Here is a 114,276-nt window from a genome sequence, read left to right on the forward strand (position 1 = left end):
TGCCCCTCCCCTACCCCCTCCCCCCCCCCCAGATACCCATCCCATACAACGCATAACATAACCGTCAACCACATCTGCCTGCTCAGCCCCATAACCGTCAACCACACCTGCCTGCCCAGCCCCCCTCTTCAGATCAAGAAGGGCCCGGAAAGGAAAGAAATCATTAAAGAATTGGCAGACCCCACATACAGTGGGTATCGGTGACATGCGAAGTACGAATCAGAAAGGTTGATATGTCATTTTAAAATCAGCACAGCATTACGAGGTGGAGGTAAATGATGCCGTGTACGATTTCCGGGTCATGATCATCATGCGTGGATGTGTCGTTTACCTCCGTCATCTATTCACGTCCCGTGATACCAAATTTCATATATGTGGAGCTAGCGAAACGACCGCAAACAATCTATGAGCGTGGTACGTTGTCAAGTTCTTGCATGACACCCGTGTCAGGATTATCATGTTTGCACCAGTCATATACTTTATTCATTCATTGACGTCACGTAAGACCAAATTTGGTATATGTGGAGCTAGCTAAATGGCCGTGAGTGCTTCATGAATGGCCGAATATACTCCGTTGTAGCGTTGACGAGCGCGCACGCTGGGCACAGCGACGCAACGTTAGCTAAACGCGAGCGCTCTATATAGTCTGACGCGCCAGGCGCGACCAGCGTCCGTCGGCGCAGCTCGACGGCAACCGGCGTGAAATGCGACATGCTGCATTTCGCGCCTATGAGTTACCCAGACAACACTGCGTCTCCCTCTTTTTGTGACAAAGGGACGCCGGACGTGCTCAAAGGTGGTGGTGATAACATATTTATTTAATTATTTACATGAAATTTTCTGCGGAGAAGCTCCGAGTAGTCGGACATGCTTGGCTTGCGGTGGGGGGGCCCTTAGTCCAGGGCTCCGCTTGCAGCAGCCGCTCTGCGGGCCCGGTTGATCAGACTCAACTGATCTTCCAGGTTCTCGCTGGCCAGCAGCTCCTCCCATCGCTCCGCTGTTGGATTTTGTACTGGTTGTAAGGCTGTAATGGCCTGACACTCCCACGTGACGTGGTACAGAGTGGCTTTAGCTGAACACCGTGGGCAGAGAGGAGAGTATGCCGAGGGGTGCATTTTACTCAGGATGTGCAAATTTGGAAACGTGCCGGTTTGAATTTGCCTCCAGCTGACCGATTCCTCTTTATTTAGTGTTCGGTGTGGTAGCGAATAAGCTTTCCTAAGTCCTCTGTAATGGTTTAGGATGGCCGAATAGTCGCAAGGGACCGGAACGAGTTCCTCAGGGGCGGAGTTGGAAGGTGCTCGGCTCGCATACCCTCGAGCTACCCTATCCGCTGCCTGATTCCCCTCCAGTCCCATGTGGCCCGGAGTCCATATAATCCGATGCCAAATTCTGAGTGGATGTGTAATGGAATGCTCGCCAGTTTCTGTAACGCTCATGATGACGCTGAGAGCGGGTTGGCTGATGCGCCCCTGTAGGTAGTTGCGGCAAGCTGCTTGAGAGTCCGTGAGAACTGTCAGCGACCTTCGTTGTCTGTAGCCGAGGGCGAGCGCGAGCGCGATGGCAGTTTCTTCAGCATCGGTGATGTTGCGGCATCGCACGGAAGCGCTGGTACGTTCTGTGAGTGTGTGGTCCACGACTATGGCTACAGCCTTATTGTTTGCATGGTCGTAGTTGGCGGCGTCAACATAGTACGTAGTGTTTTTGTGTGCATAAGTTCGCTCGAGGGCTTCCACTCTGGCTTCCCTCCGGCCCTGATGTAGTCGGGGATCCATATTGCGGGGGATGGGAGCGACTTTATAAGTGGCACGAAGTTGGTCCGGAATGGGCTTGCGACGAGCTGCGTCGTGAAACTGGCTGATGTAGCCGAGGCGTAGGAGCAGGTCACGGCCTGTAGGTGTTTGCTTGAGCCGTTGCAGTTATGTGGCGAGTTGCGCTTCACAAAGTTCTTCAAAGGTGTTGTGTAGGCCCAATGCGAGGAGCTTGCTAGGAGTACCCGGTGGTAGCTTGAGTGCCGCTTTGTAGGCCTTGCGGAGCATTGCGTCTACTTGGCCCTGTTTGCTCTTGGTGAGGCGTTGGTAGGGCAAACTGTATGTCATCTTACTGACCACGAGGCTACGTATGAGTTTCAGGGTGTCCTCCTCGCGCATGCCATGGCGACGAGGGGCTACCCGAGATATCATTCGGGCCAATTGCAGTGTATTGGTGCGGAGAAGGGAAAGTGTGTGATTCACATGGCGGTTCAACTGTACCCACATGCCTAATATTCGAATGGTGGATTTCTCTGGGATTTGTTTGCCAGCAAGGACAACCTGGAGGCGGGAGCCTTGGTTGTTCTGCGTCGATGGTGGGAGCTTGCGTCGATAAATTCGTAGAAGCTCAGATTTTTCTGTTGCACAGGCCAGGCCTCGTGCCTGCGCGTATTGTTCGACGCATGTGGCTGCCTGCTGCAGGTTATATTCTTTTTCTCCAAGGGACCCCCGCGTGGCCCAGACGGTGATATCGGTCGCATACATTGCGTGATGGATGCCATCGATGCGGTGGAGTTCATGTGCCAGGCCAACCATAGCTACATTAAAGAGTAGCGGGGAAATCACTGAGCCTTGCGGGGTGCCCTTGTTCGGAACCTTGATAACATCTGATCGGATGGAGCCGAGACCGACTGTGGCAGTGCGGTCCGACAAGAAAGCGTGAACATAACTGTAGACGCGCTGCCCACAGTGAAGGGCCTCGAGGCCCTCAAGTATGGCCTGGTGGCTAACGTTATCAAATGCGCCCTTAATGTCTAAAGTCAAGATAATGTTTTCTCCTTGCTGGGGGGCGTTATCAACGACTTCTTTTAATTGTAGCAGTACATCTTGCGTTGAAAGATGTGCCCGGAACCCGTACATTGAGTGCGGGAAAAGGTCATTGTCTTCGAGGTAATCTTGCACGCGATTAGTGATGACGCGCTCGAAGAGTTTACCAAGGCAGGAAGTGAGAGATATTGGTCGGAGGTTTTCGATCTGAAGTTTTTTGCCCGGCTTCGGTATCATTATGACCTCCGCGTGCTTCCATTCAGGAGGAAGCGTGCCACGTTGCCAATGATCATTGAAAAACGCCGTGATTTCTTGTACGGCGCTGTCGTTGAGGTTCCTGATAAGGGAGTACGTGATTCCGTCTGCCCCAGCAGCTGTGTTGCGATTGCTGCTGCGAATGGCTGCGTAAACTTCGTCCACCGTTATTGGTCGGTCGAGAGTGTCATTGGCACGTCCACGATACGCAGCTTGAGAAGCGGGTGGGTAGAAATCGCCAAAGCATTTTCGCCGGACTTGATCCAGCAGCTCATCGTCAGTACCCTCAAAGGCGTGTATGAGGCGCATGACTGACTTATTCGTCTCATTTTTTGTGCGAGTGGGGTCCATCAAAGCGCGCAAAATGTGCCACGTGCGGGCCGGGCCCAATGAGCCTCGAAGAGAGTCGCTAAACTGGGCCCAATTGAGTCGCGCCAGTTCTGTTGCGTACTGCTCTGTCTGAGTGGTGAGTGTGGCGATCCTTAGCTTGAGGCGTCGGTTATGTTTTTGCGTCCTCCATCTGCGAATGAGGCTCCTTCGGGCTTCCCACAGATGTAGCAGATGGCCGTCCACTTCCGGCAGTGCAGGTGTTCTGTTAATGGTGGTGGTCCAACGCTCTCGAATTTCTTTAAGTTGGGTGCACCAGTCGGTGAGGCTTGTGAGGCTGTCGAGTGAATATTCGCTCTCACGACGAAAGGCGTGCCAGTTCGTGATGCGTGCTTCTCCAATAGACCGACGCGCTGCGCTCTCTGTAACTTTTGTGCGGAGAATGAAGTGGTCGCTGCCCAAGGATTCCTGCAGGTTGTCCCAGTTATAGTTTGCACTGCCACGGGCGAAGGTGAGATCGGGGCAAGTGTCCCTGCACACACTGTTGCCGATCCGGGTAGGGAACGCGGGATCCGTAAGCAGTTCAAGCTGAAATTTTTCAGTGGCAGCCGCAAGCTGTTTGCCTTTGACATCCGAATGGTTGTAACCCCAGCGTTCGTCGAGAGCGTTGAAGTCGCCGAGCAGTAAGAGTTCTTTTCCCTGGGCCAATCGGCAGGCACCTTGGACGAGGGCATGGAAATCAGTGGTTTTTTGCTTTGGGGCGCTATATACGTTGACAATGATGATATTTCGCTTTTCTCTTTTCTTTTTTTTTTGCCTGAGAACTAGCTCCACAATCACATGTTCTATGTTGGTGTCTGGGATATTGTCTAAGGCAACTGCGGTTAGCGCTTTGTCAATCAGGATGGCCGCTTTGCCCTTTGTTTGACTATTATAAGACTCATAACCTGAAAATATGGGTGGCGGTCCGGGCTCCTGAAGCGCTATGACATCTGGCCGAGCAAGGTGTGTGTTAATGTACTGTTGGAGGAGGCTCCGCTTTCTGCGGAAGCCGCGGCAGTTCCAATGCCAGACTTCTAAATGTTCGCCAATGAGTGGGGCTGTGCTGCCCATGGTTAATTCGTTGAGTGGAAAGGCGTGGGTATCGGAATCTCGGCTTGCGACGCCGATGTAGGAGTGAGGGTGAGGGCGCTGGGTGTCAGTGTGGGGGTAGCGAGGATTTCGGATGCATGTGATTCCAATCCTAGTCTATGGTAACTTTGATCTCTCGTGGCGTGCGAGCGACGAGTGGCCCGCTTCCTGCGTATGTTTTCGCCTGTTTCAGCAATTTGCGCCTCGAAGCGTGTCTCGAGAGAGTCGAGGCGTTCTCCGAACTGCGTGAATACGGCACTGAATTGTTGCGATAGCTGCTGCGCGAGCGTTGAGAACATTTCGCGTAACTCTTCGCGTGTGACTGTGGTGCCCGACGCAGCAGGAATTGGTAGCGCCGTTTTAGGGGTGTTCTGTCTCTTGGGGGAGATTGGGGGTTTTTTTCGGGGGAGTCGGGTGGCGATCCAAGACGCGCCATTAGGGCATGAAGTTGAGAACTGTCCTTTGCTTGACGTGCCTTGACGGCCGCCAGCTCCTATTTGAGTTTTATGTTTTCCGCGAGAAGGTGTTCGTATGCGGTGGACAGGGTATTGAGTGGAGCGATGGGAGAATCTACATTTGCTGACCAGCTCACCTTATTGTCGGCACCGGCTGATGGAGTGGGATTGGGCTTCTCATTATGCTTGCTGGAGGCGTGCTGGGACTGTTGACAGGTGGGTTGCTGCTGCTGCTGCTGCCCCTTGGTCATCTGGTTCTTCGGATGCTGTCGCTGCTGTGGCTGCTGCTGTTGGTCAGGTTCCACAGAAGGGAGGGGCGGGAAGGACTGTGACCTCGAGCGTGAGCGGGAGTGGCTGCATGAGGTCTCGTTTTCCTTGCTGAACCACCTACGTTTGGGAGTGGGTGGGTTACGATGGGGGTTGCGGCCCCTGGCTGGTGCTGCCGGTTGAGGAGGTGGCCGTGGGCGCGGGGCCTTCAGTCTCTGAGTGCACTCTTTCGCGCCCGTTAAGTGGGCATCTCCACACAAGTGACATTTGGGAGCACAGGGGTGACCGTCAACGGGGTTGAGGATACCACACTGCCGACACACGGGAGTGTTTGGCGTGGGGCATACGTCTGAGCGGTGCTCCGGTTGTAAGCAGACTTGGCAGGCTTGTCGCGTCGTCTTGTACGGATGGCAGGCCACCTCCCCACCGTAATACAGTATATATCGGGGCAGAAGGGGGCCTTCAAAAGTGATCACGGCAGATTTGGTAGCACCAAGCATTCGTGCACTGTGCACTGTCACTCCCTGAGTGCGCACGCGAAGGTTGGCGGTGAGTTCTTCCGGAGTTGTGCCAGGGTCTATCCCATGAATAACTCCCCGCAAGGTGCCCTCAGGGGCCGCCACATAGGTATTGAATTCGTAGGTCTTCCTCTCAAGCGTGAGGGTGGTGATCCGACGAAGAATTTCGGCCATCTCAACATGTGGCGTGCTGGCAATGATGATGTTCGACCCGGGGCGAGTACGTATTGTAACGCACTCTTCAATAAACTCTTTTAATACGCTAACGTACGCTGGGCGAACTTGTGCCCGAGAATAATAGCACAGCTAGATTGTCTCGAGGATTCCCTTCTGCCTCTTCTACGTTCGTCTTTTTCCCCAACACGGTTCGCGCGCAGCTGGGTCCCACAGGCTTGTGCGTGGCAAATCATCTAGAAGGCACAAGTATTTGCTAGCGTGCGTAATTTAAAGTCACCTTGTGTCATTGCCCCCCTTTTCAGAGTGCATCGTCCCGATGCTTGTGTCAAACTGGTCGCATGGCAGTCATTCACAAACCCTAGTTGGGGATGTCGTTAACGTCAAAGAACGTTGTATCTTCAGCGTTTCATTGCCTGTCGTGATATGGTTTCATCCTGACGACATGCACAGTTTCCGTGCGATGCCGCCGTCGGGATTGAATATCCTGTCTATCTGGCATAACTTCGTAGTTGAGCGAGCCGACGCGACGGAGCACTCTGTACGGACCGAAATAGCGGCGAAGCAGCTTTTCTGACAGGCCACGTACTCGTACAGGAATCCACACCCATACTCTGTCTCCTGGTGCGTACTGGACGTCTCTTCTTCGCAGATTGTATCGATGCGTGTCGGTTTTCTGCTGTTGGAGAATGCGATATCATGCCAGCTGTCTGGCTTCTTCTGCTCTTTGTATGTAGTCGTGAACGTCATAGTAATTCTCGGGCGTCTCGTCAATAGGTAACATTGCATCTAAAGGTGTCGTTACCGTCCGGCCAAAAACAAGTTGGAATGGCGTCATCCGTGTTGTCTCTTGCATCGCAGTGTTATAGGCGAATGTTGCATAGGGTAATATTTTATCCCAAGTACGGTGTTCTATATCAACGTACATTGACAACATATCAGCCAGCGTTCTGTTCAGTTGTTCCGTAAGACCATTTGCTTGAGGATGATATGCCGTCGTTTTTCTATGACTGGTGTGCGTCAATTTCATGATACATTTCATCAGGTCGGCCGTAAATGCAGTCCCTCGGTCCGTGATCAACGCTTTTGGAGCTCCGTGCCGCAGTACTACGTTGGAGACGAAGAATTCGGCTACTTCAACGGCTGATCCTTTAACAAGAGTAGCTGTCTCGGCATATCTGGGTAAATAGTCGGTGGCAACTATTATCCACCGTTTTCCCGATGACGACGTAGGAAATGGGCCCAGTAAGTCCATTCCCACTTGTGTGAATGGGGCTTCTGGTGGTTCTATCGGTTGAAGGAGACCTGCTGGTTTTAGCGGTGGCGTCTTACGTCTTTGGCAGTCCCGGCAGGTTCTGACATAGTGTCGTACAGAGCTAAGCAACTTCGGCCAGTAGTATTTAGTGCGGATGCGTGCTAACGTTCTGCTTACTCCTAAGTGTCCAGCTGATGAATCGTCGTGGCAAGCCTCCAAAATCTCTGGTCGCAGAGGTGAAGGGACGACAAGCAGGAATGTCGCTGTATTGTTGTCAAAGTTCCTTTTATACAGGATGTTGTTTCGTAGGACAAACGCTGACAAGCCGCGGACAAAAGGTCGTGGAACATCGACAGACTGTCCTTGTAGGTACTTGATCAAGAGGAGTATCTCAGGGTCGGATCGCTGCTGAAGTGCCATCTCTGATGGTGTCACAGCTCCCAAGAAAATAAAATCTTCACCATCCTCGGTGGAAGCAGAAGCAGCAGGTTTAATCGGAGCACGTGACAAGCAGTCCGCATCACTGTGCTTGCGACCGGACTTGTACACAAGCGTCATATCATACTCCTGTAATCGCAAGCTCCATCGTGCAAGCCGTCCACATGGGTCCTTGAGATTAGCCAGCCAGCATAGCGAATGATGGTCGCTTATAGCCCGAAAAGGCCTGCCATATAAATATGGTCGAAACTTGCTGATAGCCCATACCACGGCAAGGCATTCTTTCTCGGTCGCTGAGTAGTTCATCTCAGCTTTCGAAAGAGTGCGACTGGCATACGCAATGACTCGTTCTTGTCCGTTTTGCCATTGGATGAGCACGGCCCCAAGACCTAAATTGCTTGCATCTGTGTGGATATCCGTTTCCGCTTCCTCGTCAAAATGCGCCAGAACAGGATGGCTTTGAAGGCACTTTCGTAGTTCATTGAAGGCATCCTCTTGTTCGGCAAGCCATACGAAAGGCATTTCCTCTTTTGTCAGCCGTGTCAGTGGTTCAGCAATTCGTGAAAAATTTTTAACGAACCGTCGATAATAGGCGCAGAGACCTAAAAATCGCCTAACAGCCTTTTTGTCTGTTGGCTTCGGAAATCTTGCTACGGCCTCAGTTTTCGCAGGGTCTGGGCGGACGCCTTCTGCACTGATGACGTGGCCGAGAAAAAGGAGCTCACGGAAGCCGAAATGACATTTCTGCGGTTTTATCGTCAAGTCCGCTGATTTGATCGCAGTGAGCACGGCCTGGAGCCTTTCCAAATGTTGCTCAAAGGTAGCAGAGAAAACTACAACATCGTCGAGATACACCAGACATGACTGCCATTTAAGACCACAGAGCACTGAGTCCATCATCCGTTGGAATGTGGCGGGTGCTGAACAAAGGCCAAAAGGGAGTACCTTGAACTCGTATAAACCGTCAGGTGTCACAAACGCTGTCTTTTCGCGATCTCTTTCGTTAACTTCTATCTGCCAATACCCACTTTTAAGATCCAATGAGGAAAAATACCTGGCATTTCGCAGCCTATCCAGAGTGTCATCAATTCTTGGCAGAGGATAAACATCCCGTTTGGTGACGGCATTCAGCTTCCGATAATCAACACAGAAACGTAAGGTTTGGTCTTTTTTCTTCACAAGAACAACAGGTGACGCCCATGGACTTGATGAAGGCTGGACTACATCGTTTTTGAGCATTTCTTTAACCTGATTACCAATAGCTTCTCTTTCTCTTGGTGACACTGGGTAGGGATGCTGGTGTATTGGCCTCACTGACTCGTCGACAATGATGCGATGTTTGGCGACAGGAGTGCGTCGAACCTTAGATGACAACGAGAAACATTCGGCGAATTCCCTTAAAAGACCCTCTATTTGCTCTTTTTCGCTCGGTAGTAGGCCTGGCTCGATGGCGATGGCTGCAAGGACAGACTCCACGTCTTCGAAATCAGAATCATTGGTTTCAAAAGTTCGCAGCTCCGTAACCTGGACGAAATCATTCAGACTGGCGATGACGGTTCCTTTTGCAACATGCTGCACCTCATTTCCAAAGTTTGTGAGTAGAACGTTTGCACATCCGTCACGTAACTTAATAAGGCCTCGTGCCATGCAGATCCCTTTTTGGAGTAGTAAAGCAGTGTTGTTGTCAGCAAATCCTTCGAATTCACTGAATGCTTTGTTGTTTACTGCGACAGATATGCTCGATCTTGGCGGCACCATGACGCCATCATCTGCAATACAAAGGTCATATACGTTTTCTTCCGTTTCAAAGGTAGCAATCGCGTGCCTAGTCGAGAGTGAGACGGAAGATTCTCGCAAGTTAATTACAGCGCCATTAGCTCGTAATAAATCCATGCCGATAATCAAGTCTCTTGAGCATTCCGGTAGCACAATAAAACTGGCAACGTACGTGAAACCCCGTATTCCGATTCTTGCTGTGCATATTCCAGTAGGGTCGATGAGGTGCCCTCCTGCTGTGCGAACTTGTGGTCCCTTCCAAGGAGTCAGCACTTTCTTTAGTATTTTAGAAAGTCCGCTACTCATCACTGAATAATCTGCGCTGGTATCTACCAGTCCGATGACTTCATAGCCGTCAACGAACACACGTAAATCGGAAGCAACGTCACTATCGAAGCACCGGTTTCTGAATCGGTCGTCGTTGATAGTCAGCACTGGAGGTTTTTCTGCATTAGCGTCGACAGCGGCCTTGCCTCCACAGGTCGCTGACTCTAGTTTTCCCGACGTGGGCTTGGGGAACGAGACCTTGGGGAGCTTGCTGAAGGTCGGGGGCTAGGCGATCTATACCTCCCCGTTGTCGTTGCCCGAGGTCGGTGTCGTTGGAAGCCACTTGAGGTTTGACGAGCTGACAGGTATTCTTCAATTTCGAAGGGACGTTCACCATTTCGTGGTCGAGGTGCATTAACAGGAAAACCACGTAGTCCTGCCTGGCGGTAGTGGCACGTTCGGTAGAGATGACCAGGCTCCCCACAGTGGTAACACAGCGGTATCCTGTCGGGGGTGCGCCAGACATCGCTCTTTCTTAGTCTCCTCTCTGGCATTGGCTGCAGGGTGCTCGGCGGCATCGGGTACTGCATAGGTGTAGCCGCCGCGACGTCCGCACGTCCTGGAGGTCCTCGTTGTAGGACATCAGCATACGTCATTCTCGTCTGCTGTTGTAGTGGCGGCCCTGGCTGTGCGTTGCTCGAAGGTTCGCGTACCACCTGCCTGACCTCCTCACGGATCACATCGGCCAGAGACGAAATCATTGGAGTGTTCTGGTCAAGACGCTGCCTCTGCAGCTCTTCTCGCACAACAGACCGCACCAGCTCGCGTAGTGCTTCCATGCCGTTACCGAAGGCTGGTGGCAACATGTCCAAGGAAGTGACGATCGCATCCCGGTTGTATAACCTTGCTCGCTGTTGTAGCGTCCTTTCCATTGTAGTAGCCTCGGAACGAAACTCAGCGACGGTGCGCGGCGGGCTTCGAATTAGTCCGGCAAAGAGTTCTTGCTTCACGCCTCGCATCAGATGGCGCAGCTTCCTGTCTTCGCTCATATTTGAATCCGCTCGGTGGAATAAGCGAGACATGTCTTCCACATACATGGCGACAGTTTCGTTATTGCGCTGATTTCTTGTCTGGAGCGCAGCTTCAGCTCTCTCTTTGCGGTCTGTGTTCGGGAAAGCAGCGAGCAGCTCCCGTCGAAAATCATTCCATGTCCGGAAGGTGGCTTCGTGGTTTTCATACCACGTTCGTGCGCTATCTTCCAGTGCGAAGTAGACACTTCCAAGTTTGCGCTCTTCCCCATATCCGTTAGCCTTTGCGACACGTTCAAAGTGCTCAAGCCAGTCCTCTGCGTCCTCGTAGCTTTCGCCGTGGAAAGGCTTTGGTAGCATTGGCTGGTTTACTACAATGTTGGCTGGAGTGACCTGAGCTGTCATGTCAGTTGCGTACCCGTTCACAGCCGTTGATGTTCCAAGCGAAGTCGATAAAGGTGAAAATTCAGGACCCTCACCACGTAGGCGTCGACTGCAGCGCTGATGAACAGGCGTCAGCTCGTTGGGTCGAAATCGCTGTGGTTCTGGACTGTCACTCGAGAGGGGCTTGGCATCACACCCAGCACTTACACCAGATTTGTAACGCACTCTTCAATAAACTCTTTTAATACGCTAACGTACGCTGGGCGAACTTGTGCCCGAGAATAATAGCACAGCTAGATTGTCTCGAGGATTCCCTTCTGCCTCTTCTTCTACGTTCGTCTTTTTCCCCAACACGGTTCGCGCGCAGCTGGGTCCCACAGGCTTGTGAGTCGCAAATCATCTAGAAGGCACAAGTATTTGCTAGCGTGCGTAATTTAAAGTCACCTTGTGTCAGTATAATGAAATGATCACGAGTACAATGTTGTCGTGAATTGCCCGCCAGTGCTACGGCTCAGGAGATTTGATGCGTAGTGAAGTTCCGAATGGCCAGGCCCTTTTTCGGGCGCATGATGATCTTTATGTCCGTGCGTGGAAGCGGCGGCAGCTTCCGTCGTAGCTGGCGCGGCTTCGTTACGGGTGGTGGTGTTCGCGCCGGCGCGACGCCGGCCGCGTCTGCCTGCGCAGCAGGAGCGCTCGCACCCGCAGCTGCCCCGGCGTTGACGTGGCTGGGCGGAGTGCTTGCAGGACCGGCCGGCTGCATCAATTCCGCTCGAGCTTTGTCGAATTTTTTCTGGCGTTGACGGTGGTGGTGGTGGTAAAAAACATTTATTTCAGAAAAAGTTTACTAGAGAGTGCCGACGTGGCCCATCGGCGTGCTAGAGTGGCAAGACCCTATTCCGGGACGCCAGTGGAGCTGGAAGCTGCCCGTGCGCGCTCCACCAAGGAGCGTTGTGCAGCCAAGGTAGAGCAGCCGAGCAGGTGCTCCTCCCAAGCCTTTCTAGTTGGGATAGGAAAAGGGGATGCGAAAGGGACGGGATTAACTGGGCACGATGCTACGACGTGATATGTGTCGGCGAGCACATGACAGGTCGAGCAGGTGCCATTGATTCCGGCAAAAAGTGCCTGGCGACCGCCGGACTGATAAAGGTGTTCGTCTGCGGGCGGCGTAGCAGTCATTCGTCCGCTTTCTCCAAACCGCGTGCGGGGTCCGGGTAGAGGCGGCGCGAAGCCCGGTAATAAGCCAAAATTTCGCGAAAGCGCGTCTGGTTGGTATTGCCAGATTCCGTCTCGGGACATGGAGGGGCAACGGCCCGGACAGGAGAAGCGCGGGCAGCGGCATTTGCCGCCTCGTTGCCGGGCAGGCCCGAGTGGCCTGGGGTCCACACTATACGAATGGGATGAGGGTTAAAGCGCCAAGAGGCTGCCTGTAGTAGGCTAGCCGCCAGCGGAGCAATGGAACCCTGAAGGTACTGAGAACAGGCCGAGCGCGAGTCCGTCAGGATGGTGCGTGAGGTAGGGTGAGAGGCGGCCAAAGCTATGGCAACCTCTTCAGCGTGCGTTACTGTGTCTGCTCGAAAGGAGAGGCCATCTACGTGTTTGCCCTCTGTAATCACGGCAGCCGTGAAGTGACCCGAGGGGGAGGGACCCGAGACGTCCACGTAGAAAACACCAGGACGATCGGAGTGTCGCGTATGAAGGGCCGCGGCGCGTGCTAGTCTACGGCCAGGATGGAGGTCAGGGTTCATATTACGGGGTAAAGGTTCCACCCATAGCTTTTGACGCCAGAGCTCTGGTACCGGCTGCAGAGGGTCTTGGTCAGATATCGGGTTAAGGCCAAGTCTGTGTAGAAGACGGCGCCCTGAAGGCGTCTGTGACAGTCGATTGATTTGGTTAACGCGATGAGCTTCGCGCATCTCTGCAAAGGTGTTGTGTACCCCCAGAGCCGTGAATCGGCTGTTGGAAGTTGCAATAGGTAGGTCCAGAGCGCGTTTGTATACTGAACGAAGAAGGACGTCCAGCTGGTGCTCGTGTCGACGACGCAGGCGAAGGTAAGGCAAGGCGTAGAGGACGCGACTGGTCACAAACGCGTGGGCCAATCGGAGGGACTGAGACCCGCGGAGGCCGCCGCGCTTGGTAGAAACTCGCCGTATCATGCGGCTCACCTGTTCGCTGGTGCGTCTGAGGCCTGCTATTGTGTCCTTTGGATCCAAGGACGATGTGAGGTGAAGGCGAAGAACCCGAATATTTTGCACTGACGGGACGGGCCCGGACGGAAGAAAAATTTGAGGCGGCGGTAGCGGAGAGACTGAAAGAAGAGCCGATTTAGCTGGAGAGCACTCCAGGCCGCATGAACCTGCGTAGGTGTCCACCAGAAGGGCAGCCTTTTGCAGGCGTTCCTCGATTTGCGCTAAGGAGCCGGTGTTGGTCCAGATTGTGATATCGTCCGCATATAGTGCGTGTTGTATTCCCTCGACCTCGCTTAGAAGAGAGGGGAGGTTCATCATCGCCAGGTTAAAAAGCAGAGGAGACAGGACTGCCCCTTGAGGTGTACCCGCGTGCCTAATAAAAACGGGCCATGTTCGGTAGAATTAAGGCGAATGAAGGCGGTGCGATGTGATAGAAAGGCGCGAATGTAGTTGAAAGTCTTCTGCCAGCAGTTTGTGGTAGACAGGTTAGTGAGTATAGTGCTGTGTTTGACGTTGTCGAACGCCCCGCGGAGATCGAGAGCGAGCACGGCTTTATCGTTATGGCGCATAGTAGTCGGCTCTATGATATCGTGTTGAAGCTGGAGCAGGACGTCCTGCGCCGACAGATGCGGGCGAAAGCCAAACATCGTGTCGGCAAAGGTGCTCCTGGCCTCCAAGTAGGCGGAAAGGCGTTCGCGAACCATGGTTTCCATGAGTTTTCCTGCGCAAGACGTAAGTGAGATAGGTCTCAGTGCCTCAATACTAACGGACTTTGCCGATTTGGGAATGAATGTCACGACCAATGTGGTCCATTCCGTTGGAAGCGGAGAACCGTCCCATATCGAATTTATAAGCTGGAGTAGCGAGAGGTGTGCTTGGTCGGGAAGATTTGCCAGGAGCGATACTGTGATTCCGTCGCGTCCAGGGGCCGTGCCCCGTCGCATTTTCGTGAGTGCAAATCGTAAATCAGAAAGCGTGTATGGGGCGTCGAGGTCGGTGTTAGGGGCGCCGGAATACGTATATGCTGGGCCTGCGGGATCAATTGTGCGGCAGATGTAGCGGTCACAAAGTTCTCGCGCGAGTTCATCCGTAGTGCCCTGAAATGCATGCAGAACACGGTGGAGCTGGCGTTGCGTTTCTCCCCTGGTGGTGGAGGGATCGAGAAGGCTTCTAAAGAGTCGCCGCGCACTCTTAGAGCTCATCTGGTTTGCAGCCTTCGAACAGGTGTCTGCCCAGTTAGCATCGGAAAGTTGTGCGGAGTATGCGGCCGCCTCTGCAGTGAGCGCCTCAATGCGAGCGCGAAGTTTCCGATTAAGTTTGTTGCGTTTCCAGCGCCTTATGAGCCCGCGGCGAGCGTGCCAAAGATGTAGGAGGTGTGGATCGATTGCAGGAGTCAAATTAGAGGTTGCAAGGGTGCGAGTGTTCGCTTGTTTCATATGAAGAGCGTATGATGCCCACGCTGCATATTCGGTCGAGGAGAGGCCGGCGGGGAATGGTTGCATTCTGAACTGAGTCCAATCGGTGAGACGGGCTTGGCCCCAGTGTTGGCGCATTTTCTGCCGCGGTGTGAACGAAATGCGGAGTAAAAAGTGATCGCTGCCTAGGTTCTCGCCTAAATTTTCCCATGTAGCATCACGGATGTGACGGGTGAGGGAGAGGTCGGGGCATGTGTCTCGCGTGACCGAGTTGCCGGAACGTGTGGGTTGTGCCGGATCGGTAAGAAGCGTCAGGCTCAGCGAGGAAATGAGCTCCTTGAGCTCTCTGCCCCGGGCCTTCTCGTAGTGGTAACCCCAGTGAGGGCTGGGGGCATTAAAGTCCCCGACAATCACCAGTGGTTGTCGGGCCGCTATACGCAGTGCCCGATAGAAGAGATGCGCGAACGAAGCCCTCGAAAGGCGAGGGGGACAGTACACGTTTAAGATATGTATTGATGGTTGGCCCCTCCACTGAGACAGCACTGATATCATGCAGTAGTCGTAAGGAAGATCCAGATCGAGGTCGATCTGTATCGCCGTGTAAGCTTTATGCACGAGGAGGCATGTGGTGGTGCCGCCTACATAGGAGCAGTATCCAGAAAGGGATGGAGCAGGGCCAGATTCTTGGAGCGCCAAGACGGCCGGCTGAGAGCCAAGTGAGTTGAGGAAAAGGGAAAGATGTGAACGCTTTCGCCTGTTCCCGAAGCCTCCAGGGTTCCACTGTATGATCTCGAATTTAGACGCAATGTTTGAACGGGACGTACGATTGGTAGCCATCGTGACTGTCCTAGGTTTTATATTTGGTCCTCCATGTCCCGCTCGGAATCCTCAGAGGCAGGGAGGGGCACGGAGGCCGGATCGTCCGACGGCGGGGTGGTGGTAGCCACCTTACGACGACGCCGTGGAGCTGTACCTTCACTGCTCACCGAGCAGGAGCGGGAATGCTTGAGAGTCGGCGTGGAGTGGTGGAGCCGAATGATGCAGGTTTGTGCTGCTGTCTGGCTGTGACGAACATGAGGTGGTCCCTCGAGGAGATGTTGAGGGCTGCTTGCGTTTCCGATATTTTCGGTATTTTGCCGTGCAGCCACTGGTCCCAGTCTCATGGGCGCCGTGGCAGAGGAGGCACTTGGGGTGGCAGTCGTGGGCATTGAGACCTGCAGGTGCGGGGGTTCCACATTTGGCACACTGGGTTGGAGCGGCGTGAGGGCACTGAGGTGGTCGATGACCGATAGTACCGCACTTGGTGCATACAGGGACCGTTTTCTTGTAGGCGCGGATATACGTCGCCACGCAGTGGTAGAAGAGGAAGCGGGGTAACTTCGTGCCCTCGAAAGTCACCACCGCCGCCGCGGAATCTCCGAGTTTGCGGACCGCAAGGATAGTACCTTGAGGCCAATACAGTTCAGACTTTATCTTTTCGGGGCTTTCAGCAGGGTTTACATTGATGACGCCCTTGCATGTATCCCCTGGTGCCTTGGCGTGGCCTCGAACGGGCAGCTGCTGATCCCCCACTTGCAGCTGGAAGTCCCCGAGGAGTCGCTGTGCCATAGGCAAAATGGTGGTGTTACAGACCAAGATGTTCTGTTCCCAGATTGGCCACACTTGAATTTGCGTGGTAGTCCGGTCGCCGAGGTAGCTGCGGATGGCGTCGCCCGCGCGATCGGCCGGGACAAATGTGCGTAGCTCGCAGGGAACGCGAGGTTTCAGTACTACGATGTAGTCGTCGCGAGAGAGGCGAGGAGTTTGACGCGGACGCCACTTGCGTTGCTTCGCTGGCTGCGAGGACGGAGCAGAGGTAGGCACACCGCCGGATGGATGGCGCGCCGGCGTTCCTTGCAAGGCTGGGGAATGGTGGCCCGCCGTGGCGTCTCGTTGTTGTTGAGACGCAGACTTCGATTTCGCTTGCTTGCGTTGCCACAGTTTCACCATGTCGTCGAGGTATTCATCTTCTGATGGCATAGTGTTTTCGGAGGATGAAATCTCCATGGACAGCATTTGGCTTGAGGTAGGATCATAGCCCGTAACCACGTTAGCGGCCGCCATCGCCGGGCTGAGAGCCCTTAGCGAGGCGGCGTTGTAGCCGGGAGTGAAGGACGTCCCTCAAGTTGTCAAAACTGGACCCACCTGGACGAAGGTGTTGTCTAGGCGAAGCGGAGAACTTGGCGGTGACGATAAATCCAAGTTTCAGGGGTACCAAGGTAGATGTCCGCAGAAATAGCAGAAAATCTACGGAGGCGATGTGGAGTGCGTCCGTCACCATCGAGCGCTCGCAGCGCCCCCCCGGGCGTTGACGCTGGCGACGGGAAATCGCCAGTTTCCAGTTGGCGTCGGGGTCGCTCGCCGGTCCCAGCGATGCAGACGATGTAGGATGGTGCACGGCAACTTCACCTTCGCTTGCCGAGGTGAGCTCGTCGAGGTCGAGAGATTCCATGTTAACATGGGTGTCGTTGGGGCTGAATGCAGGTTGAACGCATCCGGTAGTAGTCACGTCAGCAGTTGGCGTAGTGCTAGCGTCCATATTGTTGTGAAAGGGGTCCCGCCGTTAGGCCTAGTCACCCGTACTCGCACAGGCGAGCTGGGTCGACGCTTAGGCCCAGCGGCCCAGCGCTCACATGGGTTCTTCTGAAGGTGATAGAGAAAAATGGAGGTGCTCTACAGCCTCGGGAAGGGTGTGCGGTTCCCCGGACAGTTAAAACTTGATGATCCGACACAGTGCCGGCGACGATATCGAAGTAATCCGGTCAACGAGAGCACACGTTCGGCGGAGCACATGCGACGCGCGTCCGCTCGCTCCGGCGTCCAAGCGCGTCTCCGGACGTGCTGAAACGCGCATGCATCAAAGCATCGCAGCACGGCGCGCACCTGCAAGTATATAGCAGGACCGGTGCCTGGCGTCACAACGCCGGCGTGATGCGTCGAAATGAACGCCGGTGACCACGCGCACCGCGTCACATCAACATTTATTGGCGCCTTTACTGTAGCAAGTAGTCATGTTCTCACATGAAACACATCTTATGATTATTATGCTTGCACCAGTCACATACCTTTGTCATACATCAACCGCGCGTAATGCCAAATTTGGCACGTGGGAAGCTAGTGAAACGGCCGCGAGCGCATCATGAGTGTGGCATGCAGTCATGTTGTTACATGACACGAATGTGGTGATTATCATGTTTGTATCATGTACTTATGTCGTTAGTTCGCGTTGCGTAATACCGAGTTTGGTACATGTAAAGCTACCGAAATGGCCGCGAGCGCATCATGAGCGTAGCATGTATTCATGCTGTTACATGACAAGCATCTCATGTTTATCATGCTTGCACCAGTATCATACCTTCATCATCCATTCACGTTCCGTAATACCAAATTTAGTATAAGCGAAGCTAGCGAAACGGCCGCCAGTACATCATTAGCGTGGCATGTAGCAATGTTGTTACATGACACGCATTTCATGATTATCATGTTTGTACCAGTCACATACCTTCGTCATCCATTCACGTCAAGTAATACCAAATTTCGTATATGTGACGCAAGCGAAACAGCCCGAGTGCATCATGAACTTGGCATGTAGTCATGTTTTTACACGACACGCATGTCACGATTTTCATGTTAGGGTCGGTCGCTTGTGTTCGCCATGCAATCATGCCATACCATGCCAGTTTAGCAACATGCCATGTGAACGAAACCACCACAAGAGCTGCAGGACGATGAAATGTATATCGTGACATTATTGATATCCATGTCATGATTTTCATGTTGCGACTAGTCAAATATGTTCATCATAAAGTCATGTAATGCCATACCAAGTTTGGTATCGATACCATTATCGAAACGACCAGGAGAGCTAAAAGTCGTAGGTGGCTAGATAGATAGATACGCTCAAAGTCCCCGAAGTTCGCTAAGAAATGCTTGACATTTAAAAAAGAAATAAAGAAAAGGCGCCGGTTGCCTCACAATTTGATAGTAGCGCATAGCTTCATTAGAAGGAAGCGCTCACAGCGGAGCGTTAGGGAGCCTACATGACCACTTTTGCTCATGAAGGCTCACTATGGTGCGCTGGCTATTTACGCCATCTATCGACGAGCGAACAGAATGACGACTTTGTAATAATCGTGGCCAGGATTTTACGTCCCGAATTGACAATATTATTATAACGGACACCGTAGTGGAGGCCACCGGAATATTCTACCATCCGTCGTTCTTTAACGTGCATCTAAATCCAAATACATCAACCTCTAGCATTTCTCCCACGTTGAAATTCGCCGGCGCGGCCGGGATTTGCTCCCACGACCCCCTTAATAAAATTCAATCTCCGCAATCCCTACATCAACATGGTGGGTAAAGCTGCAATCGCAGCCTCTGTACCACCGGGATGACCAATTTCATCAGATGACAGCATCGAACATCATGCGATTGATTGTTCGTAATTTTTCTTATAATGACGCGTTCCGAAATGGGAACGTCTGCGATTACGACAGACCGTAAGCTGAAATGAAACAGACACAAACCTGAGGTCCGTCGTTGTCGCTCTCCTGAGCACTGGGTTTCCCTGCAGGAGAAAGTAACAGACCGTGCCTGCGTTCTCTTAGGTCATGAGCTCGGTATAGCTCAAGGATGCACCCGCCATTGCTTGCCCTCTTTTTCGGTTGGTGGCTTTGTCTGGCAGGACTAGTATTGCGAATTTTAGAATCGTTGCATCAATGCCGTGCGTCGCAGTGACACTCGAGAACTAAGCGGAAGGCGTATAGATTTCAATAGGACCAAGATAGGTGAAATTGCTCAAAGATTAAAAGCGTTGAGTTCATTCCGGCACGCAGCCGTTGCTGAGTAGTTTTACCTTCCGTCAGCCCTCTCCCGTAACTTGATAATGTCCCGCAGTACTGCTGGTTTTGAGTGACCTGAGCCACGCACGCGTAGTAGACCTTCCGGTTAGAAAAAAATATCTCCCAAGTTTCTGCAGCAAAAGCTCTTTCATTGAAATTCTAAAGACGAAAGTTGGTCAAATTAAGCAGAGTTCGAGTAAGCGGGCAGGCGATTTCGTAAATCAGTTTCATGGAGCTCTATAACAGGGAACAGGGTGGTTGATCAACCAGTGATTCGCCAATAAACAAGCACCGATTCGCATTCATACAAGCAGTGCGTCATAATGGCGGCATGCATGAGACTATTCATGCTCAGAAATACCTTTACTTACATGGCTGAATTAACGCAATCAAAGTATAAAGTAATGAGTAATTTGCATTTCCTTGCGTTTCTTCTGTCGCGACTTCATTAGTATTGTTTGTGCCCAAAAACCCCCGCACACTGTCCGAACACTCACCTATTGGGAAATGGAAATGCCGCAATGCCGTCGTTTTGCATCCGCAGTAAGTTGGCTTTGGTTTGGTTTTGCGGCAAATTGTGAAAACTGTGAGCTGACCCCTGCGAAAAGCTACAAAAACCACGGGCCTCCAGTTCGAGTTAACCACAGTGGATACTGACGTGTTCAAATGATCTAATCTTTTCCTTCATAAAAATACACGAGGATGTGCAGTAATTAGGATCACTTCGAATTAACTGCGAGTTGAATGTTACCACGTTCGAACGAACGTGTTTTACTGCAGATGTTTGCGTACAAGACAACCGCTGGAATCATTAAACTGGGCCACCCAAGGACAAAACGGCATATCTTGAAAGCTCATTCAGCCTTGGTGTAGCGTATAACATACGTGAGCTGGGAAGTGTACGGAGCGGGGTTGTTACTGCACGGAAGCGTCAGCACGAGGAACAAGTCACCGTGTCTTGTTTGCCTTGCCCACGGTGTCAGGACACTTCTTCTAGAACCGTGGCCGAGTGGCCTGGCAGGCAAGCGACCGACACCTACCAGAACGTTTCCCAGAGCTTGGTGCTATACCAATACATGCGTCATGCTCCGATAAAACAACGTGAAGTAAAAGTGCACAAACTGGCATCGCACTTTCCATTTCATTTCGCTCTAGCCTGCTACTCTACACAGGGGATAAGGGAAAGGGGAAGGAAAGAGGGATGAGGGGTGATGATGGGGGTGATGGTGGGGTCCCAAAACCACCATATGATTATGAGAGACGCCGTAGTGGAGGGCTCAGGAAATTTCGACCACTGGGGTTCTTTAATGTGCACCCAAATCTGAGCACACGGGCCTATAACATTTCCGCCTCCATCGGAAATGCAGCCGCCGCAGCCGAAATTTGATCCCGCGACCTGCGGGTCAGCAGCCGAGTACTTTAGCCACTAGACCACCTTGGCGGGGCACTCTTGCGTAATTTAACAATGAGAACTGTTGGTGTTTAACGTCCCTGAACCACGATATGATTAAGGGGAAAGTGGAGGGCCGAGAAAATTTCGACCACCTGGGATTGTTTAACGGGCACCTGAATGTAAGCACACGGGCTTCGAGCATTTTCACCTCCACCGAAAATGCGGCCGCGGCCGAGATTCAATCCCGCGACCTTCGGGTCAGCAATCGAACACTGTAACCACTAGACCACCGCGGCTGGTGTCTTGCGTAAGGGATATTTCCGAATATAAACCACGATATTCTGATATTCTCACCGCTGTGCTATCCGATCCTGTTCGTTTGTTCACCAGCAGACATCGTGGGCTTGAACGCCGCGGCCGTCAATGTGACAATAAAACGCCGAGTCACCTGTCATGGGAATACCTCTTTCAGGAGCCGCCATTGCCAGTAGTCGGTGCACGTGTGGTCGTACAAGTTGAGATCAAACAAAAACAACAAACCACTGCCACAGCTTCACTTGACAGTGGGCTTTAAATGATCTGCCAGAGTTCGTAGCGTAGATGAAACGAGAATGAAAAAAAGGAAGTACGGTTGCAGTGGTATTGTTGACTTCACTTGCTTTCCTGCGAACTATGTTATAGGGAAATATATATTCGAGACCGTAAGCTAATTCAGTGTATCCGATAGCAAGTAGTAACAGCAGCTAAAAAAATGTGCTTTAACAAATCAGCAGTGCCTCGCACGAAAAACCTAGATACCAAAATGCACTATTTAGAGCATCCCACCCAAATGAGCTAACCTTAACCGCGTCCATCTGGCGTTTCAGTCTAAACTGGAATATGGATATGAACAGGAATATGAGATGGTCTATGACAATGAGGTATATGAGACATGACAAAATCTGAAACATTGTAAGCCCCGATTTAACGTTGCAATCATGAAACTTTTAACGTTGCAATCATGAAAAAAGTGCGATAGTGAATTGTCTTGCAGTATTTCTTGATTTATTGCTGAAGTGCAGGCTAATCATACGTTAATTTATTTCAGATGATGTCACTGCAGCTCCAACGTTTACGATTTCGTTATAATCAGAGGAAGTTTCACTGAATTAAATTTTTCCTACCACAGTTCGTATTTAGTTCACTATGAGCAATAATTGGTTACACAACTGTTCGTTACAGAAAAATTTGGATGTAGTTCCTATTACGAATACCAAAGCTGATTGAAAAATGTTCCCGTTCTGTATAGAGTCGAGGACGAGGCACACTTACCTTTTATGCCACGGAAAATAAATAATGAAAATATTGCTGTGAAAAATATTGACTAACAAAACGCTCACTTTCTCATTTCTCAATTACGTAGACACTTTACGCTGTACCACAAAAGAAAAGTGATAGCGTGGAAATTGACGCGAGCTGTAGATTGTGCAAGTGAACACAAACACAAGGCATGGTATAGGCAAACTTTACTATCACATAGAAATACAATATATGAGGCGCATGGGGTTTGTACTAAGCACTCATGTCGTGTGCCGCTGCCTTAGTAGTTGTAAGCAGCTTTACCGTAAGACTGTAACGAAGTAGAATGTTCGGCGTTTATACCACCGCTGGGTATGTTAAATGTGGTCCAACTATAATTTCACGCTTGATGCAGTAAGTACTGCGGGGAGAAAATCTTCAAACAGGAAAACAAGAAACAAGAAAGAGGCTAACTTTGAAGTGGGTTTACTCTCGAAAAGGCCCAAAGTTTTTATACGTTTGTAGCCCAAGAACAAGATGCACTCCTTTCTTAAAAATTCGAGATCACCCGCTAAACCTAAAACGTCTTATGGTATAGCGAAAATATGAAAAAAAGGGGGTTCCGCTTAGAGAACAAAAAAAAAACGAATTACATTCGTACGTAGTACGAACGCTCTTTGATGTGTAATGAGCAATGCTTAAATGAATCATGAAACTTCTGAAAAACACAGATGGATCAATAAACTCTCACAAGTCTCCCGCGACGCTACAAGTTGTGTGTATTTGCTTGAATGAACGGAAATATGACCCATTGTATTTAGCCCCGCGTTAAAACGTGCGAGAATTCACGCATCGGGCGTGCTGTAGACTCAAGGAACTGTTGCTGCGAGAGTGTTTACTTGGTTCAAATAAAAACACACCAAACAACACTTCCGATGAATGCATGGAGGTCCAGGTGGAGCACGTGTCAAGTCAAAAGATAAATAAACAGAGAAACGATGAGTTCGCTTCATATGCAGAACAATCGGGGGATATTTTTGTGAACCCTTTCTCAGTTTGGCCTTCAGTAGAGCGCGGGCAGGTGATGAGAACGAGAGAAACGGATGCGCCAGCGCTCTGATGTTATCTCGAGTCCTTAAATCGTATCTGTACACGTGACTCGACCATAAAAAGAAACCTGACAGCGGCCGAATTGCGTAATGTGTTTTTTTTTTTGGAACGATGCCAATACGTAACTGACCAATAGGCCACTAAGGTAAACGCCTTTGAGGCACCTAATTAGTTGAATATTGTCGCCATGCCCTTATTAATTTTGAAACTTTTTTTCATTTGTAGCTGACACACCGACACTATCTAAAATATTGAGCATGTGTTAGCTGTACATACAATGAGTGCCTCATTAAACAGAATATATATATATATATATATATATATATATATATATATATATATATATATATATATATATATATATATATATATATTCAGGAATTTTGTTGGAAGGCTCGGCAGCGGCCAAATATAATACTCGATATTCTATAAAACGCAGTTTTAACTGCAGTTGAAAGTATCTTTTATAAAAGAATAGCGAGTGTTATATTTTCACGAAGTATAGTCAATGAGAACTGATAGTGCCCCACGTTGTTGTCGCAGTATTTTTTTTGTTTATGCGGCACTGTCATAAGGGTTTGCACAATAACACGTTTACGTACGTACGATGTAAGTGTGGAAGTAAGCGCATTTCTAATCGTCTTCGAGCTCCTACTCAAAATATTGTTGTTACTGTTTTTCAAAACAATAACGCTAAGTGAGGGCTCCCAGTTTTCGTGCTCTTCTTGTATCCAACCCGGTAGGAAGTGGCATCTGTAGGGTATTAGCAGAAATAGGCAGCATTAACAATATGGGGGGGGGGGGGGGTTGCGCCTCCAAACCACGATGAGAATATCAGGGATAAGTAGTGGAAGACTCCTGTAATTTTGACCATCTGGTGTTCATTAACGTGCAATAACATCGCACAGTTCACAGGCCTCTATCATAGCGCCTTCATCGAAATAAAAAAAATAGGTGACATTAATTTCTTGACACCATAGACAGCGATTCAAAACGCGGGTGCTTATCGAGCACAATCTGGGAACAAATAAACTACGGCAAGGAAACCATTCGCACTCATTCGAATCTGTACAAGATGTTCAAGATTGTCAACCGAGAATCTTGCGCTTGTATTTCAAGGCAAGAGTCCCGCTAAGAGTGAATGGTGGCACTGTACGTCTGCGATATCAAAAATGAGCTCGGCCGCACAACACGTGTAAAAACAGCGTGACTCACACTGTGATTACTGTTAGGAGACCACTATCGCACGACCATGCGTTCCACGGAGATCGCAACTATTTCGTGTAAAGATGACCAAAACGCACAGCTTCTGGACAGTCAGCACGCAGAAGCACATTTCGTCTGTTGAAAGTCACTTTCCACCTTATTCTCCGCGTTCGCCGCACTTCACAGACACACGGGCGATCGAATATTCTTCAACCGTCCTCGTGACAGCTAGCAGTTGCCTTGAACTCGTTCGGTACAGCACACAGTAAACTGAGCACACTCCTGCATTTTCCGAGGTACCATTCGACGACCGGAGGACTGCTCACGTGGACGCACTCGCAAAGTTTCTTTTACGTTTGAACCACGGTCTTTGCAGCTTTTGTAGAGGAGTGGGAAGGAGTCCGGAAAAGCCTAGTAAACACTCGCTATCAGTCAGTTCTACAACCTTCCCATATCCTTAGTGTTCGTGCTTATCAGTTCGTGTCCAGGCAGCTTTGAAAGAAGGTGCCCCGTGGTGTAGACTAGCGGTGCACAGCTGTACGTGGCTGGTCGGACAACTTGGCGCACTATATAAATCATTATTACAGTTTGCCGATGGCACTCGCAGTCGGCTTCCTTTCATGGCGCGTCGAACGGAACGACCTGCGAAGAAAATAAAAGCAGTGATGTAATACGCACAGGCGCCTGCGAATGTAACAAAAAGTTGTTATTAAGGCGTGAGACGAACGAGTGCACTTTTTTTTATGTTAACGATATTACTACTCATCTTACTAAAAAAATTACTGAAAAAACTGAATAGAACTGTTGGCTTTTGTCACAAAAACTAAGGAAAATGAAGAAATGACTTCTTGACGCTTTGAAAAAGTGTAAGACTGTTCAATTTAACAATAATGTTTGAAAAAAGATGTCTTATAGATGGTATACACATCCTCATTCCAGCTCGTCGCCCCCCCCCCCCTTTTTGTTTTCACGTCCCAATCTTATGTCTTTATAAAACGCATGTATTTATCCGCATATCAGCTACTGCATAACTACATGGGGCAGTAATTAAAATAGTCACCTTGCACCGCTACAGACTGCTGAGAACAAAGCGGTCAGCGTAGTAACAATTAACTAACGTTATAGCGATTCCAAACAACTATTCCATGCCTCAAATGTACTTGCAGTGTACAATACAGTTAAATACAGTCTATAGCCATCTGGTTTTTCAAGCATATCAATAATAGATGTGTTATTTCCATCCCCACATTTTATTTACCTCTATACTACAACAACGCTAGATTTGCTACAAACAATAAACTCATCTTGTCGGAAATATGAACGAACTATGGTGAAAACCACTCGTTTTAGCGCCTTTTACGCATGAAACTTACTGCCATCACTTTTAAAATGAATGACTCCAAGACCATTAGTCAAAGAAATAAAATTTTTTTATCAATCACTACAAGTCGACTTAAAAACGTTCCTTTACACAGGCGTTAAATTGTACTTCTGCATTTTTGATATATCGTGCCAAATAGTTAATTTCTCTATCTTTAATTTATCTCATGTTTTCTTGATTTTCAAATTATGTTTTAGAAATGTACATGATTTCTGATCTTACCGTGTGTATTCTGATGATTCTTCCTTTTAACGGATGCTACAAGTTCAATTTTTTTTTCATTGTTACCATCTACAAGAGGTCCCAATTCAGTTTCCGACTGCGGGACCTCCTCTGGTATACTGAGATGCAATAACTTGTTTTAAGGCAAATAATACGGTTTTAGATTGTGATTCAACGTACTTGTTTCTACGATGCATTCAAATTTTCCGAGCTATCAACGCAAGAAGTAGCAAAAAATTACGTAAGGGCCATTGGCGGTTTTTGCAGATTATAGCAGAACGGCGCAAACTACGGGCAAGGGAAACGTACGAGACAGAACAAAGTTATTCTGCGGCGTTGTGCCCCTTGTGTTTCGCACCCTTCCATAGTTTGTGCTCTTCTACCAGAAATACCAATGATAAGTCCAGCCTGATTTGACACGGCTGACAAGTTTGCGTATAGCGGAGTGCCTGGTTGGCATCATGAATTTGGAAAGAATGCAAATCACAACGGAGCGTGCAGATTTTAGGAAAGATAAATTGTTGTCAAAGAAAGAAAAAATAAGATAGACACTACCAGCGAGTGGTCCACTTGTAATACATGGACGCACTACGTTTTCGAATTATCTGATCATACGGCCTAGCTGTCAGTTGTTATTTTCGTTCGGAAGTCGTATTTAGAGTATGTTGTTCGATTACTAAACTATGGACAAAAAAATAAGGCAAGCACTGGCGAAATACCGTAGATAAATCTTGCTCTTGCCGGCAGCCCCTGGCGAAGATACGTCACAACAGTTGAATAGCATGCGATGCATGCGCGCACAAAAGAACAGGAAAAAAAAAGAAGGAAAAAAAATGAAGACCACGTACGCTATCACGCAGAGTTTTAGAGACCAGTGACAAGTTGACTACGCGCTGCACCTACGGAACTTCGCCATTCCGGAACTTTGCTATGGATTTCCCCCTCGCCACAGTTCGCACGAATTCTGCGGAGGATACACATAAACACACACACAAAAATCGCACGACCGATGCATGAACGAATCGTGTGAGGTACGGAATCAGTAAAAAAAATTAAATACTTTCGACAAAAATACCATGCCAGTAGATGGCGCGCACGCCCGGACTAATGGATGAAGGCGCCTAGCACGCCGCTAATCGGTGATATACGGAACTAGGGTGGAGAGAGAAAACACCAAGGGGAAATGTAACAAAAACAATCGGTGCGGAAGAGATTATATCTATAGAATCGGCTATGCTCGGGCCACGGGAGGTCGTCTTGGTTAGGCGTTGCACTGTGTGAAGCGCAGTGGCGGTTCCGGTTCGGCTGGTACTGACTTGATGAAACACGACGTTTTATTGAGTTTATCGAGGTACTAGACGGCTCTTGAAAACCTTTTGGCGGCGTTCAGACGTGGTTAGCAGAGATTACGAGCTGAAAAAACTTAAGAAGCGAGAGATCCGATCAATGCTACATTTTGCTCCGTACTTATCTGTCTCGTTAGGAATGCGGTACGGTTAACTGGACGCTCATTATTTTCTCGTTGGGAGATTTTGACTCTCAGCCACCTCCCTCATTACGCACCGACTTATCTGCGTATAAAAACATATCTACCCTTCTTAACACTGAAGTATACTCGTTGTAAAACTCGACCATCAGCTGCGCTGCAGGCCATGTGAGATCCATGCTGATCGCTTTCTACAATGCTAGAGCTTTGGCACCGTTTTTGATGGCACGATGAATGCTCTTATGCGCGTGCGTGCGCGTCAGTTGTTTTCCTTCTCATTCTGTTTCTCTTTCTTCTTTTTATGCCCACTTCCGTCGAGGCTAGCGCAGCGGAGGTCACCTATTATTGCATGAGCGCGACAAATGGCATTTTGTGCTCCAACTGGTCAACTACAATGTAACTTAATTCTGGTGTCGAAGCCTGAAGCAGATACCACGAAGTGTCCTATTATATACTCTAAGCGTATTGCTCATTCATTCATTCATTCATTCATTCATTCATTCATTCATTCATTCATTCATTCATTCATTCATTCATTCATTCAAACATACATGCAAATTCGCGCATGCTCACATAGATACACGCGCATGCATATGAAGATGTTTTTACCTTAAACAGGCGACGAATTTTCTGGGGATGACTGGGACACCACGATGTAGCCTTGCTTACTCTGCAAGAAAAAAGAAAGAAATGAAATACAAATCAAGATTAGAGCGATTGTAGTATATAAGTTGGAAGCGAGTCACCTCTCTCTAAAGCGTAAGCTAGAAAAAAAAGATCGACAGATCCCACGTACCTGGAAATCCACGTTATGCGAAACATGCGGAAGAAAGGTGACCATGGTGCATTTTTCTATTGAGCGACACGTCATGAAATGAGGCTAAATATATGTGCAAATGTTGCACGCACAGACATATGTCGAAGAGTTGCAGATGTTTAAACCAGTTGTTTGCAATTGTGCAACGATGCCAACTGCAACATGCGTATTAGCAACACTAGAAGCTCATATGAAGCACTAGAAGCTCAACATGCGTATTAGCAACACTAGAAGCTCAACACTAGATGCTCGCGAAGATGCTTGCCCTGGACATTGCTACATAAATAAACTTCAGCGCATGGAAACTAACCACATCTGACGTTAACCCGACATGATGGCTGTATAAATTGGTATATATGTAATGTCTATAAAATTGGGTAGGCAGCACTGAAACCACTATTAACGTTTGACAAAGATTAGCGTGAAAAGTAGTTCCAAGACATGGCGTAGCTCTGTCGTAAAATGCTTCATTGGCACCCAGAATGCTTGGGTTCGATTCCAGCTGGGACTCGTCGGGTCGACGCTGCCGACCTCGGGTGTTTCTTAACATTCGCACATTAAAATTGCCCATGTGTGTTCTCGTCGTTTCTGAGCAGATACCTAGTGTCAATCACCTGTAGTACATGCCCGCATAACAGCGGCACATATCCCGCCCGTGGGTATGTGCCATTGTCTGGCGGGAAGTGTTTGATGACGTACGCGACAGGATTGTGACATTATTCACGTCTTAAAACAAGCGCGTCGTATCCATCAAAACATCTTACCCTCTCATGCCAATTTTGGTTCACGTCAAATAAATGGGGTGACCACGAGAGCACCCAAACGTAAGGGGATAGATAGATAGATAGATAGATAGATAGATAGATAGATAGATAGATAGATAGATAGATAGATAGATAGATAGATAGATAGATAGATAGATAGATAGATAGATAGATAGATAGATAGATACGCTCAAAGTGCTGAAGTTCGCGAAGAAATGCTTCGCATTAAAAAAAATTGCCTGCTGGAAACGATGACATGAACGATAACATCCACGTTAAAGAACCCCAGGTGGTCGAAGTTTCCGGAGCCCTCCACTACGGCGTCTCTCAAAACCATATGGTGGGTTTTGGACGTTAAACCCCACATATGAATCAACGATAACATCAGGAATTCCTATCTTGCTGTTGCAGATTGTCGGGTGTTTCTTTGCCATTCCAATTCTGTAACGTGAAATTATCTCAGGTGCTGGAGAACTGAACATTCTCACAACTTGGACATCTGGCCTTTGTTGTTTTTTGTGCGTGTGTGTGTGCGCGCGATCTCACCGTAACACGGGCTCGCACTTAACGACCTCGCGTTCCCCATCCTACATGTGTATACGCACGTACGCGGCAAGATGACTGGAGGCCATGCAGGTGCCATTCGAAACGCACAAAAACCAGTCGGCAGGAAGCAAGAGTTTTCAATAACAAAAGCACCGCGTGTCCGAGTGGTCGCCGTGTAATGTTTCATTTGCACGCTGGCCCGATCCAAGGACAAGACCCCGAGGGCGACCAACTTCAATACGAAACTCGCATTCATGCCGAGCGACCGCGTCAACACAAAAAGGCTTATCCGCTGCTTGACCTTTTCGCTGCATGCTTAGTCTCTGGCTGAACGATTAGCTTCAGTCCACGATCACGTAATCCGTCAAAAGAACGTGCACTGGAAGGCGAACGAGGTTACACGCGCGACCTAACCTAGATTGTGCCGGGGGCAGACTACGGAGTTTGAGGCGTTGAATGACCAATCACCCGGCTGTGATTAAAAGAAATTTGACGTACAGGTAATTGGAGATTAAATGCCTCGCCAAGGCTGCTCCACGCAGCCTGTTCTTCTACGATAAGCGATCGATCGGCACTCACTTATGCACTTGATTGGGCGTGGCGCGAGGTGAACAGTTACTCAGAAGAGAGAACGAATACTACGGAACAGCATGGTGAGAAAGAAAAGGAAAGCAAGTTTAGGTGGTCACGCTAATTGAAAAAAAAAATGGTGAGTGCTTGAGGTGTGTGAAATGCCGAAGCACATTTCGCAGCTGGAGTCGAAAAAAATAATAATAAGCGAGTCTTGACCAGAAAGGCGGCTGGGAGCACGCGTCCGTCGTTTAAGCTGCGCGACAGAAGGCGGTCACTCAAGGCCGCAGGTGTTTGCAAGCCACATCCTTGAAACTTGTAAGGAGTTCTTCTCTGTATTTATTACTCGTATCTATCTATCTGCTTGCAACAACCCACCAAACGGCCGCGTTGTCTGTACAGCAACATTCTGAGATTTTCAGCTGGAACAGACTATGTTCTGTTGAGTTTAGATCTTCGGCAACGGTCGTAGATGCGTACAACTGCCGTTCACTTATTAAATGCGAAGTATTTTTAGCGAACTTCGGCGACTTTGAGCGTATCTATCTATCTATCTATCTATCTATCTATCTATCTATCTATCTATCTATCTATCTATCTATCTATCTATCTATCTATCTATCTATCTATCTATCTATCTATCTATCTATCTATCTATCTATCTATCTATCTATCTATCTATCTATCTATCTATCTATCTATCTATCTATCTGTCTATCTATCTATCTATCCGCTTACGTTTGGGTGCTCTCGTGGTCACCCCCTTTACTTGGCGTGAACCAAAATGAGCATGCGACGTTAAGACTGTTTGACGAATATGACGCGCTTGTCAAGACATGAATAACGTCACAATCCCGTCACGTACGTCGTCAAACTCTTCCCGCCCAACGGCGGCACATACCCACGGGCGGGTATGTGTCGCTGGAATGCGGGTTTGTGCTACAGGTGATTGACACTTAGTATCTACCGAGGAACGACGAAAACACACATGGGCAATTTTAACGCGCGAGCGTCAAGAAATACCCGACATCGGTAGCGTCGACCCGACAAATGCAAAGAATAAATGTCAGGGTCCTAGCTGGAATCGAACCCAAGCGTTCTGCGTCTCAATAAAGCATTTTATCACAGAGCTACGCCAGGTCTCGAAACTGGTTTTCAAATAGACGTTAATCTTTGTCAAACATCATTAGTGGTTGAAGTGCGGCTTAGCCAATGTTGTAAACATTACATATTTACTCTTTTGATAGAGCCGTCACGTCGGATTAACGAGAATTGTGGTTAGTTGCCATGCGCTGAAGTTTATTTATATGTAGCAGTGTCCAAAGCCAATATCCTCGCGAGCATCAGCGCTTCATATCAGCTTCTGGTGTTGCTAACACGCATGTTTCAGTCGGAATCGTTGCACAAGTGCAAACAACTAGTTATATCAACATCTGCAAATCTTTACCATATGCCCGTGCGTGCAATATTTGTACATATATTTAGCAAAATTTCATGGCATGTCGCTCAATAAAGAAATCGCAACACGGTCACCTTCCCTCCGCATGCATGGTCACCTTCCCTCCCTTCCCAGGTACGTGGAATCTGCTGAAATTTTTATTCTTTGCCGGGGTGCCATACGGGTCTTTTTTATCGCCTTTCTTGAGGATCGCCTTCCCACCATGCACATTCGTTGGTTGACTGCGTCGCTGCAACATCCCACGCACGATATGGGAAGCGAGGTCGAGGCGCTATTCAGGCGGATCTCGCCGCGGGCGACGCGCCAACGGCAAGATGAGCGCGACCGGCATGCGCGCCTGCGTGACAATTCGCGTACGGAACACGAGAGCACGCTTCACAGGCGGCGGCGACGTCCTCACAGTGGGATCTTCGCGGACGTGAAAGGCATGCTCACGCGGTGCTTCTGCAACGGGCCTCGATGCTGTGATGACTCGCTGGTAGTGCGAGGAGTGATGGAGAATGTGCACTAGAGCTCGTTCCCCAGCAGCGCTGCCTTGCGAATTCACTGACCATGGAGCTTTTAAAGGTGGCCTCGACTCTGCAGGGTTTGATAATACACTCAAGGGTACTCCCAGGACACGCAACGAAATCGCAATACAATATTGCACGAGTAGAAGACCATTTCCTCCTTCACACGTCAAACTTAACAGGACACAAGCAGTAACACTTGGACACCTCGTGATGACGCCACCACAAGCACGTTCATATTGCTCACCTCTACAATACAAGAAATGGCGTAGGATTAAAGACACGAACGCTGTCTATTAGACATTCAAGGTACAAGACTGAACATTAGAATGCTTGGTCTGGGAGCGTGGGTTGCTTATTCCTAGCATTAGTGAAAGGTTATCAAGCATGATCAAGTCGCAACACCACAACCAGCAATTCCTAGCTGCCCGGCACTCCCGCATTGGGGCCACGAGGCTTGACCACCCGGTTCTAACATGGGAGTAGTTAGGCGGACTCTCCGGTCCTGTACAGGGCTGGAGATAATGTTTGTTTCCTTTTCCTCTTTTTCAGGTGCTCCTGAGATCTGTCTTTTTAATCTTCACAATAGTTGTACATGGTGTATATAGGAAATCAAAGCTCAAGCTTTCAAAGCGATGATAACACTGCACCTGGTCCTGGCGGTGAGCCGCCGAAAACTTGAAGAGAGACGCAGGAGAGGTCGCAGGTGAGTCGGTGTGTTTCGCCGAAACGGGAGCGCTTGCAAACGCGCGCAACGCGTTCTGCAGCCGCTGCGGGGAACTAACGTGCCGTGCCGTCAGCTTCTCGCGCTAAAAGGAGACGCTCGCTGTGCGAAGTTGCCTTTCCGTGATGGAAGAAGCGTTCCCACGGGAGCGTTGGCTAGGTCCGAAGTATTGTTGTGTTTAGGGCTGCCCCAACAATGTAGACAACACCAATGGACGCTCTCCAGGTGTAAAGCTGTATCAGTTTCTCAGCAAGTCACAGCGGGAGAACATGGCCGCGTTCGTGAAAGATAGAGCAAGCGTGACACGACAGCCGAAAAAGCACTTCAACTTGACTCGCTATGGTTTAACTTCAGCTTGCTGCTTCGCGGCGATGTCAGCGGGTTATGCACCATGCACGGCACGGAGGACATGACTCTAAATCTTCTCGAAAATTTGAATCCCATGACCGTTTACATTAGTTTTCATTTATTTTTAGCACGCCGCAAACGTTTGCACATGACAGTACACAGCTACTACTGCTAGATACCACATCAAAACAACAATTTTATTGTTTCTATTAACGTCAGCCCAGCACATCGATAGAGTACGCGGCATCATTTCAGTAGAATGAGACTTATCTCGAGGCATACGTCGTACACGGTATTATCACGGAGGACCTGAGAAATGCATTTCGCAGTGACTCGGGTGTCCTCGTCTTCTGTCGTCTAGCTGCTCCACATGAGAAACTTGGCTAACGAACTTTACTCCTTTTCTTATATTCGCTTCTCGGAAGTGCGTGTCTAGCTCAGAGATCTTTATGAAGCCGCACTGCAGGTGGTACATTGTGAGGTGACTCAAACACAGCGCACGCTCTCTGCGCGTAAGCAAGTGACCGTACATTGGAAGGAAGGAAAAACGCGCGATATACATCCCCGATTTCTACTTTTCTACCAAAGATTGCACTGGCTTTCCCGAGTTTCAACGCCACCATGTGTTGTTTTGGCTTCCTATCATCAGCGTGGTAGAAACGCCAGGACTGCGCGTAAGGCGCAGCGCAGTCACAGCGAAAGCTAGAAGAGCGTCCTTTCAGAGCCTTTTCTCAACACTCATTGGGTAACTACTGCAAGCACACTTGCTTGATACCCACTACGACATTAACATTAAAAATTTTTTTGGTAGTAGGTCGGCATTCGCTATGCTATCTTTCGTCATTCTTCTGAGAAGTGTGGTATCCGCTAAACACTTGCAAGGAATTATGTGCCAATTGTTCATGCAGTGGCTGACGACGATGAGGAATTATGCCTGAAGTGGATATGCGCCACAGTTCATAGGTGAGCAAGCTTTTATAATGGGTTGGAGCATTGGACGACCCAGTTGTTACGCTATTCGCATCGTGCGAATACTGTTTTTTGCTGTTTTAAAACGCTTTATAAGTCGTATTAACACGATTGCTTTCCCGACATCAAGCCTGCATAAGGCGAGTTTGTCACCAAGTCCCAAGCACCGGCGTTGCTGAGTGGTAGAACATTGGGCTGACATTCAGCGCACCTTGGTTCGAGTGCACTGTTTCATTGCACTAGGTTTTTTTTTTCCTAATTTGATGAGATGTGGTTACGGACACCGGTGGTAGCGGCGGCGGCAAACAACTACGGGCGCGTGACCCGAGTTGTGATCTCATAAAAGCTTTTGCTGTAAAACAGCCTTAAAACATTGTCAAGTAGTGGTCCTTTATCATAATTCATCGGGTGAGATCCTTACAGATGCCTCACCAATCGTTAAAACTGGCCGTGTTTGTTGGCGTACTACGGCATCGGTGTCAAGACAAGCGATGAAAAAAAATTGCCTTGTGATGACGCCACCATGTGACACCATGATAACTTCATGCAACACCAAAATGTTTTGACATCGTTTAGTAAAAGATAGTTCGATCACGGCGGCAATGCAAAACCAGGCGACTATAAGGGAAAGTTTTAGGAGGGCTTCGGGGGTGGATAAAAACGAGTGTGAAGAAAAGGGGGACAGTGGCTTTCCTCTCCGGGTGGTCTTCGGCCGATAATTAAAAGACCAAGTGATTTCTCATGCCTCAGCAAGTACAACTGAGCTCCTGCACGAATACCTCCCAAGAATAAGCCTAATATTATTACAATGCTGAGTATCCGGCTAATGTTTCGGTATAATTCAATTAGAGTAACGAGCGCAATAAGGGTTGATGTAAATCGCAATGACTCAGTGGTTACGCAGTTCTGTTGTGCTAAGTCCCACGTATACTATAGTTTCGGTTCTCAGTTTTGACAAGTACACTTCTTTAAAGGCGAAATATTGCAAAATTCAGATATAGGTATACATATACGAAAAAAAGAAAAAAAGGACAAAGACAGCCCACAAACGTATAAAAAAATGTGTAGCCTTGATTCCACCACGGTATCCTTCATAAACTACACCGCGTTGCCGAATATCGGTCAAGTTCAAGCGTTAATTACAAAAACCATAGAAAAGGCGTTTTCTTTTTATTATTTGTGTCTATTATCCAGCCATTCATTGCACGCTGGACGGGGTAGTTGAGGTAACTGGGTAAGTTCCACTACAAATACGCGCCACTCTTCTTAATAACAGTTTCCACACGTAATACATATAATCGCTACCTGCGCTTTCATAATAGTATATAATTTTACACTGCTAATCGCATTAGCTCCATCAATAATCTCCAGAGGATCAACAGGCCACCAAGTGTCATTTGAAACGTAATGACGATAATTAAATAAGTATTCAACCTTTCCTAGTGACGATGGGTTCTTTTGTTCTCTCGTGAACACGAGCTGAGGGGCTGGTAGCACTCTATTGCTCGGCTAGTCATCACAGTTCAACTTGTTTATCACGCTGTCTTTCGACTGAAGGAGTGCCTCCCCGACGTAGGTGTTCTTACGTTAATTTGTGTACGGTCATCAGTGAGAAACATCTGCAGCGTCTTTCGCAACTCATTGCGGGCTGCTACCCAAACAGTATACCTCGACCTTGGTGACAGCCTTTGGCACCGCTCCACATATCAGTGCACGTGTTTCAAGCGACAAACGTCTCGAAGCATTTATGCAATTAAAAAAAAAAACATACGTCATGAGATTTTAGGAGAGCTCGCAGCTGGATTTTTTATATCAGTAGTATCGTCACTTTTTTTTTCGTTTTCCTTACTATTACGTTCTTGGAAAATCAATGAAACGCTGCATTTCATCTCGTAAGCAGGTGCTTCAAAAAGGTGCTATGGAGAGGATGTACTGGAGATTGTGATTGGTTATTTTTCTCATCCGTATGCCACTCAGTCTCACCATTTGTCCTAGCGCACGGGTGTAGCTGATTTTCCGTACAAGTCACATGGATAATCTCGCGTTGGACTAATAAACGTGTTTTCATATATTGTATATACAGCGATGCTGGTAAATATATCGGTCAATTAAAAGCTGATTTCCCGCAGCTTTATTAAGACCTGGCCAGTCTTTCAGCAGCAGTTACATAATGGTTTGTTTTTATTTCGTAGCTCGCACTACAGGCATGGTACACAAATATGAGGTTCACGTATTTTAGCAAACACAAATGCACGCATGAAACACCAAGCTGACCTTACTTGTAAGCGTGGCTTTACTGAGGAGCACTTACTGAAGCACCGTAAAGTACTCTACCTGAGCACTACACAGAAGCGCACAAAAACTGACCACGTGCGAAGCTGCGCCAGGCACGTGGGCCTCGGCAGTACTACACAGACAGGTGGTAGCTTCGCGTCACTCACAATCACATGGCGGTTTTGGGACGTTAAGCCGCGCATATCAATCAACAGGTGGTAGCTTTGTCACTGATATAGTTACACATCTGAAACTAAGCGATCCGAAGACCTTCCCTGATCCTCGGCAGACGCGGCGTCGACAGATACCAGCGGCCATTTGTCTCCGAGGTAACGACGGCCGTCGCGAGCTCTTCACCTGGCGGCACCTGGCCGGGGTTTCATTCGAGGGCGGACACGATGCGTTCACGTCGATGCCTCTCGACGCAGAGGTCGCTAGGCCCCGGAGGCGAACGGAAGTAAACGTTGCGCCCCGTGGGGAAGTGCAGCGTCCTCTCCGGGGCACACGCGCCGGTGATGGTTTTCCGCCAGGAAGGACGCAATTAGCCACTTCCGGTGCCGTGCTCGCGCACGCGCCCGCCCGTGCTTCTCGTGCTCCGCGACACAGGTGAAGTTCTGGGCCTGCCTTTTTTTTATTTTTGAAAACGATCTATACGAGACGTGTCCGTTAAATTTCAAGCGCAGCGTCTGGCAGACGTTCACAAAGCTGTCACGCGTATATCCTATACTGATGGCTACAAGCATTGAAAGATACAGGAAAATGAAGCGTCCATTGCCGCGGTATGAAAAAAGGTCGTACAACCGAGCGTTGCTGCTTCCTATTGCCGGATATATCTTCATATAATATATCTGTGGCATTTTCTACTCAAAGGTGGATGCGCTCAAGTCATGTAAGCACCAATGGGCGTCTATTTCAGACATATGCCATGGGGCGGAGTTTCAGTGTCATCGCCTTTGAAAAACATTGTGTAGTTTATGGAGCGGCCTGGGTTATTTTTTTATGCATGCGTCAAACGGGCCCTTCTGAACGGCCGTCGAGTCGATGGCCGTTGAAATGCCGCCGCATCATCGACTCGATAAAGTTGTCGACCTGCTACACGTACGCTACATGGCAGTTTTCAACGGCCGTTGCAGCACCACACAAAAATTGTGTAGTGCTGCAAATTTTTACTTTTGTCAATGCTATTGCGATTGAAATAATATAAACACACTCTAAAGCAGACACGCCAGTGTTGTTTTTGTAGGAGGAGCAATTTAATAAATTGTCTATATGTAATTATGAATGCCTGTTTTGTTTTTAAGTTGGTGGGCCGCGAAGCTGTGGTCGCGTTGTAACTGCTTGTCAACTTTGGTACGTTCGTTCTGTCTCCGCTACCGTCACTGAATAGTCGTCGAAGCTCCAACGAAAGTGTAGGATGCTCGCTTGTTTCGATAGACTATTGACTCAATCACCTTCGAGATCACTAACGTGGCAGCTTGTGCTTGACAGTTGAGTCAATAGACCATCGGTTAAATGTCCTTTCAAACACCCGTGTCACAGGGGTTAGCAGTGGAGGCAATCGGCTTCCGAGCTTCGGTCATCTTGGCGTGGCCGATGCGGACTTCTCAATTTGTATCCGGCTATAGCAGCAGTGAAGACGGTGTTTATATGATCGCGTGTAGTTACTATCCCAAATAGACAAATCAATCACCCTTTATCGCTGCGGCTAGATTCAGTAAAAAGCCATAGATAGAATATGCTTGCGTATGGCAGAAGTATTCACATGTTCCAGGTGAGAACAGCCTAATGAACAGGGCGAAGAAACAGTGGGGCATTAATACAGTCTTTTTAAAGAAAGAAGCACTGAAACGCACACTTATCGTGAAACAACCCATTGTGATGCACTATACAAGTTGATTGATTGATTGAATGAATGATTGATTGATTGATTGGTTGATATGTGGTGTATATCGTCCCAAAACCACCATATCATTATGAGAGACGCCGTATAGTGGAGGGCTCCGGAAATTTCGACCACTTGGGGTTCTTTAACGTGCGCGCAAATCTGAGCACACGGTCCTACAGCATTGTCGCCTCCATCGCAAATGCAGCCGTCGCAGCCAGGATTCGATCCCGCGACTTGGGGGTCAGCAGCCGAGTACCTTAGCCACCGGACCACCACGGTGGGGCCGCTATACGCGTGGCACCACAACATCTTCACCATCGTGAAAAGGCACTATACGTAAGACAGCTGTTACACAAAACACGACCATCTGCACCCGTGGGTTATGAACGGGCGTATACGTGACCAAAACGCGGTCATCTCAAAAATTGTTAATTGCTCGTCTCTGGAAGCACGCTGCGGAATCCCGTAACTGCATGGCCAGCCTTGCGATTCAATGCACGCAACTTCCTTCGTGCGCTTTATATAAGGGGGGCAAACTCGGGCAAGCCGGTGGCTAATTAAACAACGCGCGACGTAAGGGCAATTTCGAGCGCGCGTGCGCGCCGGCTGCTGCAGCCCTACTCGAGTGAATGAAACGAATCTTGAATGCCCCGGAACGCCCGGCTGAATCTGGCGCGCGACGCCACGCTTTTCTGGGCAAAGGTTAGAGGTCCCGCCAAGAGACAGTTCGTTGTCTTCTTTTCCGCCCGGAGAGCAGTAGGTGTCGAGTGAACGAAGTCTTCCGTTGAGCCCGAACACTACGGCATACAGCGACCCGCTTTTGTTCCCGCGTCACAATGGGAGGAGAAGGCCAAGAGGAGCCCTTCTATTCAGTCATGTGTTAGAAAGTGTGGACGTTGGCAAAGACGTGAGCCATGCCTCTTGTCTAGCTGCCACTCATTCTTCGGGTGTTGCCTATACTGAATGGTTCCTTTAATTTGTACTATGTTTTGCCCAGCTTAACCCCGTTGTAAGGCTCCAGTGCTGATTCATGTGATCGCGGTGCCGGCTTCGCTACGGGGCGTGCACTCCTCGACACCTTCCTTTGTTTTGAGCAGTGAAAGTTCACTGGGCAGGTCAGAACAAAAGAGGCTCGCGCTTTGCCACACTCCGTGGCCCCGAAGACAAAGCCGCACTTCCGTTCCTAGCAGCTTTCGTGGCCCGATAGACTCACCCGCTTCTGTCCGCTTCGAGACGTTCTTTACGTCTTTTACTAAGGCGAAAGTCTCTCGGAAGCCAAGAGTCGTAAAGTGCATTCACATGGGCACCGGCTTATTAGATCTACAAGGTTAACTTTAGGCATGACCCTAGCAGTCTAAGGATTTCTCAACGGCTGCTTATCTATGTTGACCTTGAAATGCGAGCAACATAAAAATAAATGTGACATGACGATCAGGTCTCAGACACCTATTTTGCAGGGTTTTTGCAATAATGAAGCCCCGGGAACCACAACTCTAACATTAAAAATTAAAAAAACGCTTTTTTTCCACGTTTATATAAGCCTGAGAACAAGGGCAGGTTGTTATAAAAAGGACGTAGTGGCTTCCTTTTGAATTTTGCATCTACTGAGAGGGTGGTTTTCTTTCGGTCTCGAGTTGGCGGCGACACACTGTGGTGAAATGTTGCCTCCATAATGTCTTAAACTATCTTACCAATACCAATGCTAATTTCTTTAACCGTGCATAAAATAAAGCGCTGGTGGTCACGAAAACTGCACTCGATGCAGGAAAGCGGCAAACTGTCATTAGAGCAACACGTGACTTGAGAAACGAGGCACAGCTTACTGACAAGAGACTCATTGCGCTGCAATCGAACTACCATTGTGTATAGGACCTTTCCTTTTCCGTTCCACGTCGCACGGTACTTGTCCAGGGAACTCGTCTCGTGGGCCATTCCCATACGACCAACGTCCACTTACGTCGAAATTGGCCCCCTCAGCGTTCGACTTCCGTTCGCAAAACGTCTGCGTGTGACGACGCGGGCGTTCCTTATTCATAAATCACGCTTTCGCGGCCCAAGTGTGTTGAGTACTACCCAACCAGCTTTCTCATCGCCTCCCTTGTTGTACTTACACCGCCTTGCACAGGACGTAGTCATTATGCCTCAATGCAAGTTCTACCCTAAGCTTATTATAGGAACATTCAGTGACAAAGCAGTCTTTGCCCTTTCCTCTCTGTATGAAAGCTAAAGTGGCGCATATGCTACGAGCAGTGGAGTGTCCCCACAGTGGCAAACATGTACGCGACAGTGAGACAGCTCTCGCAAACGATGCGAGATTATCATGCATCCTAATAGGAAACGACTTCGACGGCACTACGGGCGGACGCTGCCTCGAATTCGCACAGGCGCCGGGCGAGCATTCTTGAGGCTCTACGTATACAGCCAAGCTTCATTAGGCAAACGCTTGCCTCAGGCTATTGGTCCAAGAATCGGCTTCATACGCTGCCTGGGTCGAACACTTGTTATCCGTGCCGTCATACGGACAGGGCAGTTAGGGAGCGCATTGTTTCTTTGGACGTATGCACAATAGGTTTTGGCGTCGCGCCCTCCCGAGCGTTTCATGAGCTGCGGTCTGTTTTCCCATGCCGACCATTCATCACGTGCCGTCCTCCAATATGCATATAACCAGTGCGGCGGGAACTCAGACGGGGCCCGTAACCCGCCAGGGACAAGAAAGATGAACACATTGAACGAGCGTCCTGGTAGAGGTGGTTTTGGAATTACGTGCACGCCGCAGAAGCAGAGAATAAGCCGCGAAATGTGTATGGCTAATTAAACGCCACTGTTAAAATAGATTTTGTTTCACACGGCCAAATGTCATACATGTGAAGTGCACTGATAGAAAAGACTGGGGGTTATGAATTAGGCTCAATAGCTGATCGCGAGATCAGATCAAGGCCGGAATGAATGACAGAGCTAAACGCAGACACTGACTATGACAACTCATCTCTGTTGAAAATGCTAACGAATGGCACAAGAGTTGTCTTTGAAACTGTCAGTCGAACAAAGCTCTACGGATGGAAACCAACATCGAATTCGGAACCATTCTAAACGATGGTTCCAAATTCTGATGTACCTCGATCAGGAATCTTAAACACGCGGCTTTTCCGCTGCAGATCCGGCCTCCAAATGAATGTCATCGTGCTATATATGTATTGTTATTTGCTTCATAAGCATGTTTACGAGCTACACAGACGTGACTGCGGGGTCTCAAGGATTTTCTTTTTTTTTCTTCCTGAGGCACTCATTGAGGTATAACCATGCACTAAAAGATAACTGTGGAGTGAAAACTCTGCTCCAGAATTGGTTTTCATTTTTCACTCAATCTCGAGATTAGTATTCCTATCTTTCTCAATACCTGACATCATATCCTCTTCAGATATACCAATATATAAGATACCTGAAACGGCTCGTTTCAAAGGCCTTGGGTGCAGTGCCAACGTTAGCTGCAGTTTCCTTGAACTCCTCCCCATGCCTGCTCCTTCCACCGCTGGAATCTGTCTGGCTGTCACGTCTCTTGCGGGAAACTAAATTAACGCGGACCGCTAGCCGAGGTGATTGAGACCCTTTACAGATTTCAAAAAATAAAGATACTCGTGGTAATTCGTCTCGCCATTTGCTACAGTACCTTTTCAACTAGGCTTATTTATTTTCCTCCAGTACAGATAGCATCGTTGCTACATCTTTTCGAGTCGACCACGGGTGACGCGAGCACTGGCCTTAAGCTAAGTACGTGACAGTGGAAGGAAACCGGCGGTGCGTGACGCAGGAGCGATGCTCCGTAAGCTCGACCCGGCGTTGACCCAGAGAGGAGGAGGACTCGCTGTGTACAGGCCGACTGGGTGTTCGTTGACCGGCCGGTCTCGAAGAATATCCCTCGATGGCTGGAGGGCGCCTTTTATCTGTGCTCCCATCTGTTTGCTTCGCAGAATGCACCGCCGTGCGAGATCGAAGTTCGTTCGGAGACGACCGTGTGACGTGCCTTGTCGGAAGCGCAAGCCCGAGCACAGGAGGCCGCGTGTTTCACACGCCCGATCGTTCTGTACCGCGGCTGTTACGATCAGCCTGTCAGTGTGGTGGCCGGCTGCCGCTCGATTTTGCAACGAGAGGGGTTGTTCGGGGCTGTGTAACGTTGGTCGGCCTTCTCCGACGTAAATCGCCGAGATCCACAGCGCGAGGGACAGTATTGGTGTGCCATACCCACTGAGACCCTACAAGGTCTTCAAGTTCGTATACATAAAGTAAAATATCTGAATGCCCTTCGGGCAGTTTTTTTTTTAACTGTGCTTGATACGAGATACCAGGATGCAAGAATACAAGGCGGCGTTCGTTCTGTGTCCTTTTGTACTGCTGCCTTCGTCTTTAGCGTAACTGAAATTTTCAAAATGTCTTACCGAGTAGCCCCCCCCCCCCCCCCTCTAACATACTGTTCACAAGAAAGCTTGCCGCTTCATTCTAAGCCCTAACTTTCCCCATATATTTTCCGGTCAACAGTATCTTCTCCGTTAGAAAAAAAAACATGAATTGTAATTAATAGCTAATATAATCGGTATGCATGACTCGCAAATGCTGTCATGTCGAGTAGAGAACGCCACAGCATACGCTAATGAAGCTTGTATTCATGCGTACGTTTTGCTGAATTGAAACCAATAAACGAATAAAAAAACGAAGAAAGAGTTATAGAAGCATGAAGGAACAGAAGTGCTATACGGTATGCCTGATAATTTTCTCTGTCATTCTTCCTGCCTTTCTTTTTCTTTTTTTTTTGCACCTCCTTATTGTCTGCGTTTCTCTTCATCTATATCTGTCACTCTGACAATTTTTTCTATCTGTTCACTATTTCTGTTTTTCTTTATTTTTTTTTAAATTTTCTTTCGCCCTTTCGCTTCAACTCTCATTCCCTTGTTATACATCTTTCTCACTCTTTTTTTTCTTTTCTTTTTGTGTCGTGATCCCTGATTTTTCACTCTTTTTTGTTTGTTTCCAGAACAAGAGCCTCTTATGTGATCATTTGGACTTTTAACGCCATTTAATGGACCTTTACTCTAACACAGAAATAGAAGGTGCCGACGTTGACATCCTGTCTTAATCTAAGATGCCACCATACGCGGGGGCATGCTCATACATGGATGAATACAGCGTCTCGCGCTCTCCACAACCAATTTTTTCCTTTTTTTTTTGTCGTGAAGGTGCACGGTTTTACGCCAACTAGCGCTTATGTGCACAGAACTGTCAAAACAACGTTGCTGCTTGGGCGCATCACAGTGACGCATCAGGGCACACCCTTTTTCTTCGAGCGACCGTGAAAACAGGGATAATCCATTAGCTCAAAATAAATGGTGAACGTCTTGGGGCACTACACAAAACTATCGAACTGCTGTGTGTGTGTATAGAAAAAAATGTTTGAGGATTTAAATTGATTGATTGGTATGTGGAGATTAACGTCCCACACCCACTATATGATTATGAGAGACGCCGTAGTGGTGGGCTACGGAACTATCGATGACCTGGGGTTCTTTAACGTGCACCAGAATTTGAGAACACTGGACGATTTACAATGCGGTATACCCTTCTATGAAAGAGCAATCAGTAGTTCCAGAAGAAGTCGTTCAGAAAAAGTGGTTAGCAAATGAGAACTTGGTACTCTACTATAGAAAATCATTAAGCCGTCCCGTGGGCCTCATACGAGGCGTGTGTTTAAGAAAATGATTAAGGATTTAGAGAACTTGGTACTCTACTATGGGAGAGCTGAAAGCTGTCCCGTAGCTCAATATGCCGTAGAATAAATCCTCTTGATGGTTGCTGTCAATAAACGACTACGCAAGTTGAAGTCGCTTGTCATTGCATGAAACCCTCCACTTGTCAAAAGGTTCGTAACAAAATTGCACATTCGTTTAGTTAAAGAATTTTGATTAACTTGCATATGAACCTTCGCACATCTACTCCATCGCATGTAACACATGTCCTATATTGGTAATCATTACGAGTAAGCAGCTATAAGAAAAGACATAAAGAATTCGCAGATCCCACGTACAGTGGCAATCATTGATATGCAAAGCATGAATGAGAAATGTTGATATGTCACCTTAAATCAAGCAGAACGTTACCAGGTGGAGGTAAATGATGCCGTACTTGACTTCCGTGTCAAGATTATCGTGCTTGGATGTGTCTACTTTCGTCATCTATTCAAGCCACGTCATACCAAATTTAGTATATATGTAGCTAGCGAAACGGGTGCAGCATACTGTGAGCACGGTATGTTGTCATGTTCTTACATGACACGCGTGTAATTTTTGCACCACATATGTTTAGTCTTCCATTGACGTCACGTAAGACCAAATTTGGTATATGTGGAGCTGGAAAAACCGCCACGAGCGCTTCATGAAAGGCCCAATATACTTCAATGTAGCGATAACGCGCGCGCACGTTGGGCACAGCGACGCTACGCTAGCAAAACGCGAGCACTCTATAGTCAGACGCAGGCGCGAGCAGCATCCATCGGCGCGACCTGACGGCAACCGGCGCGAAATGTGGCATGCTGCATTTCGCGCCGATGCGTTACCCAGACAACACTGCGTCTCCCTCTTGTCGTGACGGAGGAACGCCGGACGCACTGAAACGCGCATGCGTCAAAACAATGCAGCGTTGCGCGCGCCTACGAGTATATGGAAGGATCGGCGCCTGGCGTGGCAACGCCGGCGTGACGTGGCGAAATGAACACCGAGAGCACGCGCACCGCGTCATGTCCAAACGTATTGGCGCCTTGACTGTGGCATGTAGTCATGTTATCACATGACACGCATCTCATGAATATTACGTTTCCACCAGTCACATACCTTCGTCATCCAGTGGCGTTACGTAATACCAAATTTGGCATAAATGAAGCTAGCGGAACGGATGCAAGCGCATCACGAGTGCGGCATGTAGTCATGATGTGTTATGACATGCATGTCGTGATTATTATGTTTGGATGTGTAATATGGCTACCTCGTCCTTTCGCCTCACATAATACCAAATTTGATGTAAGTGAAGCTAGCAAAACGGCTGCCAGTGCATCATGAGAATGGCAAGTAGTCATGTTTTTACATGACAGCAATCACATGATTATCATGTTTGCACCAGTGACATAGCTGCGTGATCCGTTCACGTACCATAATACCAAATTTGGTATACGTGACGCTAGCGAAACTGCCGCGAGCGCATCATGAGTGTGGCATGTAGTCATGTTGTTACATGACACGCATATCATGATTTTCAAGTTAGGGTCTGTCACTTTTGTTCGCCATGCAATCATGTCATACCATACTAGTTTTGCAACATGCCATATGAACGAAACCGCCGCAAGAACTCCAGGACCATGAAATGTAAATCATGAAATTCATGACATACCTGTCATGATTTTCATGTTATGAGTAGACATATGTTCATCACACAGTCATGTTACGCCATACCAAGTTTGGTATCGATATCATTATCGAAACGGCCAGGAGAGCTAAATGTCGTAGGCGGCTAGATAGATAGATAGATAGATAGATAGATAGATAGATAGATAGATAGATAGATAGATAGATAGATAGATAGATAGATAGATAGATAGATAGATAGATAGATAGATAGATAGATAGATAGATACGCTCAATGTCGCTGAAGTTCGCTAAGAAATGCTTCGCAATATAAATGTCACCCGCATCTTCCCACAGAGAGAACTCGAGTGAATGCGTCCCAGAGCACAAGCAATGCACTTTGAAGGAAGCAACATTGATATCGCGGTAGGGTGTTTGTAGTTCGGGTAGTTCTTGGATCTCACCCTTCGGGGAGGGGGTGAATCCGACGATGTCCCGTTGGTCCTCCACCTGCTGAGCACCACAGAGAAGAGGAGCCCGGCCAACACGCAAATGGACACCACGGCCGTGACAACGGTGGCGCCACTGTCTCCTCCTCCCGTTACTCCGCCCTGGTGGTGGCCGTGCTTGGAGGCGTGCGACTTGGAGTGCACTCCATGGAGTCGCACTTGCTGCTCCAGAGACATTGGACGATCCTCTGCAAGCATCAAGCACCACAGTAGAATTTAATGAGACGAAGTCACTGAATTTTACAGATAGTTGCAATATTCTATTTCAATGAAGTATCAAAGAGAAAAGTGGTGAATGTGCGCTAGTGCGCAGACAGAAGTATAGAATCAAATAGAATCAAATGCAACTTGCGTAATCCTGCATCTAAGAAGTATGAAAGAAGGAAAACAAGAGATAGAGGAGAGAGAGGGATAAAACCATTGTTAAAAAAAAGAGTTTGGGGGCCAAAGCATGACCACGCTACATTGTCGGCGTCCCTAGTCCGGGACACCGCATGACGAGGCCCTGACTGGCGCCCGTCTCACCAGAGTCCGTTGAGACTCCAACGAGAAGCCGTAGAAGAGGGCAGTCTCCCATGCCTCTCGGGAAGGAATAGAAGAAGGGGGCAGGTGGAGATTTTTCGCGCATGCCCACACTAAGTGGAAAATGTCACAGGTCTCTCCACAGTGTGGGCACCGCCCATCCGCGTTAGGGTCGAAGTGTTTGATAATTACAGGACAGAGTATAGTAGCTGTTTGCAGGTGCCAAAGCCCGCTCACCTGCTTTACTCAACCCCTTTGCAGGAGCCGGAAAAAGGCAGTGAGTGTCGCGTTAATAGGAAATAATTTCTCTGAACCGCAGCAGCGGCGTGTTGACCTTCGAGTCATAAGAGCTGGGGTGAGAAGCCCGGTGGGTAAGCGCCCGGGTGGCCGCATCAGCGGCCTCGTTACTTCGTACACCCTGATGGCCAGGAGCCCAAATTATGTTTTTCGAGGGTGGATCAGCAACAGCCCGTTTTAGAATATGGCCCTAAAGGGGATATCTCCACTGTTAGGTAGGGCGCGCACGCTTTCTTCGTATCCGTTATGATAGGATCCGTTGTTAGTGGATAAACTGGTGGTGCCACTGTGCACGGATATACACGTTGGCGTTTTCTAAAAATAAAAATAGTTGAAGTTAGGGCACTGTGTTGTCCTCTCTCTGATGCCCCCGTCTCTTAGCGCTCAATATGCCGTTAGGCTGCGGTTACCAACACGCCCAAAAATGGTAATGACAACCGTTATTATTGTCTTCGAACTGCTATTCGTGGCAGCAAGCGCTATGGCTACTTCCTGAGCCCGCTCTGAATTTCGTGCTCTGAAGGAGAGCCTGTTGAAGTGCATTCCCTGGTGAACTACGGCGGCCGTGTAAAATCCCCTGAGCGTCGGCCCTGCTATGTCTACGTAGTATACACCAGGTCGGGAACCGTGTTGTATTTCAAGCGTCCTAGCCTGCGTTTGTCGCCTGCTTTTATGCGTGTGCGTGCCCATGTTAGTGAGGAGCGGAGAGACCCAGGGCATTAGGCGCCGAAGTTCTGAAATATGCTCCGCTTCCTCTGAAGTGCAAGTGTGTTGAATGTGTAAGTGATTCAGCCGGCGGCGCCCGGGGGGCGTCTGCATAAGCCGTGTACAGTGATTTATGAGGTGCGTCTGCCGCAACTATAGGTAGGAGTAGAGCACACCCCACGCCCCGAGTTTTGTGTTGCAGGCGGCCACCGGGAGACCCAGAGCTCTTCTTGTAGCCTTGCGCAGAATGGCGTCCAATCTTTTGTGTTCTTGCTTGTTAGTGCGAAGGTATGGTACGGATTAGAGGATCCGGCTTGTCATGAAGGCATGGACCAGCCGAAGCACGCCCTACCTCGCAGAACGCCCCGTTTGTTGGTAACATGGCACGGATGTTAACAGGTCCAGAATAACCGTTACGCCGCCCTACACTGAGGGTAGGGATGCGGGAATTCGAAAGTTAGAAGAGTGGGGCACGTGAAAGACAGAGAAGCATAATATAGACAACTTCACAGTCCAACATTTTTCACCAGTATATAGCATCACTATGAGTCAGCCCCTTGTGCAAGCCTGTTGTTCTTTCAATAAATAAATGAATAAATAAATAAATAAATAAATAAACAAATAAATAAATAAATAAAACCTTTATTTGTCATTGATAAATATGAGGGTAACGGGGGAAAAAGCCGCTATCCTGCGGCTGGACAAAGCTTCTCAGCCCACAACAAAATGAAGCAACTGAATGCGCAATAACACAAGAACTGAATGTGCTCGAAATAAAACATTTCATTTGAATGCATGCTGATAGGAAGAGGTAAATATAGCAAATAGTAGGGAAAACATGGTACAATCTGAGCTATTTACGCTACTACGTGTGATAATACGCATTTATGCGACTAATAGAAAGAAAGACGTCGTAATACAAAGTGATGCTACGCATACAAAAGAAGTTGATCAAATGCCTACAAAATAAGTGCAAGGGCAACAAATAGGTCACGTAAGATAACATCAAAACTTAGCATAATTAAGCGTAAACAATATGAACATGGGGTTCATTTGATTGAAACCTAAACAGAAATCACTTATCAAAGCAGTGACAAAATTTTCCTTAGTATTAGAGGTATTATAGCCTCTGTTATTATTTAACCTAAAGTAATAAGTGCTCAGCACTTTATGTGAGAAAGTTACATTTACATCGCACTGCACGAAAATTCATAGTACAAAAAAAATATTTGAAAAGATAATGAGCAAGCCAACTGCACACTTTGAGAAAAAAAAAGAAAAACGCCATTCGCGAACCGATAAGGCATACGTAGCATTTGGTGACTGATGAACCCGGCTAGATGTTAGTGAGAAAAAGTCTGATCTTTCCCAAATAACAGCAACCGAACAATACTGGGTGAAGCCATCTCAGCGGCTATGCCATGCTTACCATATGCGTTTAATAAGAGTGCAGCTATGGTTGCAACGATAGCGACTGAGTGCCATGGTTTGTGCAGCCTGATGGTTATATCCAGGAATCATTCTCTTCATTCTCGAGATCTCTTCAGAAAGACATTCGAGCAAAGCTGCTAGCGACTACAATCGGTGGTCAAGGGGCACAGCGAGGGCAGTCGCATAAGAGGTGTGGCAAAGTTTCGTCGATACCTCAATAGTCACAGAGAATACTGCCAGGAGGCCCCGCTACAAGATTGTCTTTGTTATTACCTGTTCTGATAATTAGAATTATTGTGCTGAAGGGCACAATCGCGTTACCTTTGGAATGCAGTAGGGACTGATGCGGTATCGACTCAAACACAATGACTCTGCACGTGGATTCGTTCCATGTTCGGCCACAGCTGTAGCACGTCAGGTCCGACCAACCACCCAAATCAGCGAGGGAAGGACGTGAGGGAATGTTGAGGTTAAAGGCTTGAATGAGGGATGCCTTCGAAGCATTTCTTCATCGCTTATTGAATTCAAAAGCCGAAGAACCCTTGCGCTTTAAGTTCAGCGTGATCGCTCCCACAGCGCGCCTTTCGGAGCCAGACAATTAAAGCTCTCACGCTACCCAGCGGGGCCCCATGAGCACGCCTGCTCATCGTTCCCACACTCTGTCAACCAGCTGAAAAGATCGTCATGCCAGATCTTGAAAGGTGGAGCTTTGGAAGTCAAAAGGGGCTCGGCATAAACCACAGAGTAAGCAGAACCTTATTCCCATAGCAATACAAAATACTGCCCGGTTAGGCTAGGGCCTCTGCCCGAACGTTAAAATGCATCTTCCACTTAGCGTCGTCGTGACCAGATATCTTTGCAAGGACGGAGAGTGGAGGTGGGGTTCACTTAAGTGCCTACTATCTAATAATCTATATCGTAATTAAATCAGCAGCTGCCCCTCATCTTCCGCTCAGCCATCCCCATCGTTTCCTTTCCCCTCTTCGTTAGCTTCTTTTTTTTTCATTTCCATTTTGTTTCGTCAAAGCGTCGATGTTCCAAAGAGTTGCGAATGTCTCTCCTATCCAAGACGTGTCAAGCCAAACATGAGGTTGGTGGATGATCTGAGAAGGATCCCACGTTGGTTCCCACGCGCATAACGAACGCTTCAAACTCGGAGCGATCTCTGGGCGAGATAACAGACCCGACGGCGGGGGCCGCGGTGAACGAGATGAGGTTTCGAAATCGGGAGGTGGACGACGTGACTCGCTCGCAATTGCCATTCTCCTCCGTACGGATGTAGTAAACGAAGCAGCAACATCCAATTCGAGATCAGCGGACACTAATCATTAGCGCCCTTATTGCGCATTCATTGGCAGTTAACAACGGACACGCGCAAACACGCGATAATTCATGGGGGGGGGGGGGGATCTGAGGCAAGATAATGCTGGGATAGAGGAAGCGCAAGCAAATGCGGGCTTAAGAAGCGAAAGAAGTGATGAAAAGAAAGAAAAAGGGAAGTAGACCCAGCATGAGACTCGTAGATGGTCACGCGAACCGCGCATGCAGCAGCTGGCTTTGCATCAACGCCACGTGCTCCTAGCGGGCGCCAGGTTGGAAGTATAGATACACACGCGGAGTAGATAGGGCTGAGCGGTTGCCACGCGTGTACAGGGACAACCTGGAAATGGTGTGGGAGTGTTTGCTGTCTAGAAAGAGTGAGAGAGACGGAGAGAAAGAAAGCGATGTTCACATTGCGCAGGCACGGCATCGTGGAGCTTCGAGATCTGCATACTGCGAAAACATCTGCCCTCTTTTTTTTTTCTTTAGTGTTATCTCAACGGCTGCGATGCGCAGATGCTACTGGTTCCCTGAAGAAGGTTTCGAAAACTGTAAAACGAAAACTTGAGGCAGCGTGTTTGGAAGCTGCCAAATTTGGGGTAGTAGTAAACATTTTATTCTGAAATGCACTAGAGAGTTCCCGTGCACCTCGGTGGCAGTCCCTAGTCCGGGACGCCATAACCGAATTTGGGGCACGTTATATCAATTAGGTTTGATGGGTGTGACAAGACTGTCGTCGTATGTTCTCCATGCGTAAAGCGGTTGGCTGGGCTAGGTGAAACACAGGAGATTTATTTCTTTTCCAGCACATTCCAGAAAAAAAAATAAACGTGTGACGACAGGAAGTAAAAAAAAAACAGGAACACCACAGGTCTTGAAATGCAGAGTTGAAGAAAACACGCGTTCTTTTGTTCTTTTACCTTCCCGCGTTTGTGCATTTGTTCATTTTCCGCGTATGCATGAGAAGTGCATCAACTCTCCGGTGTTTGACTGAAATGATGGCCACAACGTATCTATGTATACGAAATGCATAAATTTCATTTATTTGTATTTACTCATATATCATAGACGCCCTTCCGGACATTTCATAAAGATGAGAACGGGGTCACTTACGAATGCACAGTGGGTGTTGCAGTGTATATAGAGTGCAAGAAACATGTCTAACACATTAAAACAATATGCTAAGTATGTCAACGTTCTAGGCTCTCACCAGCTACGCTCTGTAATCAGGTGACATTGACTGAGAAAATTTAGTTTCCATTGAATATGAACTTTCTAGCTAGCTACCGTGTTCCATTGCATGCTAGAAGCACTGGGCTGTCTTGGCAAGTGTTGATGAAATGACGGCCGACTGAAGGCTAGTCTTCGCTATAGGCCGTTAGAACAACAATGCTTTTTGCATTGTCAGTTCGGTGACTGAGTTGCCCAACAAATTTTTGTGAGATCGCAACAACGTTCATACAATTGCTGACCGAGTAAAGGACAAGGGAAAGGCATGGCAAGACCACGCGCACGTGAGTACCTGCATCTGTTTGTGTATGTGTGGATGTAGAAAAAAATGGGGGGGGGGGATGAGGTGCCGCGGGTGTGTGCTGACGGCCGTACTATGTTACAAGGTGCGCAATAGCTGAAGGACGTGAGTTCGTGAGCACAGCGATCTGCATACAGCAGGAACATCTGCCCCGCACTGCCATGGTCAGATCTTTCTTCCGCAGAAAACCGGAGCAGATGCTGCCATCTTCGGGCAAGGGTGTTTGAAGGCGCCGGCGACGTAAACAAGTTTAACGCTTTCCGTAGGAAGCCGCGGCCTTCGGAAGGCCCGGTGTTCGCGGTTACACTGGACTTTCTGCGCGAACGCCCCAAGAATACGGCTGAGCCGAGGCCATTAGGCGCTAAGCACCTCACTCCAGTTTCAGCTGCGTGGCCGTAGCACGTGGCGTTCGTAGGAACCGCGTCAAGTTGACACCAGAGACGGCAGTACCGAAGCAACGAGGAAAATGACAAAGCGCAAAAGTGACATGGACGAGGATATCCCCAACGATAAAACCAATACGAAAAAAATATTTTTTCTAGCGTAAGCCAGCCTCTGCAACACAAGGTAATGAATACCAAAATGAATTATCAAATTGATTACGCAGCTAGGTATGTCAGTAACCTCGACATTTCCTAGAAGAGAGGACACCAGTCAGCTTCACACGTGACAGCAGTTTATTTCGTATAATCCGATAATGAATATGAGTAAGACTCCATCACGTGTGTGCTATGGTTTAACTTCTTTTAACTCAATGATTCTTATAGTTCTTGAGTACGAGCTTCGACAGTTCACTTACTAGCTTTTTCATTACTTTAGATTATTGTGACCTCTTGAAGTCTATGACAGAACTATGCGATGTCAAACTGCATTTCTCCAATTTTGATGTCAGTACTAAAGCGCAGCTCATCTGCTTTGCCAAGAGAGTGTTCTCGAGAGCTTTCTCACTCTTTCCGATCGATATGCCTCGAGCTCCTCGAAAATTTATTAGGAAAGGCATTAGGAAATACATGAAGCAGGTTATGCTCAAGAACTTTCAGAGCTGTAATTGCACTGCTTTCCGGCGGCTATGCAGTTTATTGCGCAAGGACTTCTTTTCAGCCTTTCGTGCACGTTAAGCACGATGTGCGCGCGCATTGGGTGTTCGAGATCACAAGACCGCTACCAGTGATCACTGGTTAGCTCCTCCGGGTACTTGGTGTATGCCTCTATGCGTTAGTCGCATTTTACTTGCAAGGGCTCTGCCACTAGGATTGTCTTGCGCTTATGGCACCCGACTGCTGACCCGGAGGTCGTAGTATGCGGTTTGCGGCGGCTTCATTTCCAAGGGCGCGAAACGGCTATAGAGCAGGGCCGTGGGCGTAGATTTGGGTGCACGTTAAAAAAACACACCAGTTGGTCGAAGTCTCCAAAGTTTTCCACTACGCGGGGCCTCACAGTAATATCGTGGGTTAGGGACATCAATCCGCAACAATTATCATAATTCCTTGTATCCACTATTCGTGCGCTTGCTTTGCTCAAGAACCTAATGCAGAGGCACGCTTCATGTCGCGCGTTCATATATTCGACGTTTCCAAAAATATGTCTCAAAGTAGAGCGACCAAACCATTGAAAGGCGTGCTTTTCCAATGTCCGAATTACGGAGGCGACGTTCTAGTCCAAGTGCTCGCCCGTGATCATATCTCTGACACCATATGTCTACATATAGCACTGTATTCTTTACGCTTGTTTGGCCAGCCACAACAAGCGTTCGGTGACCTTTGTCCTCCATTTGGAAACGCCATCTGCGTCCGGCGCTCTTGCTGGTGGTATATGAAGTGCATGGTACACTCGCAGCTGACCCGGAGTGGGAGCATGCGATAAGAGCGTCGACCAAACTCCAGAGGAATTTCGAGGGCCGCTCGCTGTCAAGGCCCGGTCGTCAAGCGTGCGATTCCATTCAGCTTTGAGCGAGCACGAAGGGAGAGGCAAGAAAGAGCATTCTAGGATGTACCCCAGAAGGAAAATTCCAGCGCTGTAATCAGGAACACTTTCGTTGTTGAAGAGATTTTTCACGTTGCGTCAACTACCTTCAACGATCGCACGTCAACTAAGAGAACCGGCTAACAGCTGCTCTTACGAAAATCTCAAGTGAAAGAACATTGAATGCACGTCGACATAGGCATCCATCCGCACATGGAGGGGGGGGGCAGAGTAGACCGCCGATAACTATAATCACCTAATAGGGGAGTGCAAAATCAGCCTTCTACATGGGAATAATCAGGAGGGAGGCGCTGCGACTCGACATGGGTGGGGGGGGGGACGCAGAGCCAGCCTTATACATGGCGAAAATAGGGAGGAGGGGTCACTGCAACGAACCTCCGTCTTCCCATTCTCCTCCCCATGACGGGGAACTCTGCAAAGGCCCATGCTCCTGAATTCAGATTCATAGTTTCTTCCCTGAGTTACTGTAACACGTTGTTAAAGAAAGCAAAAAAGTCCGGAGGATAATAGAAATGATTTGCAGTGGTTTGAGAAAAGACACAGGTGCAAGAGCTACAATAGCGGAAAATGAGCTGGCTTAGTCTGTTTTTCCCGCTGTATTTTTGGGAGCGCGCTGCCATGAACTTCGACGTGCACTTGCCGACATTGTCCCCTTAACGAACTGTCATTCGTCCTTCTCGATAATGGGAACACGATTATGTCACACTACTTCCAAGTGCAACGTAGGGAAACGTACACACGATAACTGTGGCGTAGGATCCCTGCTACTATATTCGTAATAAAACGCTACCTTTCATCTCATGAGCTAATCTCTCGCGAAGGGGCGAGAACGTTCATTATACAAACTTCCCATAAGCGTACGCGAAGAAATATGCATTGCTGAATTCCCGGTTATGAAGTGTTAGGGCAAATTACGCCTAATGTATGCGTCGTCACCATGTACAGCACAAGGTTGCGTAACAGAGGCCAGCGTGCAGGCTTGCAGACCTTTGCAGTTCTTCAACAATGTAACACTTTACCTGAAATGCAAAAAAGAAACGGCAGCGTATGGGACCACTGCATATTTTTACACATCTCCAGACGTGTGTCAAGGCCCTTTAAGCGTGATAAAAATGCCTCAGACCGAAGTCACTGCCTTTTACACACAATAATGCATATCAATGGGCCCGTGACATTCCTTAACCGAGATAGGAAAACTCCAAATCATACAGACGAGTACTTCAAGGTGTGATGCCAAGGAATGCGGTGACAAAAGAAAGGAACCGGAAGACTAAATGTGCTCTAATTAGTGAACTGACATTAGTTATGGAACATTTCGCTAACATCGTAAAAAAAAGAAAAATAGCAAATGACTACGGAGACAATCGCGATGTCATCTGTAGCAATATGTGATCTAACAGAATCACGCACTTAATGCTCATGAAGGAATCTAGTGCAGGAAATTTACGACGCTTGAACGTATGAGAACTCCAACTATGCTGTGTAGTCGTTCTCGATTCACCTGCTGTGGTTCTTGGCACTTGGTACATGGTACCTATTGTTTAATCTGCGCAGTCAATTAGCCAACCTCGGGTAATCTTACAATGACTCTATTTCATTTTGTTTTGGTCATGGTAGAGGCTCAGTTTATGCAGCGCAGGAAGCGACATCGTTACTACATCACTGAATTACATCACTCGGTAAAGCAGCAGATAAACTTAATGGCAGCAGGTGGAGTGGTCAGTCCTGGTTTATTGCTTTTGGCCTGCTACTACTCTACGCTGGGAAAGATGAAGGGCACCAAGCGAATGCAATCTATAGTAAAATCACTCTCACTGAATACAGCTTCATCATTCACGAACCAATAAGGATTACGCTAAGGCAAACATGATGCAACAAGGTCGATAAACAGTGACATATAGCCAGCCCACTGCCTGACAAAAGTGCGACGGAACTTTTCGGAACAGGCCCTCGTTTTTTCCACTACACTTATCGCGCAGCTACGAAGACGTGGAGGTATTTTCTGCGTCGCTATAGTTGTCTCGCGATAAGTATGGCGGCGACTATATGTTTCAGTAGTATCGCTTCACTGGGTCGCATCGACCAGAGAAGCAATCCTGCAGGAACCAAGACGCGGCGCGTATGCAAAATCAGTCCGATCCGCGTGCAGACCAGATAGAGTGGAAACCGGCTAAGCCGGGCCGCCGGCTCGACGACCGCAGGGGGGGGGGGGGGGGGGGAGGGACGATCGCAATATTTCGAGTCGTGGCGTGCGCAAGGTAAACAGAGCGAGCTGCTGCAGCGCGAGCGGTGGCCGCCTCCGCTATCATCGGTGCCCTTTTGGGGTCAGCCCGCCACGTCTGTAGTGAACCGGCAAGCCAAGGTACTCGAGACTGCAGATGCCGTCCGGCTGGCCGCCCTGCCTCATCGCTCCTCGTCGAAGAGGAGAAGGGCACTCCGAGAGGGAGAGAGAGAAAGCTCAAAACGATAAAGCATTTCCGGAGCTGGACTCGCCGCCAAACTGAGAAGGCAGAGAAGAGGGGGAGGTGGGCGAATGTCGATGCTCACGCAATGCCCCCAACTCCTCGACAGCTGTCCGTCGTGTGTGTAATGGCCGTGAAAATCCACGCAATCGTGAACCTTCGAGTCAGCGTAGCCGTCGCAACGCATTTTAACTATGTGTCGTGTAGCGTTGCAGCTGCTGTCGCCACTGTATACATGCTACCATCTTTGGATCGACTAAGCCGTCATTGGGAAACCGCGACTGGGGAGGCACCCCGAGGTCATCCAGGTCCTTGGAGGTTTATTGATTCCGCGGCGAGACGACGACGTAAACGACAGTTCAGGGCGTGTACGAGCGACCTTCCAGTAGTATACGCGGACTTCTGGTGTCCGCGCGCACGCGCTGCACGTCAACGACGGGCGAAACTTGGTCGTCGTTGCGCAAGGACGTGAGAGTTGCGAAGACAGCGGTGGCTGGAACATCTGGTAGACGGGATGTAAACTGCTAATATCGCAACCGCAAAACACGAGTCCGACCTTCCTGCGAGGAAGCCACGCTGTCAGGAACGGCGACGCTTGCGCAAACGGCAGTTACATGAAGTGACTACTCAACGGTTTCTAAATGCCTGCAATCAGTAGCTGGGTTTTAATTGCAGGAGAGACAAATCGCGCGAGAGGAAGCTGAACAGAGTATATGATATTAAGTCAACGCAAAGGGCGGTCTCGAATCGGAGATGGAGCTATAAACAAGCGGGAAACAGGTTAACAACAAAATGCAGATAGATTTCGTCACAAGTGTCAGAACTTCGAAAATACATGTGGAGAAGGTTACAAGTAAACTGTACGCAGAACAGTCAATCCTTCAGTTGCTCATTAGGAATAGGCAATTGGTATAAAAATTGAGTATGAACAACGAAACAACCATAAAGAGCAACAAATAGAAAACACTGTTAATGAAGAATTGTGAAATATTTATTTACAAAAACATACTAGAGTAGAAAATGAACGTTTTACACTAGACTGGTGCCATTGAGACAGGAAGTTAAGATCAATTGGCCTGCTAAGGTAGCCTGTGCATGTGAGGGAATACGATCAAGCTAAAATTCTCATCAGCTTGTTGTGGACATTCCGTTGCCAAATATGTTATCACTAGAATTTGGAAGACCGTAACAATGTCTAAGCTGCACGAGGCAAGGTGTCATTGATAAACTCAGGAATTCGGCCAAACAGAATTTGCGAACAGTTTTTTTTTTAGTGATCAAACAAAGCAACTGACAGAGAAATCAGACATGTAGGTTACATGTAGTCTATTGATGTGGAAATAATAATGCCCATATTAACCCAAAGCTCTTACGCTATTATTTGCTAAAGTAAATCTTATGATATGATGATCCTGGACTAAATAGTGCCAAAATCTGCCAGTCAATGACAGAGAGCACTTAAAAACGAAAATCAATGTGAGTGAAGCCTCAAAAATATACACGCCGAAAACATACCGGCCACGATGATATCATAATCTCAACTTAACTTAACGCAAGCGAGAGAAATTCGCGACAGCCATAAACTGACAAATTATAGGTTACGTCGCGTGCCTTGTGCTGGTGCCTTATGCTTCCAGTTGTTCTTAAAAGACAATTGCAATCCTTGATAAATCATTACCTCAATCAGTCACTGCACGCAAGTAGTGTCTCCAAGGAGTACACATAGTAAAAGCCTGACGGTGTAAGAGCGACAACGTGCTCGTTACAGGCACACTTGGCCACCGGGCCGTTTGTTTTGCTCTGCCTTTCGGCGACGAGGGAAACCAGCGGGCCCGATTTCTCGGTACGGTACGCCGAGGACACCTGCTCTTCGGCAGAGCTCCATATTAGGAGGCGTCGCGAAAGCGCGTCCGCCGTTCGCACCCGCCTACTTATCACCGCAGCTGCTTCGATCCGGCTGCTGCTACTGATGCACGTTGTCCGCGCTTACCGCCATGTACGGCTGCACAAACAACTCTTTACGAGGGAACGGGACCGTCCGGGCACACTTTACGGGAACCGACCGACACCGCCGAGAACCAGCTATAGCGTTACACTCCTGCTTCAGTCGTAAAAACTGAGAGTATGCAAACGAGGGCGCTGCCAGTAACGCACGCTTGCGTCTTCAGAGGCCCTGTTTGCATTTTACTTTAGCACGACCGCCTCGCTACGACGTGAAATAAACAGACAGCGCTTACGCCGCGTTATTGCAGCGAGCGACATCACGCCAACGCTGCACGCGTAGGAGGTCGCAAAGATAAAAGTACAAGCATGTACATATATCCCCCCTTGAGGTACTTGAAAGGCGTAAACGCACACAATTGCGACGCTGCTTGTCTGCACGACTGAGAAGAAGGTACGCAAGTGTGTTGCACAATCGCCCCAAGAAGGCACTCCGATTACGCGTTTTGCGAAACGACGCCTACGGTCTCGGGACGACACGAATAAAAAAAAGAAGGCGTTCATAAATGTAAAGCAGTCACGTTGCGTTCCTTTCGAGGTGCCATGTTCGGTGCACATCTCGAACTGCACACCTGGGTACTGCCGGTGCAGATGGCTTAAACGTGTACGCCAGAACCGGAGATTACGAGTGCGATAAATATGTGTAATTCGAGATAACATCAGCGCCTATTCATCTGCTCTGTTGCTTCTCTGTATTAATCTCGCTACAATAAAGGTATAATGCAAGATTTTGATGCGGAAAGTACTTAAGCGAAACAGCTGCACGCTTATGTTCCCTTCGCGTCTAACTCCGCATCATTAAAGCTGCATAAAATATTGAAAAACGCAACCGAAAAAAAAGGCACATCCTACGTACAGTGGGAATGGATGATATGCGAAGCGCGAGTGAGAAATGTTGATATGTCACTTTAAAATCAGCACAACGTTACGAGTAGGAGTTAATGATGGCGTACATGACTTCCGTGTCATGATTATCATGTTTGAATGTGTCGTTTACCTTCGGCATCTATTCACGTCCCGTGATACCAAATTTAGTATAAGTGGAGCTAGCGAAACAGCCGCGAGCACGCTATGAGCGTGGTATGTTGTCATGTTCTTACATGACACGCGTTTCAGGACTATCATGTTTGCACCAGTCATATATTTCATCATCCATTGACATCACGTAACACCAAATTTAGCAAAACAGCCGCGAGCGCATCATGAAGGGACCAATATACTACAACGCAGCGTTGACGTGCGCGCACGCTGGGCACAGTGACGCTATACGTTAGCAAAACGCGAGCACTCTATAGTCTGACGCCAGGCGCAACCAGCGTCCGTCGGCGTGGCCCGACGGCGACTGGCGCGAAATGCGACATGCTGCATTTCGTGCCGATGCGTTACCCAGACAACACTGCGTCTCCCTCTTTTCGCGACTCAGGCACGCCGGACGCGTTGAAACGCGCATGCGTCAAAGCAACGCAGCGCGGCGCGCACCGGCGAGTATATGGCAGGACCGGCGCCTGGCGTGGCAACACCGGCGTGACGTGACGAAATGAACGCCGGCGAGCACGCGCACCGCGTCACGTCGAATTGTATTGGCGCCTTGACTGTGGCATGTAGTCATGTTCTCACATGACACGCATCTCATGATCATCATGTTTGCACCAGTCACAAACCTTCGTCATACATTGGCGTCACGTAATACCAAATTTGGCATATGTGAAGCTAGCGAAACGGCCGCGAGTACATCATCAGTGTGGCATATAGTCATGTTGTTACATGCCACACATGTCGTGATTATCATGTTTGGATGTGTCACCTACATACGTCGTCCGTTCGCATGGCGTAATACCGAGTTTGGTACATGGGAAGCTAGCGAAACGGCCGCGTGTGCACCATGAGCGTAGCATGTAGTCATGTTGTTACATGACATGCATCTCATGCTTATGTTTTTACCAGCATCATATCTTCCTCATCCATTCACGTTGCGTAATACCAAATTGGGTATAAGTGAAGCTAGGTAAATGGCCACCGGCACACCATGAGCGTGGCATGTGGTCATGTTGTTAAATGATACGCATCTCAATATTATCATGTTTGCACCGGTCACATACCTTCGTCATCCATTCACGTCCCGTAATACCAAATTTCGTATATGTGAAGCTAGCGAAACGGCCGCGAAGGCATCATGCGCGTGACATGTAGTCATGTTCTTAAATGACACGCATGTCGCGATTTTCAAGTTAGGGTATGTCGCTTGTGTTCGCCATGTAATCATGCCATACCATACCAGTTTTGCAACGTGCCATGTGAACGAAGCCACCACAAGAGCGGCAGGACCATGAAATGTCAATCACGACATTCATGACATATGATTGATTGATTTATTTGTGGGGATTAACGTTCTAAAACCACCATATGATTATGAGAGACGCCGTAGTGGAGGGCTCCGGAAATTTCGACCACCTGGTGTTCAATAACATGCACCCAAATCTTAGCACGCGTGTCTACGACATTTCCGCCTCCATCGGAATTGCAGTCGCCGTAGCCGGGATTTGAACCCGCGACCTGCGGGTCAGCATACGAGTACCTTAGCCACTAGACCACCGCGGCGGGGCGACATTCATGACATATCATGATTTTCATTTTATGACTAGTCAAATATGTTCTTCATACAGTCATGTTCTGCCATACGAAGTTTCGTATTGATACTAATATCGAAACGCCCAGGAGAGCTAAAAGTCGTAGGTAGCTAGACAGATATAGATAGATACGCCCAAAGTTGCCAAAGTTCGCAAAAAAAAAAAGCCTCGCATTTAATAACCCCTATTCAGAAACGCGCCTTCACTTGCCACCGCGTTCAATGCAGCACAAACGCGTTTCAGATGCTCTGCTTCAGGTGATGCCAAGGCAGCACGAAAAACGCAAACGAGCTTCAAACAGGCTGCATAGAAGGCGGTCACAAGTCAAGTCAAGCAGATTGTGTTTAGAAAAAGTGTTTATCGGTTCAAAGTGCTACATACCAAGCTATGGAAGGGCAGTGACCCATCCCGATCTCAAGCATAAGTTACATTGCAACCAACGTGGAATCGACATTGATGAGGCCTGTGTTTAGAAAAAAAGTGTTCAGCGATTTAGAGTACTTGGTACTCTAGTATGGGAGAGTACAAAGCCATACCCTTCAAAGATCACTGAAGGCGTTGCCCAACACGGGGGTACTGCAGAAGTGAATGCGAACGGAACGGTCTGGTGAAGCAGTGTGCATGGCGTCATGAATCGTGGCCTTCTATTTTGTTCTAGGTAATAGCCTTTAATTTTATTCTGTGATGTGATTTGACTGATTGGGGGTGAAATCATTCTGTGATGTGATTTGACTGATTGGGGGTGAGATGTCCGCTTTTCACGGTGCTATGGCCTTTGAGTTTGTTCTGATTAACAGCCTATTGATAACGATTTTATTGTTTACAGATGGTTCGGTTTGCTCACATGTTGTTGGCGTTGACACTTTACCGCTTTTATTTGCCGCGAGGGCCTTTAGTAGAGGGTCAGCGCTGTGATCGTTTTGAATTACGGCAGCTTTGCTTTCGCCACACCAATTGCATCGTCCACCACGGTTGCACCGGTTCTCAGTCGCAATTTTACGATGCCGATTAGACACGATAGTGCCACCGGGGGCACCTATTCATGGTTTGCGGCCCCGCCGCGGTGGTCTAGTGGCTAATGTATACGGTTGCTGACCCACAGGTCGCGGGTTCAAATCCCGGCTTCGGCGGCTGCATTTCCGATGGAGGTGGAAATGTTGTAGGCCCGTGTGCTCAGATTTGGGTGCCCGTTAAAGAACCCCAGGTGGTCGAAATTTTGGGAGCCTTGCACTTCGGCGTCTCTCATATTCAATGGTGGTTTTGGGTCGTTAAACCGCCCATATCAATCAATTTGCTTGCCCGTGTTATCAGGTCTTAATCCTTCTTTAAGCATTGAGCTTCAAAACAAAGGGAAGCACTCACGGTGTCCACAGCAAAAGCACAGGAAACGTGGTGTTCTAGCAGACAAAGTCAACCTGGTATCGAATGAGTGACGTCATCGCGTAGATGGCACCACGGCACGTTTGCGAGGCCAATCGTGTTGTGGCCTTGTATTTTATTCTAGTTGAGCTTTTTATTCCGTCCTTATTAACATTTTGCTCTGTCGTATGCTTTGTCTGATGGGTAGTTAAATGTCGGTGTTCTTATGGTGTCACGGATGTTTAATTTTTAAACCATATGCACGCCATGTACGCTCTATAGCCGCTATTATGCAGAAAAGTTCTGCACCTACACTTGTAGAGACAACGGCGAGGGGAGCCTCGACAACAACGGCCGCACATTGTGTGACACTGCTTCGTGCCTAAATAGTCTTTTTATCACATTGCGCAAGATCCTGCTTCATCGGATCACATTGCGCAATGCTCCCGTTTAACTATTTCCTTCACCCATGCCAGCAATGTTAGTCGCCACAGGCAACGGCAACGGTGAAGGATTCATAATTAGGAAGCAACCAAACATTGCAATCTGTTATGACAAGTCACGTTATATAAAAGATCAGGTAGCAGTATCAGTAACTGTCGATCGTCGATGAGCCCATGATTAGGAGGGCATTATTTATTGCAATACGGCGCAGAAAAATACGGATGTTACCAGCGCACCGTTGACGGACCCCTTTCTTCTCGTTCGCCAGCAACGCGCTCCCTGGTCGATATCGACGCCGTCAATACTTATGTTCAGTGAAGAACCACATGTAGTTGCTCTGAACTCCGCGGGACGGCTTTAAGCTCTCCCATAGTAGAGTACTCTGTGCTCTAAATCGTTACCCCCTTTTTCTAAACCCCCCCCCCCCCCCCCAGAACCACATGTAATTGCTCTGAACTCCGCGGGACGGCTTTAAGCTCTGCCATAGTAGAGTACTCTGTACTCTAAATCGTTACCCAATTTTTCTAACCCCCCCACCAACCGGGACGGCTTTAAGCTCTCCAATAGTAGAGTACCCTGTACTCTAAATCGTTACCCACTTCTCTTAACATCCCCCCCCCCCCCAGTACCGCATTTTTCTTGTGGTGTTGATTGACTAGACATGGCGTAATATTTGGCGCCACGGCCTCACCAAGTGTGAGGCCAGCTGGACGGCTTTGTGCTCTCCCATAGTAGAGTACCTCGTGTTCTAAGTCGTTAGCAACTTTTAAGTGCTAATGCCCTTTATAAGCGACCCTGAATCTGCTGTTGCGGTGCTCCTCCTCCTCTCCCCCAACAACGGCGCGTGGAGCGGAGAGGAGCGTCTGTATCAATGGAGCAGCGACGTCACACACCACGTGATTGCGCGTGCTCCACCCTCCGCCCCGTGGCTGCGCCCGCCACCACTTGCTCGAGATGGGCAAGTCGTCATAGGTATGGATCCATCGCAGGCATCAACCTCGACTGCGATACCTCCAACAACGAGAACAAGGCAATCGAATGCGAGCATTGCACGCGTCGTTGAAGATGTCGCGCCGGTTGAAGAAAAGGGCCCGTGATGCCGAGCGCAAGCGGGCGAAGCGGGCCGTGGACATAAGCATCATTATATTGCGAATTTACGCTCACATATGCGCGTAAACTCACTGAGATTTCCCGAGAGGGTCTAATGGTTCCTGGGAATCGCAATGTGATCGCACGGGACAGTTTACGTTAACTCACTGGCGAATGCCAACGGATTTTAACAATTTTCCCCCTCATAGCATCACCCCGTGCATTCGCACTTAACCATGTTCACCCTCGGAGAAATGCTTGGGAGTTTTTTCTAAGCACGCTCATTGTAGTCTTGCTTTCGACCCCACCAAACGTGAATCCCACGGGACAGCTTTAAGCCCTCCGATAGTAAGGTAGCAAGTACTTTGAATCATTAACCACTTTTTCTAAGCAACGTACTATCGTCTATTCACTTTCTTTCAAGACTATAGGCCCCACGTGTAGCGGATCCTCATAAAGTGTGAGGCCCACGGGACGGCTTTATGCTCTCCCATCGTGGAGTGCCGGTCATGTACTCTAGATTGTTAAAAACTTTTTCTAAACACATATACGCCGGTTCTTCAAATCTTGCTACGACGGCTGTAGCGTGGATGGGACGGCTTCATGCTTTCCCATTGCAGAGTACCAAGTACTCTATATTGTCAACCGCTTTCGCTAAACACATATTGAAATGTAAAGTCCTCGGGACGGCTTTTTTGCTCTCCCATAATGGAGTACCAGGTACTCTAAATCGTTAACAACCTACAACCACACGACTCATGCTACGTATCACGCGCGATGTACTGGCACGGCTTTAAATCGGTGCTCTAAAAGGTGCTCTAAATCGTTACTTTTTCTACACACATCGCTGCATATTTCACTGCATATTTCATCAACGCTTAGTATACACGAGCAAAGAAATAAGAAAAGAAAACGCTTTGAGGCAACTTACGCATAGCATAGCTACCATGGTTTTGCCTATATACACGTAAACTGTTAAAAAAAACACAACATCACGTTTTAATGTTTGTGGTGCCACTTGCGCATATATCTGTCTCCTTTAGAATACGCGGTGCCTCTCTTCAGGGGTGTCAGCCCTCGTACTATTCTCCTATGAGAGTCTTATAATCTCCAACTGGCTTTTTTGGTAATTGGAGTAACTTTTCACAACGTGCTAACTAGCCCCCGTTAAATACCTTGCTTCATTACACGTGTCGTGAAGATAGACGGTGCCGGAATCACGCTACTTCCGCGGAAAAGTGGCGTGGGCACGCCTGTGGCAATGTTGTATGTACGCAGAACAGAATTTTATTAGGTATGGCCTTTCGCATCGTTTGACATATCGTTTCGATACGGGTTACGTACCTTAGCAGATGATATGAGCCTGCTCGGGCTCGAAGAGCAACAAATGGTACGCACTGCTCAAATCATAATGACACTAATTGGAGAAGAGAAACGCGGATCCAGCAAAAAAGGAGGAAAGACGACGATGAAGTAAAAACGGAGAGGTCGAACGCGAAAGAAGAACGGAGCATGAGCGCCAGCCGTTGTCCGTCAGCAGTTAATGGTCGTGAGAGTGCATTGGAAAACAGAAGCCAGCGTGGCCAGAAGAAAGAAACGCGCTCAAAAAAGAGGAAGATGGTTCAACGAAGCGTGGGAAAATGCAACCCAAGCTCAAGCGACCCTCTTCCTTTCCCCCTATTCTATACACACTGGATGCTACGCCCCCCCCCCCCCCCTATACTTCTCCTCCCACTTTCGCCCCTCCCCCCCTTTTTTTTTTCGTTTCGACAGGTGACCTTCGGAGAAATCTGCGGACGGGTCGACGCTTCCCAGAAGGCGAGTGCCCGTTGACTGGCACACAAACACATATATATCCTGTATTTCACGCTGTCAAAGCAGTGAGCACCTGTTGCATGGAATCGCCCATCCCTTACTTCTCTCACCCACTCCTTCCACCTTCTCTCCCCTAGTTTTGCCTTTCAAGCCTCTGTTACAGAGTTGCATGTTGGGCAAGACAGTCGTAAAAATGGTCAATGCAAGTGGGCAGTGTTTACGATGTCGTTACGGTCGTGAACTTGTGGTGACCTTGCGGTGTATGTCTTTTATTTCAGTCAGAGGGTAAGGGAAGGCTTGAATTGTAAAATATTGGGGTGCTGCTTTAGTTATGCCGGCAACCGATGGTAAGGCAGGAGGTAAGTGCGGGCTGCGATGACAGGTCCCTCAGCGTCAAGTGCTAGAGGTTACCGCGGCCTTGAACTCTTTCTTTGCGTGGTTGTTGCATCCCCCCTCCTCTTCAATTTTTGTTTTGCCGTCCATCCTGAGATTAGGAACTAAAAGCAGGTGCAATGTCACCATATTTTCGTGAAACCACACCATGCAGTTGTCCACGCATAATCCTACACTAGGCAATGTAATTAAACTTCATGGTATCTCTATAGTTCGAGCAGGTAAAAATTGCGCTGAAATAGAAAGGACACCACAAAGAAGGAACACTTAAACAGATCGAGCGCAATCTGTTTAAGTGTTTAAGAAATGGGAAATTTGCCTGCTCACTGCGCAGCATGTGGATGTGAACCACTATTTCAGGAGACTAAGATACTGGGACATAGCAGAGATACGTGTGCTCGTGAGGTGTTGGAAGCTTTCTTCATCAACATGAAAGGTGATAGCTGTGTAAGTGAGGCCTCGGTATCGCTCTACGGTGCAGAAGTGTCCTTTTTGATTGATAAAGTGCGTTAAGTAGCACGTGTTGATCCTCGACGCGTCGGCGCAGCTATGTACGGGTTCCCTATTTATCGACGTTCTACAGTCAATAAAAAACAGTTGGTAGTTTGCGCTCGATCTGTTTAAGTGTTCCTTCTTTGTGGTGTCCTTTCTATTTCAGCGCAATTTTTACCTGAATAGAATGAACCAACTAGCCCCTCAAGACGTCCTGTTCGAGCAGGAAGTCTGGTGTTCGGTCCCGTCAGTAGCGGCCACACTACAATAATAGAGAAGTGCTAAAGAATGCTCGTGTACCTTGCGTTGAACGAATTCTAGGGCACCCCAGATTGATTGGTGCAATGTTCGAAATAACTTTATTGGGGTACCATGAGACGAACCCCAGCGCTCAGTGGGCAACTCCTACGTGGGGACCGTCAGGCGAAGCATGTGCATCGTTTCGCGGGCCTGCTGGACAGCCCAATGGCAGAGATGGCTGAAATTAATTCAAAAGGCTTCTACTACTACTCAGCGAGCTCGTCATTAATTATATTTGGATATTTACGGACGAAACCCTATAAGCTGTTCTTTTTCTTTGTATTTTTTCTTCCTCTCGTATATATGTCTCACAAGACTTGTGCGAACGACTGTGACTAACTGGTTTACATAACTCAAGTTCTCCTTACTTTATAGCTTAAGGCCAAGTTCACGCTCTTATGACTAGGCTTCCTGACTACTGCTTGTTTCTTTTCCTTATGCTTCTACAGTTGCGAGACTGCGTCCAACTTGATTATGGTTAACCGAACTGCGTTTTGTTCTTTTTCTTGCCGAGCAACACGAATTTCATCAAGCACACGATCAAAACTCAACTCAAAGTAAACTTCACGGCTGCTGCTTACCATCGTGCCTCATGTGCGTCAGCTCGTCCCTGACTAGCATCGCGTGTCCTGGGGTGTCGGCACCACCGCCGTGCCAGAGGTCGTCGCCGTCTTCGTCGTACTCGTCCAAAGTTGGTGACACGGTGTACATGGTGTCGTTTCCACACTTCTCGTAGAAGTCCTCAGAGTGCGGACCGGGCACCAGGGTGTGGCACGAGTCGCACACGGCATCCCTGGTCGGGCTGCACGGATGCGCCTCGAACAAGCCGCGGCCGCACCGAGAGCACGGCAGGCAGTGACGCCTGTACGAATGATGCGGCTGGAACTGGCCCGGACGGCACGGCGCGCACTCGGTGTCCATCCCATGGCCGCACGGACGAAGCACAGCCGAACCCGGAGGGCACCGGAGACAGCCCAGTCCGTGGCCGTGCCTCCTGTGACTGCCAGCATGCTGCATGTATGAAGAAAAAAAGTGTTGATGTAAAAGCATTCCACGGCTGCAAAGGCGAGACGGTGAGCCGCCAAAAGAAGCGCAAAAGTGCGGCTGCAAGATTATCCGAACTAGGCGCACCAACTAACATGTCCCAGTTAAAGAGCATCGCAGACACTTTACTATAGTAAAAAAAAAAAAAAAACCGGCTCGGCTCGAGAGAGTTCTTAAAATTTCTCGAAAACATTTTTCAAGAAACTTTCAGCGAGTGTAGCGTCACGGACAGCTTTTTTGGAAAATTTCGAGTTTGGGACACTACACTCTTCGTGGCGAAACCCGGGACTTTCTCGAAATTGGCTTTGACTATGTGAATGCAACGTGAACGACTCCATGCCCTGATTGCCTCGGTAATGCCGGACATGAATCTACTCCAGTGAGCGAACTATTTAACGAATTGGCTTTAACGATTGAAAGCCCTGTAGAGAAGGAAAAAGTATTGCGCATTCAAATTACGCGACTAATTAACGACTTCGAGAGTCGACCAGGACCTCTCGATGAAAACAAAGCGGCAATTCTGCACACCAGACTTGCCAGTTGCCATAACGAACTTAACCTTGTGAACAACCATAGTGAACCACTAATGACCGATAAAGACGCGGTGAATGAGTTCCAACAGACGTGCAACTATCAGGACTTCTTCGTAGCCTGCCTCACTCGCCTGCAGCGCTAAATGACTGTTTCGTGTTGCACAACGAACGCCAATGCAGCGGTAATGTCAGCGCTTAACAGACGACGCCGGATCCCAGAGTAATGGTGAAGCTCCCGAAATTTAAGCTTGTGAATTTCACCAGGCGCACTCAGACTGGCAGCAATTTTGGAAACTGCTTAAATAGGTGGTCGACAAGAACAACGAATTGTCACTTATTAACAAATTTCACTACCTGAGGTCATCAGTCACTAAGTAGCCAAGCAAGCAACCATCCTCGTCAGTCATGGGTGATGCAGCTGATGTTCTTGTGGGTCTCCCACCGATGTCTCCATGCTATCTTGATGCTGTAGCACTGCTTAAATGGCGTTTCAGAAACAACGAGCTCCTGATGCAAGAACGCATGAGGATCCTGCTATACATCAAACCGGTGCGCTCTTCAGATGATGTACGGAAAGTTCGCCACCTCTACGACACTCTCACAGCACACCTATACAGACAGGAGTCACTCGGAATAGAACTCCACATCTAAGGTGAAATGCTGCTGCCAGTGGTTCAGAGGGTCATGCATCAAAACATTCTTCTCAGCATTGGAAGGAAGTGCACCACGGACGACAACTCATCTTCTAAGATCAGTGGAGTTCATCATCCGACGGACCGGAGCCAACAACATCGGAAGGAGACAGAGGTACATTTTCAACAAATTCCCGCCTCTCTTTGAAATAGAAATTGAGAGTCGCCATAACCTGGCTGCACTTCAGAGTTTAGACTTGAAGCAGCCATCGAGGGCGATTTGTAGTGCGAGGCAAGGATACAACTCAAGAATGCTTGGCACAGCCACTCAATCATCGGCAATGTTGAATGAAAATGTGACAGCTGGACGATGCTTCTTTTGTGGAACGAGCGGACATGCAACACCAAACTGCGATGCCGCAAAATCACTTGAAGAGAAAAGACGGCTTCTGTGATAGTCCGGACTATATTTCAAGTATACGAGGCGAGATAATTTATCGAGTGCATGCCGTGTGAATGTGCGATGCGCTAAATGTCAGCAGAAGCATGCAAAAACTATGTTTGATCTTTCGTACTCAACAATACCACCAGAAGTTAACGACGCGATCAATAGCACTCAAATCAGTTTCAAAACTGTAAGGATCGAACCACTTGGAATCGAGCTTGGATGTGAGCTCATAAGACAAGAGAGATTGAGTGTTGGCTTCGCTGAGGGACACAAAAAAGAACGGCCATTTCGGAAAGTAAAGGTTGTTCTGGATACGAGAAAGAGTTCACAAGGGGATCTTGGCAGTGCTTGAAACGGACGTCATATGCGACCAAACGATTCCTAAACCCCAAAAACAAACGTAAGAGAAATAGAACGATTTGGGCTATGATGCAATGTGCATATTCCAGCAACGGCGATGGTTTGAAAGACATTAGCTTGCTGATTGGAGCCGACTACATATAGAATCTTACTGGTGGATGATCGTTCTAGTTGGGAAAGTGGCTCAGAGCAGTGTAAACGGCTACAGGGTAAACGGTTCAGGGTCCTGTCGAGGGAAGCAAAGACAACAGTGATTGCACCCAGACCATGATAACGCGCACTTCAGTTATCGAGAGGACAAACGTGGTTTTGGGACGTTAAACCCTAATATCAATCAAATCGATCAATATAGAGGACAATCGGCCTGCTCAGCATGCTTCGGGTGCTGGAATGAATTCGCGACAGTGAAGATAATGGAGCAAAAAGAAGTTTCGCTCTGAAATTTTATGAACGCACTGCCGCAATGGCTAGATGGAAAGACTATGAACGTGGATACTTATCTGGACCGGAATTGAATCAATCTGAATTGTTTTGGGTCCACCATGAACAAATCAAGGGGCTACTAACAGAGTTTAAGCGAGTTGGAGAACAACAGCAGCTTCCCGCAAATTAACCACTCAGAAGCACGTCACACATGATTGACAAAATGGGAGTACCGATAATCAGCGGAAGACTTCAGCAAAGCACCATGGGCTACGTAGACAAACACTCCAATGAGTTATTCAAGCGTTTGACCTCTTTTTGGTCGGCCGCCCGAGGAAAGAAAGTACTCGACTACAATGCGAATTACCGCGTTTAGTGTAAGTTCACAGTTAGGAGTGCACCATGGTGGGGCTGGTTATACAAGCGCCCCGTAGAAATGACGAAGCAAGCATTGAAAAAGACACTTGGAACGAGCTTCGTTGGTTCTGTGGAAATGATCACTTTATTGGCAGGAGTTGGGGTTGTCATCAATGATCGCCTCTCACTCATGTTCACGCATAATTCAATAAGCTCTAGCTGCTCTGCCCAGTATCTCTTCCCACCGGAAGGCGATTGACGACTCTGCCTTCATTGTTGCCACGAAAGACCTGCGCTTTATCTCGTATCAATTTTAAAGAAATGATTTCAACAAGACAGAAGCTTATTGCGGGCTTTTCGCACCGATGGGGGAGAGAGTACTTGGAGAAGCTACAAGTGACCGGGAGGAATCGGGTAGAACGCCTGAAACAAGTAAACAACACCGAACATTGCGCTATAGGAAGTTGATTGATTTTTGGGGTTTAACGCCACAAAATGGTGCTGTAGAAAGTGACCGCCTAGCTTAGAGAACGTATGAAAATGGGTACACCAGAAAGGGGACTCACTGGAAGGGATCACAGGGTGAGGGCCTTTGAATGCGTAAGCCCGGTGGATCGACTCTTCGTAGGCCTATACAGCTGGTTTACCCGCTGGAGATAACGACTTAAAGAGAAAAAAAATGACTGTCATCGTGGCTGGGACTGTGTTGCGGACAGCCTTCTCGGGAGATTTAGTTTGAGACACAACATGTAGAATGTGTTTTTACCAAGCTCTTGAAATCTTTCCAAGAACCAACCAACTAGTATTTCTCGCAGGTCTCAAAAAGTTTCCTTGAGCTTTCTCGGAATATTCGAATTCGAATTGCATTTCGCAGCGAAGGTGGATGAAGAATTGCTTAAATGTGATGGTATCCGCAAAATAGACATTCATGCTTTGCACATATACATGTAACTTGGCGTAGTGTGAGAAACACAACTCAGATACTTGACGCAAAATACAATCTGCTGCTATTATAACTGAACCGACTTCAGTAGTAAAAATTCGAGTAGAGTGAACGTGATTACGGAAGTATAATAAATAACTTATAAATAGATATTATTAAAGAGCTAACTGTATGAATAGCTTTATGACTATATATAATAAAACAAGGAGGCGAATTTGTTTTCAACAAAGCGAAGTGCACGCTGCGCAGTTATGAGCAGTAGGTAGCAATAACAACATGACAACTAAACAGTAACTAACAACGGCTTCGCACAGTCGCGCAAGGTGCAAGGAAGCAGCAGTTCCCTGGACTAAGGGACACGCACAACGAAGATTTTTTGTGCATTGGCAAATAAATGTTTATTTTCTCCTTTTCTCTCTGTGTAGTCCGAAAAAAGAACAGCGTTGCGCTATAAAAATAAGGTAAAAGAATGTTTAGACCGAATGTGAAACAATTTATATAGCAGCGTTTGCGTTGAGATCATAGGAGAAACCAAATGTGAATAGCAATGCACGCTGTATTGTAGAAAGGGTGCCACCTAGCTGTGCAGACCGACTTCATAGGTTAGTGAGGCTTGCGCTATGAAACATCTAGGTTGAACTGGCGGTAATTCTATCCCTGTCCTTGAGAACGGGAAATTTAGCATTTAATAACGAACAAGCAGAAGAATTTGTGTAGGTGCCCTGATGTCTATATGACAATGCCAGTTTCCTACTGACACTCACGACCAGAATCGGCGCTCGAGAATCATGAATATTCAGCACTCCGTGCAAGGCGTCACTGTCAACTCCACACTAAACCATAAGAAGAGGAATGTGCGTAAAAAAAACTGTATACGCAACGTGTACATGCCACGCCCTCTCTTTCGAGCGGCGACAATAAACCACGACGGCCATTCCTCTTTGCATTTTTGCGATGCCTCACTCCGCGACGAATTTTCCGCGACGAATTCGAAAACTATACGCAGCCAACGGTTGGAAGCGAGAACCGCAGAAGGAGAGGCGAGAAGCAGAAACGCACGCAGTTACGAGCAAACGGGATTAGCATTTACGACGGCCTCGCGTCCCTCGAAATGTAGTACACCTACGAACCACTTTCTTTACGGTCGCCAGCGACAGGGGCGGACGGCGCCAAGTGCGCTTTCACGCTCCGCGAAGCACGTCGCTGCCCGGGTATACGCAGCACGCGATGACAGGAGTATGCCAGGAGGGACGCAGCAGAGCGTTGGAGTCCTTTGTGAGATATTCTTTTGAGTGTCAGCCTAGATCATCCTCCCCTTCCGTTGTCAGCGGAGACGAAAAACAGAAAATGAGAGAGTAAAATGATGCGTGGCTTTATAATGAACGTGTACGCCCGTAGTGTGCCGGATCTATGCGCCGCTTTCCGTACACCAGGCGCCAAGGTGAAAGAATGGGAAGCGAGAAAGGACCGACTCGTCTTTGAAGCGAAGCGGAAAGTGCGGATATTGAGAACGGATATGAAACGTTGCGCAGATATCAGATAATTCGTTCTCGTGCACGTGGCGGAGTTAATGGCGCGTGAACGTCAACCTGCTGTGTACAGTTTCATAATGGGAGAAATGACTCGCGTAACTTTGCAAGGCGCGAGTGGAGAGGGGTTTCGCCGCTTCGTTCCTTTCTTGTCCCAATTACACGCACACTTTCTCTGTAACATTGCACTGTTCGTTCTCTCTGCAGACCCGTGTTGTTGCCGGACGGTACGCACGGGACGAGTGTCTTGCGCGATCGAAGCAGGACGGCTTGCTTTCTTTTGTACATCATGACATTTGTTTTTTGCTCGTGCATATAGGTTTTTTTTCCTTCTCGTCACTAGTGTAGATCTTTTAACGCTGAAGTTTCGGACAGCCGCTGTGAATGCTGTGTTATTGCGCTGTATATCGTAACGTTACTTTATTTACATAACACCAGTGAGACATCATTGCCTCCAGTTACCTTGCAGAGCGTCTCACGACTGTCAGTGTGCTTGCAGATGTGTTATATCATAGCTTATCTATTCCTGCATGATTATCTTTTCACGAGACTCCACCAGTGCCGGCATACAGAAGCGAACTCGGAATAATTTCAGGGGCTACATTTTAAAATCAATCTGATATGAACGATAAATAGGAATTGATGAGCACCTGTCCTTATTTTCTTAAATACAGTAAGTGGGGCGTGATTAGCCTCACTACTTCATGACATTTCGCCTGTCGTGAACCTTTCGTTCCATACACTATGTGGGTGGTACTCGCTTCTCCCCCCCCCCCCCCCCCACACACCCGAGAAGGTAGCCCTCCTCATCTCCCACGTAATCATCTAGAGAGGGGGGGGGGGCGCATTGACTACCACGTACTATTGCTCTGTTTATGACTATGCAGGTCTTTTACACAATAACTCTTCATGTTCACTTCGGGAAAACCAGGGAACAAGTGAAGACCATTACGAAAAGGTCATCATTACTTCCTTTGTATTTTTTCTCATTCAACGTGAAGGACGGTGTTCGTTTATCGCGACCGAATGACGGGAGGTGGGGTGCTGTGCTGCGCTGATGCCCCCCTCCCCTCCTTCTCAGGAACCATTAGCACTCCTACAGACATTTGTCAGAAGTTTTGTTCAAGTTGAGTTGAACGGCACGTGACAAGCACGCGCGTTAAATCGCAATCGTGCGCTGCCACACCTTCGCAGGTTAGCCGCTAACACTAAGTGCCGTTAAAACGATACTCTAGCCCGGTGACTATAGGCTGGAAACAACCTCAACAGAGAGCGACGGGTGACTCGAGAACATAGGCGGACAACGTTCCAAAACCTCTCCGACATGCGATATAAAGGTAACTGAGAAGCTATCGGGTGAGTGCTTGTAAATCGCACGGCGCAAAGGTTGAGCGCTCGTCGTAACTCTTCGGGAGATGAGCTGCCGCCAACTGCGCCAAACTGGTCCCTTGTACAGGAAAAGAAAACGATGCGTTATCGTCTCGGACAGAGCTATACTCAAAGGACACAGCGTCTAGTAGACGTTTAGGCTCCAAGATAACCTTTCGCGGAAAGTATAAGGACGATAGACAACCCGAATGAAAGGTGTCTTCAAGTCTGCGTGCCAAATGCAACCAAACCGTATCAGGTGGTGTGCACTCTACAGCCGGAGCCTATTCTAGAAACAAAATAATAAGCCACCGGCCGGCTGCGGCTGATAAAGAAAGCCGGACACAACTGCCACGGAACATTATTTTCTGTTGCTCGAGCTAGGCAAGTCGTAAACAGGTTTCCTAATGGCTAAACGAGGGGGTTCAAGAGGACATACGAGCGGTGTCGTGTCTTTCAGGTGAGAGTGTTCAGGAGCCTTATCGGTTGTCGGCAAAATTGGCCGCCATCGTTACCCTTTTTATACGAGAATCCGAGGACTCAAGGTCTCCACTCCTCGTGTATACAACTTCTGCGTCCTCATTAGGCCACGAAGAACGAGCATTCAATGGCGCTGGACGGTCTGATTCAAGAAGCACATGTTATAATAAAATGCATATGATTTGATCTACACAAAGGTGGAGACAACTGGGCTTCGCAGTTGGCTTTGTATTATTGGCAATCTGTCATTATTAACAGCGACATTCACAGTTGAAATAGTCGTTAACGTTCAAAATACATATATAGAAGGCATGGTTTAATTAATGCTTGAAGCATGTGTATGTTAGTCTCTACGTTTTGTAGGTTTAGGGGGAGGTAAATTACAAGAAGATTGGTTCTCACGAAGACTGTGGTAAAGGGAAGTAGAGAGATAAAACCGGCCATGCAGTGTCAGATCTTTTATGCCATTACGAACGAGTCAGTAAATGATTGTGTCGCTTCGCGACTGCCAGTCTAGAACACATAGCCCCAGCGAATTGATCAGCGGCGGTGTGCCATGCTTGTACTGGTCGAATAAATTATCTAGAATCACTAGTTTTGGTAAGGCTACACACGAACACGTGAGCGCAGAGAATAATAATACTAATATTTGCTGGGGTTTAACGTCCCAAAACCACAATATGAGTATGAGAGACGCCGTAGTGGAGGGCTCCGGATGTTAAGACCACCTGGATTTCTTTAACGTGCACCTAAATCTAAGCGCACGGGCCTCAAGAATTTTCGCTTACATTTAAAATGTGGTCGCCGCGGCTGGAATTCGATTCGATCCCGCGACCTGCTAGTGAGCAGCCGAGACAGCGGCCCCGATGGCCTAGCTATTGGGCGTAAACACACACACACACACACACACACACACACACACACACACACACACACACACACACACACACACACACACACACACACACACACACACACACACACACACACACACACACACACACACACACACACACACACACACACACACACACACACACACACACACACACACACACACACACACACACACACACACACACACACACACACACACACACACACACACACACACACACACACACACACACACACACACACACACACACACACACACACACACACACACACACACACACACACACACACACACACACACACACAAACACACAAACACACACACACACACACACACACACACACACGTCTACAATCCCCGTACCCACCCACAATCAAGGACGCAAATTACGGTACGCACTAGTGTGTCACTGTGTGTTCAATGGCATGCGCATTATGTGCGGAAGCACGCGCACCACGTGCCAGTGGTTGCATTGCTCGTGGTCGATGTACAGAAGAGGCTTTTTATGCACTATTCAAACCATTAAGCAAAGTTCTGTGATCATGCAAAACCACATCGAATACCACATAGACACCTCCGTAAATGTCAGTCCTAAATCTGGAGTACAGCGTCGTTAAAAAGACGGATCACAAGCTAAACCTTACGGAGCGTTGACTGTGGAATAAGCCCCGTTTGTTCGCCATAGAATCTAATGCACCTGAAGTGCAATGTAGAGCACCACCGTTGATAGAAAGCCACCCCGACAAACGCAGCTGGAGGTCGGCGATCAGATGCTGCGGTGTTTTCTCCTATAGCTAACTGCGGTGCGACTGCAGCAGTAACACTTTCTTTTCAGCCTGGCAGTCGCCCAAGGACAGTTATTGTACGATGCGCAGAAGGAAAGTGAGAGTACGGCGTCCGATACAGATGGAGACAAGACGAGGCAGTGCGAATTCCGAGGAGGTTGCTGCCCACGTGCGGAACACATATCGCAGTTTCCGCGAGAAGATGCGACGAGCCGGTTCGGGCGAGTTGCGCTGTCCTCGAAGTGAGCGAGACGTTTCCGTTTACGCAAGGACATCTTAGGGATGTATCTGTGTGAGATATGTACGCATGTGCCCCGTTTGGTAACTGGGTATGCGTGGCGAACGCTGCATTGTGTGTGCGTGTATCAGTTGTTCTGCCTTTTCTTTCTTTTCTTTCTCTGTACTTTTGCACATTTCCCCTGCACCAGTGTGGGGTGCAGTAAATAAGCTGTGGCCTCGTTAGCCTTCCTGCCTTTCCTCCGCTTCTTCTTTCTCTCTTCACATGTGTTTTTCGTGCACTTTTAAGCTCGAATAGAACGGCTACACTTAAGCATAAGAGTCGCTGCGAAAAAAAAAAGTCTGCGCGAATTCATGGAATATTATTTAAATGATGATTAGTTAATCACTTATTGAAACTGACCCACGATCAGCACCTCACAAATATGCGCATCTATACTCAAACTGTGAAAAAAATAAAAGAGGAAGAAGACATACGTTCACGCTGATCGTCAATGTCCTGTACAATCATTCACGTAGCGCTGACAAATTTACAACTGGTGTTTCAGTAACTCGTAGTGGAAGCTTTGCTGCTAGTTTGTTTAGCTGTGAAGCTCGTGTACGCGTTTTCACTCGCCGCGTTAGCGGCCGCATTTGGGTTTTAAAAAAATACAAAAACACCCGCAATTGAAACTCAAGTGCCAGTTAAGGAAGCCAGGTGGTAAAAGTTAATTCACAGTACCACACTGCTGATTAATTCGGTGGAATAAATGCGTGTGTCTCATTTGGTAGCTCTAGAGCGTTACATGCCAGAAATCAGTTGTAGTTTATATCGAAAAAATTTAACTTGGTCTGCTGTGCACAATGTGGACGACAGTGCGTCTTCAAGTGAAAAACGAACAATGACGCTTCGCTTGTCATAGTCAATTTAGCTTGTCGAGTTACCTTCTTATTATGATAAGGTTCAGGCTATGTACCTCGCTAGATAGACGGAACTTTTCCATTTTTTTGTTCTTACGTAAGGATAGCATGTGGAAGCTAGACGAGTGGAGTCAATTATTCTATGGAGAGGATAGGAATCTAATGATATGGCAATAAACATTCAAGAAAAAATTACGCATAACAAGGTCTTGATTCATATCACTTGATCCATATCGACGTTGCTTTATGCCTTTGCGTTCGCACATGTTGTATAGCTCATTTCTGTACAGAGAAGCCCAACAGCAGTATGCTATCATGAACAGGTAGTAAGTGCACTGAAGGAAAATAGATAGTCATGTAAAAAGCTGCTGTAGTCGCGTTAGCCCACTTGGTATGTAGCGCACTGTAAAGAAGGCCTGATTAAAATCTGTGGAGCTGCCGAGATCTTGAACAAAAACGTCATGTCGACGTCACTAGCCATCCATTCCGTCCTTCTCCCGCATATCCCATTGCCTAATTACCAAGCTGATTAGATATTTCCTATGATCTTAGGCAATCCTTATGTAACAAACGTGCGCACTGCTTAGTGATTCTTAGAAGCTAATGATTAGCCTACATGAAAATAGTCGGTACTGCATAAATTACCTTGTGGGAGGACCCTGAGATGGCTGGAAATACACAGGGGACGCCGTCACTGTTAGCTTAACTCGGAACATTTGTTGTTCGTGGTAGCTTCATTAGCATTAAAGTAGTAGTCATGGACTCCGATGTGACAAAAAAAAAGAAGTTCAAGGTTAAGTATGGTTTGCGAAAGTTTATTGTGTACAGTCGCAACCTTTTTGAGAGTGATCACTCATATGGGAGCGCGTGGCTTACGGAGCTCCGAGCGCTGTTAAGCAGCGGCACCCAGAAGCAATGCCGCTCGTGTGCAGTGCGGTCACGCTGCGAAAATGATACCGGCGCGCGCATTGCGCCAGGCAAACTAGCGCGTGTCGTCTGCTGCATGCGCACGGCAGTACAAAATCCGGGTGCTTGAATGTGGCAAGAACGTTGAACTTCTTATTATGCTCCACCTGAGTCACAAATAGACTTCAACATACGTAATGTTTTGAAGATCATTGTTGATTTGTCACTGGGCGCTTTCCCCGGCGCACATGTTGTATTCCAGCATGACCTGCTGGTGGAGCACACTGGAAAACTTATTATGAACGAGCACACGGAAAATCGCCAGGACACAGTGCTCTTCTTGCAAGCTTGAGTATTTGTGACAATATATGGCAATATATATAAAGTAGGCTATGGTGCAGCATCATGTTTATGCGGTGACTGTGGAGACGCTCAAGGTTCGGCAAGAGTGGCAGAATCTTCGAGCGCATTGTCACTTTTTGCCAGCGCTGTACTCCTGACAACCTTCCAGAATGGTAGCAGTGCTCTTATTTTTCAGAGGGAAACATGACAAAATACTAATGTAACATCGAGGTAGGCTATTCCAGATAACTGATACAACTTCCTCAAACTGATTCATCTTTCGTGCAACGTACACCAAATAACCATTCGGGTAATTGTATTTGTTAGCCTTTTTGTTGTACGACTACAAGAACCCAGGAAAAGTACGAAAACCAAGTGACACAGCGAGCATAAGAGATGCATCGATTGAACTGAAACCATCGAAACTTTACGTTTCCATAATTACACGATCACCAAGAATGCCGAAAATCAGTTAGCAGACGACACACAAGCACATTGGTGACGTGATGCGCGCGAAGGGAAGCTACCCTCTTCACGCATGCGCGCAGATACTGTGACGTGTCACCAAACGGCGCTAGTGCCGCGAGCCACGCGCTCCTGTGTTCACCCTCAAAAATATTGCAACTGTACCATCACGACTTACGAAAGGTGCTCGTGTCTAGTGCCTTGTTTATCTGCAAAGGTAGACCACACTGCCTTCCAAAGGAAGGAAATCGGTAAGCAAGGGTCGATAACCAATAATGAAACCAGTAAACAGTAAGACGTAAAGACTCGATATGGGGATGTGACGTTGGCATGAGCCATAGTTCAGCTTTTAATGCTAAATAACAAAAAACATATTGCAAGGACTCTGGTTGTTCACCTATGTATACAAGATGCATCAGAATCAGCCGGCACAAAGGTAAGAGTACTCGCGAAATCATCAAAGCAAAGGCCATAATGATCGAAGGGGAGAATCTTGTCAGCTCACCGTCATTAATGTTACCAGAGAAACAAATGCTGTTCTTGAATTCGTCAATGTACTTAAAGTGTCACGTGGCCAAGGATGTATATATGAAGGGCGTATTTTCAATAAAGAATTAGTTGTTAGACTGGTTCGCTCTCAAGTCTCAACCTTCTCTTTCCTTGTCTGAGTTGCGCCACAAATATTATATTAAGCTACGAATTTCTAACTCGCCTAAACAACAGCACTCTTAAAGCGTATAAATTCGTTGTTTCATTTCTCCAATAATGCTGAAAGATATCGCTCCGTGTGAATGAAAACATACCGGTGAGACGCTAGCGCAGCAGACGAGGCTTATTTCGCATGGCTTTCGGATGTTTGCCTAAGCACGTCTCAAGGGCCATGGCAGACAGTGCCCGCCGCATCTGGCACTTCACACGGACGTGAATGAACAGGAACGTGTTTGCCGACGTCTTCACCTTATCTAATCTAATGAGCGCAGACGCAGAGTGGACGAAATGAGCGCGACTGTGACATATAGTACGCTGTTTCTTCGAAAAAGGCAATGTATGCCTGCCTTGTCTGTACTTTCACCTCTTCACGCGAGGGTCGCCAAACTGCACTGCGGACCCTTGATAAGCCCGCCCGGGTGCGGGCACACACAGACCGGGAGAAAATGGGTGAGGTACTAAGTGATTAGATAACGAAACAAAACTCCGGATGCTCGTTTCCGTGTGGCCACCGAGATCTTTGGAACCGGAGTTATAACCTCTGGAACCCGTTAACGAAGACCCATGCACAACCACGGGACTCAGCTATCTATGTGCGCGTCTTTTGTTGGTCGTTACGATCACCATAATGCCTCGAGAAATTCCGGAAGTTCATGCTTTGCAGATTCAGGAACATCTTCGCCAGGTGCCATTGATGGCACCTGGCGAAGATGGAACCAGCGTTCCATCGAGAGCGCCATAGCTGGTTGTCGCAAAGCAACACCCGTAGACTGCTTACACTGCCAGCATTGATGCACTGACACATTCTCATACAATTGATGAATGAATGTGTAGATTAATTGACCGAATTCAACGCCTTAATATCACAATGACGTGAGTGAAGATGCTGGAGTGCCAAACTCCCAGCACATCCAATCTTTAGAGCTCTCAAAACCGGAGTACACAGGCGCTTTTGCAATTCACACAACTGCAAGCGGACTCGCAGTTTCGTCCTGAGCAGCGCAGTGATGTGGTCACTTATGGCAAAGGAAGTAACGAAGGAGAGGAAGAAGGATGAGAACGAGCTCTTCATTATGTTGTTGTCAAGGAAAATGGTAAACCTCGTACACCGCGTAGAGTCTATGGTGCGAAAATGAAGCACACATGGCATTTTTTATAGGCAAAAAACTTCCTTCTCAAAGCAGATAATGTCATAAATATACGCGCATGTCGCTTTTGCGCGAACGCAGCAGGAAAGTAGCAACGTGAAGGGGGAGGAGGTGCAAAATGTTCATTGTAGCGCCCCCTTGTCCGTTATGTGACAGACCTTGCGCTCCCCGCACCACTTTTAAGGGAGTATAAAAGAAGGAAATGCCCGCTTCCTGTGCACACCTATGCGCTTCAAGATAAAATGCTTAGATAATCCATACCATCCCATGAACTCCACAATTTTTAGCTTTAGGTAAAAGTTAGCTGGGACTGCAAATTCAAAACCAAATGTGCGACATGGCCATTTCTCCTGAGCAGTTTGTAGATACGCGGATTTGAAACGTTGCTACGAGACGCATTCGCGTCTTTAGTTGACACTTTTTCAAAAGTGTATGTGGCACAGTTGTGTAAGATAATTTAAACGTGACGTAGAGACGTTAGCAGCTCTCTTACTTTAACTGCGGCATGACTTTCACGTTGTTCGTGCCCGAGACCACTTATATTTGGTCGTAAGTAAATATATTCATGATTACTGAGTTAGACAAGGATCGCAGAAAGGCAGGTGTTCAAATTAACCAGCAGAATACGAAAATAATTTACAACAAACTCGGAACAGAACAGCACTTTCAGATAGGTAACAGCGCACTTGAAGTCGCAAAGTACTACGCCTACTTAGAAGAGGTAGCAGGCGCGAGCTTAGATCATGAGATTCAATGATTTGATTTGTGGGGTTTAACGTCTCGAAACCACTATTTGATTATGAGAGACGCCGTAGTGGAGGGCTCCGGAAATTTTGACCACCTGGGGTTCTTTAACGCGCACCCAAATCTGAGTACACGGGCCTACAACATTTCCGCCTCCATCGAAAATGCAGCCGCCACAGCCGGGATTTGAACCCGCGACCTGCGGGTCAGCAGCCGAGTACCTTAGCCACTAGACCACCGTGGCGGGGCAATCATCATCATGAGATTCAAGTAACTAGAAGAAGAATGGAGTGGAGTACATTCAGCAAGCATTCTCAATTCATGAATGATAGATTGTCATTGCCCTCAAAACAAAGGTTTATAAGAGGGCCTTCTTACCGGTACTCGCCGACATAGCATAAACTTGGAGGATTACAAAGAGGGTTTAACTGAAAGTAAGAACGACGCAGTGAGCAATGGAAAGGAAATGGTAGGCGTAGCCCTACGGGACAAGAAGAGAGCAGAGTGTATCAACAAACAAACGGGTGTCAAGGGGATTATAGTAGAAATCGAGAAGAATAAATGGTCATGGGCAGGGCACGTAGCGTGAAGGCAAGATAATTGAGGTCATTAAGGATCACAGACTGGATTGAAAGAGAAGGGAAGCGGGTGAGGGACAAACAGAAAGTTATGTGGACAGATGAGATTAGGAAGTTTGCGCGTATAAAGTGGGAGCAGCAAGCGCGGGACCTAGTTGACTGACGGAACATGGGAGAGGCCTTTGTCCTGCAGTGAGTGTAGTGAGGCTGGTGGTGATGGTGGAGACAAACTAAATTTGTACTCATCCTTATCAAAAACGCCCCATTCGGTGCCTCATGGAAGAATGTGGTTTCATAATTAATTATTTATTTTCAGTATCCTCCGGGCATGATATACAGCATAAAAGGGAGGGAAATACACACAAGAAGGGAACGGATCAAACACGGATCCAACAAAGAGAAGCACATACAAAACGTTATTCATAGAAGCGAAATACAAAAAACAGAGAATACTCTTGCAGCATTGTCATAGATGATTACGTACAACACTTTTAATAACATGGAAACTAACAATCATACAAACAAAAGAACTGAATTTTGTCATGGTTGGACATTGTTCGTAAGACATCTCCAAAATAATAGGATTTGGTATAAAACTACGTAAATAAATCAATAAATCAGTCAATAAATAAACAAATAAATAAATGAAGATGAGAATCGGTGACTCCATAGACACAATGCGCCAGCATTTCGCCCCCAACGGACCTCTGCAATAGGTCGGGTTCGTGAGGAGGTGTGTACGAAGAGAATAAAGGAAAGTGGACCGGCTTTTGAAGAACCGTGTTGACAGGCAGTGCTGATCGATGGAGAGTTTAACGCCCCGCATGTCGGGCTGGGAGAGCTCCCTCGAGAAGCTGACGAGGTCAGCCGAGTGTGCGGCTGTCGGCTGAAGAAGGCCGCCCATTTGGGCGTCGAGAGAGGCTATCTCCATCGCTCAAGCCTACCGTATGCTAATAGACCTTTTCTTTCGATCAGAGACCTCCTAAACACTGTAGCGATGACAAGCAGCAGCGCGATAGCGAGAAGAGATACGACCCGAGGACGGCAATCGCTGATATGCCGTAAAGCGAAGACGCAAAAACAAGGATTGAAGTGGGTGTGGCGCGTTCGCCCAGCGATACTCGGGGAATCGCAAACGCACAACAAGACACTCAAGGAAAGCTGCATAACGTTTTTTTTCATGAAACCCGGCAATGTAAGGTTCCTAAATGCAAACCTAAGACGTGCGTTTCGTACTTTGTCCACTTTAGGTCACGGGCCCAGAGATAACATGTTCTCAGAAGTTACTAACACTACAAATGAACACTTAAAAGATTCCCCTTAATTGCTGCTGCTCTTTTACTTTCAAAGATTTTTTCGAAAGCAAATGGTAATTAGGTTTACCTGTGTGACTTTTGTGACATCCAAAGCTGCGAAGTCTAAAAGTTCGATTTGGTATCTCTGGACGGCGCTTACCAAGTACTCGAAAGTTAACTGGCTTTAGGTTTTTGTACTGACGCATATCACCGAATGAACAGTAGGACCATCAACACTCTCTTATAAAAGCATGCGCACACGCGTGAAACACGTGCGACTAATGATGCACTTTTTCCCAAAACGGGAGTAGTATATGAGAAGTCGTTATCTGTGACTCACGTTTGAGTTTTAGACTTAGAAAATTTTTAGAGTGTACTTGGATAATACACTTTCTCACATGCCAGTACTAGTAGCAGATCTCTGAGCATAGTTCTTACCAAACATTAGTGCCGAGTTTGTATTACACCCCATGGAACCTGCCGATAGTTATCTTGCAACTTATGAGGAGCTAGGTAACATCAGTTTTTGAAATGAAATTTGAACCCTTTTGTTTTGCAATGGTGCTTATCAGAATGTGAATTTATGCTTATTCAACATTTTTTCAAGATTGTAGAAATATTTTGCCGCGCTTCTGCGTTATAACTGCAGTGGTTATGAATTGCGTCGCTGTGTCTCAGATCTCACGAAAAGCAGTTTGTTTGGCAGCGAAGGACTTTACTTTCTTCAAGTACATCAGTGCTATTTTTCTCTGTTTCGTGTAGCCTGCATTCACAGAGGACATAGTTGATGGCTTCTGGGTCGTTACATCGAATGCACAATGGTGAGTCCAACCGTCCAACGGGACTCGAACTTGGAGTCGCAACGTAATCTGGGCCCCTGGCAAAGCAGCACCAGTGCGTTACACGCCACAAAAGCGCTGTTGACTTTCCTGCAGGCCAGGAGGCTGACTGAAGCCTTTTAAATAGTTTACTCTGCCTGTGAGTGGCTGTGTTTTATGTTTGTCAGTGCATATACCATAATAATCACCAAGTGAAAAGCGAAGCAAATATCTCCAGCTCTTCATTATTATATATATCTCCCTCTCTCGCAGTGCTACTAAGCAGAAATTCTTGGCGCTTCCTCTATAAGGGTTGCTTCTTCCCCTCGTTCTGCCTGAAGTAGAATGGAAGGTATACAATCTCTTCAGTTGACACAGGAGCTCATGTATCGACGCGAGAGAGGCAGGTACACAACGGAAGGTATACAATCTTCAAAGCGTTGTCTAAATCCCGCGTTTTAGACAACTTATGATCAATATGACGTGAGAAGCATTAGGCGATGGCACCAAATACGTTTTCAGAACTTAAATGGCCTCTGCGCTTATTTCGCTAAACTCAATTACGCTAGCATTGGGTTCTACGGAACACAGGTGATGGCAATGCATGCATATCTGCTTCAGTACAGAACAATGTACTTCTTCCTATACGAATAGCACAAAAGCGAGCGCAATTGATTGGTTGCTTTTGAAACGCATGTAACATAGAACACTCTTCCTCACGTATTTTCGTTCATGTGCAATTAACATTCACATTTTACGCCACAGTACTATAAAACTAGTTCTAAGCTACGTTTACACTGAGAACTGAAAAGTACGGTGCTTATTGCAATCGCAAAACCGAAAGCAACATCAGTCGTTACTACTGATTGATTGATTGATATGTGGGGTTTAACGTCCCAAAACCATCATTTGATTATGAGAGACGCCGTAGTGGAGGGCTCCGGAAATTTAGACCACATGGGGTTCTTTAACGTGCACCCAAATCTGAGCACACGGGCCTACAACATTTCCACCTCCATAGGAAATGCAGCCGCCGCAGCCAGTCGTTACTACTGAATAATAATGACTAATGCATCATAACTCGTCCTTGACTCTGATTAATATGAATACCTACGGTTTTGCGTTCCCAAACCACGACATGACCATGAGAGACGCTTCAGTGGAGCTCCGAAAATTTCGACCATCTTGTATTTCTTTCAACATGCACTGAGATGGTACAGTACACGGGCCTCTAGCATTTTGCAGCCATCGAAATGCGACTGCCACGGCCGGGATCGAACCCGAAACCTTCTGGTGAGCCGCCCAGTGCCATAACCACGGCTCCGCCGCGGCGGAGCGACTATGAGTCTTTACGTTTCACTTGAAACGATGGTCTATATGCAAACAGTGCCATATTTGCCCCATTTTGTGGCCTTGATTTACGGGACAATCTTCTGTATTGGTTGAATGCTCGAGGAATGTTTGAAAGGTTCAATTTTCAAGCACATTTTTAAGTCTGATGTGCTGAAGATCCCCAAGCATGAAAAATACCAATGCGAAGAAAATGTTTAGCAATCATTATAATCCCCTGAAAATTATTTTTTATGAACTGTATTTCAACTAGTCCCTTGAGTTTAGACATTACGCGTAAAATGGCTGCAAGTGTTAACAAAGTGTAGGAGCTTGTTTTATGTCGCAAAATAACGCTGGTTCTTCTGGATCTCCCAATGATGTGCCAACTGGGCTGGCATTTTACTCTCACGAAGTAGAATACCATGTACTCTAAGTGGTTAAACACCTTTTTTCTAGACACATCAGCGCTGCTTAATGTCGATTGTAGTTGTATGCAGCTGTTTGGACAGGGGCTGCTTTGTGCTTTCTCATAGTCGAGTACCGAGTACTCTGAATCGTCAAAAACTTTTCCTTAACACAGTCAATTCTAGTAAGCTAGGTCGCCTTTCTGGTTTCCCATAGTAGAGTATCAACTACTCTTAATCTGTTCTGTTCTGTCCTGTTTTAACTGTTTTGCTGTGGAGAGGTTGAGGTGCCTATTGCCTCGGCTACTCCATATCACAAAGTTCTGCAGCGAAAAATAAAATAATAATGTTAAACACATTTTCTGAACACAGACTTGTCCATATTTTCCGCAAGCATTACTACGCAAAGTGCATGGTACTTGAAGTGATTTGCGCTCTTCTATTGTAGGGTAGACGGCTTTGCGAGTAGTTTACCATTCTTTCAAAGCATATCGTTCTTTCAATATTTTTTTTTCACACACGCATACCGACACACACACTCGTAAAATGTGGCCCATATATTTTGAAATCGTATTCACTACGGGGCGCATCATGCCAAATTAAGACATCTTGGACTGCCGCAAAGACATGGGGTTACTGGAATACTACATAAGCAATATTAAGCCATCCTATCTGTCGGTCCTTTTGTAGAAGCAGTTTACCGTTCACGAAACTTTTTGGAAACGGATTTGAAATGTTCAGCAATTATTCTGGAGGGAACATCATTACTTTTTTGATGAGCCACACAGATTGTAGATATTTGGGATGATCTGGCAGACCACACTACACAGCTCAGCTTTTAGTTTCGTAGAAACTAAGCCATAGCAGACGTTCAAGATGAATTGACATCGCCTAAAGCAAAATGAGTACCGCCAATGTGCTAAGCCGGTATGACGTTACGATAGTGTCAGCTGCAAATTCATCTTTAAGAAATGTGCGAAGAGAAATATGTGCATAAAACGAGTCCGGTGCTGAAGCTATTTTTAGTGACTCCCGTGCCGCAAGTCTACAAAGTTACATGCTGAAATGCACGCACACATCAGCTCTGTCAAGTAGACCACCGCGCATAAAATGAGAACTATATTTTTCCCCTACAAACTTGTGTCTGAGATGTGATTGTCGAATAACCGTAATAAGGAAAATAAATTCTTTCCATACAACAATTAAAGCCAACTCACCACTGAAACAACGACAGTAGCCAGAAGCAGCAGAAGTGGTTGTGACACTTTCCTCGACATCTCCCAGCTTGTCTTCAGAGTTTCTACAAAAAGGATCACCGTTCGTTGATAGCGAAGCAAACTTTAGGTGCACGAAGGTAAGCGTAATAGTTAGGCTCAATAAAATTTAGCAGAGCCTGAAACCAACTGCATTCGACAAAATGAAGGTGTCGTCTTCACGTCGTCAGCAAACAAGTGAATCGTCCTGGGAGCGGGCACCACAGAAGACGTCGTTCCCAGAAAGACGAAACTTGGCAGCACTTGAGCATGGCTAACGGTGTAGTGCACGAGCGGAAGCACAGCGGGACGACTTCTATGCACGAGTCAGATAAGAAGTCGCGCTTTGTGCAGTCCGAAAGTCCGCGTCCGAGAGAGAGGGAGAAACGTTATCCCGTTGTCTGGGCGCCCAGCGGGAGATGATGATGATCACCGCGTGCGCGCTCCGTTCCGCATCGGGAATCGGTCCGGCCAGAGAAGTCGTCACTCAGCGCGAGTAGTAGCATCACCACCGCGAACAGCAGCCGGAGGCACCCGCTGTCACGGCAGCCGGCAGGCGATCACCGACGAGCTGGACGTGCGCCATCTTCCGGGCAGCAAACAGATGCACGAGAGCAGATGCGACTGCGCCACACTGGCACGGTGCGAGTCCGTGGACGGTCGGCCGCCGCCGCCACGCCTTATTGCTGTTTACGCGGCGGGGACTTAGCTCCCGCCTCTCCTCCTCCTTCAGAGGCAAGGAGGGCGTTACGGACCCTTTCCACTCTACACGACCCTCACACTCCGATCTGAAACGAGACCGCTGCCTCCGAGATGGTCAGTCGGATACCTGTCCGCCACGTACGTTCTCGTACGTCTGCGCGATCTATCTTCCGCAACTACGGTTTCAGAGGCTCCGTTTGAGTAAACGCCTAGCCTACCAAGTGCGTCGAGAGACGGAGCCACAAGTTCATGGAATTGTTTCTTTTTCTATTTTTCATTGCACGTCTCCAAGGAGAAGCAGGCAATGTTAACGTTTTCATAAGACCAGCAGAACGGGAAGGGGGGTGGAGTAGGTACCCTCACTTTTTTCCTGTTCAACCTTTCCTTCTTTCCCCCTTTTTTATGCCCTGGCTAGCGCTGCAACATGTTCGTCGACATCTCTCTCCCGAAATAGGTATTACACAAGCGAAAAACTGACTTTTTACGCAGGCAAGTTCACTGCACCGTTTTCGGGCCCGCTCGCTAGCCGAAAGCCCATCTGGTATGCGACGGCGCCAGATGCCTTCCACGGTCTCTGAAGTTGGAAGGTCAGCGGTCACGTTAATCTGCGGCAGTAATGCGTGATGGCTGCCGAACGAAAAGAAAATAATTTATTTAAAAAATCCGGAAAGAAGGGAAATATCGAGTGTATATGGAGCAGAGGTTCCACGTAACGCTCCAGTAGCCTTTCATTAACGGCGGATGTGTGGCACAACTGTGACAGCTTTTTAGGGGCGCAAGTAACGAAGCGACACTCTTGTTTCTCTTCGAGGCGCTTCTGGTCGAGCATTTACTTCCGGTTTCTAGAACATTCAGACAAAAAAGGTATTTTAAACAGTATAACTGATAGAGAGGGGGGTTGTTGTTCAAGTTAACAGTTACATTGAATACACCCAGTTTCGGAGGATAAGTATACTTGAGATAAAGGACAGCCATTTGTCAGATAATTTAATTATTGTTAGTCAAATGCGTTCATTGAGTGAGCAGACAGCGCTTTTGCGAGCCGTTGGGGTTGTTACGGCACTTCGCTAGCTTATTTCAACCACGCGCTTCTTTATGCGTCGCTTCAGTGATGCACTTCGGTATCGCAACGAAAAATTCCAAGAATTACACCAAAGAACACGAATGCCAAGGTTGAAGTGCCACTACCACTGTAAGGCTAAATAGCAAGAACAAACATACAGATGAGCAAACTAAACACAGAGACACGGAAAAAGACGAAACTTGTACTAAAGCCGCGCAAGGTTTGAAACAGCCAAACTGGACGATCCTGACGACTGACATGGTTGCTTATAGTCTATTTGTAGGCCTTAAATAGGTGATGCAGGTAGTTTCTCGGTTGGTTTTAAGTAATTGCTAGGCTTGAGCTTGGTGATGATAAGTTATTTATACTGTGTACAGTGATTGATACGAGACAATGACGAAGCTTTTAAGAAAGCAAGCCACGGCGTTAGCGGAGGCCACGCGACCCGACCGTGCGCTTGTCCTTTTTATGTCCCTCGTAGATCTTTCACGTTTAATTTCATTGATTTGTTTATTCATTCCAAACGCCTAACCAGTCCTTCGAAGAGAATAGTGTAAGAGGAGCATAAGTATTTACAAAGGAATAAAAAGTACACACAATAAGCCAGAAAGCAAAAGTAGAAAATAAATAAAAGGAAGAAACAATGCTTAAAATCAGCTGGGTAAAACAGCGTTATGCAAGAAAAAAATGGATGAAAAGTGAAGCACAGACGAGAAAGGTTAATATGTAATTTGAAAATGAGCAACATGTTACGAGGTGGATGTAAATTATGCCGTACATGACTTTCATGTCATGATTACCATGTTTCGAAGTGTCATTTACCTTCGCCGTCTATTCACGTCACGTAATACCAAATTTGGTGTATGTGAAGCTAGCGAAACGACCGCGAGTGCACCATGAGCGTGGCGTGTAGTCATGACTAGTCATATCATAAAAATCATGACATGCATGTAATGATTTTTACGTTAGGGTCTGTTATGTTCGCTATGCAGTCATGTCATACCATACCAGTTTTGCGAAATGTCCTGTGAACGAAACCACCGCAAGAGCAGCAAGACCATGAAATGTAAATCATGACATTCATGACATATCACGATTTTCATGTTATGACTAGTCAGTAATGCTCATCATACAGTCATGTTATGCAATAACAATTTCGGTATCCACGCCATTATCGAGACGACCACGAGGAAGACAAGCACAACAACAGAGAAGGCAGAGAGGTTATTCAGGCACATGCCTGGTTTGCAACCCTATGCTGGGGAAAGGGGAAGAGGGAGTATAAAGATGAGATAGAGAGAGAGAGAGAGCAAAGAGAATAGAAAGAGACAAAAAAGGATTGTCGGTCAATGGGCTGACGCTTATGCAGCGGTGGCACTACACAAAAGTTCGAGGTGTTCACACAGGCCTGTAGTCCTCAAAAATTGCAAGACAGCTTTGACTGCCCTTCGAGCCGACGAAAGACCAGAATGGTGCTCCAGTAGCATATGCATAGAGAGTGGTTGATCGTCCAATTGTCGCAATGCGTAAGCAAGCTTCTGTTTTTCAGAGACAAATCGAGGGCAACGGCATAGCAGATGGTCGATGTCTTATTCGGTACCGCAGACGTCGCATTCCGCACTGTCGGTCAATCTGATGAGGCTTGTATATGCTTTTGTGAAGGCAACCCTCCACGAAAGGCGACAAAATAACTGGCAGCATATCCACGGGGTGAGTGATGGAGAGTGGGTCGAAGCATCTGTCCGTCCATTCGTTCTTGCTTCCGTCCGTCCAGGCGTCCGTCTGTGTGACCGTCCGTGCGTCCTTCCGCCCGTCCATGCGTGCATATGTTCGTGCGTCCGCACGTACGTCCATCCGTGGTCCGTGCCTGCGTTCGTCCATGCATCCACCCCTGCGTCCATCCATGCATCTGTCTGTGTGTCCGTTCGTCCATCGAGTCAACACTCCAAGCACCACCATCTCGCATCTTTTCTTCATATATTCTGCATATAGAAGCACCGCCATCCAGCGGACAATCCAAGGACTAAACGAGAGGTGGCACACGCACACTTTCTTACGGCTTGCGCTTTGTGTCTACTTCCCACCTTTAACCTCCTCGAGTTCATGGTATATACTAGTTCACTGTATTCTTGGCACTGCGGCCCAACGCCCGCTCAACCTTTCTTAAACCAAGGAGGTTATGCCCAGCGAGTTTAACGTAGCGACCCTTTCTTGCCAGATAGTGCTCAATGTACATGCCAATGTCTGCTAATGGGAAATGAGAGACAGGAAAATTCGGCTTTTAGATAACGTGCACGCTGCGAATTTTTTACTGTTCAACAACGCACAGGAGAAATCTCCCACCGGCAGCACCTTGTAGGTCAAAGCGTAAGACATGTTACGCACTACTACGAGAGCGAGTGGGTGCCGCTTTAAAGAGTTTCGCCCTAAATAGCGAAGCAATCACTGTAGTATAAATAACGCCTGAAACCCGTACCTTGTAATGCCCACAGGACCGCTTTTTGCTTTCCCATAGGAGAGTAAATCGTACTCTAAATCATTAACAACTTTTTCTACACACACAGCTTCACGCCGATGAAGTCTGGATGGAGGTCGAAATTAGTAGAGGGTTTATTTGGTTGAGCCTCGTATGTCTTATGCTTGGGGCGTTCCACTCCAGCAGACCCCGACTACGTGCCAAGTGACGAAGTTGATTTGCAGCGTCTGTCCTTGACAAAGGAATCGAAAGGGTGTGCTTTTCTTGATGCGATGTGTGAGCCACGTTTTCTGCAGAATCATTGCTACTGATCCTACAATGACCAGGTAGCCACTGAAAATTGACCTCGTGGCCTGTTTCTGTGACGAGGTTAAGAAGCTTCACAACGTCGTAAGTTAACTTTTTGTGGCAACCTTGCCGAAGGACTGAATGCATGCTGCGTTAGGCCGATTTTGAGTCGGAAAACAAAGCCCATTTACTTGGTCTCTGGGATGTGATATAGTCTAGGGCGCCACGCAAAGCCGCAAGTTCTTCCGCCGTAGACGTAGTGACGTGTGACAGCTTGACTCGCAGCGTGATTCCTCTAAATAGAATCACCACCGCACCGCCAGAACCAGACGCTGTGCTCGAACCATCGGCCAGGAGAGCTAAATGTCGTAGGCGGCTAGATAGATAGATAGATAGATAGATAGATAGATAGATAGATAGATAGATAGATAGATAGATAGATAGATAGATACGTTCAAAGTCGCCGAAATTCGCTAAGAAATGCTTCGCATTTAAAAATTTTGCAGTGTGCTGCTAAAACCCAAGGGAAGCAACACTAAGCACAACACTAAGCGGATGGTGCTTTGGTGTTAGCCACTAAGAAATTACGGTGCGGTAACACCGCTAAAACACAACAAAATCAAGCTATCACGAGAAAACAGACAGGCCTGGAGAATGTGAGTTAGATTTGCTCGCGGTGCATTGCACAGAGGGCAGGAAGGTGGGATGGGTCGATGGTGGCAGAGAAGGAAGGGGGTTGCTAAGGTCCGCTATGAAAGATGCGCATATGTGCTCTTCCGTCTTTTAGGCACTGCGCCGTGCTCCAGACCGGGTTGCAGAAATTAGGGGCCTTTTCTTATCTTCTAACCACTATACCACCACTACTAAGGGAAGGATGAGTAGATGGGTATATCTGCCTTTCAGCGCGATCATTCGCGGTTAGCTCAGCAAAGGTGCACGCGTGCTTCATCTAGAACCTCCCCCCCCCCCCCCCCCCAAGAGGTTCGCCTGCGACCGGTTTCTGGACCCTCGGGATAAAGAATCTGTGGCCTCATTGCCAAGATTTCCCGAATGTGCGGGCAACCAGATGGGTGTTAGGGTGAACTCTGCCCCTAGCATAAATTAGCGTTCGAATCGCTTTTGATGCACGTACCATTGGAACTGCCGGGCGCTAGCGCAATCGCAACCTCTTCCGCTTCTTCTGGTGTTGTCCCTTGATGTAGTATTTTTATTATTGGAGGGGTAATTGGGGTGTGTGCCACTGCAATGGCTCCGTTCTGATGGCATTCAGCATCTGCCCAGATGGCATCTTGTTCCCCGTCGTACGTTTTATGGAAAGTTGCTGCTCTAGCTCTCCGTCGCTCGTGGTTTCCGTCGGGGTGCATACAGGGAAGCGGTCGAACACATAACGTTTCGCGAATTTCCTTTCGTTGGGATTTTAGAGAATTAAGATTAATGGGGATGGAGTTTTGAAAGTATATGTCTTTTGGTATGGGTGCTGGCTAGTCGGAGATATTGTGCCAGCTGGTGTGCCTCGGTTAGTTCTTGTGTAGTGTTACACACACATAACTCTGCCAGGCGTTTGTTACTGCTGGTGGTTGTTGGAAAGTAGAGCGCTGCCTTGGTGGCTTGTTGAATAGTAGAGTTGTATTTCCATATATATATATATATATATATATATATATATATATATATATATATATATATATATATATATATATATATATATATATATATATATATATATATATATATATATATATATATATATATATATGTATATATATATATATATATATATATATATATATATATATATATATATATATATATATATAAGGACCACTTATGAACGAACACGTAAACAATAAGCGAATCAACTATTGGCAATACGGCATATTGTTTGGCATTGGTTCTTCGGCGTTTAAAATTGTGTGCCATAAAATCGCCTGCTTCTTACATGGCCTCACGAGTCTGTGAAATGTCGTGTTGTTAATTACAGCACATGCATATTAAAACGGGCAATCACGTGCTGAACAATACCTAAAGCTTTTTGGGGTAGCTGGAGAGCATCTTCTTCTAAATATTATTCAAGTAGACTAGCCACTGGTCAAATTATCAGCGGCTACTTATAGCAGCTAGCGAAATGAAACAATATGAGTGTAATGAAATATCTTCACTTGCAGCATCATGGCGTTTATTAGGTTGTGGGCGCACACATCTCTGAGCTCGTTCTTTTTGAGAGAGAAAGCGAGAGAGGAAGAAGCAGCGCTACACGTGTGTGCTTCTTGCTGTCCATGTTGTACTTTGAGCTGCAAAAGACAATTCAAGTTGAATGAAAACCTACTAACCCGACTCTCGATTAAGCCTACATAGTGCTGAAAACCATTGTATTTCACCTTCCCCTTGGCCCGGTGGGTCAAGTTAAGGGGCAAGCTTAAAAGCTGAGCTTCCCACTGTGCTCGAGTTCACCGCTTTATTCGTCGCCACTTTGCCAGCTGCCACTATCGCTCGAAGTTACCGTAAGCATGGCGGATCAGGTTTATCGGAAACTAGAGCGGACCCTTTTTTCGCGCTTGCAGATAACACTAGAACATTAAAAATGACTCATAACATTGATCAGCTTACAGCAGCTTCGACAAAGCAGCGGTGATAGTATTCATTGTCGATCAAAGAAAGTAATTTTCCTGAAGCAGCAGATGATTTGACCAGTCCATAAAAAGCTTGCTCTGTCGCTTCCGTAACTGCATAGGCCAGTCCCAGCAGAACGAAAGCGCGTGGAAGTTATGCAATGTTATTGGACCCCTGTTCAGCACTGGCCTGCTCTGCAATGCTACAGCACAAGGCGCGAAAGCGCCGCATGCCCAGCCCGCACCACGAATAGCCTACAAGGAAAATAGTCACAGCAAAAATGTCGGAGAAATTGCATATTGTAATACCTCTTCACAACATAATTGAGTGATTATGGTGGTGAAGGAAAACTTCACCTTAATTGTTGCTTTCCCCAGTGTGCAACCAACAGTGACCAGTGTCGAAAGAGGGGGGGGGGGGGGGCTCAGCCCCTTTAACTTTTCTCAGTGGGAGAAGGGGGGGGGGGGGGTTGGCGCTCCCCTTGCCCCCCTGGCTGGTACGCCTATGCCTTTACGCAGATTTTGGTTGAACTGTAGTTTCGGTTGCCTTTTGGCGGAATCATGAAGGCGTCTGATTTTTGAGCTCGTGACCTTTTTACCTTGGTGACCTCGTCCTGTATTACAGTTACAGATTTTTGTACTGTTTCTTCAATTTGTGCGTCTAGTTATATGTAGTCCACAAAGTAATATTATCTGCTTGCAAGATGTGGTCAAGATGAAGGATACTCTGCAGCTTCCACGCAAGCGGATTAAGTACTGCGCTAAAAAGAAAAGGCGAAAGCACAGATCCTTGGGGGTGCCTATGTAAGCTAATGTGTAGCAGTGCATGTGTACTAATATTGTCTACACACACGGTAGCTGTCCGGTTTGGCAGAAAAGCCATATTGTAAGCCATATTGTAAGTATCAGTTCGATGGCCGACCCTAGGATCGATCAGAACATTTAGGATGGCTTCATGTTTGACAATATAAAATGCCTTTTTGAGGTCTATTGCCAGTCCAAAATAGCTGTTGAAAGCTGAAGCATGGTATCTTGCGTGGATAGGCCTGATCTAAAACCAATCATGGAGTCGGGTTATTGACCGGTATCGTCCGTGTGGCTGTTAAGTCTGGCGAGAATGATTTGCTCCAAGAGTTTACTCAGGCTAGAGGTAAGGGAAATCGGACGCATATTTTCTGGGGTAACTGGTTTGTTAGGCTTAGGTATAAAGATGACCGTTCGGTGTGTCCATTTATCTGGCTGTGTGCCACTCTACAAATGCATACTGAAAGTATCAGTGAGATTTCGCAGGGAGTTGTCATCTAAGTGTCTAAGAGTGGCGTTTGTTATGCGATCTTTGCCTGGAGAAGCGTTGCAGAGCCTATGTGGGGCTATTCGTACTTCTTCTATCGTGATGTTCGTTTTTAGCTCGCTGCTTGCTGGGCCAGCGAAATCCAGCAAAGGAGTGCGAGTGCCCGACGAGGTACGAAAGCGTTTAGGATTTTGTAGTAGTGCTTCTGTGTCGTACTTATGATTGTATGTTAAGCGAGCAATGGGATTCTTTATATGCTGTTTACTTTGATTGGGATCAATTAAATGTTTTAAAAGATGCCATGCACGAGCGGTAGTAAGATTGCCTGTGAGATCCTCGCATATATGCTGCCAATTCTCTCTACACAGTTGTTGACTGTATTCGTGAATCTGCGTTGAAAGCTCAAATATCTTACTTCGGAGCTTCCTACCGTTTTTTTTTTTTGATGAGCATAATTTTATGAGACTTTCATGCGTTTCTACCAAATGGGCAAATTTTGAGTCCATAACTGGAACATGGAGTGGTGGGCTATATTTCTTGGTTCATGCCGCTTGGTATTCAATAATTTGTGCTGTTCATGCGCCCACATTCGTCGATCCTGTTGGCAGATTTCCTTGCCGCTGTTTTCTTAAGTTATCCCAGTTAATCAATATATGTTTCGTTCGCGCTAGAGACACTTATGAAGCACTGCATGAGCTCAACCTGAATAATATAGTGATCACTGCCTAAAGTATGGGTCTTTTTATTGCATTCTAGATTTTGGAGGCGCCTTCTCGTAGTAAGATCTGGACTTGTGTCCATCATTCGTGCTGTACCTTGCCTCGTTGGGAAATCAAAATCATTGTATACTGTGAGCTGCAACTGTTGAGCTTGTGTCAACAGTACCTTACCTCTGCCAGTAGTTTTCTGGCATCCCCAATCGATGTGGGCGCAGGTAAAATCACCAGCCACTATGAGGGGAGTTTTATAAGCAATTGCGGTGATGTGGGCTATTATAGCTCGGCGCAATGCGTTGCTGGCATACTAGGTGAATTATAGATATTAGCAATGAGTAAAGAATCGTCATGGATGTCGATTAGGATAGCCTCAAGGACAACGTTGTGAACTGTATGAGGAAAATAACGTTGCGTATGCCTTATGACTTGCTCGGTAAATGTGGACACGACATGAGCCGTATCATATGGCGAGTGATAAGCAGTGCAGCCTGGAAGCGATATGCAAGTCTTATAGGGTCCTGTAATATATTAGGATCTGGTGGGTTCTTTTTACTTGGTATTAACTGAATGAGCACTGTTCACTTACGTCGCATGCTGCGGCAGTTCCACTACCAAAGCTTTAGAAGTGTAGGTGCTTTAGAATTCTGTGAGTCACCTGCCATTTTGCTGCTCAGAAGTATTGGAATTTGAAGGGGAATATGTGATGAGTGGTAATGGCGGAGCCATCATATGGTTGCTTGCCTCCATCACCATGACGCCCAGTCTTGGCTTGAGCTGGGTAGAGAATGTGTCTAGTTTGTTATCTAGAATTTTGAAGCGGTCATTGACGAGGCAGTCGATACAAGCCTCGACATACTAGCCTCGATGGTTTGGTGACAATTTTCAAGGAATTCTTGAAATTCATCATGCATCTGCTTTTGCAATTTGGCAAGTTTAGCTGCTAATTTTGGTTCAAGTTTTGCTTCACATTGGGCCTGAGATTAGTCGTTTCGCTTACTTGCTTAGATTCAGGCAGTACGTCTGATGACAAAGGAACTTCCGTTCTTTTGTTTTTCGGTGTTCGTGTAGGCGTTGGGTATTCTATAGCGCGTAAAATATAACTATCTGTGTGTGGAGGGTGACTAGGGTGTGGGTGTGAAGGTTAGGTAGTGGCCTGTCGCAAGCTTCCTACTTCCTCTTGGAGGCGAGCCAGCTCCTCACCACGGCGGTCTTGTTTACGGGTGACTCGTTCTGCCCATCTGAGCTCCTCGGGGGCCATTACTGGTGCTGATCAATGCCATCTTGTGAATATTTCTCTGTGCTGCTGCTGTCGCCTGGTATTTTTTCTGTGGATCGGGGGTTGCGCTTTGAGCGGTCGCTACTTTGTCTCACACCGCGCTGTTCCTGTAAGAACGCACCAGGGCATGCATTACCGACTTGTGTCTTCTCCGTGATTTTCATCGCTGTTTCTTCTGTTGCGGGCACACATCATATATGTGTCTTGAGCCACAGCAGTTAGTGCAAGACTCTGGTGGTGCTCAGTATAGCGTGCGCAAGTGCACTCCTCCTTAGTAGATGATTCTACGGGGATAGGTATTTGGAAAAGCGGGTAGACTTGGACTTGCCCATGTTTGTAGCTAGCAGGATGCTGGCTACAAAATTTATCGCTGGCAGTTCACCAGAAGGATTTGTGGGGTTTAACGTCCCAAAACTTGCAGTTCATCTAGGAGCTCTTCTTCCGTTTCATGCCAGAAAGCGTTAGATATCACGCCTCGAACAGTGGTCGCAGCAGGGGCTATGTAAACTGATACCACGGAGGCTTTTGCGTTCAAGCTAAGTAATACTTCTTATTTTAACCACATTGAGGGTTGTTGCCTGATTAGCGGTGGCCAGTGTGCAGCTCTTGTTAGTTTGGTGTACACGTAATTGCAGGTCTGCGTTCACCGATATCACCACTGTCGCACAAAGGCAACGGAGTAGGTGCTGCGGCAGCATGTTCGGCGGGAAGAGGCCTCCCTGGCAGCGGAAAATCACCTTAATAGCATGTTCTGGTAGTGGAGTCATTTTACTGACTTCTGTGCGTCACTTGTTGTATCGCACGCTGCTTCGCTGGGTTGAGGCGGTAGGTACGACACCACGCCGACGTAGCAAGCGTTTTGGTGCACTCCTCCGGCGGATTCTGGTTTTCACTGGCGGCGCGTAGATTCTTCAGACGCGCTTTTGACTGGAACTTGCCTCGGTATCTGCGTGAGTGTCTGCGTGAGCAGTTTGATCCTGGCTTGTTTTCTTTCTTTGTCGTATTTGGAATGCATGTTTCTGGGAATGCTGCTTATGTGTAAGTTATGTCTGATTTCGTACAAAATACGCTGAGGGACGTGCATATCATCCGCAACGCGGTAACCCAAATCTTGGAGTAGGGCTCTACCCGTATTCGTCAGCTGCAGTCTCTCCCGCTGGTTGACTTGTTGTGCGTCCATAAGCTCTTTCCAAAGCGGACGCATTGGTTTTGCGAAGTCAATGTAACGTGCATCCGTACCCCGGTACATCTCTGTCGCCTCCGGAGCACCAAGCTGTCCCAATACAGAGCATGTGTGTTTAGCAAAACTGTTTATTGATTTAGAGTACTTAGTATTCTACTACGGAGCGCCTAGAACCACTCCAGGAGGTCAAAAAACAACCTTGAATGTTTAAAAGAATGTTGAAAATTTAGAGTGCTTGGTACTCTTCTATGGGAGGGCATAAAGCCGTCTCGAGAAGCTCAAGTGAAACTAGTGAATACCAGTGTTTAGAGAAATTTTAGAGAGAAAAGACACATCCTCTGACGGCACATATAGCAGCTGTGTGCACAGTCACTCCAAGATCGGGAAGAGAGCGTGACGGCAACGGTCTGCTGCAGCCTACTCGTAGCGATTGCGCCAAAGACAGTTACCACCAGCAGCAAGAAGAACGCCCCACCCCAGCCACCGCATGTCCCTGAGGTAGCTAGGAAGAAACGATGCCATCAGTGCACTCTAAGACACATGACTACAGCGAGTTCGGCGGGCCAGAGGAACTAGCGGCTGTTGTGTCAGCTATAGACACGTCTACGGCAGGACAGGTCCATTGGTGATGACTAAAAAATGCGACAAATGTTGCATAAAATGAAAGAAGTGCAAGTGATTGTGGGTTCTGTTAGCTGCACATTAAACAATAAATACCAATGGTGAGTGCCTTGAAAAAAAGACGGTGATGTTCCGTCAGGAGAGTGTGAATTGAACATAACACCTATTTGATGTCTTGCGTGACATAATTTGTGAATGCGGTTACGGAGGACCTGTGTGAGGCACAAGCGCTATCTGGCGGTAATATCAGAAAACGAATGGATCTGTCCGCCCGTGCGTCTGTCTATGTGTCCGTACGTGCATCCGTCCATGCGTCTGTCTGTCTGTCTGTCTGTCTGTCTGTCTGTCTGTCTGTCTGTCTGTCTGTCCATCCGTCTGTCTGTCCGCCCGTCCATCTTGTGAACAGTCCAAATAGAGCCATCTCTCATCTTCTCTGATATATTATACATATACAAGTACCGCCATCCAGCGGACATTCCAAGGACCAAGCGAGAAGTGGCTACCCACTACTACTACTACTACTACTACTACTACTACTACTACTACTACTACTACTACTACTACTACTACTACATAAATCGGGGACGCATGATCCACGGCTTAAGAAGCTTCGTCCCTAAAGCGATAGCCTCGCATAGCGTATCACCTCAGGATGTACACAGGGGTTGTGCCTACAACGCCACGCAGCCGCCACCTGAGATGAGGCGGCAAGAAAACGCTGGCAGCGTTCACGTAGTTCACGCTGCCAAGATTGCAACAGGGGAGGTGGCATTTCGGCGCTCGAGACGGTGCTTAGTTTTGCTGCAGTATCGACCATCTCCTCAGAAATACGACGACGAAGCGAACGCCCTGTGATTAGAAAAAGTGGTTAACGATTTAGAGTACTGAGCTGAAGGCCGTCCCTTGGACCTCTCATTTGATAAGGCCACCTGGTTTAAGAGAATTTTATTTCTGAAACAAACATACATACACAGAAGACATTCATTTGTTACAGTTTAGTACTCAGGACATTACTAATTATCTTAATATACATTCACATGCTTTGTACTGCAAACAAAACTTTTAACGTGCACAGTGAAAACACATAAAAGCCACCTATAGGGGAGAAAGGGAAGTTTATTGTACTCTTGACTTGTACATACACGAACGAAACATCGAAAACAAGTAAAGACAGTGTATACATCTTACAAATGAGCACCAAAATCTAATTGATCAGTGGGTATCCAAATGTTACAAGTCAAAGAAACATTAAAATGAATCAAGTTAATCAAGTTGGAGTACATACGCCAAATGTTTATTACATAGAACGGTTAAAGGCACAGTAGCTCGCAATTATTTAGCTCTTGAAGCCCCTGAACTTGACTTAGTGTTGATAGGTGATATTTTGTTACGAAGCTTCAAGTTTACTTCTAATACCTCCTAAAGTTAAACAAAATTAGTATCTCACATACTTGCGCACACATCTTTTATTTACATCTTATTGCGTCAACGATTCTTCTGCAAGCGTGATAACATCGACTTCGCTCTCATGAAATCGTCGCTTCAATTTCTGTTTCCCGCTGCCAACCCACCTGCTTAGATGCCTGTAAAAGTCGTAAATAATCACATGAAATAAAGTTGGGTGCTAACTCACCTAATCACCTAGAGATTGCAAATGAGGGTTGGGGGTGAGTATGTTTTATCATTACACCATAGAGCAATCGCAATGATAATCGCTTTGAGGTCACTTTGGCAGAGCGTGATTCGCTCCGCTACTATATTCAGGAAGGCCGATTCATCCCTTTAGACAACAGTATTGACGCAGTTTTAGAGGCGAATCAATTTATGGCGAAGTTCAATCCGGTGCGCCTGCGGCGTGACCACCCTTACTGCGCATGCGCCAACCCTCCCCTCTCCCATGCGAGCGTGAGGAGGACACTCTCCTCATGTTGCGAGGAGGTGGGGTAGAGGGGGTGGCGTGTGCGCTGCCTTCGCTCCACAAACCAGATGGCAGCACCGGCGGAAATCTGCTACGGATGAAACGCGGGCTTGACATGTCCAAACACAACGGCAGCGTTGGCAAGCAAAGCCACCGTACGCAACGCTGTCGTCGAAGCGAAGCGTCAGTGTCGAGCCAACGCTTCGTCTCCGGACAGACGACGCGAGTCCGACACCAGTGCAGAACGCCTCGCTAGACAACTTCGACTCCCGAGGTGCGACGGTGCAAACTGCAACAAAATCACACCATCTACGGCTAAGTGTAACCGCGAGGCGATGCGAAGCAGCACAAGGTGTGCACTCCGTGTTTGATTTGGTTTAACTTGGTGTCTACGTCAAGCACAACATAAAAACAAACGGAACAGAAATGATAACACTAAATACGCGACGTTACCTTAAAACATTAACGCTAGCACCTAGTCAAACCGATGCAAACGGGGTGTGCTAAAACTGCGCTGCTTTCCATCACTCCCTGGTCCCCTTTAGCGGGAGATGGTGTGAAACTTTCTGGTGAATTTCACTTCCGTGGTCTACCCAGGAAAGTCTTCGAATAAACTGAATAAGCTGCTAGACGGGCCTCCTTTTAGGAGCGAAGCTCGTTAAGGCATGGGCTGTGCGTCCCCTGTATGTAGCCACCTCTCGTTCAGTTCTAAGTATTACGCTAGCCACCGCCCGATCTAAAGGGTACAGCCATATCCATCCGTCCATCCATCCATCCATCCATCCATCCATCCATCCATCCATCCATCCATCCATCCATCCATCCATCCATCCATCCATCCATCCGTCCGTCCGTCCGTCCGTCCGTCCATCCATCCATCCATCCATCCATCCATCCGTCCGTCCGTCCGTCCGTCCGTACAAAAGATGCAAAATGTTATAAACTAGATGGCGGTACGTGTAGTTGATTATGAAAGATGCGAGGTGTTATAAAATAGGAATGATGCCACATATGGCGCGTGTCATCGTTCGATATAGTGCGGCGACGTACGCTAGGGGGAGCGTTGCAATAAAATCGAGTGGGCAAAATGTACGGAGGATTCATGGTTTACCAGGTTTACCTCCGGAGCTTCGCCCACTCATCATCATTCACTTCGTGGATATGGCGGCATTTTTAATTATAAAAGCGTAAAACAAACGAGGGTGGAAGGAAAGGTGGTTTTTTGTCATTCGAAGCCCTCGTGTGGAGTGCAAATCGGCTGCAACCTAATCATTGCCGCAAACGCGTGGGAGGGTGTTCCTGGTGTTAAAAGCGGCCTTATAATTCAGCATTTACTTTCGATAGTTCTTTTGTTTCTTTCTACTGAATTGAGCTAATACTGAGCTCTGTGCTGTATGCCTGATAATAAGGCCCTAACCACATGCATGCATGTCCCTGTCGTTTGTTGCTGCCGTGAGGAAATCGCGTGCATGCGGCATAAGGCTTTACAATGGCGCAGCTCGACGACTGAACCTTATCACCTCCCTCGTCCCGAGCCACCTCCATCCAGCGAATTGCGTGCCCCCCCTCTCTCTCTTACTAAGCTGAGTGATCAGCACCACGTCGAGAAAATTGGCCCCGTATCTACATGTTACACTGCAAGTGTCCTCGAAAGACGATAGTCTTGCGTCTGTAGAAAGTGAAGAAAAGGTTTGTTTGATGTTCTGTGCAAGAAAATCAGTGAATGGTATTCCGGAGGCGATGTGTTTGAGTGCCTCGAGCGTACAGGGGAGGCGAAAGAGCGCATCAAGTCACGTCACACGTGAGATATGATCGCTATGTGGCAGTTATCTTGGAAAACGAAGCGCGCGCGCCCTGCGCGCCTGTCTTTGATGAGGTGTAGAACGCAAGGCTACGGGTAAGTGCCACCACCGTGTCGTCTTAGCAAATTGTTGGAAACATTTGCCTTTTTGTGCAACCGTTGCATGGTCAGCGCAACGTGATAAACGCTAAGGTCCTTAGAATTACTTATGTATGCCTTTTCTAGTAAGAGACACACATACAGAATATTGACGTGTTGTCACGGTGCATGAGATTTGCACCATAATTGCCTATTAATGGACAATCGCACAAGTATGAACGCTGAATCTTGAGCAATATTGGTGGGCGCTGCGGATGGGGTTGGCCGTTTGGAGTATCGTTTGGCCACTTTGGTGCCGTTTAGGGTACCGTTTAGAGTGGAGAAACAGACAAACATACATACATACATACATACATACATACATACATACATACATACATACATACATACATACATACATACATACATACATACATACATACATACATACATACATAAAGACAGACAGACCAAAATTTTGGCGTCGAAGGTCCTCAAGAAAGTTTTATTAAAAGCAATGCGCCAGCGTGCTGCGACTGGTACGTGGCGTCAGGCAGGACGGAAAAACCAGCCCAGGTGAGCGAGCGCACTGGCGGAGAGCGCGGCCAGAGCCTTACCACTGCACAAGTGTTCTGATGAGAAAGGCCATGGTATGGCAAAAAAAAAAAAAAAAAAAAACTGGACGATTTTAACCTGCCCGTCTTTCGATTGACACTATGCATCTTTTAGTATTTCTTTTTTATTTTTTTAAGAAACAGAGAGAGGTGAAATTTCAACTATCGTCTAGGTGGTGCCGCGTTTCCAAGATGACGAAACGCTACCGACCGTATTTACAACGACGGTGCAGAGGTTGCTGAAACAGCTTCGCTTTAAGTGCAAGGAACGCTGTCGGAACGCGTTTCTCTCAGAAGCCGCGCACATTGTCTGATGTCACTACCACTTTCAGCGGAGCTGCTACGCCACATTCGAGTTGTGATGAGTACGCCGAGATGTGAAAACTTCATCAGCTTCGCATGGATTGATTCAATTGTCCCGTCCTTGCTTGACTCAGTGAATCATTTAATTTTGTTATTCATTGATTTAAGTAAATATTGTTTTCTATACCCGTGACATAAGCGCTTAAAAACAGCTCAGATGTAACAAGAACTTATAGGAACATGCAACTATAAATTTAAATAGACAAAGCTGTGCCAACATTCTTTGTAACGGATGTTGGCCCGTCTAAAAATAAAACAGAAAAGAAGGTGGGAAGTGCTACCCACTACAAAATTAAAAAGTTAATTAGTAAAGTACGCATTCATCCGCACTGATAGAGTCGCTTTACAGTTGCGACTTTCGCGTAGAAACGCAATAACAAGTGCGCTCTGTCATGATTGGATGAGGCCACCCGTACCTTCCACAGCGCTGCTAACATCTTGTGAAATAGAGTATAGACACGGAGCTGTCGAGTTTTTCAGTTAGCGAGCCTTCATGTGCGCACGCCTCCGGAGGTGGTGCGCGCACATAAAGGCTTGTTCTTAACGAAATCTCAACGGAATGGGGCAACCTGGCCTGTTGGTTGGGCTTGCGCGCATTATTACACCAGCATTGGTATTTCCCGCGGATCGTGCCGCTAGCGTGTTTTGACCTCGGTGGAAAACAGTAATGTGACAATATTACAAGTTACGCCAACTATTTGAAGCTAAACTTTCGTCCCATTATGCCTTCTTGCCAGTTTTTCATTCGTCCTCTTCTTAATGTACTGCGATTTGTACGTTGGCGCCAAATCTACGACCCCCTTAAATGGCGCGCCAAAGGGTGGTAGAAAAATAGTACTGAATAAAGTGGAAAGGTGGTGAAAGCGTCGACGACGCCAGCGACCTCGCTCCGTGTTTTGAAGAAGTGCAACGGAGACTTGGTTGGCGTTGTTCAAAGGAGATGGCGACACCACGCCAGTGACGGCGGTTGTTCGCACTGTTTGGGAAAGAGCTCTGGGGTGGTAGGAACCCTGAGACTGAAAGCGGGGATGGCGTTAACACAATTAGCTACAAAATTGCGCTATAATACCTTCATAAGAGATAAGCAGTTGTATATTGTGAGGGGCCAGGGATGACAGCAAATAACTAGTGAAGACAGCTTGCTGGAGTACGCTCGAAAAGTTTTGTTGAAGCGAATGTGTATGCTTTCTGACGGTCAACAGAGCTAGCTTTCTGCACACCTACTATTTCCCACTTTGTATGTTTTTAATTTAGTCAGTCCGCAGCTGTAGTTTATCACATATCCGCAAATATTCTTGTAAAGCAATGGGTCTCTCTGAATCAGCGGTGCTCAGAGATGAATTCACGAAGCCCAATGGATTTGAGAAGCCGTTTTCGTGGGTGCGCGAGCACAATTATCGAAAAAAAAAAAAACTTGCATCTTTTTTTTTTTTTTGGTTAGAAACATTCTGTCCTGTGACAAAGACCCTTCAGATATTTTCAGCTTGTTTGGCCGCATGGCATTCTTGCACTGCAGCAGAACTGGCCTATGCATTCCCTTCTCCAAGAGATTTTTGTAAGCTTTTCGTTGCAGTCTTCTCAAGTATGTGCACGCATTCGTACTTTTCTAGGCTTTCATATTTGAAAAACAATCACAACAATAGGACGGTCAAATGCTGTTACAGATCACAAAAACTTACTAACAAGTTACGGAGATCAAACTGGCATGACACTTCAGTTTTACCTCTCTTTGCCAGGGAGAAATAAAAAGCGCTTATTTAATGCTGCATGTTTGATTATTTCATGACATCCCCCCCCCCCTCTTTTTTATGTCACTGAAAGGGCTTCTTTCTCACTTTCAACGGCCTATGAAGGGTCTTCGAAAAATACATGGCTCAGAACCATTGGTCTAGGTGGACTTGATTCGGGCTGTTGCTACCACCACAGGCCACAGTCACCCTGAGAATTGTCATGGCACCAACACTGTGACGCAGCGGATGAGGAGAAGGAGGTCCATAACGGTGACGACGACGACGACGACGACAACAACAAACACAACAACAACAACAACAACAACAACAACAACAACAACAACAACAACAACAACAACAACAACAACAACAACAACAACAACAACAACAACAACAACAACAACAACAACAACAACAACAACAAAAACAACAACAACAACAACAACAACAACAACAACAAGAACAACAACAACAACAACAACAACAACAACACGTATAGCTTGGGAATCGACGTTATGCGAAGCTTACGGAGGGAAGGGAACAACAACATGCTACATATGCTAGATTCACCATGTTTTAGGCGATGTTGTTAATATGTGGTAGACATATGTACGCATTCTCACCTTTTTAATTTCCTTTGCGCTGCGGATATTTTCGACCACTGTGCTCGTAGCATAGCAGCTCAAGAGAGTTCAGCCGTCAGTAACTGTGTGTGTGTGAAAAACATGAGCAGCTGCGCAGGTCCGCGTGTGGCCTCACGGAGGCGTAGTGGCTACTTCGCCAATTCACAAAAGGAAAAATTATGGCGTAGTTGACACTTCACAGCTGTACTAGCAGTAGACATTCTGGAATAGCTTCAAACGGCCCATGTAACTCGCACAGAACATCCATTTCTAGTGCCAAGACTCAGGTGTCCAACGAGAAGCAAAAGAGGCTAGCTGTTGAGAAGGGGTTTCGAACGGAACCCAATAACGCCATCATGTTCTAGTCTGGCAGCGAAGCTCAAACGTCGAATAAGTTATCTCGTCAGCTAGTTTTTGTTTTAAACATTATCTTTTGTTTTACGGGACCTTATTTGTATAAAGTGGACTACAGACTATATGAAGATAATTGCTTTTAAAGTTTGCTTCAAAGAATACTAATGGAGTCAAACTTCACCAGAAACACCATATGTGATGGTCGAAACACCCAAGGGGAAAAAAAAATCGGCAAATCCCACGTACCTTGGGAATCGACGTTATGTGGAACTTGTGCAGGGAAGGGGATTATGGTGTAAATTTTTATTGAGAGACACGTCATCAAATGACGCTAATTGTATTGTATAAATGTTGCCCGCACTGACATATCTCGAAGAGTTGCAGATGTTATATAACCAGTTGTTTGTACTCACGAAATGATGCCAACAGGAACATGTGTTAAAGCAAAATTAGAAGCGATAAACTGATATAAAGCTCTGGTGCCTACGAGGATGGTAGTCCTGGACATTTCTACATAAATCAGCCTCAGCGCATGGACGTTAACCCACCATCACGGCTGTATTATAGGGATACATATGTAATGTTTATGAAATTGGATAGCCAGATTCTCAACCACAATTGACGTTTGACGAACATTTTGGTCTATTTTAAAAGTACTTCCGAGACCTGGCATGGCTCTGTGGTAGAATACCTGATTGCCACGCAGATTGCTTGTGTTCGATTCCTGCCGGGGCTGTGACACTTATTTTTTGTATTCATCGGGTCAACGCTGCCGATGTGACGTTTTTCTTAACGCTCACGCGTTAAAATTGGCCATGCGTGTTCTCATCGTTCCTACGTCAACACAAAATGTCAATCACATGTGGCACATACTCGCATGCCAGTGTCACATACCCACCCGCAGGTATATGCCACTGTCTGGTGGGAAGTGTTTGATGACACACGCGACGGGATTGTGTCATTACTATGTTGTGATCAGTTAGTCCTATTTGTCAAATCATCTTAACATCTCATACTGAATTTCGTTTACGCCAAGAGGGTGATCACAAGATCACGCAGACACATTCGGCTAGATAGATAGATAGATAGATAGATAGATAGATAGATATAAAAATAGGAAGATATATTCCAAAAGTGCTTGAAGTACACAAAGAAATGCTTAGCATTGAAAAGGCATATTTTTTAAAGCGTATAGTTTAAACGTATGTGGGTCTGACAAATTGGATAACGCGCCCGGCATCTGTTAAGGTTACGGGTTTGACTCCCTTTTACAGAATTTTGTCTTCTGATTATGTGCATTCTTTAGACGTTCTTCCCTGACTGAAGTATGCCACTGAAGTCTTGGCACCACGACATAAAGCCATGCCACCCTGCGAAGGTGCGTCATAACTGGGGCATACGAAATCGTGTTACGTAAATTTACGACATATGCTTTATTGGATGATTCATTCTAAGTTTGAAATGACGGTGGAAATGGTTTTTTCATTGCCATGATTTATAATGATTGTCATGCCGTAATGCGGGTGTTGATACGGCTTCTCAGGGAAACTGGAATGAGTGATAAGTTTTAGGTGTGAATACACTTTATAAGCGACCCCAAACCATCCACCACCGTCGGCGGCGTCCGCAGTCTTTTCTCGATCTTTAAAAGAAAGAGGACTTGGCGGGCCGCAGCGCGACGCTCTACCGAATAAGCCACGGACGCGACGCTGATATCAGTGTCAGTAACGCGCCTTATATCTTTAACGCCGCTGCGCGCGTCGCCCTCCTCCTTCCCTCGCTCGCGATAGCTGATGCTATGAGGGGGAGTAAAGTTAAAATCCGTTGGCATTCGCCAGTGAGTTAACGTAAACTCCCCCAAATTGCGATTCCCAGGAACCATTACACCATAAAGGCACCATAGTGTGATTAATAAATATAATAGTGCGAATTAATAAATACCCTTCATAGCATCACCCCGTGCATTCGCACTAACCATGTTCACCCTCGGGGAAATGCTTAGGAGTTTTTTGCAGTACACTCGTTGCGGTGGTGTCTTCAACAATGCTGTTGTGAAAACTTTATCGTGTTGTCACAGACGATCTTGTGCTTTATACTTTTTCACCTCTTTCCCCATTCTTCAGTACAGGGTAGCCAACAGGAGGCCTCCCCTGGCGGACCCTTCATACTTCTTCACATCTGTAATGACAACTGTAGGCGCATCCTTTGATAGTGTGAAATTGATGCTTCTACGCCGCTGACTGATGAGTGTGGCCGAATTAGTGCATCACGGCAAGCGAAACGCACCCCAGACGAAACGCGTAAACCTCTCTCTATTCAATCCTGAGAAGTACACAAGGAGATGCCTTACAACGACCAGTGGGGTTGCGTCATTTGAACTGCTCATGTCTACTCACTTCATAGCCGTAAGGTGAGTGGACATAAACATTTCGACACCTCAGTCAGATGTAATAGGCGATGTACACATGGTCGATACAACGACCACGTCCACCGTTTCTACGGAACACGTCACCACACGCACTTACATCCTCTCCATGAGAGTCCAGGGTATCCGGTCACAGGTTTGTTCTGTCATTCAATTATACCACAGCGCCATCCTCATGTGTTTACACGTGCCTGCCATACACGATTCCGGGGTAACCGTCGATTCGGAGATTGTAGTTTGAAGTTTCAAGATTTCGCATTTATTTGTTTTAAAGAAAGAAAGAGTAGAAGCTAAAGGCCATATTGCTTGACACAGGCACTTACTTCAACGCGTGTTCGGTATGCATGAACATGGACTCAATGTAACTACAGCAATAAAGCAACAACACAATTTAAACGCGATAGCGTAAAAAGAGCTCGTTTCGCGAAAATTCCGGTATCGGCGTCGGCATCGTCGGTTTGGAGCGAAGAAATCATCATCTTGTGCGCCGCCGAAAAATCAAGAAAGATGAAAATAAAAATAAATAATAGGAAATGGTGACAAGCACCGCACCTTGCGGCTTTGCGATTTTCGCGGACACGTTTTGCGGAGTTGTTCGCCGCGCCGCCGTCGACAGTACTGTCATCCAAGTTCGCATCGTTGCCATTCGTAAAGAGCCAAGCTGTTCTTGCAGTCAAAACCATGCGTGGCCTACCGATCACAACTCATATACTGAACGTCACCAAATGAGGTTCGTTAACTGAGCAGTAACCGACCATTGCCGGACTCGCACCTCAAAAGCAGCCGTACCTCATGGACACAAACAATTCTGTGTCTTCGTAGAGGTGTTGCGTGTAAGCGAGCTAATGCTGGGCAGTGTGCTAGTTTGCCTCCTGCTACGCCAAGTTTAAGCATGTCACTTTCTGGCTTGCTCTGGTTGCTCATAGCAGGCGACTTCTGTATGTCACAAAGCCTCGAGACTTTTTTTGTACGGGCAAGAACATTCCAAGGTAACCGAGCCATATAGATCTCTGCTGCAAAAAGAAATTCGATCATATTACAATAGGTAGGTTGGCTTGAAAGCGGATTAACAGTGGCGGAAGAGAAAACAACCCCATAATGCTGAACTTACGGTCGCACTTACGGTGGCCTACTACAAATGTGGTGTCCTGTTTGTGGTTCATGCTGACCATAAATCTTCGCGTAAAGCAGCCGAGAAACTGGTTTTACCGTATTCCACTTCCACCTCAGTGTTTTTCGCAGTTGAAAGATGATGGCTTCCTGAAGGTCTCGCTCCTGTTCACCCTTAGCCCTACCCACGGTGCAAGCGGCCCTGCCAATGACGGCCTGGGAGGAAGGCAGCGATGCGAGTCGTCGAGCGTGCATCGCATCGCACGCGCCATGGTCCGCAGCATCACGCGGCGCGATGCCTCGGGACTCCTGATTGGGAAAGACGAAAGGGACGCTGCCGGACCCTTGGCCGAATCCCCGCGCGGGCGGCGCGGCGAAGGGTAAACCGACCGTTCGACGTGAGCCGAATACGCGAGCAGCTCTTTCTGTATACAGCGAGGGAGCACGTGTGGGGGAACGCCACCGGCCGCAGCTGCCATCCCGAAAGGAAAAGAAAAAGGAAGGACCATAAAGTAGGCCTTGAAGAGAACTTGTGCCTTGTACTAAAGAAAAGAGAAAGAAAGAGAGAGAGAGAGAGAGAGAGAGAGAGAGAGAGAGAGAGAGAGAGAGAGAGAGAGAGAGAGAGAGAGAGAGAGAGAGGAGAAGACAAGTGTATCCCCTTGGCAGCAGCGGGTGGAACAGGAACTATAGCGAAAAGGAAAACCAGGAGAGAGTGAACTGAGTGCAGGATGTCGAAAAGTAAATAAATTTAAAGGTGAATGAAAGGGAGGCAGCTGACCGATGCGTCCTCGCGCACGCATGCACTGAGCGGCGCAGTGAGAAAAGCTAGCGGTGATCCAGAGAGCCGGTTGTGAAGAAACTTCATGAGAATAAAAAAAAAAGGATGGCGCAAATAGGGTTGGGGAATTGGGGTCGTCAGGTGTAACCGGGAAGCGGCATCGTCCTCTGCCCGCTCGATTTTCATCCCAGTTCACCCATCTCGTTGGGTGAAGAAAAAAAAAAACCTAACAGAGAACCTAGAAAGGAAGTGATAAAGCTTAACATTTGAAGAGAAATAGAGGAAACAAGATGAACAGTCAGTATCACGTACGGGACGGAATCGAATGGTAGCCTCCATTCCAAACGGATAGGGCAGCTGGGTATGGACTCCCCAGGTCTCCTGCTGCTGCTGCTGCAAAAAAAGGAAAAGAAATGAGACAGTGAATTGTGAAAGGGATGGACAATACAGACAACATATCAATGTAAACAGGCAAGGAGACGCGCATCTGTGCGATGAAGATAACGAAGTCGGGGTCTGTGCCGCGAATCATAGCCGCTGTATATTTTCTGCTCCCTGCCCCCGCCATCCAGGAAGCCTAAGGAAATCTGCGTGTGCATTTTCTTGCAAAAATAAACAAAGTGCACTTTTGAGTATACAGCTTGTTCCGGCTCATCGGTTGGAGCCGTCGTTTTAGGTTTCCTATATATACGGAGGTTTTTTTTCCTCTGCATGAGTTTAGAACAGCGTCGGCATCGATTAGAAGGCGAACCGCAAAGTTGCAGCTTTTAGATGAGTTTCTCAACGTGTATTAGGATGAGAAGAGTACATTTATCTACACAACACGAATGCATAGCAGATTTCCAGGCACCAGAAAAACGGACAAGGTAGGATGTTACTACTGTCCCAATGCTGCGAAAAGAAAAAAACGAAATTTAGTTCAATGCCTCTTAGCACAGTGCAAGTCCCAGCAAACGTTAGCTCAGCTTACTGAAAAAAAATAACAATAACATGAACAGCAGGCAAAATGCACCGTAATACGAGCTACGTGGACATTCATCTTATTTCCTTTGAAACCAAACTTTTGTGTGCCTAATAAAATAATGAATAACGGAAGTCTTAAGTCTATAACAAAGTACGGCCTCCAGCGCAGCTTGGATCGAGGCCAGGAATGTCAAACACACGGCTTGTAAACGTTTCTTTGCTGGCCCCGTGTTCACAAGGAATAAAATGTTCGTGACAGTCGTAAAAGGAATATGAGCATTATTCATTCTCATACTGCGATTAGTATGGCAGTATCCAGGTAAGCTACAAAGGCTATACAGTATTCAGGCCTTTTATTTTTTCCTATGAAACACTCCATGCGGTCGCCGTATGTTATAGCTGTGAGCGAAAGAAGGTGTTGTTATGAATGGGCGTCCTGATTTGAGTGGTACTAGAGAAAAGTACTGATGCGTTTCTCGAATCCTGGCGTGCAATCCACTTCAGAAATGAAAAATATATAAAATATGAGAAATTGATCACCTCAAACGGCAGTGTTAGATGACGTTTTGTTCACCCCCCCCCCCCCTTAACCACTATCTTACTTCTATCTTCTCTATTGACCCTGCCACTGTGGCACTAGATTCCATGACTTCGGCGCACAAGCTGAGGTGAATTGCAGACCGCAGATCTGGACCACCAATGTTCTGAGCATTTAATAAAGTTGTGTCGCAACCGAATAGTGGCCATCATCACGATATCACATATATTGTCCTGAAACATATTTACCAAAGTTTTGTTGTAAATCATCTCAAAATTTACGGAATGTTTACCTGAATAAGATTAAAAAAAACAGAAGGATAATTCCTTATATTAATTTCGTTGTGATCATAGGGGTACGGAGTCACTTAATCATGGTCGCACTTTCTGGTATATTTTGGGGAACGGACACTAATTTCATGTATACTATTGTTCCCGCCGAAATTGCAAGGAGTAAAAACGAATCAATACTCATGTGCCACGTGATGTAACAATCTAAGGATTCAGTGTGGCTATGCGACAGATTGTTTTAGGTTACTATGGCTCATTCCATAACAGATATACGTCATTCTGGCGACAGTTCTACATGTATTTAAAAAAAAAAGAAATTTGCGCTGCACTGAAAGTTGGGAATAAATAAAATTAAATAAAATTTGCCGGGATGGTT

General features: G+C 47.3%; 1 protein-coding gene across 1 annotated transcript; it reads right to left on the reverse strand.

Moving 5' to 3' along the window:
- Window positions 1-24,905: 24,905 nt before the first annotated feature.
- LOC142796441 (uncharacterized) lies at window positions 24,906-88,344 on the reverse strand. Its single transcript, XM_075887089.1, has 5 exons — window positions 88,055-88,344; window positions 67,742-68,171; window positions 46,345-46,577; window positions 28,243-28,303; window positions 24,906-25,186 (listed from the first exon to the last, which is right to left on the reverse strand). Exons 1-4 carry the CDS (start codon window positions 88,112-88,114, stop codon window positions 28,244-28,246), a joined length of 783 nt encoding a protein of 260 aa, XP_075743204.1. The 5' UTR covers window positions 88,115-88,344; the 3' UTR covers window positions 24,906-25,186; window position 28,243.
- Window positions 88,345-114,276: the final 25,932 nt, after the last annotated feature.

Source organism: Rhipicephalus microplus, chromosome 2 (assembly GCF_043290135.1).
Source record: "Rhipicephalus microplus isolate Deutch F79 chromosome 2, USDA_Rmic, whole genome shotgun sequence".
Lineage (NCBI taxonomy): Eukaryota > Metazoa > Arthropoda > Arachnida > Ixodida > Ixodidae > Rhipicephalus > Rhipicephalus microplus.

Coding starts and splice junctions, on each gene's coding strand:
- LOC142796441 (XM_075887089.1), bottom strand. CDS start 88,114: ATGTCGAGGAAAGTGTCACAACCACTTCTGCTGCTTCTGGCTACTGTC. Junction 68,172..88,054: donor CTACTGTCGTTGTTTCAGTG/GTGAGTTGGCTT, acceptor TCATACATGCAG/CATGCTGGCAGTCACAGGAG. Junction 28,304..46,344: donor ATTCACCCCCTCCCCGAAGG/GTGAGATCCAAG, acceptor TTTTTCTTGCAG/AGTAAGCAAGGCTACATCGT.